The 144,179-nt window shown below is 48.5% G+C and overlaps 1 protein-coding gene across 1 annotated transcript; it reads left to right on the top strand.

Annotated features, from left to right (window-relative positions):
- Positions 1-27,116: 27,116 nt before the first annotated feature.
- LOC138489323 (zinc finger protein 271-like) lies at positions 27,117-126,834 on the top strand. The gene is made up of 2 exons (XM_069617022.1): positions 27,117-27,279; positions 125,412-126,834. The coding sequence occupies exon 2, from the start codon at positions 125,433-125,435 to the stop codon at positions 126,210-126,212; it is 780 nt and encodes a 259-aa protein (XP_069473123.1). The 5' UTR covers positions 27,117-27,279; positions 125,412-125,432; the 3' UTR covers positions 126,213-126,834.
- The last annotated feature ends 17,345 nt before the right edge of the window (positions 126,835-144,179 follow it).

The following is a 144,179-nucleotide window of genomic DNA, read 5'->3' as shown; positions in this document are numbered from 1 at the left end:
AATTTCCCACCCAGAATCGGAACCATGCCGGCTCTGTGGCTACTGTATGCAGACGATACCGTCCTCATGGATAAAACGCAAATTGGGATTCAACGATTCATCAATGCCCTTCAGAGTTATGCTACTGCCAATCACCTCACCATTTATGCAGGCAAGACCAAAGTAATGGTACTGGGGAGAACAATTAGGAAGCAATGCCCTTTTGTATGGAAATTGGTTGACACTTGACTTGAGGTAGTGGAGAAATACATGTATTTGGGCGTTCCCATATAAATAGCTCCCATGCAAATGGCTTATAGGGAACATATTAGTGGAAAAGTCTTGAAGAAATCGGGGGGGGGGTCCATTAAAAGATACTTAACCATATATAGAGGGAATAACATTGAAGGGCTACTTACCGTTTATACCACCAGTATAATACCGGGCCTTCTATATGGGCTGGAACTCCTTGCAGAACATCATTTAGGATGGCTGGAAAGATTGGAAGGTAGACTACTTAGAAAAATATTGGGAGTACCCAGGTTGGTTCCAGTGGAGGCTCATTGCCTAGAACTGGGAGTACAGTCATTAAGAGCAAATTGGTGTGTAAAATGTTGTAGACTATACTTAACCCTGATCACCGCCCCAAATACTGGCCTGACCCTAGCTGGCCATTTTGTTGTAGGTTTACAATCTTCAAATCCAAAACTTTTCCTAGGTCTTTAAGGAAAAGGGTATATGATCATCTCAATAACATCAATCTGGAGACTGAGGCCAGCATAGACTCACCCTCAAACAAAATTGGCCCGGAGGTATACATTAAACTAAAAACCAAAATGAAAGTTTGGGACAGGGCCATCTCGATTGCCCAGCTCAGCAGTAAAAATAGATATTCTGAGTATAGTAGGCAGAGTTTTTACACAATAAACCCTGTACATATGTTGTTCAGCTTTGTAACAAAGAATTACGCAGATTTCTGAGTTAAATCTGCTTCAACATAAGACCCACACATTCATATACAGGGGCTTGGTGCAGAATTCCTAGATACATGAGGTTATGCAGATCGTGAAAGATAAAGATAGAATCTGCCAGACACATCCTAACCCAGTGTACTCAGTCAGCTGAACAATTCCATAAAGGATACAATTTACTTGTACAAGATATCCAGAATATACAAGAAGACCCATTTGGGAGCTTACTTCGGGGAGCTAGGTCTTTGGTAATGTCCAATGCAGCCTATGGTGTGGGGAAAAAGGCACGAAACAAGATGGAGACGGATTTTTTAAATGTTATGCATTATGTATTATTTAAAGGATAATTTGAATGATGAATTATTATGGAAAGCCTGTATTAATTGGACAAACTTAATAATTAGAGATCAGGGTATTGTTATAGCTGTTTCTTGATTTTAATGTTTTCCTTTCTTTTTCTTTTACATTATGAATGGTGATTTTATTAAGGATAAAGTGATTAGTTGTTGTAATGTAACATTGTGCGGTTGATTGTTGATAGTGCTTAAGGTTGTACTTTAATAAACAAATGCACACTTAAAAAAATGAAAAAATGTAAAAAGATTTGTCCCAAAGCTAATTTGTTTATACCATTTATCCCATTTTCCCTAGGTCTGCTTTTGTCTTACGTTGCAGGGATCGAAGCAAGGATGTGTTGAGCAGGAGCTAAAAGCAGCTCCTGGGGATCGGCATCACAGAGAAAGAAGGAGCTACCTCAGGTGAACAAGGACGTAATACATAGCACACCATTAATCTTACTTCCACGTGAGAGGCAAACTACAACCTTTTGTCCATTAAATATCACCCAGTACAATTAAAAGCTCTTCTAGATGTTTCCCCAAGACCCTTTAGACACATCCCCAAACACACAGAGTTAATGTCGCATAGCACACTTGTTTTGGGAGCAAAAGTAGCTCCTGGTAGATGTTGGTGTCAAGCTGACCAGGCTTCTCTAGGCTACAAGCAGGAACTAAAAAGCCTGTGCTGTCCCACTTCCCTTTTGATCTCAGTAGAGTTACCTACATACCTTAAAGTTTTATAGACTCATCCACCTCATCCATCTCAGCAAGCCTCCTGTCATTCTGGGAGGATCTCAGGTGTATTATTGATGGGGCAGTGTTGTCATGCTTCTGCTTTTAGTTCTTTTTGTGGACTTTGACTCATCAAACATGGCATCCAGGGATGCTGACTGCAGAAGGCAGGACATGGTGGCAAAGGACTGACGTGGATTATCTTTCTCACTGACCAACATAAGTCAGTAATGTTGGGCCCTTACAACTCTAACCCCACTCTGCTTAACTGTGGTGTTCCTCAGGGCTCATCTCTATCACCCATTTTATTTAACATTTACATGCAACATCTGGCTAAACGTATAAGAAGTTGAGAGCCAGTGGTCCTACTCCACATAGACACTTGCCCCGGGCCTCAGCTGAGACACTGCATCACAGTTTACATGCAGAGAGCAAACAATGGCTTAAACTCAACTATCAGATGATGGGTATGGATCATAGGTGGCCCCCGAAAATGAATGGAGCTAGTCTTTCTGGCCAATCTCCATGGGGACATCCCTTCTCCAGCCTCGTGTGTAAATAATCTAGACTTTTGAATTGGAAAGTCTTTTTCTTTACCTCAAGTCCTCCAGAAGGGTTCGGATATCCCCTGTAATTAGACAGCTCTACTTGCTTCTACTAGGAGAGTGGATTATCTTCAAAGTGCTTTGTATCACTCACAGAGGTTTTCTTGGAAAGGAGCCTGCATTTATCATTTATAAATTGAAGAACTACATTCCATTCCGCTCTCTATGTTCCAGAATCTTCCTTATGCTCCAGATTCCCGGCTTTACCAGGGAGGGAATGAGTGCAATCATTTTCTCTGTGGAGCCCCCCTCCCCGTATTTAGTTGTCTCCTCCATTTGCCATCAGACACATCAAGAACCACTTTCCTTTTCAGAAGGTCTTCAAGACGTGGCTATTCCCTCCTAATGGACATATTGAAATGCTTTTCCTTAAGTCTCCAGTGCTGAGAGACCTATGGGTTTTAGAGCCATCTATAAAACCCCTCTCAAATGACATATGATGCTCCTACTACTAGCCACTAATTGCAAGCATACCTAACAGCCGCTGGCCAGATGTGTATCACAAAAGCATAGACGCAGGACTTGTGAGTGACGGCTGCCAAGAGCTGTCTCCAGGTACACACCATGCTTCTGAAGCTGAAAATACATATTGTAGAACAACTTGATTGCCAAGAAAATGCTGACAATAATGTTGTCTTTACCATTGACACCAAAAATAGAAACCCGGAAAGAGAGTAGAGGCAGAGATAGATGAACAGAGAGAAGGTGAAAAAAGGACTGTGAGTTAGAAAGGAGACTGGGTAAAAGAGAAGAGAAAAGCAGAACAAAAAAGGAGCGAAAGGGAAGTGGGAGGGCATAGTGAACCTCAAACCGCTACCTCTATAGGCCAACCGATGCATCGCTTCCAACCTCCCAAAACAATACCTAGGTGTAGTCTGCGCTCTATTTCTTCCATTTTCTTTTTTTTAAAAACCTTTATTTTTGGTTTTTACAATACAAAAACCCAATTAAACTCAATGCACGGGTTACATCCCCTCGCACTCATGACTTCCTCCCCCCTCCCTCCATCCCCCGGCACTTCCTCCCATTCGCGTAGCTGACGTTTCCATCTGGTAGCGGTTCAGTTCTTTTTCCTGCGGCCACAAATGTGAAGGTTTAGAGTCTTTAAGGGGTGGGATTTGGGGACGGGCTACCCGATGAGTTTGAGTCAGCGGTTGATATCAGATATGCAACATATGGGGCCCAGATGTCCGGTGGTCTCGTGTGGAGTGGCAGAGTCTTTATAAAGTTTGTCTCCACGTCTTGAATGTAGGTCACGTCCTTGAGCCAGTCTTGAAGGTTCGGAGGTGGCCCTCTACCCCAGTACATTGCAATTCTTCTTCTTGCTAGGACTAGTAGTAGATCCGTCAGTTTACGGCCGAGGGGTGGGAGGTGTTTAGTTAGACCCAGAAGTGCTAGAACCGGGTCCGCCTCCAGTCGAGTTCCAGTGATTGCAGAGATTTTCTCCAGCACAAGTTCCCAGAAAAGCGCTATGCTGGGGCACATCCATGCCAGATGGAGGAAGTCTGCTTCTGGGCTTTACATCTGTCGCATATTGCTGGGGTCGCTAACCGTTGTCTGTGAGGTTTCGCCGGTGTACAGTACATTTGGTGGATAAAATTGAAGTGAATTTGTTTATACCGTGTATTCAATGAGACTTTTTGTTTTTGATGGCCGATGTATGGCCAGTCTTCATCTGTTATTGTGGTTTGTAGGGTTCTTTCCCATCTCTTTTTTGGTGCTTGGGGGTAGGCGCTGTGTCGTTCAGCAGTGACTTATACATTTCCGAGCCCAGCCTTCCATTACCTTGTGATTGGATTACTCCGTGGAGAAGTTGCCACATCGGGGGCTGTAGGGGGAACGTGGGCAGGGTGTTTTGTAGTATGTGGCGGAGCCTGAAGTATGTGAATAAGTCCAGGGCGTTATCGCCTCCCCTTTCTTTGGCTTGTTGTGGGGTAATAAAGGTGCCCTCGACAAAGAGATCTTCGAGTATTTTTATTTGCAGTTTGTCTGTCCAGTTCAGGTATGTTCTCTCTGTGGTTAGAGGTAGCCCTGCTATGAATCTCGCTGGAATTACTGGAGAGAACCTCGTTTGGACGTTGCATGTTATTGCGATCGTTTTTCAGATAGAATGTGTGACCTGGACTATGTTAAGCGTATTGTGGGGTACATGGAGACTGCCCATAATTAGTGTTCTGAGGAGAAAAGGCGTTGCCAGTGCCCGTTTGATTTGGACGTGAGGTCTAACAAAGTCTGTAGCATACCAGTGCCCCAGGAAGGCCTAGGCAGCCCAGTAGTATCGTTCCTGATCGGGTCATGCCAGGCCACCTTTCCTCACAGGTTGTATGAGTGTGGAGTATGCTACTCTTGCCACCTTGCCCGCCTACACCAAGTCAAGTATTACACTCCGGATACGTTTTAGGAATTGCTGTGATAATAGAATAGGAATATTTATGAAGAGGTATAGAAGCTTGGGGAGGATCACCATTTTCACTAATGAAACACGGCCCCAAAGGGTGAGTGGGAGCAGCTTCCATCTATTCACTTTACTTTGCAGCTTTTCCATCATTGTTCCGAAGTTGTCCTGCATGACTTCTGCATGGGACATAGACAGTGAAATACACAGATATTTGACTTTTGATGATTGCCAGTTGAATCCGAAGTCGTCAACAAATGTTTTTGTGGCCTCAGTTAGGGGGAATATAAAAATATAATAGACTTGGAGTGGTTAATCATCCGGCTGGAGAAACTGCCAAACTTGATTATCGTACGCATTATCGGATTCAGGTTGTCTGCCGGATTGCGTACGAAGAGAGCAATATCATCCGCGTAGAGAGACCACAAACCTATGTGGGCCGATTGTTAAGCCTCTCTGTAGGTGACGGGCTCGGAGGTCTGATGCCAGGGGTTCCATTACCAGTGCAAAAAGAACTGCTGATAGTGGACAGCCTTGTCTAGTTCCTCGTTGTAGTTGTATTGCTAGGGATTTGGTGGTTCCCATGGTGATGATGGAGGACGGGTCTTTGTAAAGCAATGCTACGAGTTTGAGGAAATAGGCGCCTAGTCCCCTGCGACGCATCACCTCGAATAGGAATGGCCATTCGATTGAATCAAACGCTTTTTCCGCGTCTAACAGTGCGGCTATTGCCTGTGTCTTAGAGTCAAGTGCTGCCAATGCTCCAAAAATCCTCCTAATCCCGAAGGAGGTGATGCGTCCGGGTATGAAGCCCGCTTGATCAGCTATAACTAGGCCAGGCATGTGTGGGAGGAGTGGAGTCTGGCGGTTCGAATTTTGGCAAGTATTTTATTATCTAAGTTTATCAGCGAAATCGGCCTGTATGAGCCGCATTCTTCATGTGGTTTTCCTGTTTTGTGGAGAAGGATCGAAGTTGCTTGTCATAGAGTCTGGGGTAGTGTTCCGGATTCCGTCGCTTCCTCGTAGACTTGCAGGAGCACTGGGGCCAGGAGGTGGGCGTGTGCTTTATAAAATTCGCCAGTTAGGCCATCAGCTCCGGGAGCCTTCGTGTTGGGAAGATGTTTTATGGCTGTAAGGATTTCCTCCAGGCAGATAGGGGCGTTCAGTGGGTCTCTCAGCACTTCGTCTGTCCAGTATAGTTCAATATCGTATAAGTATTGGGTAAGTTCTGCCTGGTTTGCAGTGTATTTGGTACTGTATAACTCTTGGTAGTATGTGCGGAATGTCTCGACAATTCTTCTTCTGTGTGGACTAGTTCTCCTCGTTGGTTCCGTATACTTTCCACTAGGGTGGGTTTCCGCTCAGCTGTATTGCCGGATTTTGTGACCTCGGACAGGAACTTTATTTCTCTTTCCGCTGTTGTCCTGAACTTCTCAAGTTCCTCTTTTAGAGCGGCCAGGGACCCAGGGTCTTTTGATTGGGTGTATTTTAGTTCCCACTAGTTCAATTTGGCTTCGCTGGAGGCTAGTTCCCTGCAGATGAGTTTCAGTATGCCTTGTTCCTTTGCTAGACATACCCCTCTGATATAGCATTTCATGGTCTCCCAAAGAATACCAGGAGACGTAACTGACGGCTGGTTGATTTCCAGGAAAGTGGTCAATTTGTCACGTAATTCATCTGCGAAGACTTGGTCTTGTAGGGATCCCGGCTTAAATCTCCATTGCGGTCTGTTTTTCCTGCAAGCAACCGGGTTGTATGTAAGCGTCACAACGGAGTGATCCGATAAGGTTCTCGGAAGAATCTGGCAAGGGCCCTATTGGAAGTGTGTCTGGGATGAAACTAGAAAGTGATCCAAGCGAGAGTCTGTATTGTGTACCCATGAATGAAAGGTAAATTCTCTGGTGTCCCAGTGGGTGTGGCGCCAGATATCGATCAGATTGTAAGCGGCGCAGATTTCTTGAATTTGCCGACTGGCTTTGGAAGGTGGAGCCCTAGCACCTTGTGATTTATCTTTGTGAGGGTCTAGTGGTGTGTTAAGGTCACCTCCCCAGATGATTGTGGCCGACACGACGGACTAAAGGTGGGTCATCACCCAGTCAAAGTTGTTAGCGCCATCAGTGTTGGGCCCCTAGGAATTGACTAGGGCAACCTCCCTCCCCTCCAGTATTCCACGCAAGAGGAGTGCTCTACCATCTGAGTCTTTTTCTGCAGAGGTGAGTTTGAACTTTACTTTTTTACTTATGAGGGTAGCGACTCCCCTCGCAAATGAGGAGTATGGGAAAAGTACCTAAGGCAGCCCCAGTCGCGGGCCCAACTGTTCTCAGAGCTGGGAAGGAGATGAGTTTCTTGGATCATGGCTACATCAATCTGGTGTGTTCGGAGGTACTGGATTATTTTCCGTGTTTTTGCAGGTTGATTGCCCCCTTTGATATTCCACGTGGCTAGATTAACCATAGGTCTGTGGTCGTTTCATCTTTCCGGATTTATTTCTGATTTTGGGTAATGGTGGGTGCTTTAGTCTTGCTATCTTTTTGTTTGGTGGAGCTTGATAAAAGTTTTCGATAGCAGACTTCGGGGTGGCCGGGTTCGTGCCGCCAGAGGTGGTGGCCAGGGATGTTCGGGCTTGGTTCCTGTGCCTTTCCATAACTCCAAAGAATTCCCTTCCCACACATGGGCAACCCCCAACTCGCCCGCAGATATCCCTCCCCTGCGTGGGCAACTCCCAACTGGCCCACAATGAACCCTCCCTTAAGAACAAATGAGTAAACATCGCTGTGCTTGGGGTGCCAGCAGCCTTCCAAGGGGGAAGGGCTCCCTTAATTCGCAGGACATTGTATCTGTGGGGGTCGTCTTGTGGCAGTGAGTGTGACCAGATTCACACTTATTACTCTGCTCGGGAGTTGGTCTATGGTGGATCTCTCCTCATCCAATCTCTGCGTTGTGGTCTCGGGTTTTTGGAAGAAGGTTTACAGCCGGCTCGGTCTAGATAGTCGTTGGCTTCCTCGGGAGTGGTGAAAAATTGAACTCTGCCGTCATGATGGACGCACAGGTTCGCGGGAAAAAGCATTGAGTATTGTATTTGGTTTTCTTGTAGTCGACGTTTGACGGCTGCGTATGACCGCCTTTGAGCCTGGACAGCCGGGGAGAAGTCTGGAAAGAATTGGATGTTGTCTCCCTCGAATTGGAGGTCTCCGTTTTCCCTGGCTGCCTTGAGTAATGAGTCACAGTCTTTATAATTTAGAAGTTTTGCTATGATTGGGCGCAGGTTTGCTCCTGGGATTGGTTTTGCGTCGGGGACCCTATGTGCTCTTTCAACCATGAACAAGTGGGAGAGGGTCTCATTCAAAAATAAATCTCTGCAGATCTTTTCAACGTGTTCTTCCATTTTGATCCCGAGTTGGTGTTCTCTGACTCCGATGATCCTAATATTATTTCTTCGCAAGCGTCCCTCTAAATCTTCATTTTTTGCACTCACGATTTTCATCTGAGTTTCGAGCGATGAGACTCTCGAGGTTAGAGATGTTGCGCCATCTTCTAGATCGGACACCCGCTGCTCGACTGCATCCAGCCTGGAATTCATTTTTGTCCAGGCGATGCTGCAGTCTGTCAACCTTGGAGGATAGTGTGTCCAATTTTCTTCCCAAGCCGCCTATTCCAGATTTCAGGTCTAGTAAGATTTCCCTTATATCAAGGTTCTGAGGTTGTTCCTGTTCTTGTGCGTCGTCTTGTGTAGGTGACCCAGGCCTGCTGCTGGGTTTGGTTGACTTGGCGGAGGAGCTAGATTCAAAGTTTAGTTTTCTCTGGGATTTGTCTGTTTTTCCCATGGTCGACTCCAAGATGTTCGCAGTTGGGTCTTGGTTGACGGCTACTTGAGGTGGGAGTGATGGGAGCGATGTGAGCCCGGCAGTGTGACAGCATCTGGCGTTCCGTGCCTGTGATGAGAGCAACCTGGGGGACTCGGCGGGGGGTCGTTGCAAGTATCTTTGTTAGTCAGTGCTTGAGTGAAGCAAGGGGTTTGGGCAGTGCCCACCCTTAGGTCAGTGCAGAGATGGGCTTCTGGGTTAGTTGGCGTGTGGTCAGTATAATTTTTAGGGATCCACTGACCATGGGTACTGCGGGGGGTCGCTGCATCCTCAGCTGGCGTTGACAGTGAACAGTATTTAAAATATGCGTGGATTGATTCCCTTGGGGTGCAGATTCAGAAAGGGGGCAGTTTCCCGGGCTAGTACAGGCCTGTTGTGACCGTGTCCATTAATAATAGTGATTGCCAGGGAGATACTCTTTGCCTGTTCACTGTGGTTGCTACTTTGATTGGGGTAGGGGGCAGCTGCTGTGTCGCCGCTGGGGGTCCTGTCTGGTGCTACACAGCGCTGCGCTCCAGTTTCTCCAGCTCCCCACGCCCTTTTGTGATCTTGGGGGGGCAGGGGAAAGGCACGCAGCTTGTAGTCTATGTGAAGGAGGGCCCAGCACGGCTCCTGGCCGCTTGTAGGTCAGTGCGTCTCCGCTGCGCCCCAGGAGGGGTCCAGCCTTTGCAGTGTTTACTGGGGGAGGGCGGTGGTGTCCGCCGAGGCGCAGTATGGACCCACCCCCGCCGGGGCTGTCAAGCGGGTAGGCCGGGGCGCGTACGCAGCCAGCGTATGCCGAGTGCACACCGGCCGAGGGAGCGAGCGTGCTGCCCCACTCCTACCTCTCCGCCCTGGAGGGCTTGTCTGTAGGCAGCATCGTGGCTCCAGCGCCCCGCGTCCGTTCAGCTGTTGAGGTATGTTGCATCGATTGGTGCGCCCGCGCCCCCTTCCTTCCGGGCACCCAAGCCGACCTCCACTCCTTGGGTCGATGCGGGCCAGGTGTTCCGGGGGGGCCCCCCTTCAGTGGTGAACAGGTCTCCTGCAGCCCGGCAGCTCACTCCTTGCTGGTCCCTGCTCCTGCAGTCACCCGCAGCGCCGCTAGCAAGGACCGCCTTCGCAGGGGTCCTCGCGATGCGTGGGCAGGCAGGCCCCAGTGAGCGGCCCTCTCGGGATATATAGTTCGGTGGAGTTCGCACCAACAGCAGCAATACTGTATTCAGTCCGACTGGCAGCACGCCTCGCAGCTTCTCGGCATTAGGAATAGGTTATTTGTCCACCACAGACATGCGGATTACTCAGGATTTATGGGGAGCTGCACGGAGCCCTGTTAGGGAGCCGCCATCTTGGTTGGCCCTCTAGCGCCCACTATTTCTTCCATTTTCTATATACCCTTCCTTTTCTTCCTGCCTCTGCTGTAGCAACATCTTGCCACGGACCCGTGGGAGCTCGAGAAGGAAGGTATTTAGGGAGAGAGAGTTGCAGGTATTGAGGCCCCAGGCCCCAGAAGGCCTTGTGGATGATGCAGAGGGTTTGTACTTAATCCTCGCAGCCACTGGGAGCCAGTGCAGAGATTTCAGTCCTGGAGAGATATGATCCCTGGGCTTGAGGCCAAGGACAAGTCTTGCAGTCATGTTCTGGATAAGTTGCAGAGGGTGGAGAGTAGAAGAAGGCAGATTTAGAAAGAGGCTGTTGCAATAATCCAGCCTAGAGAGAACCAGAGCTCTGGCGAACGTGAGCTTCTGGGGGAAGGAGAGGAAAGGAAGAATACCTCTGAGGAGGTGCAGCTGGTAGTGTGACTTCTTAGAGATGTCAGAGATGTGAGGAGAGAAGGAGGGTGTAGAGTCGAAGATGACCCCAAGGTTTTTAGCCATGCAGGTGGGGACAGGAAGAGGGCCAAGAGAGGCCGGCCAGAGAGCTACAGGAAAGGAGGGAGAGGGTGTGCTGATGAGGAGAATCTCAGTCTTAATGGCATTAAGGCAGAGGTCATTGGCAGCTCAGCACTCTTGGATAGCAGACAGACAGTCAGATGAGGGAGGTAGAGGAGGAGGCTGAGGGTAGCCTGAAGATGAGCTGGGTGTCATCTGCATAACACTGAAAGTTAGGGCAGAGAGTGGTGATGCGGTGGGTCAGGAGTGCCAGGTATTGGTTGAACAGCCAGGGCGAGAGGTTTGACCCCTAGGGAACATCACAGGTAGAGAGGAAGATAGATGATAGGAAGGACCCAAGTTGGACCTGGGAGGGTCGATCAGAGCAGAAAGAGGTCAGCCAGGCCAGAGCCTGATCAGTGATACCCAGGTTATCACAGAGATGGTTGAGCAGGATGGTATGGTTGACCGTGTCGAAGGCAGAAGAGAGATCGAGGAGGATGAGGACAGGGGGAATGTTAGAGTCAAGGTCGGAGAGCAGATCTTCACGGATGTTCAGGAGAGCAGTGTCCGTCCTTCTGGCAGCTCTGAAGACAGACTGGTGGTCATGGAGACAGCCAACAGAATTGGAATGAAGGTTCAGCTGAGAGATGGCCAACTTTTCCAGGAGTTGGCCCAGAAAGGGAGTAATGGAAATTGGGTGATAGTTAGCCGGACAAGAAGGATCAGCTGTGGGTTTCTTGAGAAGAGGATGCAAAGGGGAGTGCTTCAGAGGGGTTGGGAAGGGTCCTGAGGTAAAGGAGTGGTTGCAAAAATCAGCAAGGGCCGGAGCAAGGGTGTCAATGTGGTCCTTGATGGTTTTAGAGGAACAGGGATGAACAGAACAGAAATAGATGGGTATTTGGAAAGTGTGGAGATGCCGAAGCTCTCCTGTGAAGAGGCAGACACAATGGATGCTCCAATCACGGCTGAAGAGTTGGAGCGAGCTATAAAGAGACTCCCTCTAGGAAAGGCCCCAGGAAATGACGGCTACAAGGCAGGCTTTCATAAGACCTTCCTCACATCCCTCCCCCCATTTATGGTAGAACTGTTCAATGACATCTTAGAGACGGGAGTAGCTCCAGACTCTTTCTCAGAGGCACCGATTACGGTTATTCCCAAAGAAGGTAGGGATCCTAGACACTGAGGATTGTATCGCCCAATATTGATGCAAAAATATATATGAGAGTCCTAGAAGCTAGACTAGAGATATATATGCCTCGCTTGATGCATTCGGATCAAGTTGGATTTATTGTGGAAAGACAGGGCACAGACACGATGCGAAGGACACTACACTTGATCCACAAGTTGAAGAAAGGGGCCAGAGATCCCACTCTCCTATCAGTCGATGCAGAGAAAGCGTCCGACAGGGTAGAATGGGGCTTCCTGGAGGCGGTCCTGAGTAATGTCCGACTGGGTGAGAGATTTAGAAGAGGGGTTAAGGCAGTGTAAACGTCCCCCAAGGCTTCAGTATCAGTTAACTCCCGACTATTTGAGATGGTTAGATCTAGGAAGAGGTACCAGGCAAGGTTGCCCCCTATCCGCAATATTGCTCACCCTCTCTCTTGAGCCCCTCGCCCAGACACTTAGAGCTGACCATCTGGTGGAGGGTCTGAAGGTTAACAGGAAGGAATACAAAATAGCCCTGTACGCAGACAATTTATTACTGTATGTGGTGATTCACTTGTCATCCGTCCCGAGAGCCATACAATTGATTGACCGATACAAAGTACACTCTGGCTTCAAAATCAATAGGGCCAAGTCAATCCTCTTTCCATTGAACGAACACACTCAGGAAGACACCGATAGACTCTCCACGTTAGGCCTCACTATTGGATGTACCACCCTACGGTACTTGGGGATCAATCTTACACGAAATTTAGACATCCTATATGACGCCAACTTTCCCCCTCTACTCTCCAGCTTCCATGCCGATCTAGCTAAGTGGCAAAAGCTCACTATCTCCTGGATGGGGAGACTTAACGCAGTCAAGATGGTGTGTCTTCCTAGATTCTTATATCCATTCCAGATACTCCCAATCAGACTGCCTAAACTATTTTTTGGAGAAGTAAAGAGTGCCATTGTGAGATTTTTGTGGCAGGGGAAAAAAGCTAGAATAACATATGAGGTTTTAACCCTACCCAAACACAAGGGTGGTGTGAGTCTACCTGATATTAAAAAATATTACAAAGCGATGCAGCTGAGGATCCTGGTCCCCTATATGCGAGATCAGAAAGGACTGCAGTGGATACACCTCGATAACTATACTCTTGCCCCGGCCCTGTCTCGGAATGGCTATGGATATCGAGAGGCAAATTAACCAGTAGAATCCAAAACCATCCTATACTGGGAACCATCTCAGAGATCTGGAGGGAGGGAGCAGACATCTGGGGGATCACCACATGGCCTTCTCCTCTGAGCCATATTTGGGCACCAGGGATCCGAGATGAGATTCCTGACCATGGAAGATTCCAACCTTGGTTCGACACCGGTTTGGAGAGGGTGGGACAACTCTGGAGGGCGGGCAACTTCCTTACGATCATACAATTGGAGGATGCGTTGGGAATAGAACGCCTGTCTGTCTTTGCCTTTCTTCAACTCAAGGGTATCCTTATGAGGGTGAAATGGAAGGAGAAATTACAGAGAGACCTCACTCTCTTTGAAACGCCATAACAAAAACCAAGGGACTCATTTCAACTATTTATAAAGCACTGATAAATGCTGAGAAAGGCTCTACTTGTAAATTGAAAGGCAGGTGGGAAAAAGACATGAATCTAGAATTAGACCTAGAATTGTGGATGAAAATATGTAAATGGCCCTCACAAACATCCATAGCAACTCAGTATAAATTGCACCCCATTAAACTCCTCCACAGATGGCAATGCGACCGCCGCAGGTTGTCAAAAATGTTTCAGTCGACCAGTCCCTTATGCTGGTGACAATGCAGTGAACATGCCGACTATTGACATATGTGGTGGGGTTGTCCCCTTATTAGGATGTTCTTTAATGAAGTACTCGGATCGATTAAGAGCTAGACGGGATCCATCGGGAAGTTGCACTGTTCTCATATTATTTGGTTTGGAAGAATGTGATGATGAGTTTCGGAAGGTAACTTGGATAGTGGCACCTCTCCTTTTGGCCGCACAAGCCTGTCTTGTGATGCACTGGAAGGTGCCCATGGTCCCGGGTAAGAATGAATGGATGAACGTGGCAACCAATATTTACATAATGGAAAGAATCACTGCCGCCTTACATGGGAAATCCACGCAGTATGAACTGTCATGGGGAGACTTTGTAAATGAATATGTAACCAATACCTAACTGACTGCGATACAAGAGGTTTTAAGGTGGAACCCGCAGAGAACTCATGGTCAGGCTGAGGAGAATGTAGAAACGTTGTAGTGATTGCGCATCTGATGAGATCAGGAATACAATGCTGAAGGGCCTCAGTTGACCGACCCAAAACATTGAACGAGATTCAAGCTTGAGCAAGACCCACATACTTTAAGTGAGACCACGATGTACAAGGAAGCATCACAGACAAAACACTGTTCACTTGCTCCTGGAAGCCTCGTTTTAGCAAAAGGAACTTTTACCTGCTCTCAGCTCCTGCCACAGCACTGCAAGCTAAGGGAAGCTCTTGCTGTGCCCAGACCACTTCCTGGAGGTGGCGGAGTCTATCGCCGTCACGTGACTCATCACGTGATTTCAACTGGGCTTTTAGCCAGCCCACAGCCGCCCTTGCGGCGTTAAGCCCGACTGCGGAGTAAAGGGCACTGCATTTTACATATAAAGAACTGTTTTGCTGCTGTTTGGCTCGGGTGGCTCAAAAGAAGGTAAATCGTGCAGCTCACTAGTTAGTAATTGAACTGTGGGGAGGAGAGACGGACTAAGGCTGCTCCTCAAGCCATCGGGCATTCCCAAAGCGATTTGTAAGATAAGAGAATTGTTATTTAACATAGAATTTTACCATCATTAATTCTAATATACACTGTAATTGTTTATTTTTAAATTTGTACTCTTGTATAGCAGAACACCATGGTCATGGTGAAAAATACTTTGAAAACAGGCATGCCGAACTTGGTTCCGGGCCCTCTTACTGCTGTTTCTCGCCCCTCTTTAAAACAGTCCATTTTGTCATTTGTTACCCCCACCTCTCCCAATTTTCAAAGTCAAATAATGCGTGCTGCTACTAACCACTCCCAAACAATTTGTGAAAGATCAACGGATAGAACGTTGTCTCCCCTTGTCGTGCCTATGGCTATTACAACAGAAACTGGCATTGTGTCTTCACAAGCCACTAGTGTTACAGAGACCTTACTTTCAGCAATACCCAAATCTGTACAGCAAGCACACATCCCACTTACCCGCTCCATACCTATCGTTCTACCTAGCACCATCTCAACCATGTGCCATTCTGCTGAATGCATTCCACCCACAAGCAGTCATGCAGAAGTTACAGATACCACATTAGAGTCTACATGTTTAGCGGGAGACATCCATGATGCCTTTCATCTTAATTCAAATAAACAGAAATATTGCTCTCCTGTTCATAAAACTCAGGCGATAAACAGTGCACAAAACATCGATTTATCACAGATACAAGTAACTTCGACATTGTCCTTGGCACCCATTCAGTGCTCTGTAGCTGCACAAGTCAATTAGCGGCAGGCGCATGAGCAATTACGAATATTGGGAGAGGTGGGCGAAGACACTATGGAATCCATGAATCTGTCTCACAATTCAACCTGTCCTAGCACTGATGTACTATATATATGCTCAAATACAGGTGACTTAATCCAATTGCAGGAGGATCAGTCACATAACAATACAGTAGTACCTGCTATCCCTGGCCCCCCTTCACTTTCCCATCATTTGAATTCTGTTTCGTCCCCAGTATTAGATAAAACCCATAATCAAACTATTAACGAATCTCCATCTTTTATTGCGCCTACTCCACGACGTACCAGATTTCATGAAGAGAGTCGCCCATCAGATTTTTTTATACACAAATCCCAAGATAAACGTTACTCTTTTCCTGAGGCCCCGGCGCTTAATAACACATTGACTGCTATGAATACAGCTTTACTAACTATTGCAAAATGATATGAACTGTTAGATCACAAAGTTTCACACCAGACCAAACTTATTGAACAATTTTGTGTCAAAACCTCATATCCTGGGACTGCAACTAGTATTAACAATGAAGAAATACAATTGTTGACATCGCCTCCTAGCAAATCAAATATAGTAGGGGCTGACAACGTGACGCAACAGTCACTTATTGAAATTGCACAATTACGATCTGTAGCACATGATTTGCCCAACAATTGTAATTCTAATCAATTTCAGCTAGATCTTGAAGACATTCAAATAGTATCTGAGTTAGATCCACCACAGACCCCTAAAGTAACCACCAAAAAGTCAACAAACATATTTGATTTTTTCACGCAACCATCGGTAACTTTACCAAATAAAGTAATAGGAGCTCGTTGTTCAAGAAAAGATTGGAAAAGGATGAAGAGATCAAGTCAAAAAAAAAATCACTGTCCAAAATCCAAAGACACTGCACGTAAATATATCAAAATTCCTACTCGGCTAGAAACTCCTATAAACACACTTCCTGTTGGCTTTCTCGCGGCCAAGATTCCAACAGTGGCTATATACAAGCCACTTGATGATCTAGTGACCCTTGCGAAACAGACCATCTTTCCAAACCCTACACCACTTACTATGTTCCCTACACCAGCTGCCAATGTCTCCACCGCAATAACTAAGCAGCATGGTCTCACTGGCACCGCCGCATCTATACCCATAACATCTAATACTAGCCTACAGCAAGAAACTGAATCTATTATGTCTCAATTGCGAGATGAAATAAGAGCTTCAATTCATGCTTATACTCTTCACTCGCTACCAACTCCCCAAATTACCTTGCCATCTCAAACGATGGACCAATTGAAGGCATCATCTCTAATTACATGCCCCCCAAAGGACTTGAAGGAGCCACTACCTATTGACTTGACCTCCAACAAGGCCGAGAATAAGTCTGTTTTGACCGCCTCAATAGACCGGCAACAGGTGCAGGCAATCTCTGATGCGGCTTATAATGGTGTCATCCACATCCAAAATGAATCGAATCCTATACCTACAGCCTCGCCACAAGAGATACAAGACTATATTAAATCATCCATCGACCAATATATGAATGAACTTAAATCTTGTGATAGAGATCATAGAATGCCCTTAGTGACTAATTTGCCCAAAACGTGCACTGCACCACAAGAATTGAACATTACAAATAAACAACAGGTCCACCAGAAAAATCTAAATAGGACTAGTGATCCGCAAGCTCGCAAAGGAATAACAAGCTTGCAAGATTTGCGCGTTCCAGGTAAACTGCGACTTCACTCCCTTAATTTAAAGTGTCGCGCATCACCATTCCTGAACTATGTCCTCAATAGGACAAGTATTTTGAACATTTGTTCTGATGTACCACAACTGAAAGAACTCTCTACTACTGACATCGATTTGGTGGAATTCATAAATCTAAACGATCTAGCGGAAGTTAGAATACATGTCCGCTCAGGTCTGGTGTTTGATTTACTTTGGCAAGCAAGGATGGTCTTCTTTGATATGGGTTTCATTTTGTCTCAGGAATTCAAACCAAGTACTCATAAAATTGAGAAATCACAAATTCCCATCTATCAGTCCCGACAAAATGATGCAACTAAAACTACATCTTTTTCCCAGGACTCAAGAATTTCAAGCGCACAAGACCGCGGTGTATATTCATAACTAGAAAATAACATGGACACAATCACCCTTCTTTGTTGGAACACTAGAGGTCATGCTCATTTTATTAATTCAACAGATGGCAATATGAACCAACATGACCTGCTGGTTCTACAAGAAACATGGTTTACAGAGACCCCATGTTGGGCCTCACATGCAATTGTTTCAACACCTGCAACAAAAAAGCCAATGGGGCGCCCCTCTGGCGGCCTACTTATAGCCATTAAGCATGATTGTGGCTTTAGTATTACACAACACCCCTCTCCATCTCCCTACTTTCAGAGCGTGAAATTGACTCGAGGTGAATTGAATTTAGCCATCGTAAACATATATTGGAGTAGACAAAATCTATCTGTCGATTCCTTTTTTACCTGCCTATCTGCTCATCTTGACATTATAACTGCCGATACTAGCATTACATGTTCCATTATTCTCGGTGATTTAAATGTACATATCTTGCCATTTGATAATAACAAATATATGCCTGAAGAATTAATGTGGTCTAACATCATGCAAGAAAGAGGATTTATCATGGTCAATAACTCTGTGCCTGGTGATGTACCTGGCTGCTCGACTTGGGCGTACTTATCGCGACAGGCAACTCTAGACTACATTTATATCAGCAAAAATTACTTTTCCCAGGTTGAATCTCTATATGTAGTACCCTCTCCTGCCAGCGATCATCATAAACTCATCATGTTGCTCAAAGTACCATCTGGTCAACGTCCTGAATACAAATCCACCCATTTATCCTCTTTATATGTGAATAATAGTGGCTCTCGCTTACAATGGAACCCTGAGAAATTAGCCCACTACAATCGGGCGTTGATTAGTTCTTTCAATTCCCCAACTGATAATTCCCCCAAGTCCTATGTTAACATGATGCAGCTTTTTAAGCAGATCAAATTACCAGATCATACTATTAGACATAAGCATCAACATATATATAACCCAGTTCGTCAGCAAAAAAAAACTAAACTAAGACAAGATATACGCAATCTAAAGTTTGAACCCCTGGCTAATAGATCTGTGCTTAAAAGACAATTAAAAGCAATCTATAGATGCTGGTTAAAAAGTGAGAGAGCCCTCCACTATCAAAAGAACGGAGAAGAAATGTTGAAACAGATACTCACCAAATCAACTAGTGGTGTCTGGAATTGTTTGAATATTGCTACCTGTAAATCACAAGCAGCTATACTTACATCTGCTGTAACCAATGATAAATGGCACAACCACTTTAATACCTTGTACCAATCTCCGTTCCCAGACCTTAATCTGAGTTCACTGAATATGGTAACATCACATGCCTTCCCACTTGTATTTGCAGATATTCTTTTATGCATTAAAAATCTAAGTCGATCGAGGGCCATTGGCCCAGATGGCTTGCACAATGGCATGCTTAAGGATCACCCCTATGAGTGGTCCTCCATACTCATCACAATGTTTTCTCACATTTTTGCAAAGGGCAGCATACCGGAGTCATGGCAACGTTCTATCATAGTCCCCATATTTAAAAAGGGCAACAGAGCAGACCCTACAGCATATCGCCCTATTGCCCTCCTTGATTGTCCGGGTAAAATTTTTGCCCGCTTGGTATTGAAACAATTGAATATATGGTTGGATGTGTGCAAGTTGCGTGATCCATTTCAGACTGGATTCTTGCCAGGTCTGGGGACATCTGTCAATGTTATCACTTTGAACTCAATTATTCACCAAGCTCGCCAGCGAAAACAGGCATTATATATGGCATTTATAGACTTTCGTATGGCCTTTGATGCCATATCTCGTGAAATACTATTCAAAAAACTTATGGACAGGGGTTGCCCCTGGCACGTATTGAAGTGGATCATTCAACTCCACATTGGTACATCCATACAAATTAGATTGAACCACGAAGGTCTCCTATCTGAGCCAATAGTTACTGCACGTGGTCTAAAGCAAGGTTGTCTATTGGCATCAGCAATATTTAATTTCTTCATTTCGGACATTAGAGAGGACTTTGAAACTGCTATTACAGATTCGCCAAAAATCAACAACACCTACGTCAAACATCTGCTATATGCAGATAACATGGTGCTTCTTTCAAAGACTGCGAATGGTCTTCGCATCTTATTGCAAATCTTAGACAAATATACAGCAGCAAATTGTCTAACTGTTAATATATCTAAAACTAAAGTCATACAATTTGGAACATCTAGACAACGTTGGACCAAACAACAATGGCCCCTTCAACTAACCACTGTAAGCATAGTGCAATCTTACATCTATCTAGGCACCCTTGTCACGCACAACTGCAGCTCAAATCCTGATGAATTGAGAATTAAGCAAAAAGTACTGACGGCGGTGTCCCAAGCACGTTTGATTAAAATTAAATACTGCAAATTTTCAATAAGTCCCATTATAACTTATTATAAGCAAATATTTGTTCCAGTCATAATTTATGGTACGGAAGCTGCCTTAAAAAAATCATACCATCACTGGTCGCTACTCGAGGGTTGCTATTGGAAACGAGTGCTTGGTCTTCCGTTGTCTCAGCCAATATGTATCGTAAGGCATGAATTGGGTTTGTTGTCCCTATATGCCATGCACAAGTGGAAAATGTGTACTTTCTACAGAAAATGCCTGATAGCTGAGAACAAAAATGGCCTCATTAACATCATCGCAAGGTATTTTTTAACCTCAAAAGATATATTTCCTCTTACTTGGCGAACGCAGGCGCAGGAAATCATTACTAAGACAGGCATTTCTACATCTCTGTTGATAGCCAATCCAAACAAAGCCAAAATACGCTTATGGGGGTTTGATTGGATACAAACTAGAAGAGCATGTAATCAATACTGCTCTTTTGCAAATAACCCCTTTAACGTTAAATGTTATGGATCTACTGAAAAGTATTTGATGATTTTTCCTGATTCTCGACTGCGAAATGATTTCCTGCGCTTTCGCTTAAATTTATGGCCGACTCACGAAATATTACATAATCGTAAATTAATAACTGATGATGAGCTACCATGTAGGTTCTGCGGAGGAGCCATTGAATCCATGAAACATTTATGTGCAGAATGCCCATCACTCCTTAAGCAGAGACTTTTGCATTTTAAACCTCTATTACAAGATTATGTCATAACAACAACTGAAAAATTGTGGGAGCTATTGTTTCACTCCAATACTCAGTTAATCAAGTACGCTATTTTGAATTATCTTTACAGTTTAAAACTCCAAGACAAAAGATTAAATCATAGCAAATTGTGAGCATATATACCAAACTATTAACGAGGTTCTTGCAAATGGTTTGGTAACTTTTGTGATTTCATGTTAACAATTGTGAATGATACGACTTCTTCCTAAAAATGTCATCAACCATTGCGTATCCTATTGCTATTAATGTCTTGTGAACATTCTGGAAATTTTGTAAGTTATTGCTACAATTTCTCAATTATCTCTTCGTTTTAATATTTTGTATTTTGTTAACTGTTTTAAAAGTATTATTTATGATATTTGTTGAAAAATCAAGTTTCTTGATTAAAACAACTTAATAAAAAAAATAAAAAAAATACACTGTTCCTGAGGGCAGGGGGGAGGGGAGGTGGGAGTTCTAGGTTGAAACTAAGCTCTAAGATTTGTTGGAGGGTGGGATGGAAGGGAAAGATTGTGACAGCTATGACATGTTCCAAACAATACCTTATGTTGTTTAACTTGTTTTATGAAAATCTTAAATACCAAATTAGAAAAAATAATAATAATAATAATTGTCACTTTGTTACAAAATGTTATGAATTGTATAACCCATGCTGACAGCAGCAGCACATGCCCTTTTTATTCATGTTTACACACAGGGGAATGTTTTCTTTAATTTGTACCGTTTATGAAGTGCTTTAGTGTCTTTGTTTTTTACACCATCTAAACAGTGGTATAGGCGCACGTCGCTGTTATTTATTGTTGAAATATGCTGCAACGCTACTTGCTGTCATACCAGCCCCCACGAAGTGTGTGCCTTTAGCGCTCTGCGCAGTGGCGCTAATGGCTCATTAGCGCTCTGCGCCGGCGCTCACCTTTTATGAAATAGGCCCCCAGGAATGGCAGAACATCTTAATTCTGACAATGAGCAACACAGAACAAAACAGAGCTCCCAGTGCTTCTCTGCATTTAGTTCCAGAAATGAGTGTAAATGAGGGAGTGTTGCTGGTGATTAAAGTAGGCCCAGGGCAGCAGTTCCTCAACATCACTAGCACTACTGACCTGCAGAAGGCTCTCACTCACAGGTTTATTTATTATTGTTTTATTATTTATGTTTATGGTTAAATGAAACCTTCCAAAATCATTTCATATTAATACACAATCAAGACATTACATGTCATCAAATGTCATCAACTTTAAAATCCAATCCAATTTAAGGCAATGAAAGTAGATAGTATCAATACACTTCACAATACCATCAGGTATAAATATGAATTACAACTTCTTACGCCAATTAGTCAATTAATTCTACGAAAAAGAGAGTACCTATAAATTCCTATTTCAAAAAGGGAGATTATCCCATTTCATTTAAGGAGATCTCTTAAATATCTCACTGTGGCCACAATGGTGGGGATTTGTCTGCCTGCAGTTATTCTAGCCCACAAGCTGCAGGCAATAGCAGAAGAAACAGAGTGGACACATCTCTCACTGTAAAGAGGCAATAGCAGAAGAAGCAGAGCGGACGCCTCTCTCACTGTAAAGAGGCAATAGCAGTAGAAGTAGAGTGGACGCATCTCTCACTGTAAAGAGGCAATAGCAGAAGAAGCAGAGTGGACACATCTCTCACTGTAAAGAGGCAATAGCAGAAGAAGCAGAGTGGACACATCTCTCAAGCAGAGTGGACACATCTCTCACAGTAAAGAGGCAATAGCAGAAGAAGCAGAGTGGACACATCTCTCACTGTAAAGAGGCAATAGCAGAAGAAGCAGAGTGGACACATCTCTCAAGCAGAGTGGACGCATCTCTCACAGTAAAGAGGCAATAGCAGAAGAAGCAGAGTGGACACATCTCTCACGGTAAAGAGGCAATAGCAGAAGAAGTAGAGTGGACGTATTTCTCACAGTAAAGAGGCAATAGCAGAAGAAGCAGAGTGGACGCATCTCTCACAGTAAAGAGGCAATAGCAGAAGAAGCAGAGTGGACGCATCTCTCACAGTAAAGAGGCAATAGCAGAAGAAGCAGAGTGGACGCATCTCTCACAGTAAAGAGGCAATAGCAAAAGAAGCAGAGTGGACGCATCTCTCACAGTAAAGAGGCAATAGCGGAAGAAGCAGAGTGGACGCATTTCTCACAGTAAAGAGGCAATAGCAGAAGAAGCAGAGTGAACACATCTCTCACAGTAAAGAGGCAATAGCGGAAGAAGCAGAGTGAACGCATCTCTCACAGTAAAGAGGCAATAGCAGAAGAAGCAGAGTGGACACATCTCTCAAGCAGAGTGGACGCATCTCTCACAGTAAAGAGGCAATAGCAGAAGAAGCAGAGTGGACACATCTCTCAAGCAGAGTGGACGCATCTCTCACAGTAAAGAGGCAATAGCGGAAGAAGCAGAGTGAACACATCTCTCACAGTAAAGAGGCAATAGCAGAAGAAGCAGAGTGGACACATCTCTCAAGCAGAGTGGACGCATCTCTCACAGTAAAGAGGCAATAGCAGAAGAAGCAGAGTGGACACATCTCTCAAGCAGAGTGGACGCATCTCTCACAGTAAAGAGGCAATAGCAGAAGAAGCAGAGTGGACACATCTCTCACGGTAAAGAGGCAATAGCAGAAGAAGCAGAGTGGACGCATCTCTCACAGTAAAGAGGCAATAGCGGAAGAAGCAGAGTGGACGCATTTCTCACAGTAAAGAGACAATAGCAGAAGAAGCAGAGTGGACGCATCTCTCACAGTAAAGAGGCAATAGCGGAAGAAGCAGAGTGGACACATCTATCACAGTAAAGAGGCAATAGCGGAAGAAGCAGAGTGGCCACATCTCTCACAGTAAAGAGGCAATAGCAGAAGAAGCAGAGCGGACACATCTCTCACAGTAAAGAGGCAATAGCAGAAGAAGCAGAGCAGACGCATCTCGCACAGTAAAGAGGCAGTAGCAGAAGAAGCAGAGTGGACGCATCTCTCACATCGGAAGAAGCAGAGTGGACGCATCTCTCACAGTAAAGAGGCAATAGCGGAAGAAGCAGAGTGGACGCATCTCTCACAGTAAAGAGGCAATAGCGGAAGAAGCAGAGTGGACGCATCTCTCACAGTAAAGAGGCAATAGCGGAAGAAGCAGAGTGGCCGCATCTCTCACAGTAAAGAGGCAATAGCAGAAGAAGCAGAGCGGACGCATCTCTCACAGTAAAGAGGCAGTAGCAGAAGAAGCAGAGTGGACACATCTCTCACTGTAAAGAGGCAATAGCAGAAGAAGCAGAGTGGACACATCTCTCAAGCGGAGTGGACGCATCTCTCACAGTGAAGAGGCAATAGCAGAAGAAGCAGAGTGGACACATCTCTCAAGCAGAGTGGACGCATCTCTCACGGTAAAGAGGCAATAGCGGAAGAAGCAGAGTGGACGCATTTCTCACAGTAAAGAGGCAATAGCGGAAGAAGCAGAGTGGACGCATCTCTCACAGTAAAGAGGCAATAGCGGAAGAAGCAGAGTGGACGCATCTCTCACATCGGAAGAAGCAGAGTGGACGCATCTCTCACAGTAAAGAGGCAATAGCGGAAGAAGCAGAGTGGACGCATCTCTCACAGTAAAGAGGCAATAGCGGAAGAAGCAGAGTGGACGCATCTCTCACAGTAAAGAGGCAATAGCGGAAGAAGCAGAGTGGCCGCATCTCTCACAGTAAAGAGGCAATAGCAGAAGAAGCAGAGCGGACGCATCTCTCACAGTAAAGAGGCAGTAGCAGAAGAAGCAGAGCGGACGCATCTCTCACAGTAAAGAGGCAGTAGCAGAAGAAGCAGAGCGGACGCCTCTCTCACAGTAAAGAGGCAGTATCAGAAGAAGCAGAGCGGACGCATCTCTCACAGTAAAGAGGCAGTAGCAGAAGAAGCAGAGCGGACACATCTCTCTCAGTAAAGAGGCAGTAGCAGAAGAAGCAGAGCGGACGCATCTCTCACAGTAAAGAGGCAGTAGCAGAAGAAGCAGAGCGGACGCATCTCTCACAGTAAAGAGGCAGTAGCAGAAGAAGCAGAGCGGACGCATCTCTCACAGTAAAGAGGCAGTAGCAGAAGTAGCAGAGCGGACGCATCTCTCACAGTAAAGAGGCAATAGCAGAAGAAGCAGAGTGGGCACATCTCTCAATAGCAGAAGAAGCAGAGTGGACCCATCTCACAGTAAAGAGGCAATAGCAGAAGAAGCAGAGTGGACGCATCTCTCACAGTAAAGAGGCAATAGCAGAAGAAGCAGAGTGGACACATCTCTCACAGTAAAGAGGCAGTAGCAGAAGAAGCAGAGTGGACACATCCCTCACAGTAAAGAGGCAATAGCAGAAGAAGCAGAGTGGACACATCTCTCACAGTAAAGAGTCCTTTGCTGCATCATCTCCCACCGAGCTGTACTCCAATGCAATGGCTTTGGCTTTACACCACCTAATAGCCGCCATTAAGAATGCATGGTCTCAAACTGCTTGTGATCCCAAAGACATGCATTCACCCACAGCTGCTTTTGTACTCGGAACCTTTAACTTCATCAGAGCAATGCATGTGTGTTATTCTCATCTGCAGGCAGGTTTTACCAGCTGTGGGGGAAATGTGCCCCTGCCGCACACCTTCTGCCAGCCCAGCCTTAACCATAACCATAGGTAATGTCTATTAGCAGCCACAGGATACGCTCATCAGTCCCCCTCATTTCCCTCACTGCTTGCACTCTCCATCACCTGCTAATATTGTGGACACTCCCAGGCCCCCACCTCATAATAATAAAGAGAGTGAATATTATCCCAGACTCGCAGAGCAATATCCTGACCCTTGTTTTCAGATTCTGGCTGTTCAAGGCTGGGAGGATAGCTCAGGGGCAAAGTGCTCGCCTCACAAGCAAGATAACATTGAGCAACACAGGTTCGATCCCCAGGTCCGCGCTTAGAAACCTCTGGGTATTAAGCACATTATAAATAACCAATTACAATTAGTTTTAATAATTTACTGGTCGTTTAAAAAATCTCTGCACTCTGAGATTGCAAACCATTGCCCAGTGGCCCCCTAGGGGTGCCTCACATGTCCCTCCATATTGACAGTGACATCTCTTTGCTTGTTGATTTTGATTTTTAGAAATTATTAATGGCGAGATCCACGGTGTCGGGTCTTCTACTCTCTTGATGATATGTGCCCATGTAAGGTGAGTGAGTTCCTCCTCGACTTCTTTTTATCGCAGATGGAAAGGGATACAGCGATACCGCAATGCCAATGCCTTTATTTATTTATTTGTGTTTTTGTATAGCGCACCGATCCCGCAGGCATCAAGGCGCTCTTGCAGACAGAAATAGGTTACAAAAGGAACATTACAATACAGGGTCAAGGCGATGTACACAGTTCAGTTACAGTGGAAGGAATCAAACAAGTGACTGTATCCCCACTGCTCTGCTTGGGGGGTGGGGGTGGGGGGGTGTATGGGGTATTGGGGGAAGGTCGGGTAGGCTGATGTTTAATTGTCTAGTGAGAACAGCCAGATTTCAGGTTTTTATTTTTTAAGGACCAGTAGGAGGTTGTGATGAGTGAACCCATAGCTCTCAACCATTTATGTCGCAAAGGCGGGTGAAAACCCCCGATTTTTTTTTTGGCGGGGCAGAGGCCCATTGAAACGAATGGGAGTGCAGGAGGCTTGGCGGGTGAGTCAGCTGTTTACAAGGCGGGTGACACCCACCAAAAGCGTGTGAGTTGAGAGCTGTGGTGAACCAAACAACACATATCTATGTCATGTACAATATACGAATTGCTGGAATTGGGGTACATCGTGCAGCGACACAATAGCTTCTTGATCTGTGAGTGATTCAAGCTTTTTATCTAGAGTGTACACTGCGAATGATACCTTCAAATGTTGGCAGATAAGGCTCAGTGAGAGGAAATTATTTGCTTAGAATCACACATTTTAAGTGGTGAAGCCTGGAATTGACCCCAGTCTGCATAGGCCCTTGACCATGCTCACAGTTCCAGCTGGTACAAATGTGTGTCTTCGTTTTGGCTTCCATTAGTACACAGAGATAACAAAGACCTGACAAAAATGAATATATTTAGTGACAACAACTAGTTAAAGTGATGTTAAAAAACCTGTCACAGAATAATGCACAGATAGTGTGAGATAGACAAAATTATATGAATCTCTATGGATCCCTCCTTGGCAGTTCACTGCATCAAATGGACCACATTTTGGGGCGCCCTGTGAGACATGGGGATGCCCTTTTCATTGCGTCAACTTTAAAAGAGCTGCATAATGCTCTATCAGCCAGAGTTCATTATGGCCGCATGGGAGTTTAACAGGGAGCTCAAGTAATGCTACCAACACTGCGCATGTGCGTGAGATTAGTGTCTCCTGTTCTGAGCAGGGTCAGTGCAACGCTGGGACCCTGCACAGGACCCACTGTCTCCCAGACTCTTCCTCTCTCCCTCGGCGTGTGTTCTCCTGAATTCTGCAAGAGATCACTGGAGAGGAATCCCCCCAAGTTCACTGGAGAGGAATCCACGCAAAATCACGGGAGGGAAGTGGCTGGGCAAGAGCCAGGTCAGGTGAGTCGCATTCTCTGTTGTTTTCATGTGGTGGGAGTTATTGCCGCCAACTGGACCCATGTGACTGGGCTCACGTCACCTTCAGCCTTCTCTGGCCTTTTAGCCAACGGTGCTTTGGCTTCTGGGAGTTGTAGTCTCACTTCTCCCATTATAAATGGTCCTATAAGTGTTAGCATTCCCAGCATGCAGCGTGCTGTCATCTAAACAAACAGAACTGGGCAACAGTGTATTTTATTTCATGGGGCCTTCTGCCAGTTATGTAGAGCTTATAATTGTATTTTTGGAAGATAAATCTGAATGCTTATATCAGAAACACTGCGCATAATGAATGAGAATGGCTGGTTGCGCAATACATTAGCAGGGTGATTTACAATGATAGGGCCTCATCACGAGTTGGGCGGTAAACCTGGCGCTATTAGCGCCGGCGCTATTAGCACTACCGCCAAACCCCCGGCGCTATTTACGCCATATCACAGGTTTGGCGGAACGGTTAGTGCCCATTCCCCATTAGGCCCATTCGGGAATTCCTCATTCCCCATTGAGCCCAATGGGGAAAATTTGCGCTATTACCGCCTGTTCACTGCAGCGGTAATAGCGCCGAAAATCACCAAATTTGCCGCTGATTTCCCCTCAGCTGAGAGCTGAGGGGAAATCCGTCAAGGCCATGATCTGGCGGACCCGTAAATGCGGCGGTAATAGCGCTACCGCCGCATTTAAGGGTTACCGCCAGACTCGTAATGAGGCCCATAGTGAATAGTGAGCAGTTGATGGAGGTGATACAAGTTTTGACAGTGCACCATATACATCATTTGGAGGGAGGGGCTGGGGAGTGGAAGAAAGGGATGATGCCACTGTAGCAAATCTACAAAGTCTCACACAACTCCCGGAGTCTCCTGCAACGAAGCACCACCTCCCACACCTCTAAGACAGACTTTAATCATGACAATAAAATAACTTCATGGCGTCCACACCCTTAGGCACTCTGTGAGGCAACACTTAGGAGATGGGTGTGTTGTGCTGAGCGCCGCATAGGCCAGGATTCCCACTGCAGTCAGGAAAACTATTGTGACTATTTTCACATTTCATGGGAAAAACATTAATACAAGTAAGAGTAGGGGATGCTGGCAAGAGGGTAGCGCAGGGGCAACGCATTTGTCTTGGAAGCAAGACAACGCAGAGCAACACAGGTTTGAATCTGAGTCCTGCGCTTCGAGACTGGTCTACCGATATTAAGTGTAGTAAATTATTAATTATTTATTAATTAATTATACTAAAGCAATGTGTTATATTGAGTTAGCTGTAATTGGAGAAAAAGTCTTCCCTGAAAGGCACTTTTTTTGGTTTACGGTACTTGGTAGCATTAAATTCGCACAACATTATGAAAAAGCTAAAGAAACATGCTTGTGAAGGGTAGGTGTCACTGTCCACGGGATGTAGAAACTGCAGATAAATCAATTCTCTGCCTTGAAATCTCTACTCTAGGTGTCAGGTGGCTCTTGCCTGGAGTGGTGAGGTGTATTCAGAGCGGTCTTGAAGGCCTGCACAGTGGCTATGTTCTTATTATTGGGGACATCTCTACTCTAGGTCTCAGGTGGCCCTTGCCTGGAGTGGCAAGGTGTATTCAGAGCGATCTTGAAGGCCTGCACAGTGACTATGTTCTTATTATTGGGGGCATCTCTACTCTAGGTCTCAGGTGGCCCTTGCCTGGAGTGGCGAGGTGTATTCAGAGCAGACTTGAAGGCCTGCACAGTGGGTATGTTCTTATTATTGGGGGCATCTCTACTCTAGGTCTCAGGTGGCCCTTGGCTGGAGTGGTGAGGTGTATTCAGAGTGGTCTTGAAGGCCTGCACAGTGGCTATGTTCTTATTATTGGGGGCATCTCTACTCTAGGTCTCAGGTGGCCCTTGCCTGGAGTGGCGAGGTGTATTCAGAGCGGTCTTGAAGGCCTGCACAGTGGCTATGTTCGTATTATTGGGGGGCATCTCTACTCTAGTTCTCAGGTGCCCCTTGCCTGGAGTGGCGAGGTGTATTCAGAGCGGTCTTGAAGGCCTGCACAGTGGCTATGTTCTTATTATTGGGGGCATCTCTACTCTAGGTCTCAGGTGGCCCTTGCCTGGAGTGGCGAGGTGTATTCAGAGCGGTCTTGAAGGCCTGCACAGTGGCTATGCTATTATTATTGGGGGCATCTCTACTCCAGGTCTCAGGGGCCCCTTGCCTGGAGTGGCGAGGTGTATTCTGAGCGGTCTTGAAGGCCCGCACAGTGGCTATGTTCTTATTTTTGGGGGCATCTCTACTCTAGGTCTCAGGTGGCCCTTGCCTGGAGTGGTGAGGTGTATTCAGAGTGGTCTTGAAGGCCTGCACAGTGGCTATGTTCTTATTATTGGGGGGCATCTCTACTCTAGGTCTCAGGTGGCCCTTGCCTGGAGTAGTGAGGTGTATTCAGAGTGGTCTTGAAGGCCTGCACAGTGGCTATGTTCTTATTATTGGGGGCATCTCTACTCTAGGTCTCAGGTGACCCTTGCCTTGAGTGGCGAGGTGTATTCAGAGTGGTCTTGAAGCCCTCACAGTGGCTATGTTCTTATTATTGGGGACATCTCTACTCTAGGGTTCGGGTGGCCCTTGCCTGGAGTGGCAAGGTGTATTCAGAGCGGTCTTGAAGGCCTGCACAGTGGCTATGTTCTTCTTATTGGGGGGCATCTCTACTCTAGTTCTAGGGTGCCCCTTGCCTGGAGTGGGGAGGTGTATTCAGAGTGGTCTTGAAGGCCTGCACAGTGGCTATGTTCTTATTATTGGGGGCATCTCTACTCTAGGTCTCAGGTGACCCTTGCCTGGAGTGGTGAGGTGTATTCCGAGTGGTCTTGAAGGCCTGCACAGTGGCTATGTTCTTATTATTGGGGGCATCTCTACTCTAGGTCTCAGGTGGCTCTTGCCTGGACTGGCGAGGTGTATTCAGAGCGGTCTTGAAGGCCTGCACAGTGGCTATGTTCTTATCATTGAGGGCATCTCTACTCTAGGTCTCATGTGGTCCTTGCCCGGAGTGGCGAGGTGTATTCAGAGTGGTCTTGAAGGCCTGCACAGTGGCTATGTTCTTATTATTGGGCAGTATCTCTACTCTAGGTCTCAGGTGGCCCTTGCCTGGAGTGGCGAGGTGTATTCAGAGCGGTCTTGAAGGCCTGCACAGTGGCTATGTTCTTATTATTGGGGGCATCTCTACTCTAGGTCTCAGGTGGCCCTTGCCTGGAGTGGCGAGGTGTATTCAGAGCGGTCTTGAAGGCCTGCACAGTGGCTATGTTCTTATTATTGGGGGCATCTCTACTCTAGGTCTCGGGTGTCCCTTGCCTGGAGTGGCGAGGTGTATTCAGGGCGGTCTTGAAGGCCTGTACAGTGGCTATGTTCTTATTATTGGGAGCATCTCCACTCTAGGTCTCAGGTAGCCCTTGCCTGGAGTGGTGAGGTGTATTCAGGGTTTTCTTGAAGGCCTGCACAGTGGCTATGTTCTTATTATTGGGGGCATCTCTACTCTAGGTCTCGGGTGTCCCTTGCCTGGAGTGGCGAGGTGTATTCAGGGTTTTCTTGAAGGCCTGCACAGTGGCTATGTTCTTATTATTGGGGGCATCTCTACTCTAGGTCTCGGGTGTCCCTTGCCTGGAGTGGTGAGGTGTATTCAGAGTGGTCTTGAAGGCCTGCACAGTGGCTATGTTCTTATTATTGGGGGCATCTCTACTCTAGGTCTCGGGTGTTCCTTGCCTGGAGTGGTGAGGTGTATTCAGGGCGGTCTTGAAGGCCTGTACAGTGGCTATGTTCTTATTATTGGGGGCATCTCTACTCTAGGTATCAGGTGGCTCTTGCCTGGAGTGGTGAGGTGTATTCAGAGTGGTCCTGAAGGCCTGCACAGTGGCTATGTTCTTATTATTGGGTCTTATTATTGGGAGACATCTCTACTCTGGGTCTCAGGTGGCCCTTGCCTGGAGTGGCGAGGTGTATTCAGAGTGGTCTTGAAGGCCTGCACAGTGGCTATGTTCTTAGTATTGGGGGCATCTCTACTCTAGGTCTCAGGTGGCCCTGGCCTGGAGTAGCGAGCTGTATTCAGAGCAGTCTTGAAGGCCTGCACAGTGGCTTTGTTCTTATTATTAGGGGCATCTCTACTCTAGGTCTCAGGTGGGTCTTGCATGGAGTGGTGAGGTGTATTCAGAGTGGTCTTGAAGGCCTGCACAGTGGCTATGTTATTACTGGGGGCATCTCTACTCTAGGTCTCAGGTGGCCCTTGCCTGGAGTGGTGAGGTGTATTCAGAGTGGTCTTGAAGGCCTGCACAGTGGCTATGTTCTTATTATTGGGGGTATCTCTACTCTAGGTCTCAGGTGGCCCTTGCCTGGAGTGGTGAGGTGTATTCAGAGTGGTCTTGAAGGCCTGCACAGTGGCTATGTTCTTATTATTGGGGACATCTCTACTCTAGGTCTCAGGTGGGCCTTGCTTGGAGTGGCGAGGTGTATTCAGAGAGGTCTTGAAGGCCTGCACAGTGGCTATGTTCTTATTATTGGGGGCATCTCTACTCTAGGTCGCAGGTGGCCCTTGCCTGGAGTGGTGAGGTGTATTCAGAGCAGTCTTGAAGGCCTGCACAGTGGCTATGTTCTTATTATTGGGGGCATCTCTACTCTAGGTCTCAGGTGGGTCTTGCATGGAGTGGTGAGGTGTATTCAGAGTGGTCTTGAAGGCCTGCACAGTGGCTATGTTCTTATTATTGGTGGCATCTCTACTCTAGGTCTCAGGTGGCCCTTGCCTGGAGTGGTGAGGTGTATTCAGAGCAGTCTTGAAGGCCTGCACAGTGGCAATGTTCTTATTATTGGGGGGCATCTCTACTCCAGGTCTCAGGTGGCCCTTGCCTGGAGTGGCGAGGTGTATTCAGAGCGGTCTTGAAGGCCTGCACAGTGGCTATGTTCTTATTATTGGGGGGGCATCTCTACTCTAGGTCTCAGGTGGCCCTTGCCTGGAGTGGTGAGGTGTATTCAGAGTGGTCTTAAGGCCTGCACAGTGGCTATGTTCTTATTATTGGGGGGGCATCTCTACTCTAGGTCTCAGGTGGCCCTTGCCTGGAGTGGTGAGGTGTATTCAGAGTGGTCTTAAGGCCTGCACAGTGGCTATGTTCTTATTATTGGGGGGCATCTCTACTCTAGGTCTCATGTGGCCCTTGCCTGGAGTGGCGAGGTGTATTCAGAGCGGTCTTGAAGGCCTGCACAGTGGCTATGTTCCTATTATTGGGGGTATCTCTACTCTAGGTCTCAGGTGGCCCTTGCCTGGAGTGGTGAGGTGTATTCAGAGTGGTCTTGAAGGCGTGCACAGTGGCTATGTTCTTATTATCGCGGGCATCTCTACTCTAGGTCTCAGTTGGCCTTTGCCTGGAGTGGCGAGGTGTATTCAGAGCGGTCTTGAAGGCCTGCACAGTGGCTATGTTCTTTTTATTGGGGGCATCTCTACTCCAGGTCTCAGGTGACCCTTGCCTGGAGTGGCGAGGTGTATTCAGAGTGGTCTTGAAGGCCTGCACAGTGGCTATGTTCTTATTATTGGGGGGGCATCTCTACTCTAGGTCTCAGGTGGCCCTTGCCTGGAGTAGTGAGGTGTATTCAGAGTGGTCTTAAGGCCTGCACAGTGGCTATGTTCTTATTATTGGGGGGCATCTCTACTCTAGGTCTCATGTGGCCCTTGCCTGGATTGGCGAGGTGTATTCAGAGCAGGCTTGATGGCCTGCACAGTGGCTATGTTCTTATTAATGGGGGTATCTCTACTCTAGGTCTCAGGTGGCCCTTGCCTGGAGTGGCGAGGTGTATTCAGGGTGGTCTTGAAGGCCTGCACAGTGGCTATGTTCTTATTATTGGGGGCATCTCTACTCCAGGTCTCAGGGGCCCCTTGCCTGGAGTGGCGAGGTGTATTCTGAGCGGTCTTGAAGGCCTGCACAGTGGCTATGTTCTTATTTTTGGGGGCATCTCTACTCTAGGTCTCATGTGGCCCTTGCCTGGAGTGGCGAGGTGTATTCAGAGCGGTCTTGAAGGCCTGCACAGTGGCTATGTTCCTATTATTGGGGGTATCTCTACTCTAGGTCTCAGGTGGCCCTTGCCTGGAGTGGTGAGGTGTATTCAGAGTGGTCTTGAAGGCGTGCACAGTGGCTATGTTCTTATTATCGCGGGCATCTCTACTCTAGGTTTCAATTGGCCTTTGCCTGGAGTGGCGAGGTGTATTCAGAGCAGTCTTGAAGGCCTGCACAGTGGCTATGTTCTTTTTATTGGGGGCATCTCTACTCCAGGTCTCAGGTGACCCTTGCCTGGAGTGGCGAGGTGTATTCAGAGTGGTCTTGAAGGCCTGCACAGTGGCTATGTTCTTATTATTGGGGGGGCATCTCTACTCTAGGTCTCAGGTGGCCCTTGCCTGGAGTAGTGAGGTGTATTCAGAGTGGTCTTAAGGCCTGCACAGTGGCTATGTTCTTATTATTGGGGGGCATCTCTACTCTAGGTCTCATGTGGCCCTTGCCTGGATTGGCGAGGTGTATTCAGAGCAGGCTTGATGGCCTGCACAGTGGCTATGTTCTTATTAATGGGGGTATCTCTACTCTAGGTCTCAGGTGGCCCTTGCCTGGAGTGGCGAGGTGTATTCAGGGTGGTCTTGAAGGCCTGCACAGTGGCTATGTTCTTATTATTGGGGGCATCTCTACTCCAGGTCTCAGGGGCCCCTTGCCTGGAGTGGCGAGGTGTATTCCGAGTGGTCTTGAAGGCCTGCACAGTGGCTATGTTCTTATTATTGGGGGCATCTCTACTCTAGGTCTCAGGTAGTCTTTACCTGGAGTGGCGAGGTGTATTCAGAGCGGTCTTGAAGGCCTGCACAGTGGCTATGTTCTTATTTTTGTGGGCATCTCTACTCTAGGTCTCAGGCGGCCCTTGCCTGGAGTGGCGAGGTGTATTCAGAGTGGTCTTGAAGGCCTGCACAGTGGCTATGTTCTTATTATTGGGGGCATCTCTACTCTAGGTCTCAGGTGGCCCTTGCCTGGAGTGGCGAGGTGTATTCCGAGTGGTCTTGAAGGCCTGCACAGTGGCTATGTTCTTATTATTGGGGGCATCTCTACTCTAGGTCTCAGGTGGTCTTTACCTGGAGTGGCGAGGTGTATTCAGAGCGGTCTTGAAGGCCTGCACAGTGGCTATGTTCTTATTAATGGGGGCATCTCTACTCTAGGTCTCAGGTGGCCCTTGCCTGGAGTGGCGAGGTGTATTCAGAGTGGTCTTGAAGGCCTGCACAGTGGCTATGTTCTTATTATTGTGCAGTATCTCTACTCTAGGTCTCAGGTGGTCTTTGCCTGGAGTGGCGAGGTGTATTCAGAGCGGTCTTGAAGGCCTGCACAGTGGGTATGTTCGTATTAATGGGGGCATCTCTACTCTAGGTCTCAGGTGGCCCTTGCCTGGAGTGGCGAGGTGTATTCAGAGTGGTCTTGAAGGCCTGCACAGTGGCTATGTTCTTATTATTGGGGGCATCTCTACTCTAGGCCTCAGGTGGCCCCTGCCTGTAGTGGCGAGGTGTATTCAGAGCGGTCTTGAAGGCTGCATAGTGGCTATGTTCTTATTATTGGGGGGCATCTCTACTCTAGGTCTCAGGTGGCCCTTGCCTGGAGTGGCGAGGTGTATTCAGAGCGGTCTTGAAGGCCTGCACAGTGGCTATGTTCTTATTATTGGGGGCATCTCTACTCTAGGTCTCAGGTGGCCCTTGCCTGGAGTGGTGAGGTGTATTCAGAGCAGTCTTGAAGGCCTGCACAGTGGCAATGTTCTTATTATTGGGGGGCATCTCTACTCTAGGTCTCAGGTGGCCCTTGCCTGGAGTAGTGAGGTGTATTCAGAGTGGTCTTAAGGCCTGCACAGTGGCTATGTTCTTATTATTGGGGGGCATCTCTACTCTAGGTCTCATGTGGCCCTTGCCTGGATTGGCGAGGTGTATTCAGAGCAGGCTTGATGGCCTGCACAGTGGCTATGTTCTTATTAATGGGGGTATCTCTACTCTAGGTCTCAGGTGGCCCTTGCCTGGAGTGGCGAGGTGTATTCAGGGTGGTCTTGAAGGCCTGCACAGTGGCTATGTTCTTATTATTGGGGGCATCTCTACTCCAGGTCTCAGGGGCCCCTTGCCTGGAGTGGCGAGGTGTATTCCGAGTGGTCTTGAAGGCCTGCACAGTGGCTATGTTCTTATTATTGGGGGCATCTCTACTCTAGGTCTCAGGTAGTCTTTACCTGGAGTGGCGAGGTGTATTCAGAGCGGTCTTGAAGGCCTGCACAGTGGCTATGTTCTTATTTTTGTGGGCATCTCTACTCTAGGTCTCAGGCGGCCCTTGCCTGGAGTGGCGAGGTGTATTCAGAGTGGTCTTGAAGGCCTGCACAGTGGCTATGTTCTTATTATTGGGGGCATCTCTACTCTAGGTCTCAGGTGGCCCTTGCCTGGAGTGGCGAGGTGTATTCCGAGTGGTCTTGAAGGCCTGCACAGTGGCTATGTTCTTATTATTGGGGGCATCTCTACTCTAGGTCTCAGGTGGTCTTTACCTGGAGTGGCGAGGTGTATTCAGAGCGGTCTTGAAGGCCTGCACAGTGGCTATGTTCTTATTAATGGGGGCATCTCTACTCTAGGTCTCAGGTGGCCCTTGCCTGGAGTGGCGAGGTGTATTCAGAGTGGTCTTGAAGGCCTGCACAGTGGCTATGTTCTTATTATTGTGCAGTATCTCTACTCTAGGTCTCAGGTGGTCTTTGCCTGGAGTGGCGAGGTGTATTCAGAGCGGTCTTGAAGGCCTGCACAGTGGGTATGTTCGTATTAATGGGGGCATCTCTACTCTAGGTCTCAGGTGGCCCTTGCCTGGAGTGGCGAGGTGTATTCAGAGTGGTCTTGAAGGCCTGCACAGTGGCTATGTTCTTATTATTGGGGGCATCTCTACTCTAGGCCTCAGGTGGCCCTTGCCTGTAGTGGCGAGGTGTATTCAGAGCGGTCTTGAAGGCTGCATAGTGGCTATGTTCTTATTATTGGGGGGCATCTCTACTCTAGGTCTCAGGTGGCCCTTGCCTGGAGTGGCGAGGTGTATTCAGAGCGGTCTTGAAGGCCTGCACAGTGGCTATGTTCTTATTATTGGGGGCATCTCTACTCCAGGTCTCAGGTGGGTCTTGCATGGAGTGGTGAGGTGTATTCAGAGTGGTCTTGAAGGCCTGCACAGGGGCTATGTTCTTATTATTGGCGGCATCTCTACTCTAGGTCTCAGGTGGCCCTTGCCTGGAGTGGTGAGGTGTATTCAGAGCAGTCTTGAAGGCCTGCACAGTGGCAATGTTCTTATTATTGGGGGGCATCTCTACTCCAGGTCTCAGGTGGCCCTTGCCTGGAGTGGCGAGGTGTATTCAGAGCGGTCTTGAAGGCCTGCACAGTGGCTATGTTCTTATTATTGGGGGGGCATCTCTACTCTAGGTCTCAGGTGGCCCTTGCCTGGAGTGGTGAGGTGTATTCAGAGTGGTCTTAAGGCCTGCACAGTGGCTATGTTCTTATTATTGGGGGGGCATCTCTACTCTAGGTCTCAGGTGGCCCTTGCCTGGAGTGGTGAGGTGTATTCAGAGTGGTTTTAAGGCCTGCACAGTGGCTATGTTCTTATTATTGGGGGGCATCTCTACTCTAGGTCTCATGTGGCCCTTGCCTGGAGTGGCGAGGTGTATTCAGAGCGGTCTTGAAGGCCTGCACAGTGGCTATGTTCCTATTATTGGGGGTATCTCTACTCTAGGTCTCAGGTGGCCCTTGCCTGGAGTGGTGAGGTGTATTCAGAGTGGTCTTGAAGGCGTGCACAGTGGCTATGTTCTTATTATCGCGGGCATCTCTACTCTAGGTCTCAGTTGGCCTTTGCCTGGAGTGGCGAGGTGTATTCAGAGCAGTCTTGAAGGCCTGCACAGTGGTTATGTTCTTTTTATTGGGGGCATCTCTACTCCAGGTCTCAGGTGACCCTTGCCTGGAGTGGCGAGGTGTATTCAGAGTGGTCTTGAAGGCCTGCACAGTGGCTATGTTCTTATTATTGGGGGGGCATCTCTACTCTAGGTCTCAGGTGGCCCTTGCCTGGAGTAGTGAGGTGTATTCAGAGTGGTCTTAAGGCCTGCACAGTGGCTATGTTCTTATTATTGGGGGGCATCTCTACTCTAGGTCTCATGTGGCCCTTGCCTGGATTGGCGAGGTGTATTCAGAGCAGGCTTGATGGCCTGCACAGTGGCTATGTTCTTATTAATGGGGGTATCTCTACTCTAGGTCTCAGGTGGCCCTTGCCTGGAGTGGCGAGGTGTATTCAGGGTGGTCTTGAAGGACTGCACAGTGGCTATGTTCTTATTATTGGGGGCATCTCTACTCCAGGTCTCAGGGGCCCCTTGCCTGGAGTGGCGAGGTGTATTCTGAGCGGTCTTGAAGGCCTGCACAGTGGCTATGTTCTTATTTTTGGGGGCATCTCTACTCTAGGTCTCATGTGGCCCTTGCCTGGAGTGGCGAGGTGTATTCAGAGCGGTCTTGAAGGCCTGCACAGTGGCTATGTTCCTATTATTGGGGGTATCTCTACTCTAGGTCTCAGGTGGCCCTTGCCTGGAGTGGTGAGGTGTATTCAGAGTGGTCTTGAAGGCGTGCACAGTGGCTATGTTCTTATTATCGCGGGCATCTCTACTCTAGGTCTCAGTTGGCCTTTGCCTGGAGTGGCGAGGTGTATTCAGAGCAGTCTTGAAGGCCTGCACAGTGGCTATGTTCTTTTTATTGGGGGCATCTCTACTCCAGGTCTCAGTTGACCCTTGCCTGGAGTAGTGAGGTGTATTCAGAGTGGTCTTAAGGCCTGCACAGTGGCTATGTTCTTATTATTGGGGGCATCTCTACTCCAGGTCTCAGGGGCCCCTTGCCTGGAGTGGTGAGGTGTATTCAGAGTGGTCTTGAAGGCGTGCACAGTGGCTATGTTCTTATTATTGGGGGGCATCTCTACTCTAGGTCTCATGTGGCCCTTGCCTGAATTGGCGAGGTGTATTCAGAGCAGGCTTGATGGCCTGCACAGTGGCTATGTTCTTATTAATGGGGGTATCTCTACTCTAGGTCTCAGGTGGCCCTTGCCTGGAGTGGCGAAGTGTATTCAGGGTGGTCTTGAAGGCCTGCACAGTGGCTATGTTCTTATTATTGGGGGCATCTCTACTCCAGGTCTCAGGGGCCCCTTGCCTGGAGTGGCGAGGTGTATTCTGAGCGGTCTTGAAGGCCTGCACAGTGGCTATGTTCTTATTTTTGTGGGCATCTCTACTCTAGGTCTCAGGCGGCCCTTGCCTGGAGTGGCGAGGTGTATTCAGAGTGGTCTTGAAGGCCTGCACAGTGGCTATGTTCTTATTATTGGGGGCATCTCTACTCTAGGTCTCAGGTGGCCCTTGCCTGGAGTGGCGAGGTGTATTCCGAGTGGTCTTGAAGGCCTGCACAGTGGCTATGTTCTTATTATTGGGGGCATCTCTACTCTAGGTCTCAGGTGGTCTTTGCCTGGAGTGGCGAGGTGTATTCAGAGCGGTCTTGAAGGCCTGCACAGTGGCTATGTTCTTATTAATGGGGGCATCTCTACTCTAGGTCTCAGGTGGCCCTTGCCTGGAGTGGCGAGGTGTATTCAGAGTGGTCTTGAAGGCCTGCACAGTGGCTATGTTCTTATTATTGGGCAGTATCTCTACTCTAGGTCTCAGGTGGTCTTTGCCTGGAGTGGCGAGGTGTATTCAGAGCGGTCTTGAAGGCCTGCACAGTGGCTATGTTCGTATTAATGGGGGCATCTCTACTCTAGGTCTCAGGTGGCCCTTGCCTTGAGTGGCGAGGTGTATTCAGAGTGGTCTTGAAGGCCTGCACAGTGGCTATGTTTTTATTATTGGGGGCATCTCTACTCTAGGCCTCAGGTGGCCCTTGCCTGTAGTGGCGAGGTGTATTCAGAGCGGTCTTGAAGGCTGCATAGTGGCTATGTTCTTATTATTGGGGGGCATCTCTACTCTAGGTCTCAGGTGGCCCTTGCCTGGAGTGGCGAGGTGTATTCAGAGCGGTCTTGAAGGCCTGCACAGTGGCTATGTTCTTATTATTGGGGGCATCTCTACTCTAGGTCTCGGGTGTCCCTTGCCTGGAGTGGCGAGGTGTATTCAGGGCGGTCTTGAAGGCCTGTACAGTGGCTATGTTCTTATTATTGGGGGCATCTCTACCCTAGGTCTCAGGTGGCCCTTGCCTGGAGTGGCGAGGTGTATTCAGGGTGGTCTTGAAGGCCTGCACAGTGGCTATGTTCTTATTATTGGGGACATCTCTACTCTAGGTCTCGGGTGGCCCTTGCCTGGAGTGGTGAGGTGTATTCAGGGCGGTCTTGAAGGCCTGTACAGTGGCTATGTTCTTATTATTGGGGACATCTCTATTCTAGGTCTCGGGTGGCCCTTGCCTGGAGTGGTGAGGTGTATTCGGGGCGGTCTTGAAGGCCTGCACAGTTGCTATGTTCTTATTATTGGGGGCATCTCTACTCTAGGTCTCTGGTGTTCCTTGCCTGGAGTGGTGAGGTGTATTCAGAGTGGTCTTCAAGCCCTGCACAGTGGCTATGTTCTTATTATTGGGAGCATCTCTACTCTAGGTCTCAGGTGGCCCTTGCCTGGAGTGGCGAGGTGTATTCAGAGTGGTCTTGAAGGCCTGCACAGTGGCTATGTTCTTATTATTGGGTCTTATTATTTTGAGACATCTCTACTCTGGGTCTCAGGTGGCCCTTGCCTGGAGTGGTGAGGTGTATTCAGAGTGGTCTTGAAGGCCTGCACAGTGGCTATTTTCTTAGTATTGGGGGCATCTCTACTCTAGGTCTCAGGTGGGTCTTGCATGGAGTGGTGAGGTGTATTCAGAGTGGTCTTGAAGGCCTGCACAGTGGCAATGTTATTACTGGGGGCATCTCTACTCTAGGTCTCAGGTGGCTCTTGCCTGGAGTGGTGGGGTGTATTCAGAGTGGTCTTGAAGGCCTGCACAGTGGCTATGTTCTTATTATTGGGGGCATCTCTACTCTAGGTCTCAGGTGGCCCTTGCCTGGAGTGGTGAGGTGTATTCAGAGGGGTCTTGAAGGCCTGCACAGTGGCTATGTTCTTATTATTGGGGGCATCTCTACTCTAGGTCTCAGGTGGCCCTTGCCTGGAGTGGTGAGGAGTATTCAGAGTGGTCTTGAAGGCCTGCACAGTGGCTATGTTCTTATTATTGGGGACATCTCTACTCTAGGTCTCAGGTGGGCCTTGCTTGGAGTGGCGAGGTGTATTCAGAGAGGTCTTGAAGGCCTGCACAGCGGCTATGTTCTTATTATTGGGGGCATCTCTACTCTAGGTCTCAGGTGGCCCTTGCCTGGAGTGGTGAGGTGTATTCAGAGCAGTCTTGAAGGACTGCACAGTGGCTATGTTCTTATTATTGGGGGCATCTCTACTCTAGGTCTCAGGTGGGTCTTGCATGGAGTGGTGAGGTGTATTCAGAGTGGTCTTGAAGGCCTGCACAGTGGCTATGTTATTATAGGGGACATCTCTACTCTAGGTCTCAGGTGGCCCTTGCCTGGAGTGGTGAGGTGTATTCAGAGTGGTGTTGAAGGCCTGCACAGTGGCTATGTTCTTATTATTGGCGGCATCTCTACTCTAGGTCTCAGGTGGCCCTTGCCTGGAGTGGTGAGGTGTATTCAGAGCAGTCTTGAAGGCCTGCACAGTGGCAATGTTCTTATTATTGGGGGGCATCTCTATTCCAGGTCTCAGGTGGCCCTTGCCTGGAGTGGCGAGGTGTATTCAGAGCGGTCTTGAAGGCCTGCACAGTGGCTATGTTCTTATTATTGGGGGGGCATCTCTAATCTAGGTCTCAGGTGGCCCTTGCCTGGAGTGGTGAGGTGTATTCAGAGTGGTCTTAAGGCCTGCACAGTGGCTATGTTCTTATTATTGGGGGGGCATCTCTAATCTAGGTCTCAGGTGGCCGTTGCCTGGAGTGGTGAGGTGTATTCAGAGTGGTCTTAAGGCCTGCACAGTGGCTATGTTCTTATTATTGGGGGACATCTCTACTCTAGGTCTCATGTGGCCCTTGCCTGGAGTGGCGAGGTGTATTCAGAGCGGTCTTGAAGGCCTGCACAGTGGCTATGTTCCTATTATTGGGGGTATCTCTACTCTAGGTCTCAGGTGGCCCTTGCCTGGAGTGGTGAGGTGTATTCAGAGTGGTCTTGAAGGCCTGCACAGCGGCTATGTTCTTATTATCGGGGGCATCTCTACTCTAGGTCTCAGTTGGCCTTTGCCTGGAGTGGCGAGGTGTATTCAGAGCAGTCTTGAAGGCCTGCACAGTGGCTATGTTCTTATTATTGGGGGCATCTCTACTCCAGGTCTCAGGTGGCCCTTGCCTGGAGTGGCGAGGTGTATTCAGAGTGGTCTTGAAGGCCTGCACAGTGGCTATGTTCTTATTATTGGGGGGGCATCTCTACTCTAGGTCTCAGGTGGCCCTTGCCTGGAGTGGTGAGGTGTATTCAGAGTGGTCATAAGGCCTGCACAGTGGTTATGTTCTTATTATTGGGGGGCATCTCTACTCTAGGTCTCATGTGGCCCTTGCCTGGAGTGGCGAGGTGTATTCAGAAAGGTCTTGAAGGCCTGCACAGTGGCTATGTTCTTATTATTGGGCAGTATCTCTACTCTAGGTCTCAGGTGGTCTTTGCCTGGAGTGGCGAGGTGTATTCAGAGCGGTCTTGAAGGCCTGCACAGTAGCTATGTTCGTATTAATGGGGGCATCTCTACTCTAGGCCTCAGGTGGCCCTTGCCTGGAGTGGTGAGGTGTATTCAGAGTGGTCTTAAGGCCTGCACAGTGGTTTTGTTCTTATTACTGGGGGGCATCTCTAATCTAGGTCTCATGTGGCCCTTGCCTGGAGTGGCGAGGTGTATTCAGAGCGGTCTTGAAGGCCTGCACAGTGGCTATGTTCTTATTATTTGGGTATCTCCACTCTAGGTCTCAGGTGGCCCTTGCCTTGAGTGGCGAGGTGTATTCAGGGTGGTCTTGAAGGCCTGTACAGTGGCTATGTTCTTATTATTGGGGGCATCTCTACTCTAGGTCTCAGGTGGCCCTTGCCTGGAGTGGTGAGGAGTATTCAGAGTGGTCTTTAAGGCCTGCACAGTGGCTATGTTCTTATTATTGGGGACATCTCTACTCTAGGTCTCAGGTGGCCCTTGCTTGGAGTGGCGAGGTGTATTCAGAGAGGTCTTGAAGGCCTGCACAGTGGCTATGTTCTTATTATTGGGGGCATCTCTACTCTAGGTCTCAGGTGGCCCTTGCCTGGAGTGGCGAGGTGTATTCAGAGCGGTCTTGAAGGCCTGCACAGTGGCTATGTTCTTATTATTGGGGGCATCTCTACTCTAGGTCTCGGGTGTCCCTTGCCTGGAGTGGCGAGGTGTATTCAGGGCGGTCTTGAAGGCCTGTACAGTGGCTATGTTCTTATTATTGGGGGCATCTCTACCCTAGGTCTCAGGTGGCCCTTGTCTGGAGTGGCGAGGTGTATTCAGGGTGGTCTTGAAGGCCTGCACAGTGGCTATGTTCTTATTATTGGGGCCATCTCTACTCTAGGTCTCGGGTGGCCCTTGCCTGGAGTGGTGAGGTGTATTCAGGGCGGTCTTGAAGGCCTGTACAGTGGCTATGTTCTTATTATTGGGGACATCTCTATTCTAGGTCTCGGGTGGCCCTTGCCTGGAGTGGTGAGGTGTATTCAGGGCGGTCTTGAAGGCCTGCACAGTTGCTATGTTCTTATTATTGGGGGCATCTCTACTCTAGGTCTCTGGTGTTCCTTGCCTGGAGTGGTGAGGTGTATTCAGAGTGGTCTTCAAGCCCTGCACAGTGGCTATGTTCTTATTATTGGGGGCATCTCTACTCTAGGTCTCAGGTGGCCCTTGCCTGGAGTGGCGAGGTGTATTCAGAGTGGTCTTGAAGGCCTGCACAGTGGCTATGTTCTTATTATTGGGTCCTATTATTTTGAGACATCTCTACTCTGGGTCTCAGGTGGCCCTTGCCTGGAGTGGTGAGGTGTATTCAGAGTGGTCTTGAAGGCCTGCACAGTGGCTATGTTCTTAGTATTGGGGGCATCTCTACTCTAGGTCTCAGGTGGGTCTTGCATGGAGTGGTGAGGTGTATTCAGAGTGGTCTTGAAGGCCTGCACAGTGGCTATGTTATTACTGGGGGCATCTCTACTCTAGGTCTCAGGTGGCCCTTGCCTGGAGTGGTGGGGTGTATTCAGAGTGGTCTTGAAGGCCTGCACAGTGGCTATGTTCTTATTATTGGGGGCATCTCTACTCTAGGTCTCAGGTGGCCCTTGCCTGGAGTGGTGAGGTGTATTCAGAGTGGTCTTAAGGCCTGCACAGTGGCTATGTTCTTATTATTGGGGGGGCATCTCTAATCTAGGTCTCAGGTGGCCGTTGCCTGGAGTGGTGAGGTGTATTCAGAGTGGTCTTAAGGCCTGCACAGTGGCTATGTTCTTATTATTGGGGGGCATCTCTACTCTAGGTCTCATGTGGCCCTTGCCTGGAGTGGCGAGGTGTATTCAGAGCGGTCTTGATGGCCTGCACAGTGGCTATGTTCCTATTATTGGGGGTATCTCTACTCTAGGTCTCAGGTGGCCCTTGCCTGGAGTGGTGAGATGTATTCAGAGTGGTCTTGAAGGCCTGCACAGCGGCTATGTTCTTATTATCGGGGGCATCTCTAAACTAGGTCTCAGTTGGCCTTTGCCTGGAGTGGCGAGGTGTATTCAGAGCAGTCTTGAAGGCCTGCACAGTGGCTATGTTCTTATTATTGGGGGCATCTCTACTCCAGGTCTCAGGTGGCCCTTGCCTGGAGTGGCGAGGTGTATTCAGAGTGGTCTTGAAGGCCTGCACAGTGGCTATGTTCTTATTATTGGGGGGGCATCTCTACTCTAGGTCTCAGGTGGCCCTTGCCTGGAGTGGTGAGGTGTATTCAGAGTGGTCATAAGGCCTGCACAGTGGTTATGTTCTTATTATTGGGGGGCATCTCTACTCTAGGTCTCATGTGGCCCTTGCCTGGAGTGGCGAGGTGTATTCAGAGTGGTCTTGAAGGCCTGCACAGTGGCTATGTTCTTATTATTGGGCAGTATCTCTACTCTAGGTCTCAGGTGGTCTTTGCCTGGAGTGGCGAGGTGTATTCAGAGCGGTCTTGAAGGCCTGCACAGTAGCTATGTTCGTATTAATGGGGGCATCTCTACTCTAGGCCTCAGGTGGCCCTTGCCTGGAGTGGTGAGGTGTATTCAGAGTGGTCTTAAGGCCTGTACAGTGGTTATGTTCTTATTACCGGGGGGCATCTCTAATCTAGGTCTCATGTGGCCCTTGCCTGGAGTGGCGAGGTGTATTCAGAGCGGTCTTGAAGGCCTGCACAGTGGCTATGTTCTTATTATTTGGGGTATCTCCACTCTAGGTCTCAGGTGGCCCTTGCCTTGAGTGGCGAGGTGTATTCAGGGTGGTCTTGAAGGCCTGTACAGTGGCTATGTTCTTATTATTGGGGGCATCTCTACTCTAGGTCTCAGGTGGCCCTTGCCTGGAGTGGTGAGGAGTATTCAGAGAGGTCTTGAAGGCCTGCACAGTGGCTATGTTCTTATTATTGGGGGCATCTCTACTCTAGGTCTCAGGTGGCCCTTGCCTGGAGTGGCGAGGTGTATTCAGAGCGGTCTTGAAGGCCTGCACAGTGGCTATGTTCTTATTATTGGGTGCATCTCTACTCTAGGTCTCAGGTGGTCTTTGCCTGGAGTGGTGAAGTGTATTCAGAGCTGTCTTGAAGGCCTGCACAGTGGCTATGTTCTTATTATTGGGGGGCATCTCTACTCTAGGTCTCAGGTGGCCCTTGCCTGGAGTGATGAGGTGTATTCAGAGCAGTCTTAAAGGCCTGCACAGTTGCTATGTTCTTATTATTGGGGACATCTCTACTCTAGGTCTCAGGTGGCCCTTGCCTGGAGTGGTGAGGTGTATTCAGGGCGGTCTTGAAGGCCTGTACGGTGGCTATGTTCTTATTATTGGGGGCATCTCTACTCTAGGTATCGGTAGCCCCTTGCCTGGAGCGGCGAGGTGTATTCAGAGCGGTCTTGAAGGCCTGCACTGTGGCTATGTTCTTATTATTGGGGGCATCTCTACTGTAGGTCTCGGGTGTCCCTTGCCTGGAGTGGTGAGGTGTATTCAGGGCGGTTCTGAAGGCCTGTACAGTGGCTATGTTCTTATTATTGGGGGCATCTCTACTCTAGGTCTCGGGTGGCCCTTGCCTGGAGTGGTGAGGTGTATTCAGAGCGGTCTTGAAGGCCTGTACAGTGGCTATGTTCTTATTAGTGGGGGCATCTCTACTCTAGGTCTCAGGTGGCCCTTGCCTGGAGTGGCGAGGTGTATTCAGAGTGGTCTTGAAGGCCTGCACAGTGGCTATGTTCTTATTATTGGGCAGTATCTCTACTCTAGGTCTCAGGTGGCCCTTGCCTGGAGTGGCGAGGTGTATTCAGAGTGGTCTTGAAGGCCTGCACAGTGGCTATGTTCTTATTATTGGGGGCATCTCTACTCTATGTCTCGGGTGTCCCTTGCCTGGAGTGGTGAGGTGTATTCAGGGCGGTCTTGAAGGCCTGCACAGTGGCAATGTTCTTATTATTGGGGGGGCATCTCTACTCTAGGTCTCGGGTTTCCCTTGCCTGGAGTGGTGAGGTGTATTCAGAGTGGTCTTGAAGGCCTGCACAGTGGCTATGTTCTTCTTATTGGGGGGATCTCTACTCTAGGTCTCAGGTGGCCCTTGCCTGGAGTGGTGAGGTGTATTCCGAGTGGACTTGAAGGCCTGCACAGTGGCTATGTTCTTATTATTGGGGGCATCTCTACTCTAGGTCTCAGGTGGCTCTTGCCTGGAGTGGCGAGGTGTATTCAGAGTGGTCTTGAAGGCCTGCACAGTGGCTATGTTCTTATTATTGGGGGCATCTCTACTCTAGGTCTCAGGTGGTCCTTGCCTGGAGTGGCGAGGTGTATTCAGAGTGGTCTTGAAGTCCTGCACAGTGGCTATGTTCTTATTATTGGGGGCATCTCTACTCTAGGTCTCAGGTGGTCCTTGCCTGGAGTGGCGAGGTGTATTCAGAGCGGTCTTGAAGGCCTGCACAGTGGCTATGTTCTTATTATTGGGGGCATCTCTACTCTAGGTCTCAGGTGGCCCTTGCCTGGAGTGGCGAGGTGTATTCAGAGCGGTCTTGAAGGCTGCATAGTGGCTATGTTCTTATTATTGGGGGGCATCTCTACTCTAGGTCTCAGGTGGCCCTTGCCTGGAGTGGCGAGGTGTATTCAGAGCGGTCTTGAAGGCCTGCACAGTGGCTATGTTCTTATTATTGGGGGCATCTCTACTCTAGGTCTCGGGTGTCCCTTGCCTGGAGTGGCGAGGCGTATTCAGGGTGGTTTTGAAGGCCTGCACAGTGGCTATGTTCTTATTATTGGGGGCATCTCTACTCTAGGTCTCGGGTGTCCCTTGCCTGGAGTGGTGAGGTGTATTCAGAGTGGTCTTGAAGGCCTGCACAGTGGCTATGTTCTTATTATTGGGGGCATCTCTACTCTAGGTCTCGGGTGTTCCTTGCCTGGAGTGGTGAGGTGTATTCAGGGCGGTCTTGAAGGCATGTACAGTGGCTATGTTCTTATTATTGGGGGCTTCTCTATTCTAGGTATCAGGTGGCTCTTGCCTGGAGTGGTGAGGTGTATTCAGAGTGGTCTTCAAGGCCTACACAGTGGCTATGTTCTTATTATTGGGGGCATCTCTACTCTAGGTCTCAGGTGGCCCTTGCCTGGAGTGGCTAGGTGTATTCAGAGCAGTCTTGAAGGCCTGCACAGTGGCTATGTTCTTATTATTGGGTCTTATTATTGGGAGACATCTCTACTCTGGGTCTCAGGTGGCCCTTGCCTGGAGTGGCGAGGTGTGTTCAGAGTAGTCTTGAAGGCCTGCACAGTGGCTATGTTCTTAGTATTGGGGGCATCTCTACTCTAGGTCTCAGGTGGCACTGGCCTGGAGTGGCGAGGTGTATTCAGAGCAGTCTTGAAGGCCTGCACAGTGGCTTTGTTCTTATTATTGGGGGCATCTTTACTCTAGGTCTCAGGTGGGTCTTGCATGGAGTGGTGAGGTGTATTCAGAGTGGTCTTGAAGGCCTGCACAGTGGCTATGTTATTACTGGGGGCATCTCTACTCTAGGTCTCAGGTGGCCCTTGCCTGGAGTGGTGAGGTGTATTCAGAGTGGTCTTGAAGGCCTGCACAGTGGCTATGTTCTTATTATTGGGGACATCTCTACTCTAGGTCTCAGGTGGCCCTTGCCTGGAGTGGTGAGGTGTTTTCAGAGTGGTCTTGAAGGCCTGCACAGTGGCTATGTTCTTATTATTGGGGGCATCTCTACTCTAGGTCTCAGGTGGCCCTTGCCTGGAGTGGTGAGGAGTATTCAGAGTGGTCTTGAAGGCCTGCACAGTGGCTATGTTCTTATTATTGGGGACATCTCTACTCTAGGTCTCAGGTGGGCCTTGCTTGGAGTGGCGAGGTGTATTCAGAGAGGTCTTGAAGGCCTACACAGTGGCTATGTTCTTATTATTGGGGGCATTTCTACTCTAGGTCTCAGGTGGCCCTTGCCTGGAGTGGTGAGGTGTATTCAGAGAGGTCTTGAAGGCCTGCACAGTGGCTATGTTCTTATTATTGGGGGCATCTCTACTCTAGGTCTCAGGTGGTCCTTGCCTGGAGTGGCGAGGTGTATTCAGAGTGGTCTTGAAGGCCTGCACAATGGCTATTTTCTTATTATTGGGCAGTACCTCTACTCTAGGTCTCAGGTGGTCTTTGCCTGGAGTGGCGAGGTGTATTCAGAGCGGTCTTGAAGGCCTGCACAGTGGCTATGTTCTTATTATATGGGGCATCTCTACTCTAGGTCTCAGGTGGCCCTTGCCTGGAGTGGCGAGGTGTATTCAGAGCGGTCTTGAAGGCTGCATAGTGGCTATGTTCTTATTATTGGGGGCATCTCTACTCTAGGTCTCAGGTGGCCCTTGCCTGGAGTGGCGAGGTGTATTCAGAGCGGTCTTGAAGGCCTTCACAGTGGCTATGTTCTTATTATTGGGGGCATCTCTACTCTAGGTATCAGGTGGCTCTTGCCTGGAGTGGTGAGGTGTATTCAGAGTGGTCTTCAAGGCCTACACAGTGGCTATGTTCTTAATATTGGGGGCATCTCTACTCTAGGTCTCAGGTGGCCCTTGCCTGGAGTGGCTAGGTGTATTCAGAGTGGTCTTGAAGGCCTGCACAGTGGCTATGTTCTTATTATTGGGTCTTATTATTGGGAGACATCTCTACTCTGGGTCTCAGGTGGCCCTTGCCTGGAGTGGCGAGGTGTATTCAGAGTGGTCTTGAAGGCCTGCACAGTGGCTATGTTCTTAGTATTGGGGGCATCTCTACTCTAGGTCTCAGGTGGCACTGGCCTGGAGTGGCGAGGTGTATTCAGAGCAGTCTTGAAGGCCTGCACAGTGGCTTTGTTCTTATTATTGGGGGCATCTTTACTCTAGGTCTCAGGTGGGTCTTGCATGGAGTGGTGAGGTGTATTCAGAGTGGTCTTGAAGGCCTGCACAGTGGCTATGTTATTACTGGGGGCATCTCTACTCTAGGTCTCAGGTGGCCTTTGCCTGGAGTGGTGAGGTGTATTCAGAGTGGTCTTGAAGGCCTGCACAGTGGCTATGTTCTTATTATTGGGGGCATCTCTACTCTAGGTCTCAGGTGGCCCTTGCATGGAGTGGTGAGGAGTATTCAGAGTGGTCTTGAAGGCCTGCACAGTGGCTATGTTCTTATTATTGGGGACATCTCTACTCTAGGTCTCAGGTGGGCCTTGCTTGGAGTGGCGAGGTGTATTCAGAGAGGTCTTGAAGGCCTACACAGTGGCTATGTTCTTATTATTGGGGGCATTTCTACTCTAGGTCTCAGGTGGCCCTTGCCTGGAGTGGTGAGGTGTATTCAGAGAGGTCTTGAAGGCCTGCACAGTGGCTATGTTCTTATTATTGGGGGCATCTCTACTCTAGGTCTCAGGTGGTCCTTGCCTGGAGTGGCGAGGTGTATTAAGAGTGGTCTTGAAGGCCCTCACAGTGGCTATGTTCTTATTATTGGGCAGTATCTCTACTCTAGGTCTCAGGTGGTCTTTGCCTGGAGTGCAAGGTGTATTCAGAGCGGTCTTGAAGGCCTGCACAGTGGCTATGTTCTTATTATTGGGTGCATCTCTACTCTAGGTCTCAGGTGGCCCTTGCCTGGAGTGGCGAGGTGTATTCAGAGCGGTCTTGAACGCTGCATAGTGGCTATGTTCTTATTATTGGGGGCATCTCTACTCTAGGTCTCAGGTGGCCCTTGCCTGGAGTAGCGAGGTGTATTCAGAGCGGTCTTGAAGGCCTGCACAGTGGCTATGTTCTTATTATTGGGGGCATCTCTACTCTAGGTCTCGGGTGTCCCTTGCCTGGAGTGGCGAGGTGTATTTAGGGCGGTCTTGAAGGCCTGTACAGTGGCTATGTTCTTATTATTGGGGGCATCTCTACTCTAGTTCTCAGGTGGCCCTTGCCTGGAGTGGCGAGGTGTATTCAGGGTGGTTTTGAAGGCCTGCACAGTGGCTATGTTCTTATTATTGGGGGCATCTCTACTCTAGGTCTCGGGTGTCCCTTGCCTGGAGTGGTGAGGTGTATTCAGAGTGGTCTTGAAGCCCTGCACAGTGGCTATGTTCTTATTATTGGGGGCATCTCTACTCTAGGTCTCGGGTGTCCCTTGCCTGGAGTGGTGAGGTGTATTCAGGGCGGTCTTGAAGGCATGTACAGTGGCTATGTTCTTATTATTGGGGGCATCTCTACTCTAGGTATCAGGTGGCTCTTGCCTGGAGTGGTGAGGTGTATTCAGAGTGGTCTTCAAGGCCTACACAGTGGCTATGTTCTTATTATTGGGGGCATCTCTACTCTAGGTCTCAGGTGGCCCTTGCCTGGAGTGGCTAGGTGTATTCAGAGTGGTCTTGAAGGCCTGCACAGTGGCTATGTTCTTATTATTGGGTCTTATTATTGGGAGACATCTCTACTCTGGGTCTCAGGTGGCCCTTGCCTGGAGTGGCGAGGTGTATTCAGAGTGGTCTTGAAGGCCTGCACAGTGGCTATGTTCTTAGTATTGGGGGCATCTCTACTCTAGGTCTCAAGTGGCACTGGCCTGGAGTGGCGAGGTGTATTCAGAGCAGTCTTGAAGGCCTGCACAGTGGCTTTGTTCTTATTATTGGGGGCATCTTTACTCTAGGTCTCAGGTGGGTCTTGCATGGAGTGGTGAGGTGTATTCAGAGTGGTCTTGAAGGCCTGCACAGGGGCTATGTTATTACTGGGGGCATCTCTACTCTAGGTCTCAGGTGGCCCTTGCCTGGAGTGGTGAGGTGTATTCAGAGTGGTCTTGAAGGCCTGCACAGTGGCTATGTTCTTATTATTGGGGGAATCTCTACTCTAGGTCTCAGGTGGCCCTTGCCTGGAGTGGTGAGGTGTTTTCAGAGTGGTCTTGAAGGCCTGCACAGTGGCTATGTTCTTATTATTGGGGGCATCTCTACTCTAGGTCTGAGGTGGCCCTTGCCTGGAGTGGTGAGGAGTATTCAGAGTGGTCTTGAAGGCCTGCACAGTGGCTATGTTCTTATTATTGGGGGCATCTCTACTCTAGGTCTCGGGTGTCCCTTGCCTGGAGTGGTGAGGTGTATTCAGAGTGGTCTTGAAGGCCTGCACAGTGGCTATGTTCTTATTATTGGGGGCATCTCTACTCTAGGTCTCGGGTGTTCCTTGCCTGGAGTGGTGAGGTGTATTCAGGGCGGTCTTGAAGGCATGTACAGTGGCTATGTTCTTATTATTGGGGGCTTCTCTATTCTAGGTATCAGGTGGCTCTTGCCTGGAGTGGTGAGGTGTATTCAGAGTGGTCTTCAAGGCCTACACAGTGGCTATGTTCTTATTATTGGGGGCATCTCTACTCTAGGTCTCAGGTGGCCCTTGCCTGGAGTGGCTAGGTGTATTCAGAGCAGTCTTGAAGGCCTGCACAGTGGCTATGTTCTTATTATTGGGTCTTATTATTGGGAGACATCTCTACTCTGGGTCTCAGGTGGCCCTTGCCTGGAGTGGCGAGGTGTGTTCAGAGTAGTCTTGAAGGCCTGCACAGTGGCTATGTTCTTAGTATTGGGGGCATCTCTACTCTAGGTCTCAGGTGGCACTGGCCTGGAGTGGCGAGGTGTATTCAGAGCAGTCTTGAAGGCCTGCACAGTGGCTTTGTTCTTATTATTGGGGGCATCTTTACTCTAGGTCTCAGGTGGGTCTTGCATGGAGTGGTGAGGTGTATTCAGAGTGGTCTTGAAGGCCTGCACAGTGGCTATGTTATTACTGGGGGCATCTCTACTCTAGGTCTCAGGTGGCCCTTGCCTGGAGTGGTGAGGTGTATTCAGAGTGGTCTTGAAGGCCTGCACAGTGGCTATGTTCTTATTATTGGGGACATCTCTACTCTAGGTCTCAGGTGGCCCTTGCCTGGAGTGGTGAGGTGTTTTCAGAGTGGTCTTGAAGGCCTGCACAGTGGCTATGTTCTTATTATTGGGGGCATCTCTACTCTAGGTCTCAGGTGGCCCTTGCCTGGAGTGGTGAGGAGTATTCAGAGTGGTCTTGAAGGCCTGCACAGTGGCTATGTTCTTATTATTGGGGACATCTCTACTCTAGGTCTCAGGTGGGCCTTGCTTGGAGTGGCGAGGTGTATTCAGAGAGGTCTTGAAGGCCTACACAGTGGCTATGTTCTTATTATTGGGGGCATTTCTACTCTAGGTCTCAGGTGGCCCTTGCCTGGAGTGGTGAGGTGTATTCAGAGAGGTCTTGAAGGCCTGCACAGTGGCTATGTTCTTATTATTGGGGGCATCTCTACTCTAGGTCTCAGGTGGTCCTTGCCTGGAGTGGCGAGGTGTATTCAGAGTGGTCTTGAAGGCCTGCACAATGGCTATTTTCTTATTATTGGGCAGTACCTCTACTCTAGGTCTCAGGTGGTCTTTGCCTGGAGTGGCGAGGTGTATTCAGAGCGGTCCTGAAGGCCTGCACAGTGGCTATGTTCTTATTATATGGGGCATCTCTACTCTAGGTCTCAGGTGGCCCTTGCCTGGAGTGGCGAGGTGTATTCAGAGCGGTCTTGAAGGCTGCATAGTGGCTATGTTCTTATTATTGGGGGCATCTCTACTCTAGGTCTCAGGTGGCCCTTGCCTGGAGTGGCGAGGTGTATTCAGAGCGGTCTTGAAGGCCTTCACAGTGGCTATGTTCTTATTATTGGGGGCATCTCTACTCTAGGTATCAGGTGGCTCTTGCCTGGAGTGGTGAGGTGTATTCAGAGTGGTCTTCAAGGCCTACACAGTGGCTATGTTCTTAATATTGGGGGCATCTCTACTCTAGGTCTCAGGTGGCCCTTGCCTGGAGTGGCTAGGTGTATTCAGAGTGGTCTTGAAGGCCTGCACAGTGGCTATGTTCTTATTATTGGGTCTTATTATTGGGAGACATCTCTACTCTGGGTCTCAGGTGGCCCTTGCCCGGAGTGGCGAGGTGTATTCAGAGTGGTCTTGAAGGCCTGCACAGTGGCTATGTTCTTAGTATTGGGGGCATCTCTACTCTAGGTCTCAGGTGGCACTGGCCTGGAGTGGCGAGGTGTATTCAGAGCAGTCTTGAAGGCCTGCACAGTGGCTTTGTTCTTATTATTGGGGGCATCTTTACTCTAGGTCTCAGGTGGGTCTTGCATGGAGTGGTGAGGTGTATTCAGAGTGGTCTTGAAGGCCTGCACAGTGGCTATGTTATTACTGGGGGCATCTCTACTCTAGGTCTCAGGTGGCCTTTGCCTGGAGTGGTGAGGTGTATTCAGAGTGGTCTTGAAGGCCTGCACAGTGGCTATGTTCTTATTATTGGGGGCATCTCTACTCTAGGTCTCAGGTGGCCCTTGCATGGAGTGGTGAGGAGTATTCAGAGTGGTCTTGAAGGCCTGCACAGTGGCTATGTTCTTATTATTGGGGACATCTCTACTCTAGGTCTCAGGTGGGCCTTGCTTGGAGTGGTGAGGTGTATTCAGAGAGGTCTTGAAGGCCTACACAGTGGCTATGTTCTTATTATTGGGGGCATTTCTACTCTAGGTCTCAGGTGGCCCTTGCCTGGAGTGGTGAGGTGTATTCAGAGAGGTCTTGAAGGCCTGCACAGTGGCTATGTTCTTATTATTGGGGGCATCTCTACTCTAGGTCTCAGGTGGTCCTTGCCTGGAGTGGCGAGGTGTATTAAGAGTGGTCTTGAAGGCCTGCACAGTGGCTATGTTCTTATTATTGGGCAGTATCTCTACTCTAGGTCTCAGGTGGTCTTTGCCTGGAGTGCAAGGTGTATTCAGAGCGGTCTTGAAGGCCTGCACAGTGGCTATGTTCTTATTATTGGGTGCATCTCTACTCTAGGTCTCAGGTGGCCCTTGCCTGGAGTGGCGAGGTGTATTCAGAGCGGTCTTGAACGCTGCATAGTGGCTATGTTCTTATTATTGGGGGCATCTCTACTCTAGGTCTCAGGTGGCCCTTGCCTGGAGTAGCGAGGTGTATTCAGAGCGGTCTTGAAGGCCTGCACAGTGGCTATGTTCTTATTATTGGGGGCATCTCTACTCTAGGTCTCGGGTGTCCCTTGCCTGGAGTGGCGAGGTGTATTTAGGGCGGTCTTGAAGGCCTGTACAGTGGCTATGTTCTTATTATTGGGGGCATCTCTACTCTAGTTCTCAGGTGGCCCTTGCCTGGAGTGGCGAGGTGTATTCAGGGTGGTTTTGAAGGCCTGCACAGTGGCTATGTTCTTATTATTGGGGGCATCTCTACTCTAGGTCTCGGGTGTCCCTTGCCTGGAGTGGTGAGGTGTATTCAGAGTGGTCTTGAAGCCCTGCACAGTGGCTATGTTCTTATTATTGGGGGCATCTCTACTCTAGGTCTCGGGTGTCCCTTGCCTGGAGTGGTGAGGTGTATTCAGGGCGGTCTTGAAGGCATGTACAGTGGCTATGTTCTTATTATTGGGGGCATCTCTACTCTAGGTATCAGGTGGCTCTTGCCTGGAGTGGTGAGGTGTATTCAGAGTGGTCTTCAAGGCCTACACAGTGGCTATGTTCTTATTATTGGGGGCATCTCTACTCTAGGTCTCAGGTGGCCCTTGCCTGGAGTGGCTAGGTGTATTCAGAGTGGTCTTGAAGGCCTGCACAGTGGCTATGTTCTTATTATTGGGTCTTATTATTGGGAGACATCTCTACTCTGGGTCTCAGGTGGCCCTTGCCTGGAGTGGCGAGGTGTATTCAGAGTGGTCTTGAAGGCCTGCACAGTGGCTATGTTCTTAGTATTGGGGGCATCTCTACTCTAGGTCTCAAGTGGCACTGGCCTGGAGTGGCGAGGTGTATTCAGAGCAGTCTTGAAGGCCTGCACAGTGGCTTTGTTCTTATTATTGGGGGCATCTTTACTCTAGGTCTCAGGTGGGTCTTGCATGGAGTGGTGAGGTGTATTCAGAGTGGTCTTGAAGGCCTGCACAGGGGCTATGTTATTACTGGGGGCATCTCTACTCTAGGTCTCAGGTGGCCCTTGCCTGGAGTGGTGAGGTGTATTCAGAGTGGTCTTGAAGGCCTGCACAGTGGCTATGTTCTTATTATTGGGGGAATCTCTACTCTAGGTCTCAGGTGGCCCTTGCCTGGAGTGGTGAGGTGTTTTCAGAGTGGTCTTGAAGGCCTGCACAGTGGCTATGTTCTTATTATTGGGGGCATCTCTACTCTAGGTCTGAGGTGGCCCTTGCCTGGAGTGGTGAGGAGTATTCAGAGTGGTCTTGAAGGCCTGCACAGTGGCTATGTTCTTATTATTGGGGACATCTCTACTCTAGGTCTCAGATGGGCCTTGCTTGAAATGGCGAGGTGTATTCAGAGAGGTCTTGAAGGCCTACACAGTGGCTATGTTCTTATTATTGGGGGCATTTGTACTCTAGGTCTCAGGTGGCCCTTGCCTGGAGTGGTGAGGTGTATTCAGAGTGGTCTTGAAGGCCTGCACAGTGGCTATGTTATTACTGGGGGCATCTCTACTCTAGGTCTCAGGTGGGTCTTGCATGGAGTGGTGAGGTGTATTCAGAGTGGTCTTGAAGGCCTGCACAGTGGCTATGTTATTATTGGGGACATCTCTACTCTAGGTCTCAGGTGGCCCTTGCCTGGAGTGGTGAGGTGTATTCAGAGTGGTCTTGAAGGCCTGCACAGTGGCTATGTTCTTATTATTGGGCAGTATCTCTACTCTAGGTCTTAGGTGGTCTTTGCCTGGAGTGGCGAGGTGTATTCAGAGCGGTCTTGAAGGCCTGCACAGTGGCTATGTTCTTATTATTGGGGGCATCTCTACTCTAGGTCTCAGGTGGCCCTTGCCTGGAGTGGCGAGGTGTATTCAGAGCGGTCTTGAAGGCTGCATAGTGGCTATGTTCTTATTATAGGGGGGCATCTCTACTCTAGGTCTCAGGTGGCCCTTGCCTGGAGTGGCGAGGTGTATTCAGAGCGGTCTTGAAGGCCTGCACAGTGGCTATGTTCTTATTATTGGGGGCATCTCTACTCTAGGTCTCGGGTGTCCCTTGCCTGGAGTGCTGAGGTGTATTCAGGGCGGTCTTGAAGGCATGTACAGTGGCTATGTTCTTATTATTGGGGGCATCTCTACTCTAGGTATCAGATGGCTCTTGCCTGGAGTGGTGAGGTGTATTCAGAGTGGTCTTCAAGGCCTACACAGTGGCTATGTTCTTATTATTGGGGGCATCTCTACTCTAGGTATCAGGTGGCTCTTGCCTGGAGTGGTGAGGTGTATTCAGAGTGGTCTTCAAGGCCTACACAGTGGCTATGTTCTTATTATTGGGGGCATCTCTACTCTAGGTCTCAGGTGGCCCTTGCCTGGAGTGGCGAGGTGTATTCAGAGCGGTCTTGAAGGCCTTCACAGTGGCTATGTTCTTATTATTGGGGGCATCTCTACTCTAGGTATCAGGTGGCTCTTGCCTGGAGTGGTGAGGTGTATTCAGAGTGGTCTTCAAGGCCTACACAGTGGCTATGTTCTTAATATTGGGGGCATCTCTACTCTAGGTCTCAGGTGGCCCTTGCCTGGAGTGGCTAGGTGTATTCAGAGTGGTCTTGAAGGCCTGCACAGTGGCTATGTTCTTATTATTGGGTCTTATTATTGGGAGACATCTCTACTCTGGGTCTCAGGTGGCCCTTGCCTGGAGTGGCGAGGTGTATTCAGAGTGGTCTTGAAGGCCTGCACAGTGGCTATGTTCTTAGTATTGGGGGCATCTCTACTCTAGGTCTCAGGTGGCACTGGCCTGGAGTGGCGAGGTGTATTCAGAGCAGTCTTGAAGGCCTGCACAGTGGCTTTGTTCTTATTATTGGGGGCATCTTTACTCTAGGTCTCAGGTGGGTCTTGCATGGAGTGGTGAGGTGTATTCAGAGTGGTCTTGAAGGCCTGCACAGTGGCTATGTTATTACTGGGGGCATCTCTACTCTAGGTCTCAGGTGGCCTTTGCCTGGAGTGGTGAGGTGTATTCAGAGTGGTCTTGAAGGCCTGCACAGTGGCTATGTTCTTATTATTGGGGGCATCTCTACTCTAGGTCTCAGGTGGCCCTTGCATGGAGTGGTGAGGAGTATTCAGAGTGGTCTTGAAGGCCTGCACAGTGGCTATGTTCTTATTATTGGGGACATCTCTACTCTAGGTCTCAGGTGGGCCTTGCTTGGAGTGGCGAGGTGTATTCAGAGAGGTCTTGAAGGCCTACACAGTGGCTATGTTCTTATTATTGGGGGCATTTCTACTCTAGGTCTCAGGTGGCCCTTGCCTGGAGTGGTGAGGTGTATTCAGAGAGGTCTTGAAGGCCTGCACAGTGGCTATGTTCTTATTATTGGGGGCATCTCTACTCTAGGTCTCAGGTGGTCCTTGCCTGGAGTGGCGAGGTGTATTAAGAGTGGTCTTGAAGGCCCTCACAGTGGCTATGTTCTTATTATTGGGCAGTATCTCTACTCTAGGTCTCAGGTGGTCTTTGCCTGGAGTGCAAGGTGTATTCAGAGCGGTCTTGAAGGCCTGCACAGTGGCTATGTTCTTATTATTGGGTGCATCTCTACTCTAGGTCTCAGGTGGCCCTTGCCTGGAGTGGCGAGGTGTATTCAGAGCGGTCTTGAACGCTGCATAGTGGCTATGTTCTTATTATTGGGGGCATCTCTACTCTAGGTCTCAGGTGGCCCTTGCCTGGAGTAGCGAGGTGTATTCAGAGCGGTCTTGAAGGCCTGCACAGTGGCTATGTTCTTATTATTGGGGGCATCTCTACTCTAGGTCTCGGGTGTCCCTTGCCTGGAGTGGCGAGGTGTATTTAGGGCGGTCTTGAAGGCCTGTACAGTGGCTATGTTCTTATTATTGGGGGCATCTCTACTCTAGTTCTCAGGTGGCCCTTGCCTGGAGTGGCGAGGTGTATTCAGGGTGGTTTTGAAGGCCTGCACAGTGGCTATGTTCTTATTATTGGGGGCATCTCTACTCTAGGTCTCGGGTGTCCCTTGCCTGGAGTGGTGAGGTGTATTCAGAGTGGTCTTGAAGCCCTGCACAGTGGCTATGTTCTTATTATTGGGGGCATCTCTACTCTAGGTCTCGGGTGTCCCTTGCCTGGAGTGGTGAGGTGTATTCAGGGCGGTCTTGAAGGCATGTACAGTGGCTATGTTCTTATTATTGGGGGCATCTCTACTCTAGGTATCAGGTGGCTCTTGCCTGGAGTGGTGAGGTGTATTCAGAGTGGTCTTCAAGGCCTACACAGTGGCTATGTTCTTATTATTGGGGGCATCTCTACTCTAGGTCTCAGGTGGCCCTTGCCTGGAGTGGCTAGGTGTATTCAGAGTGGTCTTGAAGGCCTGCACAGTGGCTATGTTCTTATTATTGGGTCTTATTATTGGGAGACATCTCTACTCTGGGTCTCAGGTGGCCCTTGCCTGGAGTGGCGAGGTGTATTCAGAGTGGTCTTGAAGGCCTGCACAGTGGCTATGTTCTTAGTATTGGGGGCATCTCTACTCTAGGTCTCAAGTGGCACTGGCCTGGAGTGGCGAGGTGTATTCAGAGCAGTCTTGAAGGCCTGCACAGTGGCTTTGTTCTTATTATTGGGGGCATCTTTACTCTAGGTCTCAGGTGGGTCTTGCATGGAGTGGTGAGGTGTATTCAGAGTGGTCTTGAAGGCCTGCACAGGGGCTATGTTATTACTGGGGGCATCTCTACTCTAGGTCTCAGGTGGCCCTTGCCTGGAGTGGTGAGGTGTATTCAGAGTGGTCTTGAAGGCCTGCACAGTGGCTATGTTCTTATTATTGGGGGAATCTCTACTCTAGGTCTCAGGTGGCCCTTGCCTGGAGTGGTGAGGTGTTTTCAGAGTGGTCTTGAAGGCCTGCACAGTGGCTATGTTCTTATTATTGGGGGCATCTCTACTCTAGGTCTGAGGTGGCCCTTGCCTGGAGTGGTGAGGAGTATTCAGAGTGGTCTTGAAGGCCTGCACAGTGGCTATGTTCTTATTATTGGGGGCATCTCTACTCTAGGTCTCGGGTGTCCCTTGCCTGGAGTGGTGAGGTGTATTCAGAGTGGTCTTGAAGGCCTGCACAGTGGCTATGTTCTTATTATTGGGGGCATCTCTACTCTAGGTCTCGGGTGTTCCTTGCCTGGAGTGGTGAGGTGTATTCAGGGCGGTCTTGAAGGCATGTACAGTGGCTATGTTCTTATTATTGGGGGCTTCTCTATTCTAGGTATTAGGTGGCTCTTGCCTGGAGTGGTGAGGTGTATTCAGAGTGGTCTTCAAGGCCTACACAGTGGCTATGTTCTTATTATTGGGTCTTATTATTGGGAGACATCTCTACTCTGGGTCTCAGGTGGCCCTTGCCTGGAGTGGCGAGGTGTGTTCAGAGTAGTCTTGAAGGCCTGCACAGTGGCTATGTTCTTAGTATTGGGGGCATCTCTACTCTAGGTCTCAGGTGGCACTGGCCTGGAGTGGCGAGGTGTATTCAGAGCAGTCTTGAAGGCCTGCACAGTGGCTTTGTTCTTATTATTGGGGGCATCTTTACTCTAGGTCTCAGGTGGGTCTTGCATGGAGTGGTGAGGTGTATTCAGAGTGGTCTTGAAGGCCTGCACAGTGGCTATGTTATTACTGGGGGCATCTCTACTCTAGGTCTCAGGTGGCCCTTGCCTGGAGTGGTGAGGAGTATTCAGAGTGGTCTTGAAGGCCTGCACAGTGGCTATGTTCTTATTATTGGGGACATCTCTACTCTAGGTCTCAGGTGGGCCTTGCTTGGAGTGGCGAGGTGTATTCAGAGAGGTCTTGAAGGCCTACACAGTGGCTATGTTCTTATTATTGGGGGCATTTCTACTCTAGGTCTCAGGTGGCCCTTGCCTGGAGTGGTGAGGTGTATTCAGAGAGGTCTTGAAGGCCTGCACAGTGGCTATGTTCTTATTATTGGGGGCATCTCTACTCTAGGTCTCAGGTGGTCCTTGCCTGGAGTGGCGAGGTGTATTCAGAGTGGTCTTGAAGGCCTGCACAATGGCTATTTTCTTATTATTGGGCAGTACCTCTACTCTAGGTCTCAGGTGGTCTTTGCCTGGAGTGGCGAGGTGTATTCAGAGCGGTCTTGAAGGCCTGCACAGTGGCTATGTTCTTATTATATGGGGCATCTCTACTCTAGGTCTCAGGTGGCCCTTGCCTGGAGTGGCGAGGTGTATTCAGAGCGGTCTTGAAGGCTGCATAGTGGCTATGTTCTTATTATTGGGGGCATCTCTACTCTAGGTCTCAGGTGGCCCTTGCCTGGAGTGGCGAGGTGTATTCAGAGCGGTCTTGAAGGCCTTCACAGTGGCTATGTTCTTATTATTGGGGGCATCTCTACTCTAGGTATCAGGTGGCTCTTGCCTGGAGTGGTGAGGTGTATTCAGAGTGGTCTTCAAGGCCTACACAGTGGCTATGTTCTTAATATTGGGGGCATCTCTACTCTAGGTCTCAGGTGGCCCTTGCCTGGAGTGGCTAGGTGTATTCAGAGTGGTCTTGAAGGCCTGCACAGTGGCTATGTTCTTATTATTGGGTCTTATTATTGGGAGACATCTCTACTCTGGGTCTCAGGTGGCCCTTGCCCGGAGTGGCGAGGTGTATTCAGAGTGGTCTTGAAGGCCTGCACAGTGGCTATGTTCTTAGTATTGGGGGCATCTCTACTCTAGGTCTCAGGTGGCACTGGCCTGGAGTGGCGAGGTGTATTCAGAGCAGTCTTGAAGGCCTGCACAGTGGCTTTGTTCTTATTATTGGGGGCATCTTTACTCTAGGTCTCAGGTGGGTCTTGCATGGAGTGGTGAGGTGTATTCAGAGTGGTCTTGAAGGCCTGCACAGTGGCTATGTTATTACTGGGGGCATCTCTACTCTAGGTCTCAGGTGGCCCTTGCATGGAGTGGTGAGGAGTATTCAGAGTGGTCTTGAAGGCCTGCACAGTGGCTATGTTCTTATTATTGGGGACATCTCTACTCTAGGTCTCAGGTGGGCCTTGCTTGGAGTGGCGAGGTGTATTCAGAGAGGTCTTGAAGGCCTACACAGTGGCTATGTTCTTATTATTGGGGGCATTTCTACTCTAGGTCTCAGGTGGCCCTTGCCTGGAGTGGTGAGGTGTATTCAGAGAGGTCTTGAAGGCCTCCACAGTGGCTATGTTCTTATTATTGGGGGCATCTCTACTCTAGGTCTCAGGTGGTCCTTGCCTGGAGTGGCGAGGTGTATTAAGAGTGGTCTTGAAGGCCTGCACAGTGGCTATGTTCTTATTATTGGGGACATCTCTACTCTAGGTCTCAGGTGGGCCTTGCTTGGAGTGGCGAGGTGTATTCAGAGAGGTCTTGAAGGCCTACACAGTGGCTATGTTCTTATTATTGGGGGCATTTCTACTCTAGGTCTCAGGTGGCCCTTGCCTGGAGTGGTGAGGTGTATTCAGAGAGGTCTTGAAGGCCTGCACAGTGGCTATGTTCTTATTATTGGGGGCATCTCTACTCTAGGTCTCAGGTGGTCCTTGCCTGGAGTGGCGAGGTGTATTAAGAGTGGTCTTGAAGGCCTGCACAGTGGCTATGTTCTTATTATTGGGCAGTATCTCTACTCTAGGTCTCAGGTGGTCTTTGCCTGGAGTGCAAGGTGTATTCAGAGCGGTCTTGAAGGCCTGCACAGTGGCTATGTTCTTATTATTGGGTGCATCTCTACTCTAGGTCTCAGGTGGCCCTTGCCTGGAGTGGCGAGGTGTATTCAGAGCGGTCTTGAACGCTGCATAGTGGCTATGTTCTTATTATTGGGGGCATCTCTACTCTAGGTCTCAGGTGGCCCTTGCCTGGAGTAGCGAGGTGTATTCAGAGCGGTCTTGAAGGCCTGCACAGTGGCTATGTTCTTATTATTGGGGGCATCTCTACTCTAGGTCTCGGGTGTCCCTTGCCTGGAGTGGCGAGGTGTATTTAGGGCGGTCTTGAAGGCCTGTACAGTGGCTATGTTCTTATTATTGGGGGCATCTCTACTCTAGTTCTCAGGTGGCCCTTGCCTGGAGTGGCGAGGTGTATTCAGGGTGGTTTTGAAGGCCTGCACAGTGGCTATGTTCTTATTATTGGGGGCATCTCTACTCTAGGTCTCGGGTGTCCCTTGCCTGGAGTGGTGAGGTGTATTCAGAGTGGTCTTGAAGCCCTGCACAGTGGCTATGTTCTTATTATTGGGGGCATCTCTACTCTAGGTCTCGGGTGTCCCTTGCCTGGAGTGGTGAGGTGTATTCAGGGCGGTCTTGAAGGCATGTACAGTGGCTATGTTCTTATTATTGGGGGCATCTCTACTCTAGGTATCAGGTGGCTCTTGCCTGGAGTGGTGAGGTGTATTCAGAGTGGTCTTCAAGGCCTACACAGTGGCTATGTTCTTATTATTGGGGGCATCTCTACTCTAGGTCTCAGGTGGCCCTTGCCTGGAGTGGCTAGGTGTATTCAGAGTGGTCTTGAAGGCCTGCACAGTGGCTATGTTCTTATTATTGGGTCTTATTATTGGGAGACATCTCTACTCTGGGTCTCAGGTGGCCCTTGCCTGGAGTGGCGAGGTGTATTCAGAGTGGTCTTGAAGGCCTGCACAGTGGCTATGTTCTTAGTATTGGGGGCATCTCTACTCTAGGTCTCAAGTGGCACTGGCCTGGAGTGGCGAGGTGTATTCAGAGCAGTCTTGAAGGCCTGCACAGTGGCTTTGTTCTTATTATTGGGGGCATCTTTACTCTAGGTCTCGGGTGGGTCTTGCATGGAGTGGTGAGGTGTATTCAGAGTGGTCTTGAAGGCCTGCACAGGGGCTATGTTATTACTGGGGGCATCTCTACTCTAGGTCTCAGGTGGCCCTTGCCTGGAGTGGTGAGGTGTATTCAGAGTGGTCTTGAAGGCCTGCACAGTGGCTATGTTCTTATTATTGGGGGAATCTCTACTCTAGGTCTCAGGTGGCCCTTGCCTGGAGTGGTGAGGTGTTTTCAGAGTGGTCTTGAAGGCCTGCACAGTGGCTATGTTCTTATTATTGGGGGCATCTCTACTCTAGGTCTGAGGTGGCCCTTGCCTGGAGTGGTGAGGAGTATTCAGAGTGGTCTTGAAGGCCTGCACAGTGGCTATGTTCTTATTATTGGGGACATCTCTACTCTAGGTCTCAGATGGGCCTTGCTTGAAATGGCGAGGTGTATTCAGAGAGGTCTTGAAGGCCTACACAGTGGCTATGTTCTTATTATTGGGGGCATTTGTACTCTAGGTCTCAGGTGGCCCTTGCCTGGAGTGGTGAGGTGTATTCAGAGTGGTCTTGAAGGCCTGCACAGTGGCTATGTTATTACTGGGGGCATCTCTACTCTAGGTCTCAGGTGGGTCTTGCATGGAGTGGTGAGGTGTATTCAGAGTGGTCTTGAAGGCCTGCACAGTGGCTATGTTATTATTGGGGACATCTCTACTCTAGGTCTCAGGTGGCCCTTGCCTGGAGTGGTGAGGTGTATTCAGAGTGGTCTTGAAGGCCTGCACAGTGGCTATGTTCTTATTATTGGGCAGTATCTCTACTCTAGGTCTTAGGTGGTCTTTGCCTGGAGTGGCGAGGTGTATTCAGAGCGGTCTTGAAGGCCTGCACAGTGGCTATGTTCTTATTATTGGGGGCATCTCTACTCTAGGTCTCAGGTGGCCCTTGCCTGGAGTGGCGAGGTGTATTCAGAGCGGTCTTGAAGGCTGCATAGTGGCTATGTTCTTATTATAGGGGGGCATCTCTACTCTAGGTCTCAGGTGGCCCTTGCCTGGAGTGGCGAGGTGTATTCAGAGCGGTCTTGAAGGCCTGCACAGTGGCTATGTTCTTATTATTGGGGGCATCTCTACTCTAGGTCTCGGGTGTCCCTTGCCTGGAGTGCTGAGGTGTATTCAGGGCGGTCTTGAAGGCATGTACAGTGGCTATGTTCTTATTATTGGGGGCATCTCTACTCTAGGTATCAGATGGCTCTTGCCTGGAGTGGTGAGGTGTATTCAGAGTGGTCTTCAAGGCCTACACAGTGGCTATGTTCTTATTATTGGGGGCATCTCTACTCTAGGTATCAGGTGGCTCTTGCCTGGAGTGGTGAGGTGTATTCAGAGTGGTCTTCAAGGCCTACACAGTGGCTATGTTCTTATTATTGGGGGCATCTCTACTCTAGGTCTCAGGTGGCCCTTGCCTGGAGTGGCGAGGTGTATTCAGAGTGGTCTTGAAGGCCTGCACAGTGGCTATGTTCTTATTATTGGGTCTTATTATTGGGAGACATCTCTACTCTGGGTCTCAGGTGGCCCTTGCCTGGAGTGGCAAGGTGTATTCAGAGTGGTCTTGAAGGCCTGCACAGTGGCTATGTTCTTAATATTGGGGGCATCTCTACTCTAGGTCTCAGGTGGCACTGGCCTGGAGTGGCGAGGTGTATTCAGAGCAGTCTTGAAGGCCTGCACAGTGGCTTTGTTCTTATTATTGGGGGCATCTTTACTCTAGGTCTCAGGTGGGTCTTGCATGGAGTGGTGAGGTGTATTCAGAGTAGTCTTGAAGGCCTGCACAGTGGCTATGTTATTACTGGGGGCATCTCTACTCTAGGTCTCAGGTGGCCCTTGCCTGGAGTGGTGAGGTGTATTCAGAGTGGTCTTGAAGGCCTGCACAGTGGCTATGTTCTTATTATTGGGGGCATCTCTACTCTAGGTCTCAGGTGGCCCTTGCCTTGAGTGGTGAGGTGTTTTCAGAGTGGTCTTGAAGGCCTGCATAGTGGCTATGTTCTTATTATTGGGAGCATCCCTACTCTAGGTCTCAGGTGGCCCTTGCCTGGAGTGGTGAGGTGTATTCAGAGTGGTCTTGAAGGCCTGCACAGTGGCTATGTTATTACTGGGGGCATCTCTATTCTAGGTCTCAGGTGGGTCTTGCATGGAGTGGTGAGGTGTATTCAGAGTGGTCTTTAAGGCCTGCACAGTGGCTATGTTATTATTGGGGACATCTCTACTCTAGGTCTCAGGTGGCCCTTGCCTGGAGTGGTGAGGTGTATTCAGAGTGGTCTTGAAGGCCTGCACAGTGGCTATGTTCTTATTATTGGCGGCATCTCTACTCTAGGTCTCAGGTGGCCCTTGCCTGGAGTGGTGAGGTGTATTCAGAGCGGTCTTGAAGGCCTGCACAGTGGCAATGTTCTTATTATTGGGGGGCATCTCTACTCCAGGTCTCAGGTGGCCCTTGCCTGGAGTGGCGAGGTGTATTCAGAGCGGTCTTGAAGGCCTGCACAGTGGCTATGTTCTTATTATTAGGGGGGCATCTCTACTCTAGGTCTCAGGTGGCCCTTGCCTGGAGTGGTGAGGTGTATTCAGAGTGGTCTTAAGGCCTGCACAGTGGCTATGTTCTTATTATTGGGGGGGGGATCTCTACTCTAGGTCTCAGGTGGCCCTTGCCTGGAGTGGTGAGGTATATTCAGAGTGGTCTTAAGGCCTGCACAGTGGCTATGTTCTTATTATTGGGGGGCATCTCTACTCTAGGTCTCATGTGGCCCTTGCCTGGAGTGGCGAGGTGTATTCAGAGCGGTCTTGAAGGCCTGCACAGTGGCTACGTTCCTATTATTGGGGGTATCTCTACTCTAGGTCTCAGGTGGCCCTTGCCTGGAGTGGTGAGGTGTTTTCAGAGTGGTCTTGAAGGCCTGCACAGTGGCTATGTTCTTATTATCGGGGGCATCTCTACTCTAGGTCTCTGTTGGCCTTTGCCTGGAGTGGCGAGGTGTATTCAGAGCAGTCTTGAAGGCCAGCACAGTGGCTATGTTCTTATTATCGGGGGCATCTCTACTCCAGGTCTCAGGTGGCCCTTGCCTGGAGTGGCGAGGTGTATTCAGAGTGGTCTTGAAGGCCTGCACAGTGGCTATGTTCTTATTATTGGGGGGGCATCTCTACTCTAGGTCTCAGGTGGCCCTTGCCTGGAGTGGTGAGGTGTATTCAGAGTGGTCTTAAGGCCTGCACAGTGGCTATGTTCTTATTATTGGGGGGCATCTCTACTCTAGGTCTCATGTGGCCCTTGCCTGGAGTGGCGAGGTGTATTCAGAGCGGTCTTGAAGGCCTGCACAGTGGCTATGTTCTTATTATTGGGGGTATCTCTACTCTAGGTCTCAGGTGGCCCTTGCCTGGAGTGGTGAGGTGTATTAAGGGTGGTCTTGAAGGCCTGTACAGTGGCTATGTTCTTATTATTGGGGGCATCTCTACTCTAGGTCTCAGGTGGCCCTTGCCTGGAGTGGCGAGGTGTATTCAGAGCGGTCTTGAAGGCCTGCACAGTGGCTATGTTCTTATTATTGGGGGCATATCTATTCTAGGTCTCTGGTGGCCCTTGCCTGGAGTGGTGAGGTGTATTCAGAGTGGTCTTGAAGGCCTGCACAGTGGCTATGTTCTTATTATTGGGGGCATCTCTGCTCTAGGTCTCAGGGGGCCCTTGCCTGGAGTGGTGAGGTGTATTCAGAGTGTTCTTGAAGGCCTGCACTGTAGCTATGTTATTATTGGGGGCATCTCTACTCTAGGTCTCAGGTGGCTCTTGCCCGGAGTAGTGAGGTGTATTCAGAGCGGTCTTGAAGGCCTGCACTGTGGCTATGTTCTTATTATTGGGGACATCTCTACTCTAGGTCTCAGGTGGCCCTTGCCTGGAGTGGTGAGGTGTATTCAGAGCGGTCTTGAAGGCCTAGACAGTGGCTATGCTATTATTGGGGGCATCTCTACTCTAGGTCTCATGTGGCCCTTGCCTGGAGTGGTAAGGTGTATTCAGAGCGGTCTTGAAGGCCTGCACAGTGGCTATGTTCTTATTATTGGGGACATCTCTACTCTAGGTCTCAGGTGGGCCTTGCTTGGAGTGGTGAGGTGTATTCAGAGAGGTCTTGAAGGCCTACACAGTGGCTATGTTCTTATTATTGGGGGCATTTCTACTCTAGGTCTCAGGTGGCCCTTGCCTGGAGTGGTGAGGTGTATTCAGAGTGGTCTTGAAGGCCTGCACAGTGGCTATGTTATTACTGGGGGCATCTCTATTCTAGGTCTCAGGTGGGTCTTGCATGGAGTGGTGAGGTGTATTCAGAGTGGTCTTTAAGGCCTGCACAGTGGCTATGTTATTATTGGGGACATCTCTACTCTAGGTCTCAGGTGGCCCTTGCCTGGAGTGGTGAGGTGTATTCAGAGTGGTCTTGAAGGCCTGCACAGTGGCTATGTTCTTATTATTGGCGGCATCTCTACTCTAGGTCTCAGGTGGCCCTTGCCTGGAGTGGTGAGGTGTATTCAGAGCGGTCTTGAAGGCCTGCACAGTGGCAATGTTCTTATTATTGGGGGGCATCTCTACTCCAGGTCTCAGGTGGCCCTTGCCTGGAGTGGCGAGGTGTATTCAGAGCGGTCTTGACGGCCTGCACAGTGGCTACGTTCTTATTATTAGGGGGGCATCTCTACTCTAGGTCTCAGGTGGCCCTTGCCTGGAGTGGTGAGGTGTATTCAGAGTGGTCTTAAGGCCTGCACAGTGGCTATGTTCTTATTATTGGGGGGGGATCTCTACTCTAGGTCTCAGGTGGCCCTTGCCTGGAGTGGTGAGGTATATTCAGAGTGGTCTTAAGGCCTGCACAGTGGCTATGTTCTTATTATTGGGGGGCATCTCTACTCTAGGTCTCATGTGGCCCTTGCCTGGAGTGGCGAGGTGTATTCAGAGCGGTCTTGAAGGCCTGCACAGTGGCTATGTTCCTATTATTGGGGGTATCTCTACTCTAGGTCTCAGGTGGCCCTTGCCTGGAGTGGTGAGGTGTTTTCAGAGTGGTCTTGAAGGCCTGCACAGTGGCTATGTTCTTATTATCGGGGGCATCTCTACTCTAGGTCTCAGTTGGCCTTTGCCTGGAGTGGCGAGGTGTATTCAGAGCAGTCTTGAAGGCCTGCACAGTGGCTATGTTCTTATTATCGGGGGCATCTCTACTCCAGGTCTCAGGTGGCCCTTGCCTGGAGTGGCGAGGTGTATTCAGAGTGGTCTTGAAGGCCTGCACAGTGGCTATGTTCTTATTATTGGGGGGGCATCTCTACTCTAGGTCTCAGGTGGCCCTTGCCTGGAGTGGCGAGGTGTATTCAGAGCGGTCTTGAAGGCCTGCACAGTGGCTATGTTCTTATTATTGGGGGTATCTCTACTCTAGGTCTCAGGTGGCCCTTGCCTGGAGTTATGAGGTGTATTCAGGGTGGTCTTGAAGGCCTGTACAGTGGCTATGTTCTTATTATTGGGGGCATCTCTACTCTAGGTCTCAGTTGGCCTTTGCCTGGAGTGGCGAGGTGTATTCAGAGCAGTCTTGAAGGCCTGCACAGTGGCTATGTTCTTATTATTGGGGGCATCTCTACTCAAGGTCTCAGGTGGCCCTTGCCTGGAGTGGCGAGGTGTATTCAGAGCGGTCTTGAAGGCCTGCACAGTGGCTATGTTCTTATTATTGGGGGCATATCTACTCTAGGTCTCTGGTGGCCCTTGCCTGGAGTGGTGAGGTGTATTCAGAGTGGTCTTGAAGGCCTGCACAGTGGCTATGTTCTTATTATTGGGGGCATCTCTGCTCTAGGTCTCAGGGGGCCCTTGCCTGGAGTGGTGAGGTGTATTCAGAGTGTTCTTGAAGGCCTGCACTGTAGCTATGTTATTATTGGGGGCATCTCTACTCTAGGTCTCAGGTGGCTCTTGCCCGGAGTAGTGAGGTGTATTCAGAGCGGTCTTGAAGGCCTGCACTGTGGCTATGTTCTTATTATTGGGGACATCTCTACTCTAGGTCTCAGGTGGCCCTTGCCTGGAGTGGTGAGGTGTATTCAGAGCGGTCTTGAAGGCCTAGACAGTGGCTATGCTATTATTGGGGGCATCTCTACTCTAGGTCTCATGTGGCCCTTGCCTGGAGTGGTAAGGTGTATTCAGAGCGGTCTTGAAGGCCTGCACAGTGGCTATGTTGTTATTATTGGGGGCATCTCTACTCTAGGTCTCAGGGGGCCCTTGCCTGAAGTGGTGCAGTGTGTTCAGAGCTGTCTTGAAGGCCTGCACAGTGGCTATGTTCTTATTATTGGAGGCATCTCTACTCTAGGTCTCAGGTGGCCCTTGCCTGGAGTGGCGAGGTGTATTCAGAGCGGTCTTGAAGTCCTGCACAGTGGCTATGTTCTTATTATTGGGGGCATCTCTGCTCTAGGTCTCAGGTGGCCCTTGCCTGGAGTGGCGAGGTGTATTCAGAGCGGTCTTGAAGGCCTGCACAGTGGCAATGTTCTTATTACTGGGGGCATCTTTACTCTAGGTCTCAGGTGGCCCTTGCCTGGAGTGGTGAGGTGTATTCAGAGTGGTCTTGAAGGCCTGCACTGTAGCTATGTTATTATTGGGGGCATCTCTACTCTAGGTCTCAGGTGGCTCTTGCCCGGAGTGGTGAGGTGTATTCAGAGCGGTCTTGAAGGCCTGCACAGTGGCTATGTTCTTATTATTGGGGACATCTCTAGACTAGGTCTCAGGTGGCCCTTGCCTGGAGTGGTGAGGTGTATTCAGAGCGGTCTTGAAGGCCTGCACAGTGGCTATGTTATTATTGGGGGCATCTCTACTTTAGGTCTCATGTGGCCCTTGCCTGGAGTGGTGAGGTGTATTCCGAGCGGTCTTGAAGGCCTGCACAGTGGCTATGTTCTTATTATTGGGGGCATCTCTACTGTAGGTCTCAGGGGGCCCTTGCCTGGAGTGGTGCAGTGTGTTCAGAGCTGTCTTGAAGGCCTGCACAGTGGCTATGTTCTTATTATTGGAGGCATCTCTACTCTAGGTCTCAGGTGGCCCTTGCCTGGAGTGGTGAGGTGTATTCAGAGCGGTCTTGAAGGCCTGCACAGTGGCTATGTTATTATTGGGGGCATCTCTACTCTAGGTCTCATGTGGCCCTTGCCTGGAGTGGTGAGGTGTATTCCGAGCGGTCTTGAAGGCCTGCACATTGGCTATGTTCTTATTTTTGGGGGCATCTCTACTCTAGGTCTCAGGGGGCCCTTGCCTGGAGTGGTGCAGTGTGTTCAGAGCTGTCTTGAAGGCCTGCACAGTGGCTATGTTCTTATTATTGGAGGCATCTCTACTCTAGGTCTCAGGTGGCCCTTGCCTGGAGTGGCGAGGTGTATTCAGAGCGGTCTTGAAGGCCTGCACAGTGGCTATGTTCTTATTATTGGGGGCATCTCTACTCTAGGTCTCAGGTGGCCCTTGCCTGGAGTGGCGAGGTGTATTCAGAGCAGTCTTGAAGGCCTTCACAGTGGCTATGTTCTTAATATTGGGGGGCATCTCCACTCTAGGTCTCAGGTGGCTCTTGCCTGGAGTGGTGAGGTGTATTCAGAGCAGTTGTTGTTATTATTGGGGGGCATCTCTACTCCAGGTCTCAGGTGGCCCTTGCCCGGAGTGGCGAGGTGTATTCAGAGTAGTCTTGAATGCCTGCACAGTGGCTATGCTTGCTCTTATTATTGGGGGGCATCTCTACTCTGGGTATCAGGAGCGCCTTGCCTGGAGTGGCGAGGTGTGTTCAGAGTGGTCTTGAAGGCCTGCACAGTGGCTATGTTCTTATTATTGGGGGGCATCTCTACTCTAGGTCTCCGCTGGCCCCTTGCCTGGAGTGGTGAGGTGTATTCAGAGCGGTCTTGAAGGCCTGCACAGTGGCTATGTTCTTATAATTGGGGGCATCTCTACTCTAGGTCTCAGGCGGCCCTTGCCTGGAGTGGTGAGGTGTATTCAGAGCGGTCTTGAAGGCCTGCACAGTGGCTATGTTATTATTATTGTGGGCATCTCTACTCTAGGTCTCAGGTGGCCCTTGCCTGGAGTGGCGAGGTATATTCAGAGCAGTAATGAAGGCCTGCACAGTGGCTATGTTCTTATTATCGGGGGTCATCTCTACTCTAGGTCTCAGGTGGCCCTTGCCTGGAGTGGCGAGGTGTATTCAGATTGGTCTTGAAGGCCTGCACAGTGGCTATGTTCTTATTATTGGGGGCATCTCTACTCTAGGTCTCAGGTGGCCCTTGCCTGGAGTGGCGAGGTGTATTCAGATTAGTCTTGAAGGCCTGCACAGTGGCTATGTTCTTATTATTGTGGGCATCTCTACTCTAGGTCTCAGGTGGCCCTTGCCTGGAGTGGCGAGGTATATTCAGAGCAGTAATGAAGGCCTGCACAGTGGCTATGTTCTTATTATCGGGGGTCATCTCTATTCTAGGTCTCAGGTGGCCCTTGCCTGGAGTGGCGAGGTGTATTCAGATTGGTCTTGAAGGCCTGCACAGTGGCTATGTTCTTATTATTGGGGACATCTCTTCTCTAGGTCTCAGGTGGCCCTCTCCTGGAGTGGCGAGGTGTAATGAGAGTGGTCTTGAAGGCCTGCACAGTGGCTATGTTCTTATTATTGGGGGGCATCTCTACTCTAGGTCTCAGGTGGCTCTTGCCTGGAGTGGTGAGGTGTATTCAGAGTGGTCTTGAAGGCCTGCATAGTGGCTACGTTCTTATTATTGGGGGCATCTCTACTCTAGGTCTCAGGTGACCCTTGCCTGGAGTGGCGAGGTGTATTCAGAATGGTCTTGAAGGCCTGCACAGTGGCTATGTTCTTATTATTGGGGGCATCTCTACTCTAGGTCTCAGGTGTCCCTTGCCTGGAGTGGTGAGGTGTATTCAGAGCCGTCTTGAAGGCCTGCACAGTGGCTATGTTCTTATTATTGGGGGGCATCTCTACTCTAGGTCTCAGGTGTCCCTTGTCTAGAGTGGCGAGGTGTATTCAGAGCGGTCTTGAAGGCCTGCACAGTGGCTATGTTCTTATTATTGGTGGCATCTCTACTCTAGGTCTCAGGTGGCCCTCTCCTGGAGTGGCGAGGTGTAATGAGAGTGGTCTTGAAGGCCTGCACAGTGGCTATGTTCTTATTATTGGGGGGCATCTCTACTCTAGGTCTCAGGTGGCTCTTGCCTGGAGTGGTGAGGTGTATTCAGTGCAGTTGTTGTTATTATTGGGGTGCATCTCTACTCTAGGTCTCAGGTGGCTCTTGCCTGGAGTGGTGAGGTGTATTCAGTGAGTCAGAAAGTTTAGTATCATTTGAGCTAAGAGTTACTAGACGAAGGCTAGAACAGTGATCAAATCGTCTGAGAACAAGAGAGGGAATCATGGTTTTATTTGAGCGTTAGTTGAGGTGGGGATGAATTTTGCGTTTGTTTTGTAGATTGATCTGGGCAGTTGTAGCTGTAGAGGTTTAAAGATGTGTCTCACTTTCAAAGAGAGGCCACAGGGTGCGAGTGCTGGAGGTGGGATGATGAGGGCGGGATGAAGGATACTGGTGGATGGGGTGTTGCTGTTGGGAGCTGTGAGATGACTTTGGTCTATTAGGTACCAGACAGCCATCCAGTGACGGATGACAGTGAGACATTTCGATATACAGATGGATAGCTCAAGGGTGAAGGATGGGGAGGGGAATAAGGCCTGAGTGTCGTTGGGTACTAAGTGGTGGGAGAAGTGAAAAGAAGAGATTGGTTTCCTGTGGGGAGAAGTGTATAGTGTGAAGAGAAGTGACCATGAACAGATTCCTGAGGAACTCCCACTGCGGGAGGGATGGGGTGGATGCTCTAAAGTTCCATGAGATGGAGCAGGACCAGCACATTAGGAGGGAGACGTGGGTGCCCATGTCAGAGAGAGTGTGGTGTAGGGAGGGGTGAAGGGCAGCTTCAAAGTCAACAGAAAGAGCAAGAAGGCTTGGAATCAAGGAGAATTTGGAGTGTTTGAGCAGTTGTGAGAACGATGGAGACGTGAGACCTGTTCCCCTGGAGTACCCACAGCAGAATCCCCAGCAGAAACCCGATTGGAGGGGAGCACAAAGTCTGTTGTTCTCCAGGTAGATGTTAATGCAGTTAAACACTACACGCTCTGGGCCAATAGTTGGTAGAGTTACCAAGGTATGCAGAGGGTTCTTTTCAGGAGGAGTTGGATGGTGGTTACTTTTTAGCAGGCAGGGAAAATTGCAGAGGCAAGAGAAGTACTAAGGGGAGCCTGTAGGTTAATGGTGTATGTTTCATGGTTGTGTGAGGGACATGTGGGTCCATGCTGCACATGGTGAGTTGTAGCCCTGATCCTGGGTGGCAGTTCAGAGGTTATAGTTGAAGACCATGTTGATGGAAGAGAAAGAGTGGAGGCATACAGTGGTTGAGAGGACAAGGAGCCATGAGGTGTGACGTTATATGTTACATTTTAGAGGAGATGTCAGAGAGAAAGTTGTTAGCTTTTAGAGTGGAGGAGATAGAACAAGGGGATGGCAATGGTCTGGGAGGAAGGATATAATGTAAGAGTATGTATGTGGGTGGAGATAGGAGATGAAGTTGATGTAGTGACTGGAATTTGCTGAGTTCTTGGCCGTAGAGTGTGTCAGAAGAGGTTCCTTGCAAGATGCGGGAAAAGCAGGGGAGTGGGTCTTATTCCAGTGTTGCAGATGGAGTCACATGGTCATGCTCAGCTGACGTGGGGTTGTTTGTGAGGGGTGACCTGCGAGTGGTCAGAGAGAAGGAGGTCAAGATCAAGACAAACGGCATTGGACATGTTTGGGGATATGTGAGGCTGGAAATGCATTGGAGGGACAGGACCTCTGTATCCTTGTCCTTTATTGCCTTATCATGTATGTTCTGTCTTGTTTTCCGCGCAGGAGTTCACGTGGGATTCCGGGCAGTGCAACTCTTCCTGTATTTGGTTTGGTGAACAGACCCTTGGGATACCCTTATGGCACCCATGTGTGGAAGTATAACCTGTGCTCCTAGTGTATGTTTTTGGGCACCGGTGTGTGGCCCACTGAGCATGGTATGGGATGGTGGCAGCTCCGTGCTTAATTGACAGGTGCCCTGAGCATCCTCCATTTTGGGATGCCTAGGCCCTGTAAGTGGAATCAGTGGATTCCTGATAGGAAACAAGATGGCCCCTGTGGCCTCTTGCTTTCTATCGCCTGTTACCTTACTTATCCCGAAGTCCCGGGAAGTCCTGACTCTGTCCCTTCCCCCTGACTGGCTGTTGGGTGGAAGTTCCATATATGGTGTTGTGGGGAATTCTAGGCCAGACTGGCTGGAGTCTTCCCAATGACTTAATGTTGTGGGTACACCCGTGTGGTGTGACCTGGGTGAATGAAGTGTGTGACGAATACGCATTCTGTGTTATGGGTGTCTAGTATCTGGTGTTTGACACAATGACTGAGACAGCCCTGCCCGAAACTGGTATGTATGCAGTGTGTAGTGCTGAATGGCAGAGTGCTTGTCTGAATCCACATTCTGTGTTGTGAGTGGCTGGATGGAGAAGAATGGCCTGAATGCACTGTGCAATTGATTGGCTGACTGGCTGCCTGAATTCCCTTCTGAGTGATTGGTTGCCTGAGTGTGACCCAGCAGAATGAATGGGAGATCAACAGTATATCTGGGGGCCTCACACTGCTAGAAATCGTTCAGAAGCTGAAGCTGAAACTGATGCTTGACCTTGAAGCCCACTGGAAGAAGAAGAACTGCTGCTGCTGTCCTTTGCTAATCTGAAAGCTGCTGTGGCTTCAAGGAATTAATCCAAGAGAGGACCTGGCTAGGAGACCTCTTCCCGAGCTACGAGGGACCATGGTGCACCAGCTGATCTTTGCCAAAGCTCCCTGGTAAACAGACCTATGAAAGGCTGCCGACCGGAGGAGGGGACCAACGAGAAAAGTTTTGCAGGATGTTTTCAACTGATCGTCAATGAGCACCGCAAGAACCGAAGCTGCTGCCGCAACAACAGTGTTCAACCCTTTTTCCTCGTGGGATCTCGACGATCCGTGGCTCCTGCTTTAAAGGGAGCCGCTCAAGAAGGATCCGTCAATGACCTGACATCGAACTCTGCTATTCCAGGTACATTGGGGTTGTAGAACTATTTAGAAGGAAATAAGACTCTTGAAAACACTATATTGACTGGGCTTGTATGATATATATTTATTTACAGGTTGCCCAGGTGGTGATTACTCATACAGAACTGTGACTTAGTAGCTAAAGTACCGTTCTGCCTAATTGTTCTAACCAACTGTCTTCCTCCTAAGTTGGTTCACTGGATTTATTGATTTGTTTGACATTTAAACTACGTCTAGTTAATGGACTTTAAAGGAATCAAAGTAATTTTGGTACCACGTAGAACTGCGTATATATTTGCCATTGTAGATTAACTGAGCACAAAGTGAGTTATTGTGATTGTGTATATAACCTTGAACCTTAATTATATAAAGACTTTATTTTAACTAATGCAGTGTGTGGACATTCCTTTGTGGGTGCTTGGGGACTACACTGTACTTAAGAACCAGCCGCATCATCTCCTGAGAAGCTAGGCCTTGATTGCTCGACCACAATACCAATAATAGAGAATCTTGGCTGGGGTCCTCTGTGCCTCCCCTCTGCCATATAGTGAGCAGGAGTACATACACCCCCATCCAGTCTTTACACTGGTGGCAGCGGTGAGATGCTTATGGTTTTAAGAATCATTGGGCCTCATTACGAGTTTGGGGGTAGCCATGCCCTTAATAAGGGCTTGGCTACCCCCCAAACTCGGGTCTGGGTCCTGCAAAAGGGGATTTACCGGGCCATTCCGACCTTGGAGGGCCCGGTAATTCCCTTTCGCGGGACCCGGACCCGGTACGTCCCCATTCCCATTTGAGCCCTCATAGGGCTCAATGGGAATGTGGAGGATGGTAACAACGGTCCCGTTTATAATGGGGCCGTTTCTACCATCCGGTACTGCTCGCGGGTGCCACTCTGCACGCCTAGTCTGACAAGGCGTCCAGAGTGGCACCCGCGAGCATATTCCGGGGAGGTAACAACGGCGCCGGTAGCACTACTGGCCCCTTGGTTGCCTTACCGCAACACTCCTACTGAGGCCCAGTGTGTAACCTTGCCACTCGCAAAATATCTACACTTTGTGAAATTGAGGTTTAGTTGTGTACAAGATAACTGCATTACAAGCAAGGGAATCTATTGCGAATGGTAAATTGACTCGGATGAGCTTAGAGGCTCTCCAGAGTGCTTGTGAAGCCGGGGAGCTGGACTTTGAGTATAAGTCTAGGGCTGAGCTGATAGCTGCCCTGTTGGACTACAAGACTGATTGTGAAGCTCTTGAAGGGGGGGATGTAACCAATGAGGGCTCTACCCGTGGTGGTGTTGTTGAATCTGATCTGGGAACGCCACCACTCCTGCTTCCTCTGTTCCGACCGCCAGCAATATTTCTTCAGGGAAGTCCGTGGAACTTGAGTTATTAAGAATGAAGTTAGCCTTTGAATACAAAAAGTTGGAAATAGAAGCTGAATTTAAGAAAGAGGAGTTGGCACAGCAAGTAGAACTCAAGAATAGGGATCTTGAACTCAAAGACAAGGACCTTGAACTTAAAAACAAGGACACTAAAAGTCAGAAAATCCAGCTGCAGTCTTTCTACAGTGTTTGTGGACAAAAGCTCCAGTACTCACGCGGAGCGGCACGCGGAGTTGGCTCACTGAGGTGCGAGCAGTCAACTGCAGTCTGCTGAGGCTAGGAGGTAAGGAGGTATGGACCTACAAACGGACCCCTTGCTCCCTAGACCTGAAGTCTCCATGGACAATTCTGTACTTTCTCTTCCCCTCCCCCAAGTGAAAAGCCCATCTGGCAGGGTACTAAGGAGCAAACATCTCTGCCTAGAAAAGCAGAAAGACACTCGCAAAACCTACACGGCAAGAAAAAACTGTGGAAGTAATGTCAGTTCTGGTATTATTCCACCGAAAAAAATAACATCCTCGCCCTCCCTGGCATCCTCCACCCAAATGGCTTCCTGTCCCCTTGAGGAAGCGAGTTGCAAGGTCTTGAGTGCCCAGAATGTACTAAATGACACTTTCCCGGGTGCTCTGGAGGGCCCAACGGGTGAAAATTCGGAGGATGATTCAACAAACATGTCCTTTGCATCATCCCACTCTGCTTCTGCATCTCCCCACTTTGAGCCCTCCACCCCCCTCTCGCACAGGTTTCCCCCCCCCAGCCGTCTCTGAACATACTTGGAGGCCAACCTGTTTTGGACTTGCGGGGGGCGGGTTGTTGTCCTGCATCGGATCCATCGCTGGAGGTCGGGAGCCCGTCTTTTTCCTCGATCCCTCCGCTGTCAGCTGCACACGCCCCGCAGGCCTCTGCCGCGGTGAGTGAGGCTGAGCCTAGCGGAGTCGAAGGACCCCGCAAGGCCAATCTCAGCTTGCGGGCCGCCGTGCCGACAGCCGGTGTCTTCCGTGGCTCCTCTTCTCATCTTTCTCCGTTGTCGGGTCACGGAGCCCCATCGGTGGGAGTGGTGGGCCATGGCAGGCCCCCAGAGGATCCAGGCCAGCCGAGCCGCCAGGCATCCACACAGGCGGAAGTTCATGCTTCTCAACCACTACTAGTGTCAACGGTCGGCGGTGTAGATGCAGAGCTTCTCTCTGCCGCCACCTCGTGGCCAAGCCAAACAGCAAGGAAATTAGCTGATTCTACTTCTGTTGTCACCAGTTCTTGTAAAAATGGGTCTACGGATGTAGTCCAGGATCGACAAACTGCTGTAAATCCACCAAATGCTTTGGCCAGTGACGTCATTGCCCAGAAGAGGGACATTGCAATGGCTCTATTGAAAAAAAGAGCACTATCAAGGAAGACCGTAAAGGATCTGGGGGAGCCCTTGGACCACGGCAGTCAACAACTCAAAAGAGCTACCCACCAGAAACTAAAAAAAGGAGACTCAGTTAAATCAACCTTTCAGAATCTCCCGACATCACACACTTTTAAAGAGTTTTTCTTCAAGCAATCAAAGAGGATACCAGAAACAGATACTGAACTCTCCGATGCAGAAATGCTTGATGTTCCGCTGGAAGTCCCTTCAGATCCGACAGAAAAGAAAAAAACAGTGGACAGCGACCATATTGTAACAGAGGCCCCAGGCCGTCAGGAAAACACTCCATGCTCTAGCAGCCGGAGAGACATGGACGCACAAGGTAATGCGGCCAATTCTTACCGAAATGAAGCACGAACATCGGCAATAAATTTGCTTGACGAAGACGTACCAGTGCATCATTCCGAGAAAGGTGGATTGGGGAACAATTTATTAATACCATCAACTATTACTCCTCCAACGTTCGGAACGGACCAAAGAAGGACATTCTCGCCTACACTGGCCCAACCGGACCTAAGGAATAAGTCCCTCCTCAAAGTGGCTCAGCCGGTGCTGGCACCATATGGTCAAAAAACTATTTTATCTGACTTTCCATCTGGAAGACCGTCATTATATAACGATCTACCAAAAGACACCTCAACAACGGTGAGAAATAGAAAACCCACTGACATGGTTGTAAACCTACCTAAAGACACGCCATCAAAAAAGCCGGACCTGGTTACAATTATGTCTGCCATAACAGTGGGTCTCGCACCATTTGTAAAACTGTATGAGTCAATTCATGACTCAATGAAAGTTTCATTAACCCTTGTTTCGGCTTTAAATGCCAAAGTAACCTTCTTGGAAGGATTCATTACTGCTCTAAACCAACAAAATGCTGAGAAAGATAGCCAATGGGATTCCAAAATCACCCGGCTTGAGACTTTAATCACCACACTAAGCAATGCTAGTAATTCTGGAGAAAACAAGCTAAACCTCCAGTCAGAACGCCTGCCCTTGTCAAATCCAAAGGACTCTCAATCAAAAGGCGAAAAGGTAAACCAAACTGCGAGAAACCAGCGACCAAACTCTACGTCACGAAACGAGAAAAAAAGCAAAGAAGCTCTAAAAGTGCCAACAATCTTCAAGATTCCCAAACCAACTCTTTCAACTCATGAAAAGACCACAACCACTTATGTGGCGCCTCAAGCTCCAGTACGTCATAATTCAGAAATCGAACAAACTATAATCGAACTCGACAATTCTTGGCCAATTGAGGCAGGGTCTTTGGGAAATTAATCACTCCTAGATCTCACTGTTCACCTGATTGAAGAGGAAATTAATCTAGAGTCAAACTCAAACGATGTAGAAAAACCTTTGATTCTGAACACAATCAAGTTCTCAGAAACAAATAGAACAAAAGGCACCACTTGTAAGGTGGGGGAAAAAGTAGCAGCCGACCTACCCTCTAAAGAACAAAATTTTCCATCAGAACAACACGATAATGTCCCTCAAATGACAAAAACTGGAAACTATGGCACCAAGGACTGCACAGGTAAAATGCCCCTATTGGATTCCAAGGCTATCTCCAACCGGGTCTACAAAATGCAACAACTTGCGCCCGGGAAAAACTTCCTAGTCTTGAACAGAAAGACGGTTTTGAAAATCCTAACCAATATACCAGCATTGAAATCTTTAAAAACGGCGGATCTTGCATTGGTCGAACCATATCATAGAGATGGGAAGGCCAATACCTATCTCCACGTTAAAAATCCCATGGACTTAGACTTTAAAGAGCATGTCACTGCGTAGTTGAACCAAATGGGTTTCTCGCTAGTTGAAATTCCTGTGTCTGAACTAGCCGCAAAGATCGTTCCCTCTTTAAACAGCTCGGCGCAAAAGCATTTGGAACATCAACCTAATACTGAAGACCATCTTGTAGGTAGAAGAAGAGTGGCCTTCAGGGAGAAACCCGAACCCAGCCGTGGGAGATTTAGATCGAGACTCCATTCATCCAATACAAATACAAACTATCGAAAAGTTCAACACGAAGCTAAACGGAGCTCAAATCCCAGATGGGGAAAAAAATCGCAGACGTCCGGATTCAACTGACGAAAGTGCTGACTGGGCCCACAATAAAAAACGGGAACCGTCAGGGCCCTGGAGATGGTTGAAAAAGGTGTTAAATCCAAACCCTCAAAATTAACAACCAAAAGATTCAACGACGTCTACTGTAGCTCTACAACCTGAATGCCCTCCAAAGAAAAGGAGTATCATGTGTTCTTGGAACACGAGGGGCCACGACCATTTGACAAAGCCAGACGCATTTGACTTGAGCCATTTTGACATTATTTGTCTCCAGGATATGTGGCTAATGGAAATACCAGTGCTTGATGGATACGAAACGTACATCTCTCCAGCGGTGAAAGTTTTTTTTGGAAGACCCTCTTCAGGTCTTCTAACCGCAATTAAAATTGGATCGGGTATTTCCATTAAAAGAAAGTAGCCGAATCATGCGGTATGCTAGCTCTTTTAGCTGAGTGGTTCCATACAGAGGAGTAAAGTGAAATCTAACCTCGCCATCATTAATGTCTATTGGAATCCGCAGAGAACAAGCAACACAGAATTCTGCGACAACATCGCGGAAACTATAGACAAATTCTCTACTGAATTGGCAACTGACCACATCATAATCTGTGGCGACTTGAACTCTAGAGTCGATCAACCTCCTCCTACCCCCTATCTTTGCCGCTCTGCTGTGAGAAGTGCGCTGTGGTCTGATTTTATGGACACAAGAAAATTTTACAACGTTGCATCAGCTCGAGGCCAGCTCCCGCGGATTCCAACTTGGGAACGAGCTAAAACGTCAGCAACGCTGGATCACATTTTTACTTCATATTCTCTTCTCCCTATTGTTGACTTTTTTGAGGTATATAGAACTAAATCCAGTGACCATAACCTTTTGATAATGACTCTTGAGTCAGAAACCACTCCTAAGCAAGTCTATCCATTCGAGGTGGAGGTAGCGCGGAAGTCGTCGCAAATTCAACTCACAGCGACCAACATCAAGGAAATCGCAAAGAAATGTGATGCACTCAGCAAAAGCACGATGGACTTAACAAACAGACCAACTTACATTCCCTTGTTTCTGCCACATAGGAAAGAAAAAGGAATCTGTACCCGACCTAAAGGGAAAGGTGTACACGAGTATGACATCGAACTGGTTATGAAACGAAAACAAATGCGCAAACTGAATCGCTTAGCCAGAGTCTCAAATAACCACGAGCAAAAAGACATCGCCAAAGCGGCAACCAGATCATATAGATCCTGGCTGAGACAGTATAAAGGAAAAATGTACCAAAATGACTTTGAGCAAATGCTGAAGACATTAACATTGAAAAATCCTAGAGAATTCTGGGCTTTGATCAAAAATAAAAATGATGAGACAAACAATCAACTGTCTAACGCTGTATCGGAACAGGCGTGGATAACCTTCTTCTCATCTCAATTCTCTCCTATACCGCAAACTTCCAGTAATCACACATGTGGTATAACATCGTTGTGGGAAGACCTGGCAGATCGCGATGAAATCCTGGCGACAATTCTGAAATTAAAAACTTCTAGGGCACCTGGTCCAGATGATTTAACCAACGTAGACCTAAAACAACATCCTGAGGAATGGGCCGCCCTAATAACAAAAATCTTCAAGCAATGTATGATTACTAGGCAAATACCTGAAACATGGACTGACGCAGTAATAGTACCTATTTTTAAAAGGGGTAACAGAGAAAACCGGGCACATTATCGCCCTATTGCCCTCCTCGACATCATGGGAAAGATCTTTGCTACCCTTTTACTAACCAGATTTCATAAATGGGCGAGATCTGCGCCTTGTCTGGACAAATTTAAAACGGGCTTTGTTAAGAACGCAAGCACCGGCATCAACATCTTGATTTTGAATATCATAAAAGAAAATGTAAAGAATGGTGCTCCAATAGTTTATATTGCGTTCATAGACTTGACACAAGCGTTTGATAAGATCAGCCGCCAAAAGCTGTGGGCGAAATTAACAAAGTGGAACTGCCCTGCAAACATTTTAGGCCCTGTGATCGCACTACACACGGACACCAAACTCAGAGTTCGTCTAAATCGGCAAGGGATGTTATCGGACCAATTTCCATCAGAGCGTGGCGTGAAGCAGGGATGCCCGCTCGCTCCGGCCCTATTCATTGCCTTTATGGGAGACTTCCAGTATACACAACCAGCGGTCCGAGCCTTCCCGCCCAAACTGGGTAACACTGCAATATCTAGACTGTTATATGCCGACGACTTGATCCTCATGGATCAAACCCAAATTGGACTCCAGCGCCAACTCACCAACTTGGCTAAGTATATCAATGATAACGATCTGGAGATAAACATAGATAAATCAAAAATATTGACGATGGGGAACAGTTATTCAGCAACTACAGATCGAGGCCACTGGTACATGAATAACATAAAAGTTGAAACCGTTTCTACTATGAAATATTTGGGAATCATGATAGATTCAAAAAGGTCAGAAAATGCGACCCATTCAGCCTTGTGGTCAAAAATTAAAATCTTGACAACCCAAACTAAAATAGTAGACCGGAAATATGGTAAATTCTCGTTTCTTCCGGCAATCCAATTTTATAAACAAAAGGTAGTGCCATCAATAATCTATGGCATGGACGCTGCGCTGAACATTGACAACACCATATGGACAAAGCTGGAAGGTTACTTATGGAAAGCCGTGCTAGGTCTGCCTAAATCCTCATCTATCTCAGCTGTCAGGCGGGAATTGGGTTTACTATCACTGCAAGCATCAGTCGACCAAAGTCAGATGAGACTCTTTCTGAAAATCATCCTCCCAGATACCCTCCCTATCTACAAGCTGGTCCAGATCGAACTCAGCCAAGGCCGCTGCAGGGCCTTAAATAACTGGGAACAAAAACTTACAAAAAAACTATCAGATTTGGCCTGCTCATCAGAAGACCTCATTCTGAACCCCAACATAATCAAGAAAAAAATAGCACAACAAGATTGGATCCAAACTGGTGAGAAAGCAATAGGAAATAAGCTACTGGCTCATTTACCAGCAACAACAAACAAACTCAATCAACCTATGAATTATTGCATAAAATTTCCTAATAAAAAAATGCCGAAATCCTTTATGAGAATAAGATACAATCAACTGCCAACGCAGGAAATTATAGCCATCCGCACGAAAACTGAAGCACGAACTTGTAGATTCTGTTCGGACCCAGAAACAGTGGAAACTTTAAGACATTTACTTCTGACTTGCACCAGAACCGCGTTTTTGCGGCAAGCCTACTTGCTGCCTCTGATGCATGATGCATCTCTCTGAGAGGAAAATACATGGTCGTGCCGTTTGATCGCAGGAGACAGAACCAAGTGGTCAACAGCGGCAGTAAAGATTTTACAAGCAGCTCTGAGTTTAAACCAGAACTTGCAAATTAACCGAGTGTGACTAAACAAACTTTGATGTTTCTGTAAATTTGGACACTACGCGTTTTTCAAGCTCTTCTCTTTTCTCCTGCTTCTTCTTTTTCTTTTATACTGATACTACTCACTTTGTACAATGTGTTTCCTATACGAAACAACGTCTTGTAAAAATCAAATTGTCTTTGATTATAAACAAGTAAATAAAAAATTTTTTAAAAAAAAGAAAATCCAGCTAGAGAAAGCTAGAGTGGAGACTTCAGCGAAACCAGTTGAGAGTGTCAGGTCCCCAGCAACCAGGTTTATGAAAGATTTGGTTGGTGTGTATGTGGACGGTTCTGAAATGGCTTGTGCAATTCATGATGTTGATAAAAGAGATTGGGCTAAGTCTTTGTTAAGCAGAGTTCCTCAGACTGGGTATGACTGTATTCTGAAACTGAGTGTGAAAGAAAGGGGTCAGTATGAGTGCATGAAGTCTGCTTTAATTGCCAAGTTTGGCAAGACACCCACCCAATACCTTAAGTGGTTCATGAAATTTAAGAAACAAGAGAATGTGTTTTGGGTTGACTGGGTGAGTGCTGCGTACATGAACATGATGGGGTGGATTGATGGTTACAAGGTGAAAACGTTTGTTGAATTGTCCCACCTTTCTTTTTGTTGCATTTTTCAAGAAGCCTGTTCACCAGAGCTGCGTCAGTATGTTGCTGACCAGAATATTTTAGATCCCTTTAAGCTGACCAGGCTGGCTGACAAGTGGGTCTCCCACCGAGTGTCCCCTAAGGACGCCAGTGGGAAGGACAAGGACAAAGAAAAGGGGACCTCTCAGAAGGCTGAGGAGTCCCAAAAGCAATCACAGTTGAGTAAACCAAAACCTTCCACTCCTAAAACCCAAAAATCTAGTGGGGATAAGTCCTGTGTGGGTGGGAGTAAGAGCAGTGGTCCATCTGCTGAGAAGCAGGCTCCCAGTGGTTGCAGTACCGTACCCTGCATTCCTGGCACTTGTTGGGACTGTGGGATTTTGGATCACAAAAAGGGTGACCCCAAGTGTAAAGGTAAGGCACTTGGAGTCCAGGCTGTCAGTCTGACCTACCCTTACCCTATGCCTGAGGTGGATGCCACCGTCCTCCACTCCTCTACAGGAATCACATTCGGTGCTCCTGTAGAGATTTCCCTAGTGTCCCTTGGGGCCTGGGACCAGTACGCAGAAGTACTGGTGACAATCCCACATAACACCCATAGGTCTTTGAGAAGTATCCTCTTGAATGGCCAGCCTTCTACTGGCTTGAGAGACACTGGAGGAAGCATGACAGTGGTGGACAGGACCCTGCTTAAGCCAGAGGACTATGTAGGTGCTCCTCTGAGAACCACCAGGTTAGCTGGTGGGCCTCCCAAATTATCGCCTGTAGCCTTAGTCAACATTACGATTGGAGACAAGACAGCAAAGCTTCCTGTCCTGGTTCAGAACAACGTGCCTGCTAACATTTTGTTAGGAAATTATTTGGTAGAAATTGGGATGATCTCACATGGTCTACCCATGGCTGCTGCGGCGGTCACCCGATCACAGGTCACACCGGGTCCGGCTGCGAGTCCGGTACCCTCGCCGACGGGGAAACCCAAGTCACGAAGAAGGAAGAGTAAGAAGGCCACCTCTGCAAAAGGGACCTTTTCTCTTCTTGCTGCTACTGCAGCACCCATTGGGATTCATGCTCCGGACAGGCTGGATCCAGTGGTAAACCCAAACTCAACTCCTGCAGGAGAGGTGCTCCACCCCGACCTTCAATGCCCGTTGGCTGAAGGGACACCCTCCGGGTGGACTTCTGTAAGGGTCAGAGAAAGTGCCACTCTCTCAAGGGTCTGAGTAAACTTGCCCTTTCCCAGGCACAGGGAGAAGTGCCTAGGACATTCCGGATTTATTGGGTGGGTGAGCTCCTTGTTAGTGAGCCCACTAAGCCTGAACCTGGTGCCCTCAAGAGGTTGGTGGTACCCCAGGTTTATATGCCCTTCCTGCTGCAGTTGGCGTATGAAGTGCCCTTAGCTGGTCATCTTGGTACCAAGAAGACTAAGCATAGGCTCTCTGCCCATTTCTACTGGCCCCGGATAGGAGTAGAAGTGGAGTCCCACTGCAGGACCTGCCCAACTTGTCAGTTGTCTGGCAAGACTGGAGGCAGTGTCATTGCCCCACTGCAGCCATTGCCAGTGGTTGGCACACCATTTGAGAGGGTGGGCATCGACATTTGTCAGTCCCCTTGACCCTCCTACTTCAGGTGGACATCGGTTCATCCTGATCTTGGTTGATCATGCCACCAGGTACCCTGAGGCTATACACCTTTGGACTGTTACTGCCAAGGTGGTTGCCAGGGCTCTCCTGGGCATTTTTACCTGTGTTGGATTCCCTAAGGAGGTTGTCTCTGACAGAAGATCCAACTTCATGTCGAGTTACATGACAACCATGTGGAAAGAGTGTGAGGTATCCTGCAAGTTCTCCACCTCTTACCATCCCCAGACCAATGGTCTGGTCGAGAGATTTAATAAAACTCTCAAGGATATGCTAGGTGCTTTGGAAGAGCCCCTAAAGAGGAAATGGGATCTCCTCCTGCCATGCCTGCCTGCAGTTCTTTTACAGAGAGGTACCTCAAGAAGATGTTGTTTTCAGCCCCTTTGAGTTACTCTTTGGACATCCCGTGAGGGGGCCCCTTGCCTTGAGCCGAGAAGGTCTGGAAGCCACAACTCTATGTCCTGCCAAGCAAGTGGGGGACTATGTGTTAGGCCTCAGACGGAGAATGACACAGATGATGGGTCAGGCGACAGCGAATCTCAAGGCCAGCCAGGAATTGAACAATTAGAGCCTCACAAGTGGATTGGACTCCAGGACAGGAGATCCTTCTAATGGAGCCTACCAAGCCTCAAACTTTGGCAGATAAGTGGACTGGACCCTTCAGGATAATCTCCAAGATGGGCAAAGTCAATTATCTGGTTGACATGGGTGTCCCTGGGGTAGCCCCTCAGGTAGTCCATGTTAACAGGCTCATGCCTTTCCATAGGCGAGCCAAAGTCTCATGTCTCTTGCTGGCTTCAGAGCAAGAAGAGGATGAGACTGAGCCCCTTCCTGATTTGCTGCATAGCAACCCTCATGATGGCTCAGTGGAGGAAGTGCATCTCTCTCCAGATCTGACGACAGAGCAGCAGAGGGACTGCAGGGCTTTGCTCCGGCAGTATGCCTCTATGTTCCCACTGACACCAGGCCTTACACTGTGGTGTAGGCTTGAAATTGACACTGGTGACAGTGTGCCTGTCAAAAGCAGGTGCTACTGTATGTCAGATACAGTTAAGAACCACATCCAGGCTGAAGTCGCCAAGATGTTGGATCTGGGTGTTATTGAACCCTCAACCAGTCCAGTGGTCCTTGTCCCCAAGGCAAGTTCCCAGGCAGGTACCAAGGATTGGAGGTTCTGTGTGGACTACCGAGGAGTCCATGCCGTCACCAAAACTGACGCGCACCCATCGCCCAGGGCTGATGAGCTTGTGGACACCATAGGTGCTGCCAAATTTGTGAGCACCTTTGACCTTACCTCAGGCTATTGGCAAATAGCTCTGACGGACCATGCCGAGGAAAATACTGCATTCTCAACACCTGAGGGTCTATACCAGTTTAGAGTCATGCCTTTTGTATTGAAGAATGCACCGGCCACTTTCCAACGTTTAATCAATCATGCACTCAGTGGGCTGGAGGCCTTTTGTGTGGCCTACTTAGACGACATCGCTGTCTACAGTTCCACTTGGGAGGAGCATTTGACTCACTTGGATAAAGTGTTGCAGGCCTTGAAAAGGGCTAACCTCACTGTCAAGGCCACCAAGCGCCAGATTGCTCAGGGGAAAGTCACATATCTTGGTCATGAGGTAGGAGGGGGTCAAATCCAACCTCTCTCCAGTAAAGTACAGGATGTACATGACTGGGAGACTCCCACTACTCAAACCCAGGTGAGAGACTTTTTAGGACTCACTGGGTATTATCGCAATTTCAAGGCAGACTATGGAACCATAGCTGCCCCTCTGACAGCTCTGACTTCCCCAAACATCCAAGGAAGGATAACTGGACAGAAGACTGTCAGAGGGCCTTGTTGGCATGAAAGAAAGTCTGTGTAGGGCACCTGTGTTGTGTGTGCCTGACTACAGCAAGCCCTTTATCGTCCAGACAGATGCCTGCAACACCTGAATTGGAGCTGTCTTGTCCCAGTTAGATGACAAAGGGAGGGAACATCCGTTCATATTCATCTGTAGACAACTCAAGGGTAGAGAACTTAGATGGGCTACTGTTGAGAACAAATGTTTCAGTATAGTTTGGAGCCTTGGGCGTTTTAGGCCCTACCTTACGGGGTCTACCTTCAAGGTACAAACAGACCATAAGTCCCTGAAGTGGCTTATGCAGATGAAGGGTGAAAACCCAAAACTGATCAGGTGTTCCATTAGCCTGCAAGGGCTAGACTTCACCATAGAGCATTGACCAGGGAAGAGTCATGATAATGCAGATGGCCTTTCCAGAAGGTATGTTGACCGTCTGGATGAGGATGTCAATCTCGTGGGAGATTAGACACCCTAACCTCAGTCTGCGGCGGGGCGACTGTGATGCTGGAAATGCATTGGAGGGACAGGGCCTCCGTATCCTTGTCCAATACTGCCTTATCATGTATGTTCTGTCTTGTTTTTCCACGCAGGAGTTCATGTGGGAATCCTGGCGGTGCGCCTCTTCCTGTATTTGGTTTGGTGAACAAACCCCTGGGATACCCTTATGGCACCCATGGGTGGGAGTACGACCCTGTACTCCTAGTGTATGTTTTTGGGCACCTGTGTGTGGCCCACAGAGCAGGATACGGGCTGGTAGCAGCTCTGTGCTGAATTGACAGGTTCCCTGAGCATCCTACATTTTGGAATGCCCAGGCGCAATCATTGGAATCGGTGGATTCCTGATAGGAAACAATATGGCCCCTGTGGCCTCTTGCTTTCTATTGCCTGTTACCTTACTTTTCCCAAAGTCCCGGGAATCCCTGACTCTGTCCCTTCCCCCTGACTGGCTGTTGGGTGGAAGTTCCATATGTGGTGTTGTGGGGAAGTCCAGGCTAGACTGGCTGGAGCCTTCCCAATGACTGTATTTTGTGGGTACGCCCATGCGGGGGGGACCTGGGTGAATGGAGTGTGTGAAGAATACGCATTCTGTGTAATGGGTGTCTAGTATCTGGTGTTTGACACAATGACTGAGACAGCTATGCCCGAAATTGGTATGAATGCAGTGTGTAGTGCTGAATGGCAGAGTGCTTCTCTGAATCCACATTCTGTGTGGTGAATGTCTGGATGGAGAAGAACGGCCTGAATGCACTGTGAGCCTGATTGGCTGCCTGACTGCCTGAATGCCCTTCTGAATGATTGGTTTCCTGAGTGTGACCCAGCAGAGTGAATGGGAGATCAACAGTATTTCTGGGGGCCTCTCACTGCTAGAAATCGTTCAGAAGCTGAGGTAGAAACTGACATTGAAACTGATGCTTAACTTTGAAGCCCACTGGAAGAAGAAGAACCGCTGCTGCTGTCCTTTGCTAAATCTGAAAGCTGCTGTGCCTTCAAGCAACTGATCCAAGAGAGGACCTGGCTAGGAGACCTCTTCCCGAGCTACGAGGGACCATTGTGCACCAGTTGATCTTTGCCAAAGCTCCCTGGTAGACAGACCTACGAAAGGCTGCCGACCGGAGCAGGTGTCAAGGTCTCTGCTTCCAAAAGGTCAGGGTTTTCCCAACTCCCTTGGAAGCAGATCCATAACCCAGGTTCCGAGTGCCAACCAGTCCCAATTGGGACCTTTTGGACCCAGTCCTGGCGCCAGTGGCACCAGGCTCATAAATGTGCCCAGTCCCAGCGCTGGAAGCGCCGGGCTCATAATGCTTGGGTGGACTTACCTGCAGCAGACCATGCTGCTTACTTGCCTGCCAGTTGAGCCTCTGATCCTCTTCTGTTTGGAACTACTTTTCCTGTTGGGTGGGGCTGGAGCCACTCCCTAGATTCAGAACACTGGAACTCTTCTGGAAGTCAGGAACTCTTTTCTTACCAGGAACTCTTTTCTTACTTAGGCGTGGCTGTGGAAGGAGACACTTAAGCACTACAGGAGGCTATTTAAACCACACCCGGTGGAGGAATCTTGCTTTGCGTTATTCTGCACCCTCTGCAGCAGAACGCTCATCGTGTCTTCTGCATCCGGTCCTGGGCCTAAGGAAAAAGGCTTACCATCCTGAATCCAGTCTTCAGCAACACCTATAAAGACAAGAAAGAACAGGTTAGCATTCCGGCATCTGAAAGGCAAAGGCTTACCTACTCTTCGTGCGCTCCGGAGGTCTTCACACTGCATTCCGGCATCTGAAAGACAAAAGCTTACCAACTCTTCGCACGCTCCGGAGGCCGTCGGCGCTGCATCCCGCATCTGAAAGACAAAACAAGGTGCGTTTAAAGACATTGGGGAACTTTAATACTCACGTGCCATTACTCCTTTCCACATCTAACCCAGTGGGTATCCCGGCACCCTGCAGCCGCTCCGAACTTGTACCTGCAAAATAAAGAGACAGTTAGAGCGCATCGTGAAGCTGGCAACAAGCGCTTACTTACGTGCTTCCAGGCGCTTCTATTCATCACACGGGCTCCATCTTCAACTCACTTCAGCCCGTCATCCGCCATCGCCGGAACCCTGCAAAACAAGAGACATCATTATTAAAGACTTTAAAGACATTTGAGTTGCTCGAAACTTACCGTTCGTGCAGTAAACGACGGACAGCAGTCCTCTGAAGTCAAGAGGCCTGCGCTACCTATCCAGTGAAGAAACTGGTTACAGCACCCTGCCCCGAGGCAGATGGAGAGCTCGGCATTCACTTACCTAAGGTGAGAGCGTTAACCTGTGGGGGTCTACAGGAGAGGAGAAGAGGAAAGAGATAGGGACACCCCAATAACCCCAGTTTATTAACCCCGTATTTTCTATCTGCAGACATCTTACTCTGCACGTCAGGCATACAGGGCACAGATGTCCAGCCCAAAGAGCCAACCGGGTGCTGCACATCACCTTTGAAGATACGGTAGTCGCCCAGTCAAGACCGGCGCCTCTGCGAGAATCAGGTGAGCGTTACAGCAGGGGACGGCAGAGGAAAACGAAGAGAAGCACCGGAAAGCCGTCCACCGTTGACAACCGCCGTCGCCGACCGGAGCCGCTGCGCTCCCTTTGCCTAAGAACATTTTGATCCAAGGACCCCCTTGTTCATCATCGTCGACCGCTTTCGTCCTACCGTAGAGCGTCAAGGCCGTCGATGACCGAGGAGAATCCGCCGGTGGGTTTCCCGCCACCCACAAGACCGCAGACACGCTGGACGACTGGATGCCCTTGCTGGGCCAAAGTTCTTCATTAACTTTGCAGCAACGAACCTTCGTCGTCGAGGTGCACCGCATGCCTCAGCTTGCAGGACATTTTTGACCGATCGTCAACGAGCACCTCAAGAACCGAAGCTGCTACCGCAACTACAGTGCTCACCCCTTTTTCCTCGTGGGATCGCAACGATCCGTGGCTCCTGCTTTAAAGGGAGCCACTCAAGAAGGATCCATCGATGACCCAACGTCGAACTCTGCTATTCAGGGTACATTGGGGTTGTAGAACTATTAAGAAGAAAATAAGACTCTTGAGAACACTATATGGACTGGGCGTGTATGATATATATTTATTTACAGGTTGCCCAGGTGGGGGGGATCCTCATATAGAACTGTGACTTAGTAGCTAAAGTACCGTTCTGCCTAACTGTTCTAACCAACTGTCTTCCTCCTAAGTCTATCATTGGTTCACTGGATTTATTGATTTGTGTGACATTTAAACTACGTCTAGTTAATGCACTTTAAAGGAATCAAAGTAATTGTGGTACCACGTAGAACTGTGTATATATTTGCCATTGTAGATTAACTGAGCACAAAGTGAGTTATTGTTATTGTGTATATAACCTTGAACCTTAATTATATAAAGACTGTATTTTAACTAATACAGTGTGCGGACATTCCTTTGTGGTTGCTTGGGGACTACACTGTACTTAAGAACCAGCCCGCATCACCTCCTGAGAAGCTAGACCTTGATTTCTCAACCACGATACCAATAATAGAGAATCTTGGCTGGGGTCCTCTGTGCCTCTCCTCTGCCATATAGAGAGCAGGATTACAGACACCCCACTCCAGTCTTTACAGGATAGAAATCACTGAATGAGGAGATGATAGGATGTTTGATGTGGAGTAAAGCAATAGTGAGGTCCAGGTCAGGAAAGAAGGGCTTAAGAGCATGTGGAAGTCTGATGGACAAGGAGGGAAGGATGTGTGGCAGGCACGAGGAATTGATCAGTAATGTGCTCAAAAGAAGATGAGAGGTAGTCCGGGTGGAAAGAGAGAAGGAATGGCAAGCCTTGTGGACCATCAGACCTATCCCCCCACCTGTGCTCAGTAATTAAGGGGAGTGGTGTACACAGACTGTGGTGTCAGTGTCATGGGGGCATGATCCATTTCTCAGTGGTTGCCATGGTGGCGCGGTGGGGCGGCAGGAGCAAAAGTAGTCAACTAGGAAAGAGGTATTTTTGTAGAGTAATTGGGCATTTCATAGGCCAAGAGTATTTGAGAATGGGTAGTGGAAGTGCAGAGAGCAGGGTCTCTTGTGAGAGAAAAGGAGAATGGATTCAGTAATGGGGTGCAAATGGAGTGCCTTTTATCAGCAGATTGAAGGATTTGCATAAAGTGCGAGGAATAATGCTTGAGAGAGTCAACGGGAGGGACAATGCAGGGCTGCCCATGTAATGCCCAATTAAATGTTAGGGGGCACCAATGAGGAGGAGAAGAGTGGAGATCTGAAGGGGCAATGCTCAGGACATTCAGTATCTAGCGATGGGTTCAGTCCGGTTACCAAAAGCGGAACAATGCTGGTAGCCAATAACAGCCTTACGAATTCAATGGCAGGCTAGTAAGCCTATAATTAAATACCGGGGCAGGAGAAACCTAATTGAAATAACGGCTCCTAAAAAATAGCAGTGCATTTGGGTGGTGGCAGCAACATATATTAATTACAGGTTAGTAGTGACTAAAATATTTATTTAAATAATAGGCCGGTAGTGACCAGAAAGATAGTAGAGTAGGCCAGTAACAACTAAACAGTTAAATAATAGGCCAGTAGTAACCTGGAAAAGTAATACAGTTGGCCTGTAGCAACTAAACGATTAAATAATAGGCCAGTAGTAACAAGAAAAGTAATACACTAGGCCCGTAGCAACTAAACAATTAAATAACAGACACTAGTGACCTGAAAGGTAGTACAGTAGGCCAGTAGCAAATAACCAATTAAATCATAGGCCACTAGGGATCAGAAAGGTAGTAGAGTAGGTCAGTAGCAACAAAACCATTACATCATAGGCCGGTAGTGACCAGAAATGTAGGGCAGAAGACCAGTAGCAACTAAACAATTAAATAATAGCCACTAGTGACCAGAAAGGTAGTACAGTAGGCTTGTAGCAACTAAACAACTAAATAATAGGCCACTAGGGACAAGAAAAGTAGTAGAGTAGGCCAGTAGCAACTAAACTATTAAATAATAGCCCGGTAGTGACCAGAAAGGTAGTAAAGTAGGCCAGTAGCAACTAAACAATTAAATAATAGGCTAGTAGTGACCAGAAAGGTAGTAGCGAAGGCCAGTAACAACTAAACAATTAAATAATAGGCCAGTAGTGACCAGACAGATAGTACAGAAGGCCAGTAGCAACTAGGCAATTACATAATAGGCTGGTAGTGACCAGAAATCTAGTTAAGTAGGCCAGTGGCAAGCAAACCATTAAGTAATAGGCTGGTAGTGACCAGAAAGGTAGTAGCGAAGGCCAGTAGCAACTGAACAAATAATAGGCCAGTAGTGACCAGAAAGGTAGTACAGTGCAAATAAACTATTAAATAATAGGCCAGTAGCATCACTCAGATTTTAGATTGGTTTGTGGTTCAGTGGGGATCATAGTTTGTAGTATGTCAGATGAAGTGTGATGTTCAAGGATTGTTTTGGTGGTGAATTTCAGATTACCCGGATGTTGGTGGCATAAATCATCTTGTTGCGAGACGAGGAGAGTTGGGCAGCTGAACAGACAACATGTTGAGAACCTTTGCCAACCGCCATTCTCCTGCCTCCCAACAAGCCGTTGCGGTCTGTGCCAGGTGATGTGGTTGTGACCCAGTCAGTCCTTCTCAGCCATGCGCATATCTACAGTATCACGCCACTGTGCCTCTGGCAGGAGTGGCACGCTGTGCGTCTGGCAGGAGTGGGTGCTGCGCGTCTGGCAGGGGTAGCACGCTGTGCGTCTGGAAGTGGTTGAACGATGTGCAACTGGCAGGAGTGGCATGCTGTGCATCTGGCAGGAGTAGCATACTGTGCATCTGGCAGGAGTGTTGCATGCTGTGCATCTGGCAGGAGTGTTGCATGCTGTGAATCTGGCAGGACTGGATGTTGTGAATCTGGCAGGAGTGGCACACTGTGCATCTGGCAGGAGTGACACGCTGTGCATCTGGCAATAGTGTGATGCTGTGCATCTGGCAGGAGTGTACACTGTACATCTGGCAGGAGTGGCACTCTGTGCATCTGGCAGGAGTGTTGCATGCTGTGCATCTGGCAGGAGTGTTGCATACTGTGAATCTGGCAGGACTGGATGTTGTGAATCTGGCAGGAGTGGCACACTGTGCATCTGGCAGGAGTGACACGCTGTGCATCTGGCAATAGTGTGATGCTGTGCATCTGGCAGGAGTGGACACTGTACATCTGGCAGGAGTGGCACTCTGTGCATCTGGCAGGAGTGTTGCATGCTGTGCATCTGGCAGGAGTGTTGCATGCTGTGAATCTGGCAGGAGTGGCACATTGTGCATCTGGCATGAGTGACGCGCTGTGCATCTGGCAATAGTGTGATGCTGTGCATCTGGCAGGAGTGGACACTGTACATCTGGCAGGAGTGGCACTCTGTGCATCTGGCAGGAGTGTTGCATGCTGTGCATCTGGCAGGAGTGTTGCATGCTGTGAATCTGGCAGGACTGGATGTTGTGAATCTGGCAGGAGTGGCACACTGTGCATCTGGCAGGAGTGACACGCTGTGCATCTGGCAATAGTGTGATGCTGTGCATCTGGCAGGAGTGGACACTGTACATCTGGCAGGAGTGGCACTCTGTGCATCTGGCAGGAGTGTTGCATGCTGTGCATCTGGCAGGAGTGTTGCATGCTGTGAATCTGGCAGGACTGGATGTTGTGAATCTGGCAGGAGTGGCACACTGTGCATCTGACAGGAGTGACACGCTGTGCATCTGGCAATAGTGTGATGCTGTGCATCTGGCAGGAGTGGACACTGTACATCTGGCAGGAGTGGCACGCTGTGCATCTGGCAGGAGTGTGATGTTGTGCATCTGGTAGGAGTGGCACACTCTTGCCTTGTGGCTTTAGGGGAATGCTGTAATGCTTGATCCCTGTACTGGATTTTTTAGTGATTATTTGTTTATTGCTACATATAGAAGGGGCACATATGTGATATCACAAGCTTTTGCAACAATGCCATGAGCTGGGGTTGTCTCTGACTTGGAGATATAGTTTGCTGCCCTGGCAATGTCACTGCTGAATAGTCCCTAAACCTACTACTCACTGTGCCTAGGCATTGCTACCCCTCCGTACTGTGCAATCGCTAAAGCACGCAGGTTTGACCTGGAACAGTATTCCCTCACCCCTCTGTGGTCTGTAAATTCTCCACGTTCTCTAGGCACTTTCACCCCTGAGTACTCAGCTACCCATAAACTACTTACTCTGCTCCCTCTCTAAACTACCCACTCCCATTTGTCATTGTCAGCCATGAGTAAACTGCACTTTCTACCCTACCCTCTACCCCCTGCTCTACTCCTCAGTACTCTACTATCACTAAACTACACTCCTCAGTAATGTGCTGTTTCAGAAACTACTCACACTATCCAGACACGGTCACCCCTCTATTCCCTGCAGTTACTAAACTACCACCTGTCTGCATACACTATCACCCGCACCCCCCATTAATAAGCACCCTCTAAACGATCCACTACCCCAGATATAAACATCTAAACATTGCCGAATGCTGATATAATACAGAATGCATCAAACAAGTTTTACCCAGACATGTGTGCACTTGGGTAAAACCGGCGCCGACTGCCCTTGTACTATGTTTGCTGCACAGCATGAAGGAAAATGCACTTGCTACATTTGTTTTCATGTTATATAGTGAAAATAGTAAATAGTTAATTCATTTCTTGTCGTACTGGCAACATTGTTAGATAGTGCAGATTGGAGCATTCAGTATAATCTAAGCAGCAACAACGGTGCTAAATGTGTTGGCTCTATTCTTTATCATCTGTCCCCAGTACTCTGCTGTCTCTTATCTACCTTCTCCAACCACAAACTGCACCGTCCATGCATGGCTGGCTCATATAGAGTACACATGTTTGGTTTCAGGATAACCTGGGTAAGGGTTCCTCAGGAAGTGTGTGAGAAGAAGCACCCAATGGTGAGACATGGTATACCCCTTTTTCCACAGCCCATCTAACCCCTATCCCAACGTATTTTATGGGAAACTACAACTCCCATAATTCCTTCCAACTTGGTCTTGACAAAAGTACTGCACCATAGAAGATCAGGAATGTGGCTAGAGCGATTACCTCCCCTGACTTGCATTCGCCCAGTCCCTTTAATGAGGCCAGGCAAAGTCAGGCACATAGCTTTAACAATTTACACCTGCCACTTATTAGCACTCCCTGTGAAAATAAAAGGTGGCATGCACAAGCACACTTTGAACAAGGCTGGGCACAAGAAGAAGCAGTTCTTCCAAGGCTGATGCAGGCCGGACGGTGGAAGCTGGAAGGCCAACGGGCTGATCTACAGTGGAGCAGATCGAGAAAAGGCCAGGCAAGATTTCTAGGCTTTCGGGAAGCCGTGAGTGTTTGAAAAGCCAAGCCGATTGAGCGGAAGAGCGAAACCTTCAGATTGCCAGGAAGCGTCCCGTGACCTTCCCGTGTGAACGACAGAGTTAGGGAGGAGCAGAGAAGGCGCTGTAAACGTCCTCGGGTGGCGAAAGATGATGAAAGACATTGGGCCTCATTACGAGTTTGGAGGAAGCCATGCCGCTTTTACCGGCATGGCTACCTCCAAATTCGAGTCCGGGTCCCGCAAAAGGGGACTTAACGGCCCATTCCGACCTTGGAGGGCCCAGTAATTCCCTTTCGTGGGACCCGGATCCGGTACGTCCCCATTCCCATTTGAGCGCCCATAGGGCTCAATGGGAATGGGGAGGATGCTAACAACGGGCCCGTTGTTAGCATTCTGTACTGCTAGCGGGTCCCGCTCTGGACGTCTGGTCTGGCCAGGCGCCCAGAGCGGGACCCGCTGCAGAACTCGTAATGTGGCAGCCCGGAAAGAACGGTGCCGGTCCCTTACCGGCACCGTTCATTCCGCGGCCGCCAGCCTCGTAATGAGGCCCATTGTATTAACATGGCCGGTGAGTTATCAAGGGAAACAAAAGACTAGTTGATGTTAAAGAGAACGTTATTGAGGATTTTAAGGTTGCACGTGTGCCAATAAAATGCGATTGAGAAGAACTATTGCTAAAAGAGAGAGATACAAAGTAGCAGAGTGTTCCTGTGAGAGGAAATCACACATTCAAAAGTCTCTGTGAAATGTTATGAAGTTTGATAAGGCAATTATAGTGGAGATCAAAGGAAAGAAAGTTGAGCAAGAGCAAAGTGAAAGATATGAACTGTGACTATGCCAAAAGTTGAAGATGGAAATATGTGAACTGTGAATATGTCAAGAAGGCAAAGATGGAAACTGTGAATGTGAATATGTCAAGAAGGCAAAGATGGAAATATGTGAACTGTGAATATGTCAAGAAGGCAAAGATGGAAATATGTGAACTGTGAATATGTCAAGAAGGCAAAGATGGAAATATGTGAACTCTGAATATGTCAAGAAGGCAAAGATGGAAATATGTGAACTGTGAATATGCCAAGAAGGCAAAGATGGAAATATGTGAACTGTGAATATGCCAAGAAGGCAAAGATGGAAATATCTGAACTGTGAATATGCCAAGAAGGCAAAGATGGAAATATGTGAACTGTGAATATGCCAAGAAGGCAAAGATGGAAATATGTGAACTGTGAATATGCCAAGAAGGCAAAGATGGAAATATGTGAACTGTGAATATGCCAAGAAGGCAAAGATGGAAATATGTGATCTCTGAATATGCCAAGAAGGCAAAGATGGAAATATGTGAACTGTGAATATGCCAAGAAGGCAAAGATGGAAATATGTGAACTGTGAATATGCCAAGAAGGCAAAGATGGAAATATGTGAACTGTGAATATGCCAAGAAGGCAAAGATGGAAATATGTGAACTGTGAATATGCCAAGAAGGCAAAGATGGAACTATGTGAACTGTGAATATGCCAAGAAGGCAAAGATGGAACTATGTGAACTGTGAATATGCCAAGAAGGCCAGGATGGACATATGTGAATTGTGAATATGCCAAGAAGGCAAAGATGGAAATATGTGAACTGTGAATATGCCAAGAAGGCAAAGATGGAACTATGTGAACTGTGAATGTGCCGAAAGTAAAATATAAGAAGTTTTGGAAGAAGCAAATGAAATAAAATAAAAACTACAAGTACCAAGAGGCATTGGTGCTGCAAAAGAAGATTGTGAATTAAAGGATTGTTGAAAGAGAGGTCGAAGTGGCCATGCAGAGGTTTGTGGAAATGCCATGAAGTCGCGAAAGTCTTCAACAGTGGAAAAAGATATGTTAGAGAAAACTTGGGGAAGGGAACCCCACGAGGGAAAGGCAGGCTTGAGCCCAGCAGAGGGAAGCCTGTGCAGAACTGTGAAAAGCTGAGAAACATATGAACTGAGCATTAATGGCAAGGCGAGTGAAGCCTAAAGAAAGTGATTGAACTATTGGAAAGTGAAAGCCTAAGATTGAACTGTTGAACTGTGCCAGTAAACCAAAGTGTGCAGGACTAGTAAAACAGTGCCATCCACCTATCTATTTTATTGTTTTTCATAAAAGACTCCCCACACCCTGTGGGATTGAACCTGGGGAAGCGAGAGGGTGCTGAAGGCATTCTGACATTTCTTTTTGAGACTCTATTTTCCTTTTGCCTTTCCGTAACACATTGTGTTACTTTGAGAAGGAGGGCAAGTTTAGGTTTTCTTAGTATGGGCCGTTTTATTTTGACTAGACTGACTGGGACGTATTTGTTATTATTTAATGGTTGAGATTACTCACATTGTATTGTTAGGGCCTGTTAGGAATTCTACCATTCCAAGCTAAACATAGAATAAAGGTTTTGAAACGTGTATCCATTGTGTCTGTGTCTACTGCTTGATACCAGGCCTTTCTTACACTTTGTTGACTGAAGCTCTGTGTGCCACTGATCTCCTCTCAGTATAGGGTCTGCAAGGCTCATCCAGTTATTCTATTCATAGACGCCCGTTCTCTGCTGTATGGACTTCTTTTGTTGGAATCCTTTTGAAGCTTCAACCATCTAAGTATTTTGGCAACCTTGTGAGGGTATACCTCCTTGAGTACTTGAGATCCTGCCAAAAACCCAACAGGTTTTTCAATTACCTCCACATCATTTGGCCCATTTGGAATTGTTTCTCAATGTTCCCTCTTCTTGCCCTTAGGTGTGTGCTTCTCTCTACACAAATAGATTTCCACACCCTTCCCACAACATCTTCTATCCTTATGTCTACTTCTTCCTTGGTGGCTCTCGCCAGCAAGCTGCATTAATTCTGTACTTCACATCTGTGAGAAACCTGAGGGTATCCTCCCTGGAACTCCCCCTGAATCCTCTGCTTGGGTGGCCAGGGAAAGGCCATCGCTCACCCCCTCTTCTATCCTTGCATCTACCTCTTCCTTGGTGGCTCTCGCCAGCAAGCTGCATTCGTTCTGTACTTCACATCTGTGAGAAACCTGAGGGTATCCTCACTTGTACCCCGCCCACATCCTCTCCTGAGGTGGCCAAGGAAAGGCCATCACTCTTGGATCCCGACCCTGGGGGTGGAAAAGCGTGGGAGGATCACCTTGGTGGAGGGTCCTTGGGGATTGGGAGCAGAGATATGGTATCCACCTTTTCCTATTAGAGACCAACCTAACCTTCCCTCAGCCTTTGTAGGCTATTGTAAGTCAGCTCCCCTCATTTTCCCACCTTTCATCCCTGACAGTACTGGGACGAGGAAGAGGTGACTAAGAGTAGTAAACACCAAACACCCATGTCACCACTCTCGCAATGGGATGAAGAAGATGCCTGCAGAGTACTATGAGGGTCAGGCATGTCACTTTAATCAGGATCAAGCAAGCCCATTTGAGACTGAACTCCTGCAACCTGTCAAGTGGTTGCAGTTGTTTGAATGGAGAGTCAGAAAGCAGCGTAGAGAGCAACAGGGAGGCCTGTGTGGGACAACCAGCAGGGGACCCAGACCGTGAAGAGGAAGCCATGGTGGGACCTGAGGAGCAAATCAAGGATGCCGGCTGACAACCCAGGAGTGGAAGCCTCCATATCGGGGAATCGAGAAACTGGACCTGCGAGCGAGTATTGTGGAAGCCGTCCTCATACACCGAGTGGCATTGGGATTGCCAGCATGTGCTTGTCAGCACTCGGCATGCGAGCAGGGCTTGCAGAGGCTGGCCTGCCGTTTGGAAAGCAGAGAAGAAGCCAGGGGAGCTGCAGAGGAGGAACGCTGGGACCAGTGAGTGACGGAGAGCCACTCAAAAGCGGACGCACTACGAGCGGGCTGCACGTAAGCAAGCAAAACATTGAACACTATGAGAAACTTTGAAAACTGCTTAAATCATGCATATTGAATACCGAACCTTAAGAAAACTTTGAAATCAAGCTGAACTGTGCCCATTGAAATCCCAAACTGATTAAAAACTCTGAATTTAGCATGTTGCATCCGGAATTGAAAAAAATCTTTTTGGGCCAAGCAACTAGTGATTAGCAGCCAAAGGGAAAGTACCCATTTGAGAAAGAGTACCGCAAGAAGGTGGGGCCGAAATAAGACCACCATAAGGGAATGGTATGAACAAATGCAATGCGGCAAGTCCAAAGTCTGGCGCGAGGTGTGGGACACATTATGGCAGAGACAAAAGGATAGTCGAAGAAAGCCAGAAGAAATAAAGAGAGACTAAGTGAATCTGACTCTGTGTACAGGCGCCAGCCCAGAAGAACCTGTGTGAGTTAGATGCTAGGAATCCTGGTTGCATGAACTTTTATGGCTGGACAGTGTGGTCTGACAACTGACAACTGAGCCTAGACCAGTGAGTCCTACATTGTGAAAACCAAGAACACTGCGTAGCAAGCCAAGGAACAAGTGGCTGACTTAACGTCTTGGGGAAGGGACCCTGAACTACTGATATTGGGCCTCATCACGACTTCGGCGGTAATGCGGCGGATTATCCGCCGGACGTAAATAGCGCTAACGCCAAGGCCCCCGGCGGATAATCCACCAGATCACGAGTAATCGTGCACGCGCCCCTGTCCATTGCGGTATCGCGAATAGCGCAAACCTTTAAATCCGGTGCACCGTGCGCTACAGTCATATCGCGCTCATAGCGCACGGGAAACGCGTCACAGCCGGAACGGGAAATAAAGCGGCGGCCATCTTAGAAATCACAATCCGTCGGATATCACAGCCCCTGGAAGCCATCCACGCCATCCAACCCCAAAACATGTCTCAGGAACGCACTAGGGGCAAGACCGCCCTGGACAGGGTGCGAAAGCCCAAATTCAGTGACCAGGAGCTAACTGTACTGATCGAGGAGGCCGAGATACACCAGGAGGAGCTGCAGCAGCGCAAAACAAGTGGCCAGCGCAGAGCACAAATTAAGCGATCAATCATCCAAAGGGTCAGTGCTGTGGGGCGCATGTCCCGGGATGGGGAGGATTGCCGCAAGCGCCTGAATGACCTGCGCGTGCGAGTCCGTGGCATCCTGTCACAGCACCGGAGTGTAAGTAGGGCCACTGAAGGAGGCTCACCACCACCCCCAACCGAACTCACACCTTGAGAGGAGAAAATGACAGCCCTGATAGATGTTGGCACCATTGAGGGCATTGGTGGAGCGGAGGCAGGCACTGGCATCGACCCAACTGCAGGTGAGTCCCACCCCCAAATGCATGCAGCTGAAAGTACCACACATGCAGACCCTGAGTGAATGAATGCGAAGAAATGTGTGTGAGGTTCTGCATACACCATAAGTGAGGCCTACATCCATTGAACCGTAGTGCTGCCTAGACGACCCTGCACGTGCAGTGCATGAATGACAGGGGCAGGGGATAGACATTCATAGCCATAGGACAGCTACGTAGAGTTTGAGTGTGCATGAATACACCCCCAAAACCCAGAGCGCAGTGCACCCCAACCACGCATGCAATCTTGTCACTCCAACATTCCCATGCAGTGTACCTCCATACACACTCACAACAAGCACCACATGGCGACTGAACAGAATGCAAGTTGAATGCATGATTGATACTGTCCTCAATCACACTTGTTGGCATGAACTGCATCACACAAATATATGTAGCATTGAACTCAAACCACACCCTAAGTACCCCACAGGCACACGTCGTTCCCAATGGGACGAAGATGATGGGGAGGAGGCCACACCAACACAGCGCCAACGGCAGCACGCCTCCACCAGCACCACCACCCCACAAAGAGGCCGTACGGAAGTGAGACGACCCAGGCCAACACCCTCTTCACCCCAACGCAGCCCCACCAGACAGCAGCAGCAGCCACATGGCCGCTGGGAGGCCAACGCCAGCTCGCCCCAAGCCACCAGTCACAGCCCCGATGCTGAGGGACAGAGGTCTGGTTCTGAGCCCGACGTGGGTGCAACACCTCCACGTGGCCATCATGCCGGAGGACAGCACTCTCCCGGAAGCAGTGAGGCCGAAGGGCTGGTCACACCCCAGGGAAGCCCAAGCCCAGGCACACACCATGCACTAAATCGACATGTGCCTGTGCGTCGTGTCCGCACACAACAGCCGGACGTGGACACGCCATCATATGGCAACCCAGAAGACCGGCACTCTGAGCCAGGCAGCACAGTCCAAGCTGGTGCCATGTCGCCATGCAGCCCCACCCCCCCGACAGCACACAAGTCGCAGGCCAACACATGACACACCAGGGGTGCCCTTCGTCACTGGGGCAGCAGTGATGGGCCGACTCGACATTATTGAGGCAAAACAGGCCAGGGTGGAATCAATGGCCAAGGTGCAGAGCTGACACATCAAGGCTGTCAGTGCATCTATAAGGCATGGGTGCAAATACATAGCGCGGGACAATGCGCATACACGCAGAGTCATTGAACAATGTACCGCTGCCCTGACAGGCTTCAGGCAACGAGTGAGGGAGTTGACGGAGGCAGTCTCAGCACTTGCTGAGCAAACAGGGGAGGGAAACAACCTCATGCAACAGCACATGATGGCCGCCCCTTCACCCCCTTCAACATCGACCACACCCACGGAGGGATCCCTCGAGCCATCTCCTAGGCACCGGTCCATACGCCACCTAAGGGCACGCACAACAGAGGGGCCCGGAAAAGGAAAGCGCCCACGACCATCCTAGTGGTGCATGGCATCGTTGTTGGTGCCCTGATAAGACACATGTGCCTATCTGCACAGTTGGGGGTAGTTCACTGGGGGGAGGGGGGATTGTGTGCTGGGTATTTACTGGGGGAGAGGGGATTGTGTGCTGGGTGTTTACTGGGGGGAGGGGGGATTGTGTGCTGGGTGTTTACTGGGGGATGGGGGGATTGTGTGCTGGGTGTTTAATGGGGGGAGGGGGGATTGTGTGCTGGGTGTTTACTGGGGGGAGGGGGGGTTTGTTGGACGGAAAATAAATCACGTTAGAAAAATCACAATGCATGGACAGTAGTGCTTGTTACTAATGCAATTTAATGTTGAAGTGACATATTTCCAATTTACCCATTACCCATTTCTAAAAGAATCTATCAATCCCTGTCTTGCCAACCTCCCCTCCCTCAGCCCAATCCTTTGTGCATGTTCAACACCTTCTGGCACTTCATCGCCCTCACTACCATCCTCAGGTGGCTGCACATGAGCATGAGGCGGCAGTGGCACATTTCTGCGACAGCAGATGTTGTGCAGCATGGCACATGTCAGTACAATTTTGCTAACCTTTTCTGGTGCATACATCATTGCCCCTACCGTGCGGTCGAGGCACTGGAAGCGTGCCTTCAGCAGTCCAAATGCCCTCTCCACGCAGATCTGTGTACGGGCATGGCCAAGGTTGTATGCCCGCTCCGCCGCCGTGTGTGGGTGACGCACAGGGGTCATGAGCCACGTGTACTGGGGATATCCAGAATCACCTGCAGGGGAGAGAAAGCCGGAATGGGGACAAGGTAAGTCCAGTGGGTGTACAGAGCTCTGTCATCAGTGTGATTTTGCCATATTTGTCATTTGGCCTATGACATTGTGGCGTGTGCTGTCCTACGGGCACGATTGAATCAATGGGGTACTCTCCACTTGGGACGCCTATGTTTCTGTATGTAACAGTACTCATTCACTTGTCGCAGGATAAGGGGGCCCTTCCATCTACTTCTACATGACAGAAGTGGCTGCCTCGTGTGTCATTGCAAATCCATTTGGCTACAGTTGCATTTGCTGGTCGTCACTATTCTGTACTGTTCTCCATGCATTTCCCTGGCCATTTTGGGGACAGTTTTCGTGGGATGTACATTGTCATTACTCGGCCTACTTATGTGTGGTGCATTTGTGGATGTGCCAGTTTATGGTTTGGAATTTCATTACTGTCGGATGGCCCGGGTGGGATTTGTGTACTGTCTCAGTGTTGGGAGCCATGGTGCTTCTCACACAGGAGGCTTTATTGTGGTGGGGCTTCCATATGTCACTGTGCCGCCACATGTCTTACATCCTGCATGGGTGTGTTCTGCTGTGTTGGACATGTCCAAGGTTTATCGTGCAAGGTGCTTGAATGTGAATGCTGCAGTAATGCTGCTGCCTATTGGGAATAATGGATTCTGTGACAGGCACCATCAGTTGTGGATTGACATGCTTTATGGTATACATTTGTACTCACCCAGTAGCCATGTGTTTTGGCCTCGGTGCCTTTCCATGTACGCCGGCAGGGTACTGTTACGCAGGACCATGGAGTCGTGGGTGGATCCTGGGTAGCGGGCACAGCAGTGGCTGAAGGTGAGGTCAGGACCACATGTCATCTGCACGTTGAGGGAATGGTATTGTTTACGGTTTCTGTAGGCCGCCTCATGTGCCTGCGGTGGTACGAGTGCCACATGTGTGCAGTCCAGGGCTGCTATTACATTCGGGACTTGGGCAATGGCATAGAATTGACCCTTCAGTTGGTGCACCTGTGCCTGTGTGGCTTGCAATGCAATGTGTTCGTTCACATGATTCAACAGTGCATCAAGCACCTGTCCCAGCATGGCACTGAATGTGGACCGGGCCATTCCATGCATCATGGCAACGATATGTTGGTAGCTGCCAGTCCCAAGAAATTGAAGCACAGACACGAGCTTCACTAGGGGAGGTACTACCGTGCTGGTGGCTATGCGGCTGCCAATGTCACCCTGGATTGTGTCCAGCAACTGGGTGATGGTTGCCCTGTCCAGCCGATATTCTGTCACCAACTGACCATCAGTCAGGGCCCAGGGTGTTGGCCTGACCCTGGGGATGGCTGGCCGCCTTCCTGGTGCTGCTCTCCTCCTCCTTCTCCTCATCCCCACTGCCCCCTGCACTCCCAGGGCCATGGCATGGTTGGCTGGCCTCTGTAGCTCCAGGCGCAGCAGGTATAAGTCAACATCAAGGCTCCCGGCTCCAAATGGCAGCATGGTGTTGGGGAGGGTGAGTTGTGCATGCGTGGCTCCTTTGTAGGCCTCTGATTTGCATTGGTTCCACCTGGGCCCTGATTGCTGTCTCCTCCCTGCTCCTGCTGGTGTAATGGTGTTGGGGAGGGTGTGTTGTGCATGGGTGGCTCCTTTGTAGGCCTCTGATTTGCATTGGTTCCACCTGGGCCCTGGTGGCTGTCTCCTCCCTGCTCCTGCTGGTGTAATGGTGTTGGGGAGGGTGTGTTGTGCATGGGTGGCTCCTTTGTAGGCCTCTGATTTGCATTGGTTCCACCTGGGCCCTGATTGCTGTCTCCTCCCTGCTCCTGCTGGTGTAATGGTGTTGGGGAGGGTGTGTTGTGCATGGGTGGCTCCTTTGTAGGCCTCTGATTTGCATTGCTTCCACCTGGGCCCTTATTGCTGTGGTCTGTGTTCTGTTACCTCTAGCATTTTTGCTGGAGGTATTTTTGGTGGATTATCCGCCGCTTTTCTGGCGCTAATAGCGCCTACGCCGGACTCGTGATTGCTGATGTTTTAGGGCGAATGGTTCCTGGCGCTGTTATGGCCGGCGCTTGTACAGCCGGCTGTACTTCCGCCGGCTGTAATGGCGTCGGTGGTATGCAATGGCAGCTCAAAGGACCCAGACCCCCCATCCCTATGTGGAGGATGCCTGTTGCGGCCCTCGAAGACTCAGAGTTCAGAGAGGACCTCGCCGAAAAACTTGAAGAATACGTTGATACCAACAAGGGCTCAGTATCCACCTGGAGCACATTGTGGGAGGCCTTGAAGGTGGTGGTAAGGGGCGAAATAATATCGAAAGCTGGTGGTACCCGCAGGCAACTGAAGGCGTCCCTGGAGGCACACGAATTGGAGATAGCACGTCTGGAATCCTCCTCCAACACCACTCCGGCAATCGAGAAGCAACTGAAAGAGCTCCGCGAAAACTGCCAATCCTCCTGGGACAGATTAGAGAAATTCGATCACGCAACGTACACCACCAGATCCCACAAAGAATCAGACAAACCTGGTAGGCTATTGGCTTGGCTATGCAGGAAAGAACATCCTAAGCAACTCCCAACCGAGATACTAGACGAAGAAGGAACATCTCATAAGACGCAGACGGGAATTAACAAGACATTCGCCAAATTCTACTCCAGGTTATACACTCACGACAAACAAGTTCCCAGAGACGAAATCATTGATACACTGGAAGAGATAGACCTCCCCAAGATCACCGCCGAACAGAGAGAGGAACTAGAAAAGGAGATCACGGCCGAGGACGTGAAGGCAGCAATCAGATCGCTCGCCACCGGCAAGGCCCCCGGAAGCGACGGCCTCCCATCTGAGTTCTATAAGGCATACGAATCCACCCTCACCCCAATCCTGCACGAAGTATATCAAGAGGCCTACACAGACGGGATCTTACCCAACACCATGAGGGAGACAATAATCATCCCCATGCTCAAGCCACATAAAACACCCACTGATTGCGACTCCTATCGCCCTCTGGCCATGCTAAACTATGACATCAAGATCCTCACTACCATATTGGCTGGCAGACTCGCCAGAGTGCTGGGTTCCATAATCCACGAAGACCAAAACGGGTTCGTTCCCGGTCGCAACACCACAGCTAACCTCAGAAGGCTTCAACACATCATGGCAGAGACCTACGAAAGGGATGAAGACCTAGCGGTACTATCACTTGACGCCATCAAAGCCTTCGACTCCATCTACTGGGAGTGGCTTACCGAGTCACTCAGGGGATTTGGGTTCGGCGAGGGCTTCATCAGATGGATCAAGGTACTATATAACTCTCCAAGCGCAAGAGTGAAGACAGGTAGAATGGTCTCAGAATCCTGGCAGATACAGAGGGGCACTAGGCAGGGATGCCCTCTCTCGCCTATGCTATATATACTTGGCCTGGAACCGATTGCCATATATTTCAGGCAACAATTTTTCGATGCCGGCATCAAGATCGGCAATACCTACAACGTAATTTCCCTCTACGCTGATGATGTCCTACTGTACCTAAATGACCCCAAGGTCAATGCACCGACCACACTGGAGGTACTTGACAATTACTCGAAATACTCTGGAATACAATTTAGCAGACACAAATCCTCAGCATTCCCACTGGCTGGCCTAAGAGGCCTAACAGAGAACGACCTCCCGACTATAGGAATAAAATGGCAACTCGACAAGTTCAGGTACCTAGGAATCAAAGTGGGCCACACTCCGATGCTCACACACGAATACAATACGGAAGCCGCCATACCAAGCCTCCGCAGATCCATGAAATTCTGGTCTAAGCTCCCGCTCGCAATGGTTGGTAGAGCGGCAATTGTAAAGATGATAATTCTTCCCCGGTTCCTGTATTTCTTCCTGAATATATGCTTCTACGTAAGACCACCCTTCTTCAAGAAACTAGAAGCGCTCATAGGAGACTTCCTGTGGGGCCCCAATAGGCACAAACTGTCCCTGGCCACACTATCTCTCCCACACAAGGAGGGAGGAATAAAACTTCCGGACCTTCAGCTATACTACCTTGCGGCGCAGCTTAGTCACATCACGAAGTGGATCTCAGATGAGCCATCCGCTGAACTGGGACTCCTGAGTCAATTCTCCACCAAACTAACACCCAAGGAAACCCTATGGAGCCCTCTACTACACTCCCCTGACCCTCCTTTGGTCATCGGTCTCGGCAGGCAGATATGGGCCAGAACCTGTTACATCAGGCAAGTGAAACACCCGTACTCCCCAGACAACCCCATCCTGGTGGATATATGCAAATCAGAATCTGATCTATCCACGGCAAGAAGATGGGAAATGGCAGGCATTTACACATGGGGAGATATGTTTGAGGAAGGCGAATTCAGAGAACTCGAATCACTACAGATCAAGGAAGGGCTCCCAAGTGGCCAGTTTCTCTGGTACCAACGCATCAAACAAACCAGCAAAAAAAACTGGAAAGGATGGCCAGAAGAGCCCGCTCCAGACCCGCTACTACAGGAAATGCACGATCTTGGGGACGGATGGAGACCGATCTCCAGGCTCTACAACAGACTCACTGACAAACCCAACCCCAAGGGAGAGGCAATGAAGGCGAAATGGGAAGCAGACATCGGAACCACGCTCACAGACAAGGAATGGGAAAGAGCATTAATATACCCCAAAAAAGTGTCCAGGAATTCCAGATTCGGCCAGATCCAATTGAACGTCCTTCATCGTACGTATATGACTCCACACAGGGTGGCTTCCTTCAACAGACAAGCTTCCCCGGCATGCCCGAGGTGCGGACACGACAGAGCCGACTTAATCCATATGTTCTGGACATGCACCAAAGCGATGGAATTGTGGTCCAAAATCAAACAGACCTGCAAAGATGCAGGTATGGAAAGATATAAGTGGACACCGGGAGAATGCTTACTAGGCACCTATCCCAGACCAGCTAAATACAAACACCATGTAAAAATGATGGACATTTCATGCATCTTAGCGAAGAGAACCATAGCCATGGCCTGGAAGAAACCATCCGGCCCCAGACACGAACACTGGTTGAAGGAGATGCAAAAATGGACAGCAGCTGAAACCAGAGCCTGGCAAGACGGAACCAACTCCACCGGAGATATGGCGAGCGGCACCCTAGACTCCTGGAAGGCCCTATTAAGAGACACATCCTTCAGCGCAGACCACAAACCCCCCTGACAACCTCCAACAACATGCCACAACTGAATGCTTGATACCACAAAAGACTCCACCGGATCCCCGAGACACGCGATTTCTCTTCACCCACATTCACCCGAGAGACATGCATTGCACCACATGAAGACTGTCGTTTTTGATGTTCTTGTTTTTATTTATTTTTTATTTTTTTATTTTGCTTGTTCTTTCCTTTTCCTTTTCCATTTTACTTGTTAATACACACAGTTCATATGTTTGTAATTGTATGCCTTTAATACAAAACACCAATAAATTACTTTTAAAAAAAAAAAATGGCGTCGGTGGTATTTCGACTCGTGATCCGACGGACCCTTAAAATCGGCGCTAATAGCGTTACCACCAATTTTAAGAATTACCACCAAAGTTGTGATGAGGCCCATTGTCTTGAGAACGAAGCCTCAAGACCTGTTTCTTTTTGAACTGTTGATTGAAATTTGGGGAAGGGAACCCCGGTGATTGTGTGGAACTGTATTGCCTTGAACTGGAAAAAGGTCATCTTGAGACTTTTGGGGAACTGTTTTGAACTTGGGGAAGGGGAGCTGAAGAAGAAGCTAAGAGCTGGAAGAAGGGCAGAACTTTGTGTTGAGCACTATTTCTTTGATTATTGACATCCCTACAAGTTGTTTAGCTTTAGTTGTGAGGGCAAGGATAGGTTTTGGACACAGACACATTCTTAAGTTAAACTCTTGGACTCAGACTTACCTTAATTTCATTCAGGCAGGGAAATTCCACCTTAGCATAAGGCAAGTTAGGCCTTCTACCATCCTGACATTTACTTTGATAAATCAGTGTGTGTTTTAAACTTTGAATCTCTTGTCTGTGTGTTGCTTCATGATGCCTTCACACATCACACTGCATAGATCTTCCCCATTTACACACAGCTGGTCACTCAGGGTAGTGGCCCTTTTCAGCATTTCAGCCTGGGTCCAACTCGACACTTGATTGGTTTTGGATCTTATTCTTACTATCTTGACACCTGTATTTTCCGCATCTCCCTATTAGATCCACAGAAACCCACTTCTTCCTCCAGCGAGCTTTACCAGAGGGCTTTGGTACCTCTTTCTCATGTTTACAATTCCTTATTCATGCATTCATGCCTTCATGCCACGACGTGGTCTGGTTACTGTCTTTCTAGCACCTGATACATTCCGGGCTGTCTTTCCAATTATCTATATGTCCCATTCTCACTTCAACATCATATACAATTATAGGGAACATTATGTTTATATAAGCTATTCTATCTGGAGATAATGAAAATACCCTATATCTTCTTTCAAAGCCCCTAAGTGATGTCATTACAGGATTTTACTTACTTTCAATACCAAGATAGTTACAGTTAACAAGTGCCTATTGTTCTCTTTGTATCATTTTAGAAATTAAACAGTTTCCTTCCAAATGATGTTACTCTGAAAATCCCCTCTTATCTTTAAGACTTCTCCGGAGATCGCTCTATATGTGATCAAAAAGAATGAGCTTGTCGCCATGGGCAACCAATGTATATGTCTGGAGACGATTTTCTGTGGAAAGATTTCCTGCCCTTTTATTTCCCTTCCCAAATTGGCCGCGTACCGATGGAATAGTAAAGGTGCTGGTAGGAAGCCATGTTTAAGGTCATTCTTGTTTTATGTACAGCCTCATTCTCACCTTTGTATTTATATGTAACAGGCCCAAGAATTTGAAAATGCTTATGTCTATATTCCAGTTTTTTCGATTTATTAAAAAATGCACGATCAAATGCTACGGAATAATCTCAAAATGCCACCTAAATGGGCATATTTCCTGGTCTTAAAGCAGATCTTGCATTCATTTTTAATAGATTGATAAGCTGGAATACGCGGGGTCCGAATACATTCACATCGAGAAAAATGAAGGAGCACCTCTTCTGTTCTGGCGACATTGTAATGTTGCAAGAAACATGGCTGGTTTACCCGATTGAAATTGAAGGCTATAGAGTCTTTACTCAAGCCGCATCCCAAAAAGCGAAAGGTAGACCAGTTGGTGGCATGCTATTGGCATTCAAAAATACCTTAATTGGGGACACCCCCTTGATTCTTAAAAATGAAGGGGGTATGCAAATTTGTAGGGTGTCCTTGAAATTTCAGAGAATTTTCCTAAATGTGATATTTGTGAATGTATATTGGAACCCCGCGTGCACCAGCTTGAGGGATTTCTTGGGTGAATTAGCAACATCAATGGAGAGGATTAAGTTGCTTTATGGGGGTGCACATATCATTTTAGGTGGAGACCTACATTCTTATTGCCTACGACCTGTAAAAGACAGGCGGGTATCAAAGCAGGGGAAATCATCTGAGAAGGGCAGATCCTGGGTGGAGTTCCTGTCCGGACGGGGTTTGAGAATGACAAATGGGTCACTCCCAGGGGATAAACCAGTGAATCTCACTAGATGCCAGGGCTCAGTAGCATCGATTATCGACTATATTTTTTATGTCAGCTGACCTCTTCACTCACAATGTCTCATTGAATATTGAGAAAGATGGGTGGAGTGACCACTCCTGGTTGGAACTTACCTCCCTTGATATCCTTTATGATGGGCAAAGCAGACAGAGACAATTGCTTGAGAGCAGGAAGGGTAGAGTGCGCCTACCAACATATAAATGGGATGGGAAGCCCTGAATAGCCTACTGAGTGAAACTCCAGAGTATACCTTACAAGACAATTGCAATCCAGATAACTTCATCAAATGTATCTGGATTTCCTGTCCCCCAAGTGTGGGAGGGGGGGGTAAAAGGCAAGTCCACTGTCATGCTTTCGATGAGGAAACCACGCTGACAAAAAAGCAGTTAAATCAAAAGTTGAGGCTCCTGAAGAAGTCGAATCTTGGCAAAGTTGAATCGGGAAAAGAATCGAAAAGCTCTACGGTTAAGTCACAAACAATGGTCGGTGGGCAGAAAGTTCATACGTCTTCAGCAGGATAGTGAACACATGTTGAAGCTGGTGGCAAATAAGGGCTCTGGGAATTTTTGGGAGGTCATCCACCAACTTGAAGGCTGCTCAAGAAGCACGTTATGCAATCTGGTGCCAGAAAAGGAATGGGTTGATTATCTCTCAACAGCATTCGGGAATCCTTCAAAGTCCCCGCATTTCATTATGGAGAGCGCAGTTTGGCACCTCCTTTTAGATGTACAGACTTTGGAAGATCTAATTAGAAGTAGTTCAACCTCCAAAGCAGCCAGCCCAAATGGGTTAACCTACCAAGTGTTGAAAAACAATCCTGCACTGTGGGCAAAACTGCTGTACTGGCTATTTAGGGAGATTGTCTGATAAGTCAAAGGTTTCCCCCATCCTGGAAGTCTGCCATAATTATCCCACTGTTTAAGGGGGGGGTCGGTCGGTTCCAATAAACTACCGGCTGATCGGCCTCCTTGACATTGATGGTAAGATATTTATGACAATTCTTTTGGTGGAATTGGAAAATTGGGCAAAGGAGGCCGACATTCTTTCTAAGTACCAATCTGGATTTAGAAAGGGACTTTCGACTGCCCTAAATGGTGCAGCTCTAAACATCATGAGTGACAAGTCACAAGTCAGGGAAAAAGGGAGAACATCTACTTTTTAGGGCCTGGGTTGATTTCTCAAGAGCATTTGACCAGGTCGATAGAAATCGACTGTGGTCAAAGGTAAGAGCATGGGGTATTCCTGAGGGACTGCTAGCAATGCTGATCGAGTTCCATAGAGACAACACAATAAGAGTTTGCCTGGATGAGGGAGGGCACTTATCAGAGGCAATTGATGTAGGAAAGGGGGTTCGGCAGGGATACCTGGGGGCTCCATTGTTTTTCAACTTGTACCTGTCGGATGCCGGAGAATTTCTGAAATCATCAGCTTTGGCCAGTCTAGTGATCAATAGATCAAGGATTCACTGGTTGACCTATGCTGATGATGTGGTTTTGCTGGAGAGCACAGCTGTGGAGCTCCAGAGACTCCTGAATAGACTAGACTCTTATGCTAGTGAAAATGGTTTGGCACTCAACCCAAAAAGATCAAGGATTCTGGTGTTCAGACACAGCCTGAAAAGGGTGGCCTATCCCCATTGGGAGCCGGAGGGGTGTGGGGCGGGGGGGTGTGTGGAGGGGCAGCAAATCAAAAGCCACATTTGTGGTATGTAGATTGGCAGAGATGGGAGGGTCTGGTCTGGAAGAAAGTTCTCGATCTCCCAATGCGCCTTTCTCTGTGGTCTCTCAGATTCCAATCAGGCTGCGCTCACTGAAAGTCCAAGCAGGCTGGAAATTGATTTCTTTGTATAGATTAATTGTCTGTGCACAGGTAGAGTGCCTTCATGCTGACATCAAAGCCCACCTTGAAAATGGTGGCTCTGAACTATTAAGAAAGCTGGGTGGGTGGGTCGTGAGTGAGCTAACTAAGTCCAATACAGACCTGAAAACACTAATCCAAAACCCATGCAAGGCAAAAAAGACATTGGAAGAAATGGACTGGATTGGCACAATAGATATCATGCGTTCCAGAGGGGAAACAAATCAATTCATGGTGGAGGAGAAAAAACAAGGCTATTTGCCCAGATACTTAGCGAAATTCCCCGAATGGAAGATGAGGAATAATTTCCTCCGATTACGACTAAACATAGAGAGAACAGGGGAGATTCTTGCACAGAGAGGATTTGAGTGAATCAGCGATAAGCTTATGTAACAGGTGTGCCAATCCAAAAGACCAAACGATGAAACATCTGTTAATGGATTGCCAGGGAACCCTGCTGGTTAGATGTCGACTGTTTGCCAGATTTGGAATGGGCGGAGAAAACTTTCTACCGGAGAGGTTTGGGGACTGGTTACTCGCAGGTGACTTTTATCCTCTCACAATTGCAGTGGTACAGGTGCTCGAATGTTTCAATATTGTTTCCTAACTAGGTAAATGCTATGGGGACTTCAGAAGTGCCAGTGTAGCGCCCTTTGATATACTTGTGTAAGCATTTTCGGGGGACGCTTTTGAGAGCGGATTTCTAATTGTGGCTCACGTATTATCGTGCATCCTTATTGTTTTTGTGGCTATGTTTGTGTCTTTTTACTTAACTTGTCATTGGTTAGCTTCGGGCGTTCAGAAGATTGAAATTGTACTTCATTTAGTGAACAGAAATGTGTATGTATATGTTTTATAGATTTTTAGAATTTTTTGTCTTTGTTTTATTATGACCTTACAGGAGACATATGTAAAGTGATGTTTATATTTGTAATGTTTAGTCAGATTTGTAAAAGGTTGTTTTAACCAAAACAAAAGGATCTTGCATTACTTTTTAATATAATTAGAAAGTCCTGCATGAAAACCTGTGTGCAAGGGTAACTGGATATTGACTTTATCCACCCAATCTTTATTCTATTTAACAGGGCTATGGAGAAGAGTTTACTAGCAAATTGTGGCCTCAGAAATATTTTAATTTTTTATAAGGTTTTACACAATAAGGCATTTGCAGAAGAGTCAGTATGACACATTTAGGTCAGGATTCTAAAATAAGATTTAATGAGCAGGATCTAAAATCAGCTCCTGGCCGTCGGACATCACCCAGTAGCAGGAGCTACCACTGGGAAACCAGGGGTGAGTACCCAGTGCACCACAAATCTCACTTCCACCTGAGATGCACACTTTAACTATTCTGTATGATTCATTATGTTTAAATGTGGACTAGATGTACCCCAATTCTTCTTTATAAGCATTCTCAAATACTGAAAGTTAATGTCATATATGCATGTTTGTAAGGCAGCAACTGGTCAGGGGAGCCATAGGTAGCTACTGGTAGCTGCTGGTTTTAAGCTAACCAGGCTCTCCTAGGCTAGGAGCAGGAGCTCAATCGCTCCCGGCTCCCCTCATTTTCTTGTAATTGGTTACATTAACAATTAACTTTCTAGCTGAGCATCCTCCATTAGCAAAGATGGCTTTACAGCACGATTTGAAACCTGTGCAGTTTTGCTTGACCTGCCCATGTGACATAGACCATCACCTCTGGTGGATCTTTAACGTACACGTAATATGGCTTGATAATGTCCCTAGTGCGGCGTAACCCCTATTTTTTATTTTTTATTTTTTGTTTTTATTGTATTTACCAAAAACTATTTGGTTTTAACAAAATTGTAAGAGCCTATTTCTGTTTTTCTTAACAGAAGCAACAAAGAGGAAACTTGGTTAGATTTTCTCTTTCTTTAACTTTTATCTTTTTCTTCTTTGCTTTGTTCTATTAAAATAAATACGTGCTGCAGAATCTTTGCTGAGGCGATTGACCAAGATGTTTTCTGACTGCTTATTAGCCGTGGCCACCAAGTCTCCTCTTCACGTAAGGATGAAGCCTACAGGACAGTTGACAGATAAGCCTTTCTCAGCGTTCTTAACGCAGGGCAGGAAGTTAGTAGGTGTCGAACCGTTTCTACCGTCTTTTCCTCTTTACATAGTCTGCAGGAGTTTGATGTACTGTTGCCTCTGATGAACAAAATTTCATTCGTTGGCAGCAGATTGAGCCTTGCTTTCATAAAGAGCTGTCTCAGTGGTCTACTAGGACATTTTTTATAGATTTCACCGAGATCATTGTATTTTCGCTGCAGAGGAGGTAGATGGCTTAAGAGTTTGTTCTTTTCTGTCATCTTTAAGGTAGCAATCCAATCCAATTCCTCCAGTTTCCTCTTTATTCTGAAAGGATTTTTCAACAGGTCCTCTTGTGAGCAGGCGATTGAGGTTAGTTGTTCCTTCTTTTTGTCCACCCATGTTGCCAGAGTCTTGGAGCTCTCTGATTTGATTTCCATCGCCATCAAGTTGTATAGAGTTGGTGATTCTGGCAGGAGGATTTTCCTGTATAGGGACATGGTGTTGTTTTCCACTACTGCTTTTAATGAGATCAACCCCAGTTCTTTTCTTATTGCCAGCAATGAAGTGGATTTTGGAACCGAGAGCAGAGACCTCCAAAAGAAAGCTTCGATTTTTGGCCAGATTTTGTCTGGCAGCAGGGGTATAGCCTCAACACCATATGTCAGGCACGGGATGACCTTTGCCTTGTAATATTTTAATACAGGTAACAGCGAGAAATGCCCAAACTTGTTGTCCAACATTCTTGCTTGTGCGGTCATTGTGCGCGCCTTAGACCAGATGAAGTTTTGCATGCTTATTTCCTTTTTGGTGTTATCCAGCATGACCCCCAAGAATTTGAATTTTGGGACTATTTCTATCTGCGTTTTTCCAAAAGCCAAGAGGGTGTCGCTGCACATTTGTTCTTTTTACCCAAAATCACTATTTTCGTTTTTTCAATATTGATTTGAAGTTTGTTTTTGTTGATTTATTCTGCCAGGTTTGCTATTTGGTGTGTGAGGCCTATCAGAGTCTGGTCGATCACGCTGATGTCATCCGCATAAAGGATTCTATTAACTTGTATACCCCCAACCTTAGGCGGAAAAGCCTTGACCGCTTCCGTAGATTCTTTGTTATCTCCAATAAATGCCGTGAACAGTGCCGGCGCTAACGGGCATCCCTGTTTTACGCCCCTCGTGATTGGAAAACTTGCCGATAGCAGGCCCATTCCATGTAACTTTACCTGCATGAATGTTTTGGAATAGAGTGCTGTTATCGGGTCCAGGATGTTCTTCGGACAGTTTGCTGCTGAGAGTTTATTCCACAATAAGGATCGTTCCACCTTATCAAAGGCCTGAGTGAGGTCAAAGAAGGCAAGGTAGGTGTTTGCAGACAGTTTTACAAAGGTAGCGGGCGCCCCTCTCTCGCAAGAACAGACATGATAACCTGTTCAGTGGTTATTAACCACTTGAGAGTTCGCAGCCACTGCTTTTACTCACTGTGCCTTTCACAGATGGGAAATATCCATTTGCATATCAGTCTTTGTCCTGCCCAGGGGCAGTCCAGCACCGAAATACAATGGCAATTCCAATCTGAACGAGAGTACCACCAGCAACCCCATACACGTGTTTCACCCTTGTTGGGGATCATCAGTGAGGTGAAGCTGATGCCTCTCTAAGCACAGTGAGAGGGAGACCACGTCTGGTTGCCCCCAGGAGACCTAGGGTTACCAATCCCAGGTTCCTTAACAAATAGTTTTACAAAGGTAGCGGGCGCCCCTCTCTCGCAAGAACAGACATGATAACCTGTTCAGTGGTTATTAACCACTTGAGAGTTCGCAGCCACTGCTTTTACTCACTGTGCCTTTCACAGATGGGAAATATCCATTTGCATATCAGTCTTTGTCCTGCCCAGGGGCAGTCCAGCACCGAAATACAATGGCAATTCCAATCTGAACGAGAGTACCACCAGCAACCCCATACACGTGTTTCACCCTTGTTGGGGATCATCAGTGAGGTGAAGCTGATGCCTCTCTAAGCACAGTGAGAGGGAGACCACGTCTGGTTGCCCCCAGGAGACCTAGGGTTACCAATCCCAGGTTCCTTAACAAATAGTTTTACAAAGGTAGCGGGCGCCCCTCTCTCGCAAGAACAGACATGATAACCTGTTCAGTGGTTATTAACCACTTGAGAGTTCGCAGACCCCTCGCCAGGCATGCCTCCTTTAAGGTTGTTTCCGTGTTACTTTTTGTAGCCTTTCTTGTTAAGCTTCTTACTAGGGCTCTTTTTGTGACTAGGGTCTTGTCATATTGATGGTTTTTAATGTCCATCTCAGCTGCCTTTTTCTTTTTCGTTCTTATTTTAAATGGACTTAGTAGTGGTTGGTAATCTGGGATTTTAGCTATCATTATATCTTTGCGTTGCTCTTCTTTACGATAGTTCAGGTTCAGTGTTTTTATTCTTTCCGCTGTCAATTTGAGTCGGTTTCCTTGACCACTCGGTTCAATTTGAGATTTGCAAAAGAATTGCTCACGTTTTGATAGTTCCCAAGTGGCTTTGAGAAGATTGTGGTCACTCGCTTTTGTTTTCACAATATCAAACGTTGTGGCAAGGCTTAAAATGTTGTCTGTGGCGAAGATAGAATCAATGGTTGCACTCGAACTGTCTCTTTCCCAGAACGGGAAGCGATCTTGCTTTGGAAAGGCCTTATCAAAATCATGGCATCCGCATGAGATCATTAGATCGAGCCATCTTTCGCCTCTTTTTTCGGCTGGAGTTTTGGGTTGCTGTAGAGTGGCCACTTTTGGAGAGCATCTTGCATTTAAATCTCTGCATATTATGATGTGCATTACTTTTAATTCTATTAACAGGTGGTCCAATATTTTTCCTATGTTCTTAAGAAAATCCTCGTCTGAGATGCTCTTTGGGTTCCAGTATACGGCAATTATTGCTACTAATATCTCTACTGTCATCTTGGTGTTTTGATTCGGGATAGTCCACTTTGTTAGTACTGCTAAATGGTGTATAGATGATGACAGCATATTTTGAATGCTGACGCCACTTCCTGATCGCACCGCTAAGAGAATCCCTGACGATGGACGACCCAGTTCGCTTTTTTTTGCGGGAGAGAATTCAATCGAGAAGCCATCTAGATCTGGTTTTTCCATCAACCATGTTTCTTGTAAGGCTAAGATGTCGAAATTGCCCAGATTTACATCACCTTTTTCTAGTAGATGCTGATGGCCTCGCGTGTTCCATGATCCCATGCTCAAGGTTGAGAGTGATGGTGTTTGCTTCTTTTGCCTCTATGCTGTAATAACACGTGGAACAAGTTTCATCATTATCAAGTTTCATTATTACATTATGAGTGCGCAAGGAATAAGTTAAATACAGTTATTTTTACACAAGTCACTAACAGCGGCATATGTTGTTTTCTCTTTCTCTTTACGTGTTATTTGTCAATCGTTTTTGTCCCCCGTGGGTACCCTGTATTTTTCAATGTTCTTGCAATACGTCTATTGTAATATGAATGTATAATTTTTGATTCTTTTGATGATGGTAGAACAATTTAAGTAATCCTAAATAGATTTACCGGGCTCTGAAGAAGGAAACTACGTTTTCCGAAATGCATTAGCCACAGGGTTATCGTTTGCCTACAAAACAGCAAATTACAAATTGGTGATTCTTAACCAATGACAAGCTTTTATTAATTCACATAGCAGTGGATTAAAGAGAATAATTTCAAAATCATTTTCAACTGTGTTTGACTCGTCATTAGATATTTTTTGACAAAGTATAATATAAAACATTTAACCATTCGTGGTAATTACAGGTGTGCGGCCCGCACCGATGGCTAATCAGCCTAGGTCCTTTTTCTTCAGTTCATTACGAGAGCCCAGCACGGAGGCACTATTTAGTGGGCTGCACCCTACTAAGCAATTTTTTTAATAATAAGAAGTTTGCATGGAGTAAATTTACTAAATCACAGAGTACATAGCTGTGCACCCTCTTCCTACTCAAATTTCAGTTGCTTCTTTTGCCTCTCCATCACTCGGAGGTCATCGCCGAGGGTGTCTGGCTGCTATTTCTTGGCATACGCCGATATGGTTTTTGGTAGCCATGCCCATAATTGCTTCATCGTAGGGAGAGCTGCTCCTGTTTTGGATGATTGCTGGTTCTTAATGATAGGTATTGATTGAATGTCTCGTGACCTAGGGGTTTTTGATGTTGATGAGGTTCTTTCTTCTCTGTTTTTGAATCCCCTGCCCGTTTTTGGGATAGTAGGTTCTTTTGGTACATCGAATCTGTTTCTTCTCTCTATGGTGGTTTGACAACTTGACTCCGGTGGATTGGTCGCTTCTTTAGCGCTATTGTCTTGGGGCTTTGCCTTGTGCCTAGGTAATCTCAGGGAGCAATATAGATCCTCCGCTTTCGATCTGTATCGAGCTGATGTAGTTCTTATAGGCTGCCTTGGGTCGCCCTCCCCGCTGGCTGTCTTGTTATCGGTATCGACTCGTATTGGCAGGAGGAAACCATCTTGAGAGAATTCTTCCATCGCCTTACTGATCGAGTGGGGCATAGCCGTAGCCTTTATATGCATGTATGCCTTTGCCGTCGATCCTCTGTGGTACGGTTCCACCCTCACGTTGTCTTCTGCTCTCAAGCTTTTCAATAACGAAGTCGAGCTGAAGATGTTTCTCACAGTCCTCCTGATCAGCACCATCTTTTCCCGATTTTTGTTTGATTGTTCTAGTTTCAAGGTTACGATTCCTTGAGATTGCTCTTTCATGCTGTAGTTGGAAGCTCTCCCTCGTTCCTTCGATGGATATCTCCTTTGGTTACATGCTTTCTCACTCGTGTCAACCTCATGGTGTTTATCGGTTCTTGCTTGAGGGTAGTGTGCCAGCCTGTCTGCTGAATTTGCTGTTCTGTTCAAGTGTTCTTTGTGGTCTCTGTTTGGATTTTCTGTACCACTGGTCTTAGTTCTTTTTGGGGAGTGTGGCGCATTTCGTTGTTTTTCTCTGCAATGCTCTCTGCGCTGACACTCGTCCGAATGTTTGCTTCTTGGTTCTTTCTCGCTAGAAGATTCACTTTGATTTTCTTCTTCATCGCTATGAGCATACTGTGACAATTCCATGGCGGATTGGTCCGCTAGAAAGTCATTTATTGTTTTGGGAGAATTTGCAGAGGGGATGCTTGGACTGTGTTCTTTAGCAATTGCCCTAATGGCCATGCTGTTTGCAACCCTCCCTTTCTTGGTTTCCCCTTCTTTTTCCACTGCTACAGTTGTTTTTGTATTATGTTCTACTGCCGCCCTAGGACTGGACTCTGTCCTTTTGGATAATTTCAGTACCACTTCTTTGTGAGTCGTGTCCGATTTGTTTGTTTTACTTTGTTCCTTTGTCACTATTCTTTTCCTTTCTTCTGTCGTCTCGACCTTACGACCGGTTACACCTGCCTTCTGGATTCTAGGCGATTTGGCTCCTTCTTTTTTTTTTGGCGAACTGGCTTTAAAGAAGAAGACCTCCGGTAGGTTGGATTTGCCTCCCTCCTTGCTGGTATGGGAGTTGAAGATACTAAAATAGCTACCATTTTGGTCTTCTCTAGATACAGCTTTTTGGTGTGCATATTCCGTTTGCGCTGATTGTGCCGACTGCCCCGTTTTTTGCAGTTCTTTCTCTATGTTGCCTTTGGTGGTTCTAATTGGGCTGGACTCTACGCCACTTGCGGGTTTGGTTGGAGTTCTATCTCTTGGAGTTCCTTGTTTATTTTGTTCTGCGGCAATACGTTTTGTGTGCATCATGGCTATCAATGTCGCCTGATCTTTCAAGGTTTCATTGATGGTTTCGTAGAGTTTGCAGAAGGGATTCAGACAATCGTGAGTGCTGACATTACCGTGGTCATATCGGGTTTATTTGTTGGAGTGTCTTTGGGCGTCATTGGCCGTTGATCTCCATAGCTCTGGCGCCTATTCGATAAGTTCAAGAAAGCTTCCTGTGTATTTTCCCTTGTCGGTGAATAAAGTTTTGATATAACTGGTAAGCTCCTGCGTGGTTTCAGTGGAGGTTCCTCCATTGATTCTAGATGTTCGTTGGTAGTTTGTTTATCAGCCACTATGTAATTCTTTGCAACCAGATTCTCCTCACTTATAGTACCAGATGCCCCGACGTCGCCTTCTGATGACTTCTGCGGAAGAATGTCCTTGTTAGCTTCAGGTGGCTTGCTGTTGCTCAGAGGCAGATCATTTACATTCCTATGGTTATTAGTTTTCGTCTTTACTAACCCTCATGAGGGGAGACTGAGCTCTCTGTTGGGTGTGTTTTTTTGTTGTTGTTTACCTCCTGTTGTATAGCTAGAGATTCCATCTCAGTCAGTGGGGAACTAGCCGTTCGATCTGCACCGGTTTGTTTTGCACAAAGGGATGGCGTTTTCCTCACTTTTGGTGCTGGTGTTCGCTCCTTTAAATCTTCAAGGATCTCTGTGTCCGAGAGCTCTTCAAGATGGTCATGGCTTCTTTTTCCGAGATTGTTTGTCACATAGTTTACAGGGATGCGTAGCGCCGTCTTTTGAAAGAATTTTGATTGAAGACATTTGTGGCTTCTTATATTTGTTCAAACGCCTGTGAGCTGCGTTTGTTCGCCCTGGCATCCGAGAGCTTGAAAGAGATTTTGAGCCCTCTTGGCTGTCCCCCTGGATTGCTTTGGCCGGAACTGCGCCCTCCTCAACAGGCTTGCTTTTTTCTTGTAAACGTTCTGGACTCGAAATCACCTCCTTCAGGGACATGCCTTGCGGGCAGTCACTAATATACCGAGGGTCGCCATTGCCGTCCTCCGACTCGTGGTCATGTAATACCTCTGAGTCAGGAACAGCAACACACCCGTTCCTTGCCGCCTGAGGCCCCGCTCTGCCTTTCCTAGCTCCTCCCTGCGGGCCCGAGGCGGCAGAGCCTCGCACACCCAGCAGTCCTGCGGCCATCCCGCCCGTACGCGGAGATTGAGGAGACAGTTTCCCTGCCACGGCGACCGAGGCCCCTTGATAGGTGAGTGGGATTTCCGCATTTTCACTGATGTTCACAGTTTTGTCTGATTGTTCTTCTGCGGACGTTAGGTTCATAGGTGACTTTTCAGGAGTCTTCATGAGGGTGCTGTTTTGCCGAGGCCCTGCGCCCGTGGAAATTGCAGGCGCTTCGACCAGCTCAGCCACGGGATCACTCCCCGTCGTCGCCCCTCCGGCCGCCGATGGGGACGATCTAATAACCGCCCACTCAGATCGGAGCTCGAAATCTGCGGTCGCTTCACTAGCATGTTGTGGCAACTGGGGCTTAGTTTCACCTTCCCCAGTTGCCGCCGTCATACCGCCAGTTATCTGTGCCATGATGAGAGATGTTGTCTTTTGGTGTTCTGGGAGCGGCATCTCACCCTTTCGTTGGTGGCCACTGGCACACAAGCTTGGAGGTGCTGATAGGAGACGTTTTCGCGCAGCTAGTTGGCCCTCTGAAAGAACGGACGGAGATAGCTTAGAACTTCTGAGGCAGCATTTATCAGTCTCGCCTTCCATTTGTAAAAGTTCCATTGTTGCTAGGGGATTGTGTAGAGTCGCGGGTTGAGACATGTCTAAGCAGTCCTGCCGGCCTGACAAGGACTGCAAAGACTGCTCCAACCTCAGCGACAAGCTCTGCGGCCCCCAGCAGTATTTGTAGGTCCTCCTACAATCTGTAGCAAAGGCAGTAGAAAGCAGAATGGATGCAAAATGGAGCCAGAAAACGCTAGGTGGAGAGCTCTCTGCAAAGACTGCTCCAACCTCAGCGACAAGCTCCGGTAGGTAACCCCTATTCAAGTTCTCAGGCATTTAAGCTTATAAAGACATGGGGTGTGCTGTCGCGCATATCTGCACCTCGGAGAGAGGCTTACGTCATACCTGCACTGCTTCAGGGGCTCTTATGTGCATGCCACTGTGACCGGTCTGAGAACCACACACACACCCGCACTCACCTACACACCTTCCAGTCTCCCTTCGTCCATGGTGGGCAGGGGGATCTCAAAAGATGTTCATATTGTGTTGCTACCCTTTAAAACTGTATCACCCACCCATCACCCTTCAGTCCCTTATCACCCGCACTGATCAGGGTTACCAGCAGAGCAGCACCACGGGAAGATGCTCTAATATTATTCCTTTGAAATCTGAAGACAAACATTTATGGCAAAATAGCTTCCATGAGTACGAGGTACAATCAAGAACCGATTACAAAAAGTTATCATTTCTAAGGTTAAAATATATGTGTTCTTGTCTGCAAACAAATAATACTTCTGGAATGGGAGTTCCTATTTAACTACCAACTTTACAAAAAATGACTAATCTACTCCAACTTCAGAATATTTTCTGGGGCCCTGATCATGGCTATTCACTATTTTTGGGTATGTTTTTCTGCAGCCATGTTGCATACATCTCATTGCATTGGATTACCAATTAGACCCACCTCACAGGCGTATGTTGTTTGCGCAGGTCAGCAAGTTCATCTAAATGTCTCTAATACAATATGTGGATATGTAGTGAGTTCCAAGTATCTTCTCAGAATTATTTCTGTATCATTTCTTTTTCTTTTTGTCTTGTTGTCTGTTCCTTTTGCTCTTCTTTGGCCTTGGGAACACATGGTATACATCAAAGACCGCTGTGCGAAACACTTATTGGTCTTAGTTGTCTTGGTTGTAGTGTGTAGCTGGAACAGTATTTGGTGAATAATACTAATTGTAACATGTTCTAGTTATATATGTAAGAGATTCTGTACTCTAAGATTCAAACATCAGAGCGAGCCTTTGAGTATTAGGCTGAATAACAATTCTCAAGAATTAAATATTACTGTACTCTTATTATACAAGACTGGCTGATGTATGTTTTATATTTCGATCCTTCATTGGACTAAATATAGTACTTTAAAAGTTGCAAAGATGTGTTGGATATATTTTGAGAGAGACGAGGAAATTACCTCTATTTGGTGGCAGCGAGTATTGGACTACCGCTGATTGATTTTGTTGAGTTGGGAGAAAAGTTATTCCCCAAGTGATTGTGACAGAGAAGAGGAAAGGGGGGAAGGGAAATATATATTACCCCAAATGATCTTCTATAATGCATCGAACATGCACATCTATGAATTGGCAAATGTGGAGCCAAGAGTAGAATAGACTGTAGTGTTAGATGAGCTATAGTATGTTACACATTGTAGCTTATTATAACGTAATACATGTGTCTCCATCGACTGCTGCCACTCCCATCTTCTGTGCACTGCACCTGCCTCACCTTAGAGGCACACATTCCCCTGTTTTCACTCTCCACTTGAGCACACCGTGGACCTGCTTATGCCTTCTGATATAACGCATGAACCAGCACTTGTGTAATAACTACTTGTCTTTATTGATATTTAGCAGGATGTACACAGTTTAACCTGAGTGGTAGCAGAGGGGAGAGAACACGCCTTCAGCACACCATCTTCCCAAGACATATTCATTAATATCATTGTTGTGTATAGCAAAGGCAATTTTTCCCTTTTCCCATTGCCACATTGTCTCGCTGTAACATCACAGCAGAGGATTATGGAATTCATAATCAATAGCTGTGATATCATGGACAAGGTTTCCAGCGTTCTCTCTACCTCCCCATGTCATATGAGAACTGAGGGAAACGGGACAAGTTCAGCATCGCAACCACGTAGCTTTCCATACAGTGCAGAAGTTGTGTTCCTGGATGTTTGTGAAAGCTTTGGCTCTGATGCTGCCAACAACCACACTGCATTTGACCACACAGGAGCTATGGTTCTGTTAGGGAAATGTCATGGCGATGGTCAGGGGTTGGTGGTGCACTTGTCTCTCCTTGCGGGCTGGTTATCATCATTTTTGCTGCTGTATTTATTTCCCTCATGCATATCAACCCCCTGCAGTGCTGGTCCCTGACGACAGCTCATGGATTGTGAAAAGACACGGGCCATAGCCATCATAAAATTATGTTTGGATATCTATCAGTCATGGGGTTTATTCCATCTCGGGGTACGTAAGGGCATCATAAACCCGAGCTCCACTTTCATTGTCTATCAGATTTCCCTCAGAACCTCTGGATGGAATATAGTCAATAGCTACGCATTGAAAATTCTATTTCTGAAATGAATGTCCTGCTTTAGAGTAATACTGCATCAAACAGTGAAAGTGAAATTCATGCCCAAGTCTCATCTGTTCATGTATGGGGGGCAAATATGACTAGATTTGTACTCAATATTGTACATGTAAGTCTGTTTAGGATTCTATCAACAAGTACATTTTTCCCATGTCTCTCTCCTGATTGGTAAAGGCTCGCTAGTGTGGCTTCTCACAGGACCGCCCATTGGGTTTGTGAGCGGGGGGTAAAATGAGGATTAACAGCTCTGTGCTAGATTTATTGTTTTTTCAGGCTGTACGATGACATAAAATAATAAAGTGTCCCTCTGCTTCTTTCTACAGAGAACAAGCAGTCATCAAAGGATGCATGCTGGGGAGAAGTCCTACGAGAGCACGGAATGTGATGAGCACTTTAATTGGGCGTCACAAATGAGAATACATCAGAGAATCCACACAGGGGTAAGACCTTTCAAGTGCTCGGAGTGTGAGAAATGCTTCACTCACAGCTCAGATCTGCAGCAGCATCAGAGGATCCATACTGGGGAGCGACCCTACAAGTGCTCAGAGTGTGAGAAAAGCTTCACTCGGAGATCAAATCTGCAGCAGCATCAGAGGAACCATACTGGGGAGCTACCCTACCAGTGTACAGAGTGTGAGAAAAGCTTCACTGGGAGATCAAAACTGCAGAAACATCAGAAGATCCATACTGGGGAGCGACCCTACCAGTGTACAGAATGTGATAAAAGCTTCACTGTGAGATCAAATCTGCAGAATCATCAGAAGATCCATACTGGGGAGCGCCCATACCAGTGCTCAGAGTGTGTGAAAAGCTTCACTCAGAGATCAAATCTGCAGAAGCATCAGAAGATCCATACTGGGGAGCGGCCATACCAGTGTACAGAGTGTGAGAAAAGCTTCTCTCAGAGCTCACATATGCACCTGCATCTGAAGATCCATACTGGCGAGCGACCTTACCAGTGTACAGAGTGTGAGAAAAGCTTTATTCAGAGATCACGTATGCACCAGCATCAGAAGATCCATACTGGGGAGAGGCCATATCAGTGTTCAGAGTGTGAGAAAAGCTTCACTTGTATCTCCGTTCTGAACAAGCATCAGAGATGCCATACTGGAGAGAAACTCTAGAAAATGCACAGAGTGCAAGAAAAGCTTCTGTTTCCCCTCAAACCTGAACAAGCATCAATGGATCCATACAGGGGGAAGCCCTATGAATGCACAGATTGCAATAAATGCTTCTGTGACCTATTATCCCCGAGCAACCATCAAAGGACGCATACTGCAGAGAAGCCCTATGGGTGTACTGAATGTGGTAAGCACTTTATTTGTGCATCAAGCCTGATGACTCTTAAGAGATCCCACACAGGAGGGAAACCCTTCCATTGTACAGGGTGTGGGAAAAGCTTCACTCGTAGATCAGATCTGCAGAAGCATCAGACGATCCATTGTGGGGTGCGGCCATACCAATGAAAAGAGTGTGAGAAAAGCTTCACTCAAAGGTCACATCATTATAGTCATCGAAGGTGCCATACTAGAGACTGACCACACTAGTGTTCAAAGCTTCCTTCATATAGTTCTAATCCATGTTTATGTTGGACAAGGACTTCCATGGCAACAGTGCATTATTTATTTTATATAACATCAAGAGATATTTTGCAAAGAGAAACGTGCATATTCCTAACAGTTCCACAAGTGCTCCATCTGAAGGCTAGATGTGATATAGGGGCAATAAAGTGTAATTCCCTTCCAATCACTTTTCCATTTCCTTTTGATAATCTGATCTTTTGGGAAACTTGGAAGTCCTGCATATGTTCACAATCAGTAGCCCTGCTGTAGTGTCCTGTGGTCCAAGCACCCAGCCCCAGGATACCTTTTGGGTGAATGTTGCATATTATAAATATGTTACATAGAATCAGTTGATAGGTTAAGCACCCACAGCGATAATGTACTTTTAACGTGCATGGCTCATGCACCATTCCCAGTCTGATAGCTCAGCAGGTTGGCCAGCTGATGCAGAAATTTCGAGGCTGGATATCTAGACCCCGCAAAGCCCAAGTACAAGGGTGAGGCAGTCTGCCACTGCAACAGCATCCTGTACTGCCACTTTCCTGTTCTGCTAGTCCCGGTCGCCCTGCTCCAAAAGAAGCTAGCTATTGAGCCCTTGGCGAATCTCTTGGGGTAAAGGGTTAGGAAGGCTGCCTCCAGATGACCCTGTGCTGCTGCTTTGCTGTTCTGTTGGCCAGCCCACCGTGCTCTAAAAAACGATGGATATCGAGCCCTTGGCAAAGACCGGGGACAAGGGTAAGCCAGTCCACCACCTCCACAGGATCGCGTCCTGCTGTTTTGCTGTTCTGTTGGACCAGCCCACCTTCTTACAAAGGACGCCGGACATCATGATATGATATGGTATTGATAACGTGCCTTGAAACAGTTGTGTATAGACGCGTTATACATGCCATATCATACCAAGTCCTCTTCGAAGCCTGAGGACAAGGACGAGGAAGTCTGCAGCTCTATGCGAAGGGCTGCGAGCCTGTGAGTCTGTGTTTTTTCCCTCTGCTTCGCCGCTTTACTTTGTTTGATACAGGCTCATTGGACAACTAACGTTAAAAGTATTCAGAAGTCCATTTATTTCTTTAAGCAATTTTTCTTGCTGTCTTGACCCAGCTACAGATATATAGTGTGATCTGAGTCCTGGTCCATCAATCACAACTGATTTTTAACTTCTGATACATTTTTGTATTTGCAGTGCAATCCCTTTATCATATCTTTCCCATCTCTACTTGAGTGGGACTGGCCTATGGTATGCATCTGCTATTATTTAAAAAATTAACATTGTTTGGGGACGGCACAGAGGGAGACTAAAGCTTCCCCTTGAGCCAGTCGGGCATGCCCCACTGACTTGGTTCCATATATTATATGATCCTCTTTAAATTTGATTTCAAAGTGGATGTTGAAGCATCAAGCTATGCCACACATTTCACCTCTCATTGGATCAAAGAATGTGGCCTGCCTGGTTGCACCCTTAACAGAGGTAAACTCGTTAATAAATGAGATTGAGGACAATATTAATGGACCAGCTGGAGCACCTGTATCAGGCCTCCCTGTTTCAGATAAGCAGTCGGAAGCATCGAATGGGACAACATGGAAGAACTCTGTGAAAACACAGCAAACACAATGATTTATTTCTAAATCTAAACCATGTAAAGTTACCACCACATGACATCATTTTTCGACTGCAATCCTATTGTGACCCTGAAACTGTCTAACCAATTGGGGCATGTAATGATGTCCTTCCAGTTGAGATGCATTGCCCCAGGCAGGGTCAAGCGATTCCCTCACTTGACCAACTGTCCAATAATCAACTGACCAATCAGAGGCAGAAGTCTCCTTGCAGGTCCCTTTTTTTAATCTCTGAAGGAATCTAAATTTCCAATCGCTTTCATCCACTAACTAATTTGGTCAAGGAGCAGTGAACTGGCATAGCGGACCCTAATCCAGATAATACTGTTGCCACCCCGATGTTGAACCATGATGAGCAAAATGAAAATTAAGTCCCAGATCCCTCGCGTTCAGCACACAGTGGTGGGCTTGTTCCATTTGCTTTATGTTACTGGCTGAAATTAGAAGTTTGCGACAATCTTTTGGCATAGTAAAGCAAAATCTTAAAAACCTAACTACTTTGATGAATACACCTGTGGGTAGGGCACAAGCTAGGATAGCTGTAGCGCCCCATTTACTGCTAAATAATCAAATGCCTGCTAACCGAATCCCATTCTCCAGGTGATTGAAAATCCTATTAAATCTACCCATCCCCAAACATGGGGCTTATTCCACCTAGAAATGATGTGGCAAAAGGCCCCAAAGCCTCCGATGATGCTCCTCATATTGTTGTGGGGAATGGTTATTGGCCCAGTGGAGATTGTATACCAAGTTTAGAAAAGACATACAGCCCTATTTATACCTCCAGACTATAACCATGGAGGAGTATTATACATGACTAATGTACCGAAAAATAATATAAGGAAAACAGGAGGGGAAAGACAGTCTTATAAATACATGCATCTATTGGATATGCCATCAGACATACTGATTGTCAATCGTGAGAGATGATACTATTGAAGCTAGCTGTTTATTATATACTAATTGTATACTATACTAATTGTATAATTGAAGTTATATGTTTATTATATACTAATTGGTGTAAGAAACTGGAAGCCTGCAAAGTCATTAAAAGTTCTCCAAAAAGATGAAAGTGTTCACTAACCCATGACTATAACCCTAGCCACAGATTTGGCAAATGTATATGATTTGAGACGGCCCACGTGTTACGTCCCTCAATAAATAATAGGTGTTTGAGTTGGGAAGACAGTGACCTCAAGAATATTATTCCACCACTTTCTGCCCAAAAACTGCCATTTTGGTAGAACTGGCGCCGGCGGAGTTAGCTCTGGTGGTAATTATGCCAAACTTCCCATGGAGTCCATAAATGGGGACTAACACCGGCACACTGCCACTGCCACTTGTAATCCAGCGGTAATTCGGCCAGACCAAGTGGCGGTAATGGTAAATACGTTTGGTGGTAGCTCAGCAGATTTACCACCAAGATACCACCAAACTCAAAATGTGGCCCATGTTTTACGACTCTTATTCTGTTTTATAAATGTATGTTAAGAATTTAAAACCTTTTATTCAATGCATTTTCTTTCTGTTCTGTAGTTTTATTGTTACTTAAAACCAAAATCAAGTTTAAAGAAGAAGATCTATGTTTTCCATCAAGGGAGAACCACCTTCCTCTTCAGAAGGACTTCAGGACTTGGCTCTACCCCTCCTGATGGACTTAGTCACATGCTTTCCCTTCAGGATCCAGTGCTGAGAGACCTGTGGGTATTAGAGCCATCTATAAAACCCCTCTCATATCAAATATGATACTCCTACTACTAGCCACTAATTGCAAGCATACCTAACAGCAGCTGGCCAGATGTGTATCCCAAAAGGATAGACGCAGGGACGGCTGCAAGAGCTTGCTCCAGGCACACACATCCTCTCGCCAGATTCTACCTTCTTGTCGATCCAGCCACTTTCTATTGTTAAAGCAGAATAGGTAAGTGCCATATAAAACTGCCAAAATGACCTTTGTTTTATAGAAATATGCCAGGGGCAACAGTGAGTAGGCACAAGTTCTTCATTTGGTGATTTTCATAAGGAACATCAGGGTCTAGACCTTGGTATCCATCCTGGCCCAACTCATTTTCTTACTGTCACGGAAGGATATGAAGAAGCCCAGATAAGTAAAGTGCGACACCGCCTCTATTTTTGCCCCCTTAAACAACACCGCATTTTGATTCTCTTTTTCTTCGTGCACACAGACAGGATTCTGGATATACCAGGATGAATCATTAGGCAGTTTGTGTCCATGTAAGCTGCCGCCCTATCCAAACCACTGTGGAGCCCTCAGAGAGTGTAATCCAAAATGATGTCATCTGCATACGCTATACACTCAACCCAAAGGGCCTCCATTCTGGGCGGTAATCGGGGATACTGCTGATCTATAGCACAGAGATCAGAAATATATAAGTTAAAACGTGTGGGGGCGAGAATGCACCCCTGTCTCAAGCCAACATTCCGCCTAATCTGTCTGGACTAGTCACCCTCAGCGTTCAATCGCACCCAGACATCGGTATCGCTGTGGAGCAAAATCAGCATATTCAATTGGCCGGGGTCAGAATTCCAAGAGGCAAGTTTCCCCCACAATTTTCCCCTCGCCACCTGCTCAAAAGCTGAGGACAGGTCCAGGATAACTATGTGGACAAAACTGGCCTTTCCCTCTCGAATAAGTGACATACACAGGTTTAATAGGAAGCCCCTTGCCACCGTCCCTATGCCCTTAAGAAATCCTGTCTAAAAGATACTCCATCTATGAGTTCTCTGTGCCCAGGTAGTCAGATCTGTCAGTATAAACCCAGAAAGTATCTTTGAGGAAGTATCTATCAGGGTAACGGGGTGGCGACTCACAGGGGAGCAACACTCACCACTCTTATAAATAGGAGCTTGTTTGCATGAATGAGGTGTTTTTGGAGAGTCCAGGACCTGAGAGAAAAGATGCTTGCGAGCTATTGAGACATCTGATGGCTACCTCAACATCTTCCATATCAAAGGCATATTTCCACTGTGACTCCCCAATTCCTATAAAATCTACGTTCTTGAGCAAGTCACTGTAGAAAATTTGCAAACAGTGCCTAACACAGTACATTATTTGACTGCTTAGTCGTCTGTACTCTTTCTGAGTTATTTAACACTCGCCAAATACCCCTCACATCCTTCTTTACAATAGTCTCCAGTAGAATGTGATTAGATTTAATGTAACCATTGATTTTATAAGCCTTATGCCCGTTCTTAAATGTTGTACTTTTTTGTATACGATTACACTATTCGTGATAGGAGAGGTTAGTTTTCTTTACCAAATGCACCTCTGTTCTCATTCTTTCTATCATCAGATTGACTTCATTGTCAAATACCTGGTACTTCTTTGCACACACTGCAGACATATTGCAGTCTTAGATACACCTCGTTTTAGAATTCCAATTGTGAATAGAATCAGAGGGCCGAGAGGGATAACAATTTTAAGCTTTTTCCTCCGCCGTCCAGGCAGACCAACACTCACCAATAAGTGCATACACTTTTCTCTGGTTCAAACTAAATTGGCTAATACGATTCCCGGCACTATTTACAACAATGTCCTTACAATCAGAGGTATTCCTGATGTTACTCCATCCTTCAAGACAGATACTTACCAACAATTGGGCATAGTCCATGACCAATGTTTTCCTTACCTTGAAATCAATGACTTTAAACATTTCCAAATTTGAGGTAAAAACATAGTTCATGGTTTTGGCTGAAGACAATGCCAAGCCAGGGTGGTAGAGGCAAGATTTCATCGGTACATATTTAATTTACATTCAACATATCCCACCTTTCCATAAAATTGCCCTACAATTGTCCATTCGAATCTCTTTTACTGCCCCCCGCCCACAATATAAGATCAGAGCAGATGTTACTCTCCAAGGGCTCCTGCAACCGTGGGCAAGTGTAATTTAGGTCCCCGGCAATTATAACCAGACAGGAAGGGTGGCAACTAAACTATTTAAACAATGCTTCCTCTAAGGCAATTACAATTGTTGTAATGTCTTCTAGGAAGGGGTTAAGGTACAAATCCACAAGCCAAAGATTCTTCTCCATCAGACCTGACACAGCTTTCATACGTATCACTGGAAAAGAATCCGGGGACACAACCATCGACCTATCCGGGATATTTTGAATGGCTATTAATAGCCCTCCATAAGGGGGACACCTCAGGCCTTTCTTAGCATTATGTGTTTCTATTGCATATCCATAGATCGAAGGGGCTTCAGTCAACCAGGGTTTCTGGAACAATATGACCTCATATTTACCTAACAAAAATATATTTTTCTTTGTTAAAATAACTATTGAAGTTCCAAGAGCGAAAGCTGAGATTATAGTAATTCAAACCCTGGTGGGTGCTGTGCAGATGTTCCCATCCCTGCAAGCAGCCATGACCAATCAGTACTGGATCTCCAATACACATCTCGTACCCCCAGCATCGACTTTACACTTGATGGACAAATCCATACTATTGTAAAGGACGGTGCTGAATTAATACCAGTATTACTCCAGCAGAACGGTGCAGAGGAGTGCATTGTCTGTACCACGGTAAGACTGCGGCCAACCCGTCCTGGGTTTACTGCTCAACTGAATCTAGAACTCCCCTCTCGTAAGCCACAACAATTGCAACTGACACAGAGAGTGAGGTCCATAGATTCTAACAATAACAACTATGTACAATGATGACCACATAATGACTATGTGCACTGCAAACATGCACAATAAGTCTAGACATTAGTAAACAGTTAACATCATAGCAGGAGGTAGCATTACAACACATACCTCTAGAACCGTTACCCGCCTCCGACCAAGTAGTCCTATTTGATTTAAATCCACAGGCTTTAAACCCCTTTTTTAGGATTTCTGCATGGGCATTTAGGACCAAATCACCAATAATGTGGGTGCTGAAATGCACCCTGCATCTCCCCAGAATATTATCATCAAACAGATTCACTAAGTACATATCTGAAGACCTAATTACACCAAGGCCTGCTATGGATCTAAGGAGGGTTAACACCCTTAAACGGTTCAGGGGAACATTGTTATCAAGCACGACAATCCCTGGCAATGGAGACCCATCATCCACCAAGGTAGCCGGGCCACCATAGACCTAGACCGAGTTTGTTTCAGACGGCTGGCCCCTCCTGATCCCTCCCAAAGCAGCAACACAACCATCACTTTCCAAACCCAGAGCATAAGACTGAGTAGCAGCATCGTTACAATCCCTAGAGGCACTCTTCATTAGCCCCGGCACCATGTACACATAACCTGCTTCACTGCCAATTATATTAATGTCAGCCTGTACACCTTTTGTCAATACTTGCCGGGACCCTCTGCCACTTTCCTTTATTAGAGCAGGGCCAGAGGTACTTCATCAGCTGGGACCCTTCTTATCCCAGTACTTATGAGAACAGACTTCTCCCCCCTACTTGTAGAAGCCACCATCGCAGATACCTTCATTAACTCATAGTGCCTCTGAATCCTCATCCATATCATCTGATATGGAGCTGATCTTTCTAAAAAACGCTGTCATATTTGTGTTCTTGTTTGCATGTTTTTTCCTACGCTTAGACATGCCTGCTTTGTTATTATGCATCCCTTCCTCCCCTACATCACATGCAATCATTGGGCCAGGAGAGTCACATACAGTCGTTATACATTGTCCACCATGCTGTCGGATGTAACACACACTCGATAGACAAAACCAGCACCTTCTCTTCTTCAACGTGATCACATGATTTCCTTTCTCTTCGCTTCGTAGACCTCAAGAGATTTCTCTAGAACTTTCTAGAAGTCGTCCTGGCAGGACCTCTGCCCATAGGTACATGTTCGGGGCTTTTTACACACTGGGGGGCGACCTTTTTTGTTTCCTTTTTTCCCCCTTTACTCAGAGGGGCTAGGGGCAACAAGTCAACCAGAGGCATACCACCAGTACCGAGTATCCTATTCCCATTGATAGAATGTTCCCCATTATTTCTTGTAAATCCTGGGGGACCCAGCTCACTCAACATCTCCAACCTCTTGCCCAGAGTGTCCCTCAGAATCCTAATGGGGCAGTGGAGCCCGATAAATCACATGCTGGCACCAGGCTGCTATGAAATGGTGGCAGTACCATTGTCAGCCGGCAGTCTCGGGAAAGTGGCTCTATCCTGGTGGATGAAGATATGTTGCATTCTTCCTCTGCACATGCCTCATACCTCCCATGCATGGACATTGGGCCTCATTACGAGTCCGGCGGTAACCGAGGCGGTGAAGCTGCCTGGTTACCGCCGGACTCGTATTACCATTCCGCCTGTGTGATTCCCGGAATTACCGGGGCATTACAACCCCAGTGTCCTGGGGATTCCGGAGGCGGAATGGTGTAAATCCCAGTGTAATACAACATGGGGGATATCCAGGGGTGCCGTCCGTGTTAGACACACGGCAGTGCTGCGGTGATGAGGGCGCTGCTCTAGCAAACGTGGCACCTCGCCGTCCAATATTAGGAGGCGCCATGTGGCAGGCTGCATTTACCGTTAGCAGTACGGGGAGGCTGTACTGAAGAACCACGCACACTAGTAGGTAGTGATAACTCCTGCCCTGCCTGTGCTTAAGCACAGCCCGATTATTAAGTCACAAACGTCATGTCCGCGGCATGTAGGATCATGTGTTGGTCAGACGTTACAATACCGTGCACGCTTCTGCCTGTGACTTTTTTTGGTCAGCTCTGTAAACATTCAGGTAAGGGAGGGTGGGGTCAGGGCCACTGCACTCTTAAGTTCTTTTTTTTTTTAAAATTTGGTTTTATTGGCATTTTATAAGTTTAACAAACCGGGCTGAATAACCCATTAGGCACACAAGGTGATTAACTGTCCCATTCAACCCTTAACCCCCCCTTCCCCCCACCCCCCTCCCAACAGTGCCCCTCCCCCCCGCAATCCTGCAATAACTTCAAACGAAAGAGACAATGAGCAGCTTTATCCTTCCCTGTGTTCAGGAGACGCTGTGGTAGGTGACCAGTCTTTCCGGCCGTGGTCGATGGTGCCGTTCCCCCGGTCGTGGGCATTCAAGTCAGGCCCAGCTGGGCTCCGGGCCCTCCTCCCCTCCCTCGGTGTGGGCTAGTGTTTCAAGTCAGTGGACATCCCATCCCCAAGATTGTTGCACCCCATACCAATGTGCCATGAAAGACCCTGAGTCATTGTTCACCATAGCTGTGAGTTTGTCCATCAAGAACTTTCTTCAGCCAATCCTCCTTGGAGGGGAGTTCCGGGCTCTTCCACTTCTGAGCCAGGGCCACCCTCCCCGACCGCAGCATTGTTTCCATCATCCTTGGATATCTATATATTTCCAAGTCTTCCGGGGGTACCCCCAACAACATTGACAGAGGGTCCTGGGGGAGAGGTTCGTCCGATACCTCCGCGATCCAGGACCGAACTCTTCCCCAGAACACCTGAACTTTCGGGCAGAGCCACCACATGTGCTTCCTGGATCCCCTCTGGCCACAACCCCTCGGGCATATCGGAGTAACACCCGGGAACATTTTAGATAATTTTACTGGGTCCCTATGCCACCCCTGCAGAACCTTGAAATTATGTTCCATGTCTGCGGTGAACAAGTTCCCATGGAAAGCGATTTTGAAAATTCTCGACCAGGTGTCTTCCGAGATGACCTCTCCCACCAAATAGTCCCAGAATGAGCGGAAGCCCCTTCTCCCGGGGAGGTTAAAAGTGTTCAGGATTCTATACATGTTCGACACCGCACCCTTTCTCGAGGTCGCTGTATCTATGAACTTTTCAAAGGGGGTCAGCTGCCTCCTCAAGTTTTGGCCCCATGATTGGTCGCACAGTATGCCCTTGAGGCGGAGGTATTCAAAAATGGTGAGGGATCCCCCGCCGAGGGCCTCCCTCAGGACCTCGTATGGGAGAAACTCCCCCTCGCTGAACATCTGCCCAGCCCATTCCATCCCCATGTCGGACCAGGTCTGGGAATTCCGAAATCCCCTCCCGCCCACGTCAAGGGGGAGCCCCCAAAGGGAGGACATCAGGGACGGCCAAGAAGTGAGGTAGGCTGTCTGTGGGCCCTCCCTCCAAATTTCCCAAAGGACTCCCAGGGTCGGGTGTCTTCTTAACTTCCCCGGGATAGACTTGCGTGGGGCCCACAGGAGATCTCTAACCTTCAGGGGGTGGGCGTCCATGTCCTCTAAGTAAGACCAGTATGTCCCCATCCCCTCTCTCATGTGTTCCAAGAGAACCCTCAATTGTGCAGCCCGGAAGTATAGGCGGAAATCGGGGAGCCCGAATCCCCCCTCCTCCCTCGGCAGTGTCAGGGTTGCTCTCCCCGTTCTTGGGGTTTTCCCCTGCCATATAAATTCTTGGACTGCGTTTTGTAGGACCCTGAAGGTCTGCTCTGGGATGATGGTGGGGAGCGCTGTGAACAGGTACAAAAGCCTGGGCAAGACATTCATCTTGACCGCTGTCATCCGGCCGTACCAGGACAGGATCATCTTGTCCCATCTCCTCAAGTCCGACCTGATCCCCGCAATTATAGGGTCATAGTTAGTGGAGGCTAGTTTGGATAGGTCCCTAGTTAGCAGGATTCCCAGGTATCGGATGGAGGTCTTTCCCACCGTGATTCCCTCGAACCTGTCCAGGGGGTCCAGCTCGGGGTCTCGCACTTTCATTGGGAGCAGGACCGATTTGGTTGTATTGATTCTCAGTCCGGAGAAGCGACCAAATGTGGACACCAGGGAAAGAAAGGGGGGGAGCGAGGTGGCCGGGTCCACCACATAAGCAAGGATGTCATCTGCAAAGAGGGAGAGTTTGAACTCTGCGTCGCCTCTGCTAATCCCCCTGATGCCCGCGTGCGCTCTGATTTCTATGGCTAATGGTTCTATCGTTAGGACATATATCAAGGGGGAGAGGGGACAACCCTGTCTGGTCCCTCGCGAAAGTGTGAAGGACTCGGTCAACCTCCCATTCACCTGGACCCTCGCTGTGGGGGCTCTGTAGAGTGCCGACACCCAGCTCCTTATATGGGGCCCGAAGCCCATTTTTTGGAGAAGAAGTTCCATGTACCTCCACTCCACCCTGTCAAAGCTTTTTCGGAGTCTAGAGAGAGGACACATGCGTCCAGGTCAGATTCCTGTACGAAGTGGAGCAGATCTATCGTTTTACGGACATTGTCCGACCCCTGTCTCCCTCTTATGAAGCCCACCTGGTCCCCATGAACCAACCTCGGCATTATCCCCTCCATCAGCCTCCCCACCACCTTGGCCAGGATCTTGACATCCGTGTTCAGTAATGATATCGGGCGGTACGAGGAGCATTCTGCCGGGTCTTTCCCCTTCTTGGGCAATACTGCCATAATGGCTCCCATCATGGAGTCGGGGAGAGTGCCTCCCTCGAGGACAGAATTGAAGACCCTCGCCAGGTGCGGGACCAAGCTGGAGCGGAACCTCTTGTAGAAGTACACTGTATAACCATCCTCCCCCGGGGAGGTTCCCACCTTCATCCCACTTATCACTTTGTCTATCTCCTCCTCGGTTACCGGGCCCTCCAACCCCTCCGACATCTCTTGTGTTAGGGCCGGGATTTGTATGGACTCCAGGAAGCCTTCTATCTGGGCATCGCCCTCATCATATTCTGAGGTATATAGTTTCTCATAGTAGTGGCGAAAGGCCTCTCCTATGTGAGGAGCATCGTAGCCTATCGTCCCCTGGGCGTCCTTCACTGCCTTGACCATTCTGCTTCTTTGGACTTCCCTTAGTTTCCAGGCTAGGATACTATCTGTCCCCTTTGTCATAATATTTCTGCTTCACCATCTGGAGGCTCCTCTCCGTTTTGTGCAGGAGGAGGTTTTTAAGTTGGAGTCTGTAATCCTCCAGGGCAGTGACCTGGTCACGCTCGAGTGGCCGCTCCGGAAGCCCGCCAGGCCGGAGCTGGGCTATTTTATCCCTTAGGGTCTTTTCCAGGGTCTCCCTTTCTCTTTTCTTCTGGGCTCCTATTTTGATGAGCACACCTCGTACGGTTGCCTTAAATGCATCCCACAGTGTGTGTGTGCCGACTTCCCCATTTTCGTTCAAGTCAAAGAACTCTGTGATGGCATCTAGCACTTCCTGCGCAATGACCTCGTCTTTGAGAAGGGAATCATTACATTTCCAGCGGCCTCTGCGTTCCGCGTACCAACCCTCAGCTATAGTGACGCGGACCATGTCATGATCCGTCCAGGGGACGGGGTCCACACTGTAGCCCGAGACGTGTGGGCGAAGCGTCTCGTCCACCAGGATATAATCGATTCTGGAAAATGAGGTATGAATGGCCGAGTAGTACGTGAACGAGGGGACGTCGGACCTGGGGAGTGGAATCGTGTCGACCAGGCCCAGCTCAGTGTTGACCCTCCGAAAGCAGCGTGCCATGGCCTCGTCCACCGGTCTGACGTTCGGGGGGCCAAGTCGCTTCCTATCTAAGGCCGGGTCTAGGACCATGTTGAAATCTCCCCCTACCACTATTTTTCCTTGGACAAAGAGTTTGAGCCTATCCCCCACCTCCTCCCAGAACTGGGCTTGGCCTTCATTTGGGCCGTATATAGCTACGAGGGTTAAGGGGGCCCCCTGTAGTGTGCCCCTCACTATTAGGTAACGACCCTCGGGGTCCTTCAGGGTCGCCCCCTGCTCAAAGCCTATGCTCCTTGCTAGCAGAATTGCCACTCCCCTCCTCTTTGACCTATGTGATGCACAAAAAACCTCGCCGATTCCTCCTCCCCTCATCTTGGGTTCCTTCCCCCGGGCCCAATGTGTCTCCTGCAGGAAAAGCAGGTCTAGCTTGGCTCTTCTGAACTCCCTGCAAACCAGGGATCTCTTTGTGGGGGTATTCAGGCCTCGCACATTTAAGGTGCCCACCCCCAGGGCCGGCAAACCATTAGCCATTCTCTGTGTATCTCTCCCGGCTGGCCACCCGCGTTGTGTCTAAAACCCTGTGTCGCTTCATTTGTCTCGCTACTGGATTGCTTGGATTCTCTCTACCCCCTTCCCCCAGGGCCCTAAAACTGACCCCAAACTTCCCCACCTCCCCCCTCCCTGAAAAAACATCTCCCGCCAACTTGAAAGAACCCCCCACCCCCTACCCGACGTCCAGCCAATGAGTTCCGCCATCACTGGCTTGTGGCCGGACCACCAGCCTGGCCTCCCCAGGCTAGGCCCGCTGAACAATGCTCATCTCCTTGAGCCCCCCTTTCCCCTCCCAGCCTCTTCCCCATCGGTTTCCCGCTGTGTACTTGCTGTTCCAGGGGACAGAGTCGTCACTGGGACCTCGCGTGCTTCCGCGCCTGTCCCACAGCTTGTCGGGGCTCCCCCGCCGTCAGCCTTCCGAGTCCATTTGTTCTCCTTCCCGGGCAGGAGGTGGGGTATTCAATTTTTTGTATTTTCTTGAGGCTGTTTTCCTTCTCCTGGGTCCCGACTGACCCGGCCCACCCCCGGCCAGAGCCTCCGGGCCGATTGGACCCCTCCGGGGGGCTGGGTCCACCACGTAATCGTGTATGGCTCCTCTAATATCCTCTTCTGTGGCCAACATAGTGCGTTGGCCCATGTATTCGAAGGACAGGGAGAAAGGATACCCCCACCTGTAGCACACCCCCTTCTCCTTGAGTAGCTGCGTCAGGGGACGGCACATTCTGCGCTTCGCCAGGGTGTAGGCGGAGAGATCCTGAAAAATAGTGATCTGGGCATTGTTGTAGGTGATCACCCCTGCCTTCCTCGCTTCCTCCAGAACCTTGGTTTTTTCCGTATAGTAGTGGAATCGGGTTAGGACAGACCGGGGGTTCCCGACTCTGCCCCCTGCTCTATGCACCCTGTCGAACGTGGGTTCCGTGGTCATTTCGTCCGCGAACAGGAGGGTGATGATGTCTTTCACGACTCGGGTTAGATCTCTCTCTGTCTCCCCCTCCGTTTCCGGGATCCCGAAAAATCTTAAATTATTCCTCCTTTCCCTGTTTTCAAAGTCGTCCAACTGTCTGGCCTTTTCCTCGTCCCTTTTCTCCAAGGCCGAGAGCCTCATTTCAAATTGGACCTCCTGTGCCGTTGACGAGGACTGGTTGGTTTCTACCCGTTGCAGCCTCTCCTCCACTTTGTCCACCCTTTGATCCATTTTTTCGAATTTCTGGGCGATATCTGATCGCATTTCCCTAATTTCCTGAAGGATGGAGGCAAAGCCCCTCTCCATCGCCGTCGCGGGTTCCGCCATGTTTCCCGGGTGGGACGGGTCCCCGGAGCCCGTGTGGCTGCTGTTGCGGTCCTTGTACCTGAACGCTTGCAGCGATTCCAGCCCGTTCATGCGATCCCCCTCTGTCTTGGAGCAGTCCCGTGGGGAGGGAGAGGCTGCCAACTTCGTGTTCCGGCCTCTGATTGCTGTCCAAATTCTCCACCCGGGGGGGAGTCAGGCGGGCACACGCCCCGGGGTCGTCACCGGGGGCCACCACCTGATTAGGCCTGGTCTCAGTACCTCCAGGCTCGCTGGGTTCCTTTGCTGGGTTGGTGGGTGGTATCCCCACCCCCCCGCGTGTCTTGCGCTGAGCTGCCAGGCCAGGGCCCCAATGGGACTACGATAGCGGGGGTGGGGCGTGCTGCAGGGGATGCCTTGGCTCTCCCTTCCCTGCGTTGGTCTCCTGCGGGCTCGGGGGGGCAACGCTTCCAGGCCCCGGATGCTGGGCCCGGGGGCCGCCGACTGGGTCGTCCCGGCCCGGTGCAGGGACCAAGGCTGCGGGTCCGGTTCCCCTCTCGGGGGGTATTATCAGTGGTGGGCCGGCGGGAGGGGCCGCTCCTGCCCGTCCGGCTCTTCGCCTTTTTTCGGGCTGCTTCCCGCCCGTCCGGGGGTGGTCCGGCCCGCGAACCGCTTCGCTGCCGTGGCCCCCCTACCTTTGCCGCCCTGTATTGGCGCTGCTTCCGTTCGGCTGCTCCTTCTGGGTCGGCGAGGCACTGCGCTCCGGCTGGCGATCGGGCTGCACTGCTGGGCGCCGTACGTCCGCAGGCCTCTCCCTGTCCTCGCTCGTTCGGCCGCGACTCCAACGCGGCTCGATCTCTGGTTCTCGGGGGCGGCGAGATCCGCTCCTTCGTGTCACGGGGGGGTCACCAGTCGATGGCCAGATAGCTGTTCCGCAAGGGGGGTCCGGGGGGGGGCTCAATCCCTCTGGAAGGCCCTGTCCTGGCGGGAGCTCGGCACTAGGCTGCCATTGCCTCTGCGCCCCCTGGTGGTCTCCCCATCTTAAGTTCTTTAAGGTTAGCATTATCCATTGCTATGTGTGCAGCCCTCCCCTTCTCTCTTTTCTGTCAGTGCCGCAGTTCTTTCCCACATGGACACTATTCTTCCCCTCTACCCGATGAGTTGATGTTTTCACTTACTTTAATTCCTCTCCTCTCTCCCTCCTGCCTTAAAATATGTGTATTGTTATCACACTAACGGGGCAGTGCCATACCTTCATGTTGATGCAGCGCTCTAGCTTAAAGGAAGCCAGTTCTAAGATTAGTGGGGCCCTGTCTATAAGATTAGAAGACGTGTGGGGCCCGGCATGAGGGCCAGAAACTGAAGTCTGAGCTTGGAAAGGCATCAGTCTTTCATAGTTGAGTGCATCGCCATGGAGTGGCATTAAGTTGTGATGAGTGAACCAAGCAACACATATCTATGTCATGTGCAATATACGAATGGCTGGAATTGGGGTACATCGTGCAGCGACACTGTAGCTTCTTGATCTGTGAGTAACTCAAGCTTTTTATCTATAGTGTACACTGAAAGATCCCTTCAAATATTGGCAGATAAGGCACAGTGAGAGGAAATGAGTTGCTTAGGATCACACAATTTGTTGAAGCGTGGATTTAAACCCAGTCTGCAATCCCAGGCCCTTGTCCATGCTCGAAGCTGCCAAAATGGATATATTTAGTGAAATCAACTTTAGTTAAACGGTTGCGAAAAAAACGGACACAGAATAATGCACAGATAGTGTGGGATAGACATAATTATACGAATCTCTATGGATCTCTCCTTGGCAGTTCACTGCATCAAATGGACCACATGTTGGGGCACCCTGTGAGACTAGGGAACCCCCATTGCATTGCGTTAACTATAAAAGAGCTGCATGATGGTCGATCAGCCGGAGTGCATTGCGACCACATGGCCGATCTGCGCATGTGCAGGAGATTAGTGTCTCCAGTTCCGGTGATTAGTGTCTCCTGTTTTGAGCATCTTTAGTGCAACGCGGGGATCCTGCACGGGACCCACTGTCGCCCGGTTTCTTCCTCTCTCCCTCGGCGGGTGTTCTCCTGAATTCTGCAAGAGCTCACTGGAGAAGAATCCATCCAGGATCACTGTAGAGGAATCCACCCAAGATCACTAGAATCCACCCAAGATCACTAGAATCCACCCAAGATCGCTGGAGGGAAGGGGCTGGGCAAGAGCCAGGCCTGGTGAGTTGCTTCCCCTGTTGTTTTCATGTGGTCGGGAGTCATTGCTGCCAACTGGACCCATGTGACTGGGCTCACCTTCAGCCGACTCTGGCCTATTCTGAAAGTTTCACTTCTCCCATTAAAAATGGTCCTTTAAGTGTTAGCATGCCCAGCATGCAGCTTGCTGTCATCTAAACAAACAGGGCTGGGCAAACATTTTAGACCCCCTGAGAGGGAGACGTGTTCACAAAAATCGGGAGCCTGAAATGTCCCCATTCAATTGCATTGTGGTTACAGGAACATCGGGAGGGTTGGCATGTATGCAAAAGTGTATTTTATTTCATTGGGCCTTCTTGTAGTATAATGCAGTAATAGATGACAGGAGACTTGCTGGTTTACTGGAAGGGCTTTATTTATGAATTACCAGCCGGTCCCAAATACACGCAAACTGCGTGTCTCTATGAATTAAGGCCAACGGGCCTGAAGTGGCTGGGAGTTGCTGAGTGCAGCTCACGTCCTCAACTGAGCTGCAGGCCCCGTTCTCAGAGGAGCCGGCAGGGCGCTTCTCTCCGCGTCCTCAGCCCGGCTCGTAATGCGCGCGGAGCGCGCGGGGGCGGGACTTCCGGTTCAGCGAGATCTCGCGAGAGCGGGGCTCTCGCGACTTCTCTACACACCTCCCTTTTTCCAACTGATAATAGAGTCACTGTACAACATAGTCATTGTATCTCACCGGTCTTCTGTGCTCTCTTCTGGGCCGCTCCCTGGTTCCAGCGCACTCTTCTTGCTGCTCTGGTTCCGGGTCTGCATCGAGTTCTTCCGGTTCGATCTCAGGTTCTAACCTTTCTCTGTCGTCTCCTTCATGTTCACGTTCCTCGCTTCTCCCATAGTTCTTCTCAGTCTCTACTAGTGATCTCTCCGGAGACCTCTCTCTTTCTTGCCTCCTCTGGTACAGTGCTACTCTTTCAACGTTCCATGTGCGCCCGTCTTCCGTGCGAATGTAGTTTGTTCCTTTGTGAATTACTTGGCAGGGTCGACTGTATCGGGACCCTGTGATTTGATCTTTCTTTGGTAGTCTGATCTTGACCAGGTCTCCCTTTCTTATGTCTGGCGCTTGTTTGGCCCTCCTTCTCTCATCACTCCATGACTTCATACGTGCCTTACTGCTTTGGATTCGCCACACTACTTCTGACATGTCCACAGCCTCATCTTCTCGTACTTTCGATAGCCATGGTGGACTCAGCGTGGACGCCGCACTCCTCCCTCTCAACATTTTGAACGGGGAAACCTGCGTGATGCCATTTGGAGTGAGTCTGTGGGCCGCTATGGCCTCTTTGGTGGTTTTGAGCGGGTCCATTCCTGAAGCTGTTGCCAATTGGATGGCGCCCTTTATGAACCTGTTTGCCCTTTCTACAAGCCCATTGGCCTGAGGGTGATACAGGGCAGCTTTCATTTGAATGATATGATTTCTTTTTAGAAAATCTTCCATGTCTTTAGAGACCAATTGC

This window comes from Ambystoma mexicanum, chromosome 9, assembly GCF_040938575.1.
Source record: "Ambystoma mexicanum isolate Mex_15411 chromosome 9, UKY_AmexF1_1, whole genome shotgun sequence".
NCBI lineage: Eukaryota > Metazoa > Chordata > Amphibia > Caudata > Ambystomatidae > Ambystoma > Ambystoma mexicanum.
This window is presented reverse-complemented; position numbering and strand designations above follow the sequence as displayed.

Bases quoted from the DNA above. Each gene is read 5' to 3' on its own strand.
- LOC138489323 (XM_069617022.1), top strand. From the start codon at position 125,433: ATGCATGCTGGGGAGAAGTCCTACGAGAGCACGGAATGTGATGAGCAC.